The sequence below is a fragment of the Hypanus sabinus genome, chromosome 2 (assembly GCF_030144855.1).
Source record: "Hypanus sabinus isolate sHypSab1 chromosome 2, sHypSab1.hap1, whole genome shotgun sequence".
Lineage (NCBI taxonomy): Eukaryota > Metazoa > Chordata > Chondrichthyes > Myliobatiformes > Dasyatidae > Hypanus > Hypanus sabinus.
This window is the reverse complement of record NC_082707.1, coordinates 97,719,539-97,863,717: the sequence shown is the minus strand read 5'-3', so window position 1 is coordinate 97,863,717 and position 144,179 is coordinate 97,719,539. Positions and strand designations below refer to the sequence as shown.

The 144,179-nt window shown below is 49.6% G+C and overlaps 1 protein-coding gene across 2 annotated transcripts; it reads right to left on the bottom strand.

The window, feature by feature from the left end:
- Positions 1 to 38,184: 38,184 nt before the first annotated feature.
- On the bottom strand, positions 38,185 to 124,094 carry boka (BCL2 family apoptosis regulator BOK a). Of its 2 annotated transcripts, none has more exons than XM_059951017.1 (5): positions 123,795 to 124,094; positions 104,135 to 104,357; positions 70,632 to 70,760; positions 44,457 to 44,620; positions 38,185 to 39,007 (listed from the first exon to the last, which is right to left on the bottom strand). In XM_059951017.1, exons 2-5 carry the CDS (start codon positions 104,355 to 104,357, stop codon positions 38,882 to 38,884), a joined length of 642 nt encoding a protein of 213 aa, XP_059807000.1. In that variant the 5' UTR covers positions 123,795 to 124,094; the 3' UTR covers positions 38,185 to 38,881. The 2 variants fall into 2 exon arrangements, with proteins under 2 accessions (XP_059807000.1, XP_059807005.1); XM_059951022.1 differs by lacking the exon at positions 123,795 to 124,094 and adding an exon at positions 123,521 to 123,764.
- Between the last annotated feature and the right edge of the window lie 20,085 nt (positions 124,095 to 144,179).

The window sequence follows — 144,179 nt, the reverse complement described above, 5'->3', positions numbered from 1 at the left end:
TCCAAACAGGCACCCAATTCCTACCTTCCCATCGAAACAGGCCCCCAATTCCCACCTTCCCATCCAAGCAGGCCCCCAATTCCTACCTTCCCATCCAAACAGGCCGCCAATTCCCACCTTCCCACCCAAACAGGCCCCGAATTCCTACCTTCCCATCCAAACAGGCCCCCAATTCCTACCTTCCCCCCCAAACAGGCCCCCAATTCCGACCTTCCCACCCAAACAGGCCCCCAATTCCCACCTTCCCACCCAAACAGGCCCCCAATTCCTACCTTCCCATCCAAACAGGCCCCCAATTCCTACCTTCCCACCAAAACAGGCCCCCAATTCCTACCTTCCCACCCAAACAGGCCCCCACTTCCTACCTTCCCAGCCAAACAGGCCCCCAATTCCTACCTTCCCATCCAAACAGGCCCCCAATTCTTACACTCCCACCCAAACAGGTCGCTAATTCCTACTTTCCCACCCTAACAGGTCCCCAATTCCTACCTTCCCAGTCAAGCAGGCCCCCAATTCCTACCTTCCCATCCAAACAGGCCCCCAATTCCTACCTTCCCATCCAAACAGGCCCCCAATTCCTACCTTCCCAGTCAAGCAGGCCCCCAATTCCTACCTTCCCATCCAAACAGGCCCCCAATTCCCACCTTCACACCCAAACAGGGTCCCAATTCCCACCTTCCCAGTCAAGCAGGCCCCCAATTCCTACCTTCCCATCCAAACAGTCCCCCAATTCCTACCTTCCCAGTCAAGCAGGCCCCCAATTCCTACCTTCCCATCCAAACAGGCCCCCAATTCCTACCTTCCCATCCAAACAGGCACCCAATTCCCACCTTCCCACCCAAACAGGCCCCCAATTCCTACCTTCCCAGTCAAGCAGGCACCCAATTCCTACTTTCCCACCCAAACAGGCACCAAATTCCCACCTTCCCACCCAAACAGGCCCCCAGTTCCCACCTTCCCACCCAAAGAGGCCCCCAATTCCCACCTTCACACCCAAACAGGCACCCAATTCCCACCTTCCCAGTCAAGCAGGCCCCCAATTCCTACCTTCCCACCCAAACAGGCCCCCAATTCCTACCTTCCCAGTCAAGCAGGCCACCAATTCCTACCTTCCCATCCAAACAGGCACCCAATTCCCACCTTACCACCCAAACAGGCCCCCAATTCCCACCTTCCCACCCAAGCAGACCCCCAATTCCTACCTTCCCACCCAAACAGGCCCCCAATTCCTACCTTCCCACCCAAACAGGCCCCCAATTCCTACCTTCCCACCCATACAGGCCCCCAATTCCTACCTTCCCACCTAAACAGGCCTCCAATTCCTACCTTCCCACCCAAACAGGCCCCCAGTTACTACCATCCCACCCAAACAGGCTCCCAATTCCTACCTTCCCATCCAGACAGGCCCCCAATTCCTACCTTTCCACCCAAGCAGGCCCTCAATTCCCACCTTTCACCCCAAGCAGGCCCCCAATTCCCACCTTCCCACCCAAGCAGGCCCCTAATTCCCACCTTCCCACCCAAGCAGGCCCCCAATTCCCACCTTCCCACCCAAGCAGGCCCCCATTCCCACGTTCCCACCCAAACAGGCCCCCAATTCCTACCTTTCCACCCAAGCAGGCCCTCAATTCCCACCTTTCCCCCCAAGCAGGCCCCCAATTCCCACCTTCCCACCCAAACAGGCCCCCAATTCCAACCTTCCCACCCAAACAGGCCCCCAGTTACTACCTTCCCACCCAAACAGGCTCCCAATTCCTACCTTCCCATCCAGACAGGCCCCCAATTCCTACCTTCCCATCCAAGCAGGCCCCCAATTCCCACCTTCCCACCCAAGCGGACCCCAATTTCCCACCTTCCCACCCAAACAGGCCCCCAATTCCCACCTTCCCACCCAAACAGGCCCCCAATTCCCACCTTCCCACCCAAGCAGAACCCCAATTCCCACCTTCCCACCCAAGCAGGCCCCCAATTCCCAACTTCCCACCCAAACAGGCCCCAATTCCTACCTTCCCACCCAAACAGGCCCCCAATTCCTACCTTCCCACACAAACAGGCCCCCAATTCCTACCTTCCCATCCAAACAGGCCCCCAGTTACTACCTTCCCACCCAAACAGGCTCCCAATTCCTACCTTCCCATCCAGACAGGCCCCCAATTCCCACCTTCCCACCCAAGCAGTCCCCCAATTCTCACCTTCCCACCCAAGCAGGCCCCCAATTCCCACCTTCCCACCCAAGCAGGCCCCCAATTCCCACTTTCCCACCCAAACAGGCCCCCAGTTACTACCTTCCCACCCAAACAGGCTCCCAATTCCTACCTTCCCATCCAGACAGGCCCCCAATTCCTACCTTCCCACCCAAACAGGCCCGCAATTCCTACCTTCCCACCCAAACAGGCCCCCAATTCCTACCTTCCCACCCAAACAGGCCCCCAATTCCTACCTTTCCACCGAAGCAGGCCCTCAATTCCCACCTTCCCCCCCAAGCAGGCCACCAATTCCCACCTTCCCACCCAAGTGGAACCCCATTTCCCACCTTCCCACCCAAGCAGGCCCCCAATTCCCAACTTCCCACCCAAACAGGCCCCCAATTCCTACGTTCCCACCCAAACAGGCCCCCAATTCCTACCTTCCCACACAAACAGGCCCCCAATTCCTACCTTCCCATCCAAACAGGCCCCCAATTCCTACCTTCCCACCCAAACAGGCCCCCAATTCCTACCTTCCCACCCAAACAGGCCCCCAATTCGCACCTTCCCACCCAAACAGGCCGCCAATTCCCACCTTCACATCCAAACAGGCCCCCAATTCCTACCTTCCCAGTCATGCAGGCCCCCAATTCCTACCTTCCCAGTCAAGCAGGCCCCCAATTCCTACTTTCCCACCCAAACAGGCCGCCAATTCCCACCTTCTCACCCAAGCAGGCCCCCAATTCCCACCTTCCCACCCAAGCAGTCCCCCAATTCCTACCTTCCCACCCAAACAGGCCCCCAATTCCTACCTTCCCACCCAAACAGGCCCCCAATTCCTAACTTCCCACCCAAGCAGGCCCCCAATTCCCACCTTCCCACCCAAGCAGGCCCCCAATTCCCACATTCCCACCCAAGCAGGCCCCCAATTCCTACCTTCCCACCCAAACAGGCCCCCAATTCCTACCTTCCCATCCAAACAGGCACCCAATTCCCACCTTCCCACCCAAACAGGCCCCCAATTCCTACCTTCCCATCCAAACAGGCCCCCAATTCCCACCTTCCGATCCAAACAGGCCGCCAATTCCTACCTTCCCACCCAAACAGGCCCCCAATTCCTACCGTCCCACCCAAGCAGGCCCCCAATTCCTACCTTCCCACCCAAACAGGCCCCCAATTCCTACCTTGCCACCCAAACAGGCCCCCAATTCCGACCTTCCCACCCAAACAGGCCCCCAATTCCCACCTTCCCACCCAAACAGGCCCCCAATTCCTACCTTCCCACCCTAACAGGCCCCCAATTCCTACCTTCCCAGTCAAGCAGGCCCCCAATTCCTACCTTCCCATCCAAACAGGCCCCCAATTCCTACCTTCCCATCCAAACAGGCCCCCAATTCCTACCTTCCCAGTGAAGCAGGCCCCCAATTCCTACCTTCCCATCCAAACAGGCCCCCAATTCCCACCTTCACACCCAAACAGGGTCCCAATTCCCACCTTCCCAGTCAAGCAGGCCCCCAATTTCTACCTTCCCATCCAAACAGTCCCCCAATTCCTACCTTCCCAGTCAAGCAGGCCCCCAATTCCTACCTTCCCATCCAAACAGGCCCCCAATTCCTACCTTCCCATCCAAACAGGCACCTAATTCCCACCTTCCCACCCAAACAGGCCACCAATTCCTACCTTCCCAGTCAAGCAGGCACCCAATTCCTACTTTCCCACCCAAACAGGCACCAAATTCCCACCTTCCCACCCAAACAGGCCCCCAGTTCCCACCTTCCCACCCAAAGAGGCCCCCAATTCCCACCTTCACACCCAAACAGGCACCCAATTCCCACCTTCCCAGTCAAGCAGGCCCCCAATTCCTACCTTCCCACCCAAACAGGCCCCCAATTCCTACCTTCCCAGTCAAGCAGGCCACCAATTCCTACCTTCCCATCCAAACAGGCACCCAATTCCCACCTTACTACCCAAACAGGCCCCCAATTCCCACCTTCCCACCCAAGCAGACCCCCAATTCCTACCTTCCCACCCAAACAGGCCCCCAATTCCTACCTTCCCACCCTAACAGGCCCCCAATTCCTACCTTCGCACCCAAACAGGCCCCCAATTCCTACCTTCCCACCTAAACAGGCCCCCAATTCCTACCTTCCCACCCAAACAGGCCCCCAGTTACTACCATCCCACCCAAACAGGCTCCCAATTCCTACCTTCCCATCCAGACAGGCCCCCAATTCCTACCTTTCCACCCAAGCAGGCCCTCAATTCCCACCTTTCACCCCAAGCAGGCCCCCAATTCCCACCTTCCCACCCAAGCAGGCCCCTAATTCCCACCTTCCCACCCAAGCAGGCCCCCAATTCCCACCTTCCCACCCAAGCAGGCCCCCATTCCCACGTTCCCACCCAAACAGGCCCCCAATTCCTACCTTTCCACCCAAGCAGGCCCTCAATTCCCACCTTTCCCCCCAAGCAGGCCCCCAATTCCCACCTTCCCACCCAAACAGGCCCCCAATTCCTACCTTCCCACCCAAACAGTCCCCCAGTTACTACCTTCCCACCCAAACAGGCTCCCAATTCCTACCTTCCCATCCAGACAGGCCCCCAATTCCTACCTTCCCATTCAAGCAGGCCCCCAATTCCCACCTTCCCACCCAAGCGGACCCCAATTTCCCACCTTCCCACCCAAACAGGCCCCCAATTCCCACCTTCCCACCCAAACAGGCCCCCAATTCCTACCTTCCCACCCTAACAGGCCCCCAATTCCTACCTTCCCAGTCAAGCAGGCCCCCAATTCCTACCTTCCCATCCAAACAGGCCCCCAATTCCCACCTTCCCACCCAAACAGGCCCCCAATTCCTACCTTCCCACCCTAACAGGCCCCCAATTCCTACCTTCCCAGTCAAGCAGGCCCCCAATTCCTACCTTCCCATCCAAACAGGCCCCCAATTCCTACCTTCCCATCCAAACAGGCCCCCAATTCCTACCTTCCCAGTGAAGCAGGCCCCCAATTCCTACCTTCCCATCCAAACAGGCCCCCAATTCCCACCTTCACACCCAAACAGGGTCCCAATTCCCACCTTCCCAGTCAAGCAGGCCCCCAATTTCTACCTTCCCATCCAAACAGTCCCCCAATTCCTACCTTCCCAGTCAAGCAGGCCCCCAATTCCTACCTTCCCATCCAAACAGGCCCCCAATTCCTACCTTCCCATCCAAACAGGCACCTAATTCCCACCTTCCCACCCAAACAGGCCACCAATTCCTACCTTCCCAGTCAAGCAGGCACCCAATTCCTACTTTCCCACCCAAACAGGCACCAAATTCCCACCTTCCCACCCAAACAGGCCCCCAGTTCCCACCTTCCCACCCAAAGAGGCCCCCAATTCCCACCTTCACACCCAAACAGGCACCCAATTCCCACCTTCCCAGTCAAGCAGGCCCCCAATTCCTACCTTCCCACGCAAACAGGCCCCCAATTCCTACCTTCCCAGTCAAGCAGGCCACCAATTCCTACCTTCCCATCCAAACAGGCACCCAATTCCCACCTTACTACCCAAACAGGCCCCCAATTCCCACCTTCCCACCCAAGCAGACCCCCAATTCCTACCTTCCCACCCAAACAGGCCCCCAATTCCTACCTTCCCACCCTAACAGGCCCCCAATTCCTACCTTCGCACCCAAACAGGCCCCCAATTCCTACCTTCCCACCTAAACAGGCCCCCAATTCCTACCTTCCCACCCAAACAGGCCCCCAGTTACTACCATCCCACCCAAACAGGCTCCCAATTCCTACCTTCCCATCCAGACAGGCCCCCAATTCCTACCTTTCCACCCAAGCAGGCCCTCAATTCCCACCTTTCACCCCAAGCAGGCCCCCAATTCCCACCTTCCCACCCAAGCAGGCCCCTAATTCCCACCTTCCCACCCAAGCAGGCCCCCAATTCCCACCTTCCCACCCAAGCAGGCCCCCATTCCCACGTTCCCACCCAAACAGGCCCCCAATTCCTACCTTTCCACCCAAGCAGGCCCTCAATTCCCACCTTTCCCCCCAAGCAGGCCCCCAATTCCCACCTTCCCACCCAAACAGGCCCCCAATTCCTACCTTCCCACCCAAACAGTCCCCCAGTTACTACCTTCCCACCCAAACAGGCTCCCAATTCCTACCTTCCCATCCAGACAGGCCCCCAATTCCTACCTTCCCATTCAAGCAGGCCCCCAATTCCCACCTTCCCACCCAAGCGGACCCCAATTTCCCACCTTCCCACCCAAACAGGCCCCCAATTCCCACCTTCCCACCCAAACAGGCCCCCAATTCCCACCTTCCCACCCAAGCAGAACCCCAATTCCCACCTTCCCACCCAAGCAGGCCCCCAATTCCCAACTTCCCACCCAAACAGGCCCCAATTCCTACCTTCCCACCCAAACAGGCCCCCAATTCCTACCTTCCCACACAAACAGGCCCCCAATTCCTACCTTCCCATCCAAACAGGCCCCCAGTTACTACCTTCCCACCCAAACAGGCTCCCAATTCCTACCTTCCCATCCAGACAGGCCCCCAATTCCCACCTTCCCACCCAAGCAGTCCCCCAATTCTCACCTTCCCACCCAAGCAGGCCCCCAATTCCCACCTTCCCACCCAAGCAGGCCCCCAATTCCCACTTTCCCACCCAAACAGGCCCCCAGTTACTACCTTCCCACCCAAACAGGCTCCCAATTCCTACCTTCCCATCCAGACAGGCCCCCAATTCCTACCTTCCCACCCAAACAGGCCCGCAATTCCTACCTTCCCACCCAAACAGGCCCCCAATTCCTACCTTCCCACCCAAGCAGGCCCCCAATTCCCACCTTCCCACCCAAGCAGGCCCCCAATTCCTACCTTCCCACCCAAACAGGCCCCCAATTCCTACCTTCTCATCCAAACAGGCACCCAATTCCCACCTTCCCACCCAAACAGGCCCCCAATTCCTACCTTCCCATCCAAACAGGCCCCCAATTCCCACCTTCCCATCCAAACAGGCCGCCAATTCCTACCTTCCCACCCAAACAGGCCCCCAATTCCTACCTTCCCACCCAAGCAGGCCCCCAATTCCTACCTTCCCACCCAAACAGGCCCCCAATTCCTACCTTCCCACCCAAACAGGCCCCCAATTCCGACCTTCCCACCCAAACAGGCCCCCAATTCCCACCTTCCCACCCAAACAGGCCCCCAATTCCTACCTTCCCATCCAAACAGGCCCCCAATTCCTACCTTCCCACCCAAACAGGCCCAAAATTCCTACCTTCCCACCCAAACAGGCCCCCAATTCCTACCTTCCCAGCCAAACAGGCCCCCAATTCCTACCTTCCCATCCAAACAGGCCCCCAATTCTTACCTTCCCACCCAAACAGGCCGCCAATTCCTACTTTCCCACCCTAACAGGCCCCCAATTCCTACCTTCCCAGTCAAGCAGGCCCCCAATTCCTACCTTCCCATCCAAACAGGCCCCCAATTCCTACCTTCCCATCCAAACAGGCCCCCAATTCCTACCTTCCCAGTCAAGCAGGCCCCCAATTCCTACCTTCCCATCCAAACAGGCCCCCAATTCCCACCTTCACACCGAAACAGGGTCCCAATTCCCACCTTCCCAGTCAAGCAGGCCCCCAATTCCTACCTTCCCATCCAAACAGTCCCCCAATTCCTACCTTCCCAGTCAAGCAGGCCCCCAATTCCTACCTTCCCATCCAAACAGGCCCCCAATTCCTACCTTCCCATCCAAACAGGCACCCAATTCCCACATTCCCACCCAAACAGGCCCCCAATTCCTACCTTCCCAGTCAAGCAGGCCCCCAATTCCTACCTTCCCACCCAAACAGGCTCCAAATTCCCACCTTCCCACCCAAACAGGTCCCCAGTTCCCACCTTCCCACCCAAAGAGGCCCCCAATTCCCACCTTCACACCCAAACAGGCACCCAATTCCCACCTTCCCAGTCAAGCAGGCCCCCAATTCCTACCTTCCCACCCAAACAGGCCCCCAATTCCCACCTTCCCATCCAAACAGGCCGCCAATTCCCACCTTCCCATCCAAACAGGCCCCCAATTCCTACCTTCCCAGTCATGCAGGCCCCCAATTCCTACCTTCCCAGTCAAGCAGGCCCCCAATTCCTACTTTCCCACCCAAACAGGCCGCCAATTCCCACCTTCTCACCCAAGCAGGCCCCCAATTCCCACCTTCCCACCCAAGCAGACCCCCAATTCCTACCTTCCCACCCAAACAGGCCCCCAATTCCTACCTTCCCACCCAAACAGGCCACCAATTCCTAACTTCCCACCCAAGCAGGCCCCCAATTCCCACCTTCCCACCCAAGCAGGCCCCCAATTCCCACCTTCCCACCCAAGCAGGCCCCCAATTCCTACCTTCCCACCCAAACGGGCCCCCAATTCCTACCTTCCCATCCAAACAGGCACCCAATTCCCACCTTCCCACCCAAACAGGCCCCCAATTCCTACCTTCCCATCCAAACAGGCCCCCAATTCCCACCTTCCCATCCAAACAGGCCGCCAATTCCTACCTTCCCACCCAAACAGGCCCCCAATTCCTACCTTCCCACCCAAGCAGGCCCCCAATTCCTACCTTCCCACCCAAACAGGCCCCCAATTCCTACCTTCCCACCCAAACAGGCCCCCAATTCCCACCTTCCCACCCAAACAGGCCCCCAATTCCTACCTTCCCATCCAAAGAGGCCCCCAATTCCTACCTTCCCACCCAAACAGGCCCCCAATTCCTACCTTCCCAGCCAAACAGGACCCCAATTCCTACCTTCCCATCCAAACAGGCCCCCAATTCTTACCTTCCCACCCAAACAGGCCGCCAATTCCTACTTTCCCACCCTAACAGGCCCACAATTCCTACCTTCCCAGTCAAGCAGGCCCCCAATTCCTACCTTCCCATCCAAACAGGCCCCCAATTCCTTCCTTCCCATCCAAACAGGCCCCCAATTCCTACCTTCCCAGTCAAGCAGGCCCCCAATTCCTACCTTCCCATCCAAACAGGCCCCCAATTCCCACCTTCACACCCAAACAGGGTCCCAATTCCCACCTTCCCGGTCAAGCAGGCCCCCAATTCCTACCTTCCCATCCAAACAGTCCCCCAATTCCTACCTTCCCAGTCAAGCAGGCCCCCAATTCCTACCTTCCCATCCAAACAGGCCCCCAATTCCTACCTTCCCATCCAAACAGGCACCCAATTCCCACATTCCCACCCAAACAGGCCCCCAATTCCTACCTTCCCAGTCAAGCAGGCCTTCAATTCCTACCTTCCCACCCAAACAGGCACCAAATTCCCACCTTCCCACCCAAACAGGTCCCCAGTTCCCACCTTCCCACCCAAAGAGGCCCCCAATTCCCACCTTCACACCCAAACAGGCACCCAATTCCCACCTTCCCATTCAAGCAGGCCCCCAATTCCTACCTTCCCACCCAAACAGGCCCCCAATTTCTACCTTCCCAGTCAAGCAGGCCCCCAATTCCTACCTTCCCATCCAAACAGGCACCCAATTCCCACCTTACCACCCAAACAGGCCCACAATTCCCACCTTCCCACCCAAGCAGACCCGCAATTCCTACCTTCCCACCCAAACAGGCCCCCAATTCCTACCTTCCCACCCAAACAGGCCCCCAATTCCTACCTTCCCACCCAAACAGGCCCCCAATTCCTACCTTCCCACCTAAACAGGCCCCCAATTCCTACCTTCCCACCCAAACAGGCCCCCAGTTACTACCTTCCCACCCAAACAGGCTCCCAATTCCTACCTTCCCATCCAGACAGGCCCCCAATTCCTACCTTTCCACCCAAGCAGGCCCTCAATTCCCACCTTTCACCCCAAGCAGGCCCCCAATTCCGACCTTCCCACCCAAGCAGGCCCCTAATTCCCACCTTCCCACCCAAGCAGGCCCCCAATTCTCACCTTCCCACCCAAGCAGGCCCCCATTCCCACGTTCCCACCCAAACAGGCCCCCAATTCCTACCTTTCCACTCAAGCAGGCCCTCAATTCCCACCATCCCCCCCAAGCAGGCCCCCAATTCCCACCTTCCCACCCAAGCAGGCCCCCCATTCCCACGTTCCCACCCAAACAGGCCCCCAATTCCTACCTTTCCACCCAAGCAGGCCCTCAATTCCCACCTTTCCCCCCAAGCAGGCCCCCAATTCCCACCTACCCACCCAAACAGCCCCCAATTCCTACCTTCCCACCCAAACAGGCCCCCAATTCCTACCTTCCCACCCAAACAGGCACCCAATTCCCACCTTCCCATCCAAACAGTCCCCCAATTCCTACCTTCCCAGTCAAGCAGGCCCCCAATTCCTACCTTCCCATCCAAACAGGCCCCCAATTCCTACCTTCCCATCCAAACAGGCACCCAATTCCCACCTTCCCACCCAAACAGGCTCCCAATTCCTACCTTCCCATCCAGACAGGCCCGCAATTCCTACCTTCCCACCCAAACAGGCCCCCAATTCCTACCTTCCCACCCAAACAGGCCCCCAATTCCTACCTTTCCACCCAAGCAGGCCCTCAATTCCCACCTTCCCCCCCAAGCAGGCCCCCAATTCCACCTTCCCACCCAAGCGGACCCCCATTTCCCACCTTCCCACCCAAGCAGGCCCCCAATTCCCACCTTCCCACCCAAACAGGCTCCCAATTCCTACCTTCCCACCCAAACAGGCCCCCAATTCCTACCTTCCCACCCAAACAGGCCCCCAATTCCTACCTTCCCACCCAAACAGGCCCCCAATTCCTACCTTCCCATCCAAACAGGCCCCCAATTCCTACCTTCCCACCCAAACAGGCCCCCAATTCCTCTCTTCCCACCCAAGCAGGCCCCCAATTCCCACCTTCCCACCCAAGCAGGCCCCCAATTCTCACCTTCCCACCCAAACTGGCCCCCAATTCCCACCTTCCCACCCAAGCAGGCCCCCAATTCTCACCTTCCCACCCAAACAGGCCCCCAATTCCTACCTTCCCACCCAAACAGGCCCCCAATTCCTACCTTCCCACCCAAACAGGCCCCCAGTTACTACCTTCTCACCCAAACAGGCTCCCAATTCCTACCTTCCCATCCAGACAGGCCCCCAATTCCTACATTTCCACCCAAGCAGGCCCTCAATTCCCACCTTCCCCCCCAAGCAGGCCCCCAATTCCCACCTTCCCACCCAAGCAGGCCCCTAATTCCCACCTTCCCACCCAAGCAGGCCCCCAATTCCCACCTTCCCACCCAAGCAGGCCCCCCATTCCCACGTTCCCACCCAAACAGGCCCCCAATTCCTACCTTTCCACCCAAGCAGGCCCTCAATTCCCACCTTTCCCCCCAAGCAGGCCCCCAATTCCCACCTTCCCACCCAAACAGCCCCCAATTCCTACCTTCCCACCCAAACAGGCCCCCAATTCCTACCTTCCCACCCAAACAGGCCCCCAGTTACTAACTTCCCACCCAAACAGGCTCCCAATTCCTACCTTCCCATCCAGACAGGCCCCCAATTCCTACCTTCCCATCCAAACAGGCACCCAATTCCCACCTTCCCACCCAAACAAGCACCCAATTCCTATCTTCCCATCCAAACAGACCCCCAATTCCTACCTTTCCACCCAAGCAGGCCCTCAATTCCCACCTTCCCTCCCAAGCAGGCCCCCAATTCCCACCTTCCCACCCAAGCGGACCCCCATTTCCCCACCCAAGCAGGCCCCCAATTCCCACCTTCCCACCCAAACAGGCCCCCAATTCCCACCTTCCCACCCAAGCAGAACCCCAATTCCCACCTTCCCACCCAAGCAGGCCCCCAATTCCCACCTTCCCACCCAAACAGGCCCCAATTCCTACCTTCCCACCCAAACAGGCCCCCAATTCCTACCTTCCCACACAAACAGGCCCCCAATTCCTACCTTCCCATCCAAACAGGCCCCCAGTTACTACCTTCCCACCCAAACAGGCTCCCAATTCCTACCTTCCCATCCAGACAGGCCCCCAATTCCCACCTTCCCACCCAAGCAGGCCCCCAATTCCCACCTTCCCACCCAAGCAGGCCCCCAATTCCCACCTTCCCACCCAAGCAGGCCCCCAATTCCTACCTTCCCACCCAAACAGTCCGCCAATTCCTACCTTCCCACGCAAACAAGCCGCCAATTCCTACCTTCCCACCCAAACAGGCCCCCAATTCCTTCCTTCCCACCCAAACAGGCCCCCAATCCCTACCTTCCCATCCAAACAGGCCCCCAATTCCCACCTTCCCACCCAAACAGGCCCCCAGTTACTACCTTCCCACCCAAACAGGCTCCCAATTCCTACCTTCCCATCCAGACAGGCCCCCAATTCCTACCTTCCCACCCAAACAGGCCCCCAATTCCTACCTTCCCACCCAAACAGGCCCGTAATTCATACCTTCCCACCCAAACAGGCCCCCAATTCCTACCTTCCCACCCAAACAGGCCCCCAATTCCTCTCTTCCCACCCAAGCAGGCCCCCAATTCCCACCTTCCCACCCAAGCAGGCCCCCAATTCTCACCTTCCCACCCAAACTGGCCCCCAATTCCCACCTTCCCACCCAAGCAGGCCCCCAATTCTCACCTTCCCACCCAAACAGGCCCCCAATTCCTACCTTCCCACCCAAACAGGCCCCCAATTCCTACCTTCCCACCCAAACAGGCCCCCAGTTACTACCTTCTCACCCAAACAGGCTCCCAATTCCTACCTTCCCATCCAGACAGGCCCCCAAGTCCTACATTTCCACCCAAGCAGGCCCTCAATTCCCACCTTCCCCCCCAAGCAGGCCCCCAATTCCCACCTTCCCACCCAAGCAGGCCCCTAATTCCTACCTTCCCACCCAAGCAGGCCCCCAATTCCCACCTTCCCACCCAAGCAGGCCCCCCATTCCCACGTTCCCACCCAAACAGGCCCCCAATTCCTACCTTTCCACCCAAGCAGGCCCTCAATTCCCACCTTTCCCCCCAAGCAGGCCCCCAATTCCCACCTTCCCACCCAAACAGCCCCCAATTCCTACCTTCCCACCCAAACAGGCCCCCAATTCCTACCTTCCCACCCAAACAGGCCCCCAGTTACTAACTTCCCACCCAAACAGGCTCCCAATTCCTAACTTCCCATCCAGACAGGCCCCCAATTCCTACCTTCCCATCCAAACAGGCACCCAATTCCCACCTTCCCACCCAAACAAGCACCCAATTCCTATCTTCCCATCCAAACAGACCCCCAATTCCTACCTTTCCACCCAAGCAGGCCCTCAATTCCCACCTTCCCTCCCAAGCAGGCCCCCAATTCCCACCTTCCCACCCAAGCGGACCCCCATTTCCCCACCCAAGCAGGCCCCCAATTCCCACCTTCCCACCCAAACAGGCCCCCAATTCCCACCTTCCCACCCAAGCAGAACCCCAATTCCCACCTTCCCACCCAAGCAGGCCCCCAATTCCCACCTTCCCACCCAAACAGGCCCCAATTCCTACCTTCCCACCCAAACAGGCCCCCAATTCCTACCTTCCCACACAAACAGGCCCCCAATTCCTACCTTCCCATCCAAACAGGCCCCCAGTTACTACCTTCCCACCCAAACAGGCTCCCAATTCCTACCTTCCCATCCAGACAGGCCCCCAATTCCCACCTTCCCACCCAAGCAGGCCCCCAATTCCCACCTTCCCACCCAAGCAGGCCCCCAATTCCCACCTTCCCACCCAAGCAGGCCCCCAATTCCTACCTTCCCACCCAAACAGTCCGCCAATTCCTACCTTCCCACGCAAACAAGCCGCCAATTCCTACCTTCCCACCCAAACAGGCCCCCAATTCCTTCCTTCCCACCCAAACAGGCCCCCAATCCCTACCTTCCCATCCAAACAGGCCCCCAATTCCCACCTTCCCACCCAAACAGGCCCCCAGTTACTACCTTCCCACCCAAACAGGCTCCCAATTCCTACCTTCCCATCCAGACAGGCCCCCAATTCCTACCTTCCCACCCAAACAGGCCCCCAATTCCTACCTTCCCACCCAAACAGGCCCGTAATTCATACCTTCCCACCCAAACAGGTCCCCAATTCCTACCTTCCCACCCAAACAGGCCCCCAGTTACTACCTTCCCACCCAAACAGGCTCCCAATTCCTACCTTCCCATCCAGACAGGCCCCCAATTCCTACCTTTCCACACAAGCAGGCCCTCAATTCCCACCTTCCCCCCCAAGCAGGCCCCCAATTCCCACCTTCCCACCCAAGCAGGCCCCTAATTCCCACCTTCCCACCCAAGCAGGCCCCCAATTCCCACCTTCCCACCCAAGCAGGCCCCCAATTCCTACCTTCCCACCCGAACAGGCCCCCAATTCCTACCTTCCCATCCGAACAGGCCCCCATTTCCCACCTTCCCACCCAAGCAGGCCCCCAATTCCCACCTTCCCACCCAAACAGGCCCCCAATTCCCACCTTCCCACCCAAGCAGAACCCCAATTCGCACCTTCCCACCCAAGCAGGCACCCAATTCCCACCTTCCCACCTAAACAGGCCCCCAATTCCTACCTTCCCACCCAAACAGGCCCCCAATTCCTACCTTCCCATCCAAACAGGCCCCCAATCCCTACCTTCCCACCCAAACTGGCCCCCAATTCCTACCTTCCCACCCAAACATGACCCCAATTACTACCTTCCCACCCAAACAGGCCCCCAATTCCTACCTCCCCAGCCAAGCAGACCCCCAATTCCTACCTCCCCAGTCAAGCAGGCCCCCAATTCCTACCTTCCCACCTAAACAGGCCCCCAATTCCTACCTTCCCACCCAAACAGGCCCCCAATTCCTACTTTCCCACCCAAACATGCCCCCAATTCCTACCTTCCCATCCAAACAGGCCCCGAATTCCTACCTTCCCACCCAAACAGGCCCCCAATTCCTATCTTCCCACCCAAGCAGGCCCCCAATTCTCACCTTCCCACCCAAACAGGCACCCAATTCCCACCTTCCCACCCAAGCAGGCCACCAATTCTCACCTTCCCACCCAAACAGTCCCCCAATTCCTACCTTCCCACCCAAGCAGGCCCCCAATTCCCACTTTCCCACCGAAGCAGGCCCCCAATTCCAACCTTCCCACCCAAACAGGCCCCCAATTCGTACCTCCTCACCCAAACAGGCCCCCAATTCCTACCTTCCCACCCAAGCAGGCCCCCAATTCCCACCTTCCCACCCAAGCAGGCCCCCAATTCCCACCTTCCCACCCAAACAGGCTCCCAATTCCTACCTTCCCATCCAGACAGGCCCGCAATTCCTACCTTCCCACCCAAACAGGCCCCCAATTCCTACCTTCCCACCCAAACAGGCCCCCAATTCCTACCTTTCCACCCAAGCAGGCCCTCAATTCCCACCTTCCCCCCCAAGCAGGCCCCCAATTCCCACCTTCCCACCCAAGCGGACCCCCATTTCCCACCTTCCCACCCAAGCAGGCCCCCAATTCCCACCTTCCCACCCAAACAGGCTCCCAATTCCTACCTTCCCACCCAAACAGGCCCCCAATTCCTACCTTCCCACCCAAACAGGCCCCCAATTCCTACCTTCCCACCCAAACAGGCCCCCAATTCCTACCTTCCCATCCAAACAGGCCCCCAATTCCTACCTTCCCACCCAAACAGGCCCCCAATTCCTATCTTCCCACCCAAGCAGGCCCCCAATTCCCACCTTCCCACCCAAGCAGGCCCCCAATTCTCACCTTCCCACCCAAACTGGCCCCCAATTCCCACCTTCCCACCCAAGCAGGCCCCCAATTCTCACCTTCCCACCCAAACAGGCCCCCAATTCCTACCTTCCCACCCAAACAGGCCCCCAATTCCTACCTTCCCACCCAAACAGGCCCCCAGTTACTACCTTCTCACCCAAACAGGCTCCCAATTCCTACCTTCCCATCCAGACAGGCCCCCAATTCCTACATTTCCACCCAAGCAGGCCCTCAATTCCCACCTTCCCCCCCAAGCAGGCCCCCAATTCCCACCTTCCCACCCAAGCAGGCCCCTAATTCCCACCTTCCCACCCAAGCAGGCCCCCAATTCCCACCTTCCCTCCCAAGCAGGCCCCCCATTCCCACGTTCCCACCCAAACAGGCCCCCAATTCCTACCTTTCCACCCAAGCAGGCCCTCAATTCCCACCTTTCCCCCCAAGCAGGCCCCCAATTCCCACCTTCCCACCCAAACAGCCCCCAATTCCTACCTTCCCACCCAAACAGGCCCCCAATTCCTACCTTCCCACCCAAACAGGCCCCCAGTTACTACCTTCCCACCCAAACAGGCTCCCAATTCCTACCTTCCCATCCAGACAGGCCCCCAATTCCTACCTTCCCATCCAAACAGGCACCCAATTCCCACCTTCCCACCCAAACAAGCACCCAATTCCTATCTTCCCATCCAAACAGACCCCCAATTCCTACCTTTCCACCCAAGCAGGCCCTCAATTCCCACCTTCCCTCCCAAGCAGGCCCCCAATTCCCACCTTCCCACCCAAGCGGACCCCCATTTCCCACCTTCCCACCCAAGCAGGCCCCCAATTCCCACCTTCCCACCCAAACAGGCCCCCAATTCCCACCTTCCCACCCAAGCAGAACCCCAATTCCCACCTTCCCACCCAAACAGGCCCCCAATTCCTACCTTCCCACACAAACAGGCCCCCAATTCCTACCTTCCCATCCAAACAGGCCCCCAGTTACTACCTTCCCACCCAAACAGGCTCCCAATTCCTACCTTCCCATCCAGACAGGCCCCCAATTCCCACCTTCCCACCCAAGCAGGCCCCCAATTCCCAACTTCCCACCCAAGCAGGCCCCCAATTCCCACCTTCCCACCCAAGCAGGCCCCCAATTCCTACCTTCCCACCCAAACAGTCCGCCAATTCCTACCTTCCCACCCAAACAAGCCGCCAATTCCTACCTTCCCACCCAAACAGGCCCCCAATTCCTTCCTTCCCACCCAAACAGGCCCCCAATTCCTACCTTCCCATCCAAACAGGCCCCCAATTCCCACCTTCCCACCCAAACAGGCCCCCAGTTACTACCTTCCCACCCAAACAGGCTCCCAATTCCTACCTTCCCATCCAGACAGGCCCCCAATTCCTACCTTCCCACCCAAACAGGCCCCCAATTCCTACCTTCCCACCCAAACAGGCCCGTAATTCAGACCTTCCCACCCAAACAGGTCCCCAATTCCTACCTTCCCACCCAAACAGGCCCCCAGTTACTACCTTCCCACCCAAACAGGCTCCCAATTCCTACCTTCCCATCCAGACAGGCCCCCAATTCCTACCTTTCCACACAAGCAGGCCCTCAATTCCCACCTTCCCCCACAAGCAGGCCCCCAATTCCCACCTTCCCACCCAAGCAGGCCCCTAATTCCCACCTTCCCACCCAAGCAGGCCCCCAATTCCCACCTTCCCACCCAAGCAGGCCCCCAATTCCTACCCACCCGAACAGGCCCCCAATTCCTACCTTCCCATCCGAACAGGCCCCCATTTCCCACCTTCCCACCCAAGCAGGCCCCCAATTCCCACCTTCCCACCCAAACAGGCCCCCAATTCCCACCTTCCCACCCAAGCAGAACCCCAATTCGCACCTTCCCACCCAAGCAGGCACCCAATTCCCACCTTCCCACCTAAACAGGCCCCCAATTCCTACCTTCCCACCCAAACAGGCCCCCAATTCCTACCTTCCCATCCAAACAGGCCCCCAATCCCTACCTTCCCACCCAAACTGGCCCCCAATTCCTACCTTCCCACCCAAACAGGACCCCAATTACTACCTTCCCACCCAAACAGGCCCCCAATTCCTACCTCCCCAGCCAAGCAGACCCCCAATTCCTACCTCCCCAGTCAAGCAGGCCCGCAATTCCTACCTTCCCACCTAAACAGGCCCCCAATTCCTACCTTCCCACCCAAAGAGGCCCCCAATTCCTACTTTCCCACCCAAACAGGCCCCCAATTCCTACCTTCCCATCCAAACAGGCCCCCAATTCCTACCTTCCCACCCAAACAGGCCCCCAATTCCTATCTTCCCACCCAAGCAGGCCCCCAATTCCCACCTTCCCACCCAAGCAGGCCCCCAATTCTCACCTTCCCACCCAAACAGGCCCCCAATTCCCACCTTCCCACCCAAGCAGGCCACCAATTCTCACCTTCCCACCCAAACAGTCCCCCAATTCCTACCTTCCCACCCAAGCAGGCCCCCAATTCCCACTTTCCCACCGAAGCAGGCCCCCAATTCCAACCTTCCCACCCAAACAGGCCCCCAATTCGTACCTCCTCACCCAAACAGGCCCCCAATTCCTACCTTCCCACCCAAGCAGGCCCCCAATTCCCACTTTCCCACCCAAGCAGGCCCCCAATTCGTACCTCCTCACCCAAACAGGCCCCCAATTCCTACCTTCCCATCCGAACAGGCCCCCATTTCCCACCTTCCCACCCAAGCAGGCCCCCAATTCCCACCTTCAAACCCAAACAGGCCCCCAATTCCCACCTTCCCACCCAAACAGGCCCCCAATTCCTACCTTCCCACCCAAACAGGCCCCCAATTCCTACCTTCCCACCCAAACAGGCCCCCAATTCCTAACTCCCCAATCACGCAGGCCCCCAATTCCTACCGTTCCACCCAAACAGGCCCCCAATTCCTTCTTTCCCACCCAAGCAGGGCCCGAATTCCTACCTCCCCAATGAAGCAGGCCCCCAATTCCTAACTTTCCACCCAAACAGGCCCCCAATTCCTACTTTCCCACCCAAACAGGCCCCCAATTCCTACCTTCCCACCCAAACAGGCCCCCAATTCCTAACTTCCCACCCATTTAGGCCCCCAATTCCTACCTTCCCACCCAAACAGGTCCCCAATTCCTACCTTCCCATCCAAGCGGACCCCCAATTCCTACTTTCCTAACCAAACAGGGCCCCAATTCCTACCCCCACCCAAACAGGCCCCCAATTCCTACCTTCCCACCCAAGCGTACCCCCAATTCCTACCTTCCCACCCAAGTGGACCCCCAATTCCCACCTTCCCACCCATGCAGGCCCCCAATTCCCACATTCCCACCCAAGCAGGCCCCCAATTCCCACCTTCCCACCCAAGCAGGCCCCCAATTCCTACCTTCCCACCCAAACAGGCCCCCTATTCCTACCTTCCCACCCGAACAGGCCCCCAATTCCTACCTTCCCATCCGAACAGGCCCCCATTTCCCACCTTCCCACCCAAGCAGGCCCCCAATTCCCACCTTCCCACCCAAACAGGCCCCCAATTCCCACCTTCCCACCCAAGCAGAACCCCAATTCGCACCTTCCCACCCAAGCAGGCCCCCAATTCCCACCTTCCCACCTAAACAGGCCCCCAATTCCTACCTTCCCATCCATACATGCCCCAAATAACTACCTTCCCATCCAAACAGGCCCCCAGTTACTACCTTCCTACCCAAACAGGCTCCCAATTCCTACCTTCCCATCCAGACAGGCCCCCAATTCCTACCTTCCCATCCAAACAGGCACCCAATTCCCACCTTCCCACCCAAACAGGCACCCAATTCCTATCTTCCCATCCAAACAGACCCCCAATTCCTACCTTTCCACACAAGCAGGCCCTCAATTCCCACATTCCCCCCCAAGCAGGCCCCCAATTCCCACCTTCCCACCCAAGCGGACCCCCATTTCCCACCTTCCAACCCAAGCAGGCCCCCAATTCCCACCTTCCCACCCAAACAGGCCCACAATTCCCACCTTCCCACCCAAGCAGAACCCCAATTCCCACCTTCCCACCCAAGCAGGCCCCCAATTCCCACCTTCCCACCCAAGCAGGCCCCCAATTCCCACCTTCCCACCCAAACAGGCTCCCAATTCCTACCTTCCCATCCAGGCAGGCCCGCAATTCCTACCTTCCCACCCAAACAGGCCCCCAATTCCTACCTTCCCACCCAAACAGGCCCCCAATTCCTACCTTTCCACCCAAGCAGGCCCTCAATTCCCACCTTCCCCCCCAAGCAGGCCCCCAATTCCCAACTTCCCACCCAAGCGGACACCCATTTCCCACCTTCCCACCCAAGCAGGCCCCCAATTCCCACCTTCCCACCCAAACAGGCCCCCAATTCCTACCTTCCCACCCAAACAGGCCCCCTATTCCTACCTTCCCACACAAACAGGCCCCCAATTCCTACCTTCCCATCCAAACAGGCCCCCAATTCCTACCTTCCCACCCAAACAGGCCGCCAATTCCTACCTTCCCACCCAAACAGGCCCCCAATTCCTACCTTCCCATCCAAACAGGCCCCCAATTCCTACCTTCCCACCCAAACAGGCCCCCAATTCCTATCTTCCCACCCAAGCAGGCCCCCAATTCCCACCTTCCCACCCAAGCAGGCCCCCAATTCTCACCTTCCCACCCAAACTGGCCCGCAATTCCCACCTTCCCACCCAAGCAGGCCCCCAATTCTCACCTTCCCACCCAAACAGGCCCCCAATTCCTACCTTCCCACCCAAACAGGCCCCCAATTCCTACCTTCCCACCCAAACAGGCCCCCAGTTACTACCTTCTCACCCAAACAGGCTCCCAATTCCTACCTTCCCATCCAGACAGGCCCCCAATTCCTACATTTCCACCCAAGCAGGCCCTCAATTCCCACCTTCCCCCCCAAGCAGGCCCCCAATTCCCACCTTCCCACCAAAGCAGGCCCCTAATTCCCACCTTCCCACCCAAGCAGGCCCCCAATTCCCACCTTCCCACCCAAGCAGGCCCCCAATTCCCACCTTCCCACCCAAACAGGCCCCCAATTCCTACCTTTCCACCCAAGCAGGCCCTCAATTCCCACCTTTCCCCCCATGCAGGCCCCCAATTCCCACCTTCCCACCCAAACAGCCCCCAATTCCTACCTTCCCACCCAAACAGGCCCCCAATTCCTACCTTCCCACCCAAACAGGCCCCCAGTTACTACCTTCCCACTCAAACAGGCTCCCAATTCCTACCTTCCCATCCAGACAGGCCCCCAATTCCTACCTTCCCATCCAAACAGGCACCCAATTCCCACCTTCCCACCCAAACAAGCACCCAATTCCTATCTTCCCATCCAAACAGACCCCCAATTCCTACCTTTCCACCCAAGCAGGCCCTCAATTCCCACCTTCCCTCCCAAGCAGGCCCCCAATTCCCACCTTCCCACCCAAGCGGACCCCCATTTCCCACCTTCCCACCCAAGCAGGCCCCCAATTCCCACCTTCCCACCCAAACAGGCCCCCAATTCCCACCTTCCCACCCAAGCAGAACCCCAATTCCCACCTTCCCACCCAAGCAGGCCCCCAATTCCCACCTTCCCACCCAAACAGGCCCCAATTCCTACCTTCCCACCCAAACAGGCCCCCAATTCCTACCTTCCCACACAAACAGGCCCCCAATTCCTACCTTCCCATCCAAACAGGCCCCCAGTTACTACCTTCCCACCCAAACAGGCTCCCAATTCCTACCTTCCCATCCAGACAGGCCCCCAATTCTTACCTTTCCACACAAGCAGGCCCTCAATTCCCACCTTCCCCCCCAAGCAGGCCCCCAATTCCCACCTTCCCACCCAAGCAGGCCCCTAATTCCCACCTTCCCACCCAAGCAGGCCCCCAATTCCCACCTTCCCACCCAAGCAGGCCCCCAATTCCTACCTTCCCACCCGAACAGGCCCCCAATTCCTACCTTCCCACCCAAGCAGGCACCCAATTCCCACCTTCCCACCTAAACAGGCCCCCAATTCCTACCTTCCCACCCAAACAGGCCCCCAATTCCTACCTTCCCATCCAAACAGGCCCCCAATCCCTACCTTCCCACCCAAACTGGCCCCCAATTCCTACCTTCCCACCCAAACAGGACCCCAATTACTACCTTCCCACCCAAACAGGCCCCCAATTCCTACCTCCCCAGCCAAGCAGACCCCCAATTCCTACCTCCCCAGTCAAGCAGGCCCCCAATTCCTACCTTCCCACCTAAACAGGCCCCCAATTCCTACCTTCCCACCCAAACAGGCCCCCAATTCCTACTTTCCCACCCAAACAGGCCCCCAATTCCTACCTTCCCATCCAAACAGGCCCCCAATTCCTACCTTCCCACCCAAACAGGCCCCCAATTCCTATCTTCCCACCCAAGCAGGCCCCCAATTCCCACCTTCCCACCCAAGCAGGCCCCCAATTCTCACCTTCCCACCCAAACAGGCCCCCAATTCCCACCTTCCCACCCAAGCAGGCACCCAATTCTCACCTTCCCACCCAAACAGTCCCCCAATTCCGACCTTCCCACCCAAGCAGGCCCCCAATTCCCACCTTCCCACCTAAACAGGCCCCCAATTCCTACCTTCCCATCCATACATGCCCCAAATAACTACCTTCCCATCCAAACAGGCCCCCAGTTACTACCTTCCTACCCAAACAGGCTCCCAATTCCTACCTTCCCATCCAGACAGGCCCCCAATTCCTACCTTCCCATCCAAACAGGCACCCAATTCCCACCTTCCCACCCAAACAGGCACCCAATTCCTATCTTCCCATCCAAACAGACCCCCAATTCCTACCTTTCCACACAAGCAGGCCCTCAATTCCCACATTCTCCCCCAAGCAGGCCCCCAATTCCCACCTTCCCACCCAAGCGGACCCCCATTTCCCACCTTCCAACCCAAGCAGGCCCCCAATTCCCACCTTCCCACCCAAACAGGCCCCCAATTCCCACCTTCCCACCCAAGCAGAACCCCAATTCCCACCTTCCCACCCAAGCAGGCCCCCAATTCCCACCTTCCCACCCAAGCAGGCCCCCAATTCCCACCTTCCCACCCAAACAGGCTCCCAATTCCTACCTTCCCATCCAGGCAGGCCCGCAATTCCTACCTTCCCACCCAAACAGGCCCCCAATTCCTACCTTCCCACCCAAACAGGCCCCCAATTCCTACCTTTCCACCCAAGCAGGCCCTCAATTCCCACCTTCCCCCCCAAGCAGGCCCCCAATTCCCAACTTCCCACCCAAGCGGACCCCCATTTCCCACCTTCCCACCCAAGCAGGCCCCCAATTCCCACCTTCCCACCCAAACAGGCCCCCAATTCCTACCTTCCCACCCAAACAGGCCCCCAATTCCTACCTTCCCACCCAAGCAGGCCCCTAATTCCCACCTTCCCACCCAAGCAGGCCCCCAATTCCCACCTTCCCACCCAAGCAGGCCCCCAATTCCCACCTTCCCACCCAAACAGGCCCCCAATTCCTACCTTTCCACCCAAGCAGGCCCTCAATTCCCACCTTTCCCCCCATGCAGGCCCCCAATTCCCACCTTCCCACCCAAACAGCCCCCAATTCCTACCTTCCCACCCAAACAGGCCCCCAATTCCTACCTTCCCACCCAAACAGGCCCCCAGTTACTACCTTCCCACTCAAACAGGCTCCCAATTCCTACCTTCCCATCCAGACAGGCCCCCAATTCCTACCTTCCCATCCAAACAGGCACCCAATTCCCACCTTCCCACCCAAACAAGCACCCAATTCCTATCTTCCCATCCAAACAGACCCCCAATTCCTACCTTTCCACCCAAGCAGGCCCTCAATTCCCACCTTCCCTCCCAAGCAGGCCCCCAATTCCCACCTTCCCACCCAAGCGGACCCCCATTTCCCACCTTCCCACCCAAGCAGGCCCCCAATTCCCACCTTCCCACCCAAACAGGCCCCCAATTCCCACCTTCCCACCCAAGCAGAACCCCAATTCCCACCTTCCCACCCAAGCAGGCCCCCAATTCCCACCTTCCCACCCAAACAGGCCCCAATTCCTACCTTCCCACCCAAACAGGCCCCCAATTCCTACCTTCCCACACAAACAGGCCCCCAATTCCTACCTTCCCATCCAAACAGGCCCCCAGTTACTACCTTCCCACCCAAACAGGCTCCCAATTCCTACCTTCCCATCCAGACAGGCCCCCAATTCTTACCTTTCCACACAAGCAGGCCCTCAATTCCCACCTTCCCCCCCAAGCAGGCCCCCAATTCCCACCTTCCCACCCAAGCAGGCCCCTAATTCCCACCTTCCCACCCAAGCAGGCCCCCAATTCCCACCTTCCCACCCAAGCAGGCCCCCAATTCCTACCTTCCCACCCGAACAGGCCCCCAATTCCTACCTTCCCACCCAAGCAGGCACCCAATTCCCACCTTCCCACCTAAACAGGCCCCCAATTCCTACCTTCCCACCCAAACAGGCCCCCAATTCCTACCTTCCCATCCAAACAGGCCCCCAATCCCTACCTTCCCACCCAAACTGGCCCCCAATTCCTACCTTCCCACCCAAACAGGACCCCAATTACTACCTTCCCACCCAAACAGGCCCCCAATTCCTACCTCCCCAGCCAAGCAGACCCCCAATTCCTACCTCCCCAGTCAAGCAGGCCCCCAATTCCTACCTTCCCACCTAAACAGGCCCCCAATTCCTACCTTCCCACCCAAACAGGCCCCCAATTCCTACTTTCCCACCCAAACAGGCCCCCAATTCCTACCTTCCCATCCAAACAGGCCCCCAATTCCTACCTTCCCACCCAAACAGGCCCCCAATTCCTATCTTCCCACCCAAGCAGGCCCCCAATTCCCACCTTCTCACCCAAGCAGGCCCCCAATTCTCACCTTCCCACCCAAACAGGCCCCCAATTCCCACCTTCCCACCCAAGCAGGCACCCAATTCTCACCTTCCCACCCAAACAGTCCCCCAATTCCGACCTTCCCACCCAAGCAGGCCCCCAATTCCCACCTTCCCACCTAAACAGGCCCCCAATTCCTACCTTCCCATCCATACATGCCCCAAATAACTACCTTCCCATCCAAACAGGCCCCCAGTTACTACCTTCCTACCCAAACAGGCTCCCAATTCCTACCTTCCCATCCAGACAGGCCCCCAATTCCTACCTTCCCATCCAAACAGGCACCCAATTCCCACCTTCCCACCCAAACAGGCACCCAATTCCTATCTTCCCATCCAAACAGACCCCCAATTCCTACCTTTCCACACAAGCAGGCCCTCAATTCCCACATTCCCCCCCAAGCAGGCCCCCAATTCCCACCTTCCCACCCAAGCGGACCCCCATTTCCCACCTTCCAACCCAAGCAGGCCCCCAATTCCCACCTTCCCACCCAAACAGGCCCCCAATTCCCACCTTCCCACCCAAGCAGAACCCCAATTCCCACCTTCCCACCCAAGCAGGCCCCCAATTCCCACCTTCCCACCCAAGCAGGCCCCCAATTCCCACCTTCCCACCCAAACAGGCTCCCAATTCCTACCTTCCCATCCAGGCAGGCCCGCAATTCCTACCTTCCCACCCAAACAGGCCCCCAATTCCTACCTTCCCACCCAAACAGGCCCCCAATTCCTACCTTTCGACCCAAGCAGGCCCTCAATTCCCACCTTCCCCCCCAAGCAGGCCCCCAATTCCCAACTTCCCACCCAAGCGGACCCCCATTTCCCACCTTCCCACCCAAGCAGGCCCCCAATTCCCACCTTCCCACCCAAACAGGCCCCCAATTCCTACCTTCCCACCCAAACAGGCCCCCAATTCCTACCTTCCCACACAAACAGGCCCCCAATTCCTACCTTCCCATCCAAACAGGCCCCCAATTCCTACCTTCCCACCCAATCAGGCCGCCAATTCCTACCTTCCCACCCAAACAGGCCCCCAATTCCTACCTTCCCATCCAAACAGGCCCCCAATTCCTACCTTCCCACCCAAACAGGCCCCCAATTCCTATCTTCCCACCCAAGCAGGCCCCCAATTCCCACCTTCCCACCCAAGCAGGCCCCCAATTCTCACCTTCCCACCCAAACTGGCCCGCAATTCCCACCTTCCCACCCAAGCAGGCCCCCAATTCTCACCTTCCCACCCAAACAGGCCCCCAATTCCTACCTTCCCACCCAAACAGGCCCCCAATTCCTACCTTCCCACCCAAACAGGCCCCCAGTTACTACCTTCTCACCCAAACAGGCTCCCAATTCCTACCTTCCCATCCAGACAGGCCCCCAATTCCTACATTTCCACCCAAGCAGGCCCTCAATTCCCACCTTCCCCCCCAAGCAGGCCCCCAATTCCCACCTTCCCACCAAAGCAGGCCCCTAATTCCCACCTTCCCACCCAAGCAGGCCCCCAATTCCCACCTTCCCACCCAAGCAGGCCCCCAATTCCCACCTTCCCACCCAAACAGGCCCCCAATTCCTACCTTTCCACCCAAGCAGGCCCTCAATTCCCACCTTTCCCCCCATGCAGGCCCCCAATTCCCACCTTCCCACCCAAACAGCACCCAATTCCTACCTTCCCACCCAAACAGGCCCCCAATTCCTACCTTCCCCCCCAAACAGGCCCCCAGTTACTACCTTCCCACCCAAACAGGCTCCCAATTCCTACCTTCCCATCCAGACAGGCCCCCAATTCCTACCTTCCCATCCAAACAGGCACCCAATTCCCACCTTCCCACCCAAACAAGCACCCAATTCCTATCTTCCCATCCAAACAGACCCCCAATTCCTACCTTTCCACCCAAGCAGGCCCTCAATTCCCACCTTCCCTCCCAAGCAGGCCCCCAATTCCCACCTTCCCACCCAAGCGGACCCCCATTTCCCACCTTCCCACCCAAGCAGGCCCCCAATTCCCACCTTCCCACCCAAACAGGCCCCCAATTCCCACCTTCCCACCCAAGCAGAACCCGAATTCCCACCTTCCCACCCAAGCAGGCCCCCAATTCCCACCTTCCCACCCAAACAGGCCCCAATTCCTACCTTCCCACCCAAACAGGCCCCCAATTCCTACCTTCCCACACAAACAGGCCCCCAATTCCTACCTTCCCATCCAAACAGGCCCCCAGTTACTACCTTCCCACCCAAACAGGCTCCCAATTCCTACCTTCCCATCCAGACAGGCCCCCAATTCTTACCTTTCCACACAAGCAGGCCCTCAATTCCCACCTTCCCCCCCAAGCAGGCCCCCAATTCCCACCTTCCCACCCAAGCAGGCCCCTAATTCCCACCTTCCCACCCAAGCAGGCCCCCAATTCCCACCTTCCCACCCAAGCAGGCCCCCAATTCCTACCTTCCCACCCGAACAGGCCCCCAATTCCTACCTTCCCACCCAAGCAGGCACCCAATTCCCACCTTCCCACCTAAACAGGCCCCCAATTCCTACCTTCCCACCCAAACAGGCCCCCAATTCCTACCTTCCCATCCAAACAGGCCCCCAATCCCTACCTTCCCACCCAAACTGGCCCCCAATTCCTACCTTCCCACCCAAACAGGACCCCAATTACTACATTCCCACCCAAACAGGCCCCCAATTCCTACCTCCCCAGCCAAGCAGACCCCCAATTCCTACCTCCCCAGTCAAGCAGGCCCCCAATTCCTACCTTCCCACCTAAACAGGCCCCCAATTCCTACCTTCCCACCCAAACAGGCCCCCAATTCCTACTTTCCCACCCAAACAGGCCCCCAATTCCTACCTTCCCATCCAAACAGGCCCCCAATTCCTACCTTCCCACCCAAACAGGCCCCCAATTCCTATCTTCCCACCCAAGCAGGCCCCCAATTCCCACCTTCCCACCCAAGCAGGCCCCCAATTCTCACCTTCCCACCCAAACAGGCCCCCAATTCCCACCTTCCCACCCAAGCAGGCACCCAATTCTCACCTTCCCACCCAAACAGTCCCCCAATTCCGACCTTCCCACCCAAGCAGGCCCCCAATTCCCACTTTCCCACCCAAGCAGGCCCCCAATTCCAACCTTCCCACCCAAACAGGCCCCCAATTCGTACCTCCTCACCCAAACAGGCCCCCAATTCCTACCTTCCCACCCAAGCAGGCTCCCAATTCCCACATTCCCACCCAAGCAGGCCCCCAATTCGTACCTCCTCACCCAAACAGGCCCCCAATTCCTACCTTCGCATCGGAACAGGCCCCCATTTCCCACCTTCCCACCTAAGCAAGCCCCCAATTCCCACCTTCAAACCCAAACAGTCCGCCAATTCCCACCTTCCCACCCAAACAGGCCCCCAATTCCTACCTTCCCACCCAAACAGGCCCCCAATTCCTACCTTCCCACCCAAAGTGGCCCCCAATTCCTACCTCCCCAATCACGCAGTCCCCCAATTCCTACCGTTCCACCCAAACAGGCCCCCAATTCCTTCTTTCCCACCCAAGCAGGGCCCGAATTCCTACCTCCCCAATGAAGCAGGCCCCCAATTCCTAACTTTCCACCCAAACAGGCCCCCAATTCCTACTTTCCCACCCAAACAGGCCCCCAATTCCTACCTTCCCACCCAAACAGGCCCCCAATTCCTAACTTCCCACCCATTTAGGCCCCCAATTCCTACCTTCCCACCCAAACAGGTCCCCAATTCCTACCTTCCCATCCAAGCGGACCCCCAATTCCTACTTTCCTACCCAAACAGGGCCCCAATTCCTACCCCCACCCAAACAGGCCCCCAATTCCTACATTCCCACCCAAGCGTACCCCCAATTCCTACCTTCCCACCCAAGTGGACCCCCAATTCCCACCTTCCCACCCAAACAGGCCCCCAATTCCTACCTTCCCACCCGAACAGGCCCCCAATTCCTACCTTCCCATCCGAACAGGCCCCCATTTCCCACCTTCCCAACCAAGCAGGCCCCCAATTCCCACCTTCCCACCCAAACAGGCCCCCAATTCCCACCTTCCCACCCAAGCAGAACCCCAATTCGCACCTTCCCACCCAAGCAGGCCCCCAATTCCCACCTTCCCACCTAAACAGGCCCCCAATTCCTACCTTCCCATCCAAACAGGCCCCAAATTCCTACCTTCCCTTCCAAACAGGCCCCCAATTCCTACCTTCCCACCCAAACAGGCCCCCAATTCCTACCTTCCCACCCAAACAGGCCCCCAATTCCTACCTTCCAATCCGAACAGGCCCCCATTTCCCACCTTCCCACCCAAGCAGGCCCCCAATTCCCACCTTCCCACCCAAACAGGCCCCCAATTCCCACCTTCCCACCCAAGCAGAACCCCAATTCCCACCTTCCCACCCAAGCAGGCCCCCAATTCCTACCTTCCCACCCAAGCAGGCCCCCAATTCCTACCTTCCCACCCAAACTGGCCCCCAATTCCTACCTTCCCACCCAATCAGGACCCCAATTACTACCTACCCACCCAAACAGGCCCCCAATTCCTACCTCCCCAGCCAAGCAGACCCCCAATTCCTACCTCCCCAGTCAAGCAGGCCCCCAATTCCTACCTTCCCACCTAAACAGGCCCCCAATTCCTACCTTCCCACCCAAACAGGCCCCCAATTCCTACTTTCCCACCCAAACAGGCCCCCAATTCCTACCTTCCCATCCAAACAGGCCCCCAATTCCTACCTTACCATCCAAACAGGCCGTCAATTCCTACCTTCCCACCTAAACAGGCCCCCAATTCCTACCTTCCCACCCAAACAGGCCCCCAATTCCTACTTTCCCACCCAAACAGGCCCCGAATTCCTACCTTCCCATCCAAACAGGCCCCCAGTTCCTACCTTACCATCCAAACAGGCCGTCAATTCCTACCTTCCCACCCAAACAGGCCCCCAATTCCTACCTTCCCACCCAAACATGCCCCCAATTCCTACTTTCCCACCCAAACAGGCCCCCAATTCCTACCTTCCCATCCAAACAGGCCGCCAATTCCTACCTTCCCACCAAACTGGCCCCCAATTCCTTCCTTCCCACCCAAACAGGCCGCCAATTCCCACTTCCCACCCAAACAGGCCCCGAATTCCTACCTTCCCACCCAAACATGCCCCCAATTCCCACCTTCCCACCCAAACAGGCCCCCAATTCCTACCTTCCCCCCCAAACAGGGCCCCAATTCCTACCTTCCCACCCAAGCGGACCCCCAATTCCTACCTTCCCACCCAAACAGGGCCCCAATTCCTACCTTCCCACCCAAACAGGCCCCCAATTCCTACCTTCCCACCCAAGCGGACCCCCAATTCCTACCTTCCCACCCAAGTGGACCCCCAATTCCCACCTTCCCACCCATGCAGGCCCCCAATTCCCACATTCCCACCCAAGCAGGCCCCCAATTCCCACCTTCCCACCCAAGCAGGCCCCCAATTCCTACCTTCCCACCCAAACAGGCCCCCAATTCCTACCTTCTCACCCAAACAGGCCCCCAATTCCTACCTTCCCATCCGAACAGGCCCCCATTTCCCACCTTCCCACCCAAGCAGGCCCCCAATTCCCACCTTCCCACCCAAACAGGCCCCCAATTCCCACCTTCCCACCCAAGCAGAACCCCAATTCCCACCTTCCCACCCAAGCAGGCCCCCAATTCCCACCTTCCCACCTAAACAGGCCCCCAATTCCTACCTTCCCATCCAAACAGGCCCCAAATTCCTACCTTCCCATCCAAACAGGCCCCCAATTCCTACCTTCCCACCCAAACAGGCCCCCAATTCCTACCGTCCCACCCAAACAGGCCCCAATTCCCACCTTCCCACCCAAACAGGCCCCAATTCCTACCTTCCCACCCAAACAGGCCCCCAATTCCTACCTTCCCACACAAAAAGGCCCCCAATTCCTACCTTCCCATCCAAACAGGCCCCCAGTTACTACCTTCCCACCCAAACAGGCTCCCAATTCCTACCTTCCCATCCAGACAGGCCCCCAATTCCCACCTTCCCACCCAAGCAGGCCCCCAATTCCCACCTTCCCACCCAAACAGGCCCCCAATTCCTACCTTCCCATCCAAACAGGCCCCCAATTCCTACCTTCCCACCCAAACAGGCCCCCAATTCCTATCTTCCCACCCAAGCAGGCCCCCAATTCCCACCTTCCCACCCAAGCAGGCCCCCAATTCTCACCTTCCCACCCAAACTGGCCCGCAATTCCCACCTTCCCACCCAAGCAGGCCCCCAATTCTCACCTTCCCACCCAAACAGGCCCCCAATTCCTACCTTCCCACCCAAACAGGCCCCCAATTCCTACCTTCCCACCCAAACAGGCCCCCAGTTACTACCTTCTCACCCAAACAGGCTCCCAATTCCTACCTTCCCATCCAGACAGGCCCCCAATTCCTACATTTCCACCCAAGCAGGCCCTCAATTCCCACCTTCCCCCCCAAGCAGGCCCCCAATTCCCACCTTCCCACCAAAGCAGGCCCCTAATTCCCACCTTCCCACCCAAGCAGGCCCCCAATTCCCACCTTCCCACCCAAGCAGGCCCCCAATTCCCACCTTCCCACCCAAACAGGCCCCCAATTCCTACCTTTCCACCCAAGCAGGCCCTCAATTCCCACCTTTCCCCCCATGCAGGCCCCCAATTCCCACCTTCCCACCCAAACAGCCCCCAATTCCTACCTTCCCACCCAAACAGGCCCCCAATTCCTACCTTCCCACCCAAACAGGCCCCCAGTTACTACCTTCCCACCCAAACAGGCTCCCAATTCCTACCTTCCCATCCAGACAGGCCCCCAATTCCTACCTTCCCATCCAAACAGGCACCCAATTCCCACCTTCCCACCCAAACAAGCACCCAATTCCTATCTTCCCATCCAAACAGACCCCCAATTCCTACCTTTCCACCCAAGCAGGCCCTCAATTCCCACCTTCCCTCCCAAGCAGGCCCCCAATTCCCACCTTCCCACCCAAGCGGACCCCCATTTCCCACCTTCCCACCCAAGCAGGCCCCCAATTCCCACCTTCCCACCCAAACAGGCCCCCAATTCCCACCTTCCCACCCAAGCAGAACCCCAATTCCCACCTTCCCACCCAAGCAGGCCCCCAATTCCCACCTTCCCACCCAAACAGGCCCCAATTCCTACCTTCCCACCCAAACAGGCCCCCAATTCCTACCTTCCCACACAAACAGGCCCCCAATTCCTACCTTCCCATCCAAACAGGCCCCCAGTTACTACCTTCCCACCCAAACAGGCTCCCAATTCCTACCTTCCCATCCAGACAGGCCCCCAATTCTTACCTTTCCACAAAAGCAGGCCCTCAATTCCCACCTTCCCCCCTAAGCAGGCCCCCAATTCCCACCTTCCCACCCAAGCAGGCCCCTAATTCCCACCTTCCCACCCAAGCAGGCCCCCAATTCCCACCTTCCCACCCAAGCAGGCCCCCAATTCCTACCTTCCCACCCAAACAGGCCCCCAATTCCTACTTTCCCACCCAAACAGGCCCCCAATTCCTACCTTCCCACCCAAACAGGCCCCCAGTTCCTACCTTCCCATCCAAACAGGCCGCCAATTCCTACCTTCCCACCCAAACTGGCCCCCAATTCCTTCCTTCCCACCCAAACAGGCCGCCACTTCCCACTTCCCACCCAAACAGGCCCCGAATTCCTACCTTCCCACCCAAACATGCCCCCAATTCCCACCTTCCCACCCAAACAGGCCCCCAATTCCTACCTTCCCCCCCAAACAGGGCCCCAATTCCTACCTTCCCACCCAAGCGGACCCCCAATTCCTACCTTCCCACCCAAACAGGGCCCCAATTCCTTCCTTCCCACCCAAACAGGCCCCCAATTCCTACCTTCCCACCCAAGCGGACCCCCAATTCCTACCTTCCCACCCAAGTGGACCCCCAATTCCCACCTTCCCACTCATGCAGGCCCCCAATTCCCACATTCCCACCCAAGCAGGCCCCCAATTCCCACCTTCCCACCCAAGCAGGCCCCCAATTCCTACCTTCCCACCCAAACAGGCCCCCAATTCCTACCGTCCCACCCAAACAGGCCCCCAATTCCTACCTTCCCATCCGAACAGGCCCCCATTTCCCACCTTCCCACCCAAGCAGGCCCCCAATTCCCACCTTCCCACCCAAACAGGCCCCCAATTCCCACCTTCCCACCCAAGCAGAACCCCAATTCCCACCTTCCCACCCAAGCAGGCCCCCAATTCCTACCTTCCCACCCAAGCAGGCCCCCAATTCCTACCTTCCCACCCAAACAGGCCCCCAATTCCTACCTTCCCATCCAAACAGGCCCCCAATCCCTACCTTCCCACCCAAACTGGCCCCCAATTCCTACCTTCCCACCCAAACAGGACCCCAATTACTACCTTCCCACCCAAACAGGCCCCCAATTCCTACCTCCCCAGCCAAGCAGACCCCCAATTCCTACCTCCCCAGTCAAGCAGGCCCCCAATTCCTACCTTCCCATCCAAACAGGCCCCCAATTCCTACCTTCCCACCCAAACTGGCCCCCAATTCCTTCCTTCCCACCCAATCAGGCCGCCAATTCCCACCTTCCCACCCAAACAGGCCCCGAATTCCTACCTTCCCACCCAAACATGCCCCCAATTCCCACTTTCCCACCCAAACAGGCCCCCAATTCCTACCTTCCCACCCAAACATGCCCCCAATTCCCACCTTCCCAGCCAAACAGGCCGCCAATTCGCACCTTCCCACCCAAACAGGCCCCCAATTCCTACCTTCCCACCCAAGCAGGCCCCCACTTCCTACCTTCCCACCCAAACAGGCCCCCAATTCCTACCTTCCCATCCAAACAGGCCCCCAATTCCTACCTTCCCACCCAAGCAGGCCCCCAATTCCTACCTTCCCACCCAAACAGGCCCCCAATTCCTACCGTCCCACCCAAACAGGCCCCCAATTCCTACCTTCCCATCCGAACAGGCCCCCATTTCCCACCTTCCCACCCAAGCAGGCCCCCAATTCCCACCTTCCCACCCAAACAGGCCCCCAATTCCCACCTTCCCACCCAAGCAGAACCCCAATTCCCACCTTCCCACCCAAGCAGGCCCCCAATTCCTACCTTCCCACCCAAGCAGGCCCCCAATTCCTACCTTCCCACCCAAACAGGCCCCCAATTCCTACCTTCCCATCCAAACAGGCCCCCAATCCCTACCTTCCCACCCAAACTGGCCCCCAATTCCTACCTTCCCACCCAAACAGGACCCCAATTACTACCTTCCCACCCAAACAGGCCCCCAATTCCTACCTCCCCAGCCAAGCAGACCCCCAATTCCTACCTCCCCAGTCAAGCAGGCCCCCAATTCCTACCTTCCCATCCAAACAGGCCCCCAATTCCTACCTTCCCACCCAAACTGGCCCCCAATTCCTTCCTTCCCACCCAATCAGGCCGCCAATTCCCACCTTCCCACCCAAACAGGCCCCGAATTCCTACCTTCCCACCCAAACATGCCCCCAATTCCCACCTTCCCACCCAAACAGGCCCCCAATTCCTACCTTCCCACCCAAACATGCCCCCAATTCCCACCTTCCCAGCCAAACAGGCCGCCAATTCGCACCTTCCCACCCAAACAGGCCCCCAATTCCTACCTTCCCACCCAAGCAGGCCCCCACTTCCTACCTTCCCACCCAAACAGGCCCCCAATTCCTACCTTCCCATCCAAACAGGCCCCCAATTCCTACCTTCCCACCCAAACAGGCCCCCAATTCCTACTTTCCCACCGAAACAGGCCTCCAATTCCTACCTTCACACACAGCCATCCCTCCAATTCCAGGACAGGCCATCACCAGGCCTCCAGTCCTCTCAGGCTCACAAACATTGGGCTTCCAAACCTCCAGCTGCTTGCCCAGACTGGCAGAGTTTGGGCCTCCAATTACCCCATGATTCTCCAATAATGGGAATTTGATCTTTCAGCTCCAGACTGGCCAATCATGGGGCTTTGACCTTTGGGCTGCAACTTTTGAACTTGCCGATTACAAGACTTTGACCTTTCGAGCCTCTGACTACCCCAGGACTCACTGATCATGGGACTGTAACCTTCAGGTCTCAACTTCTGTGCTTGCATGAATTTCCAAGCACAGCTTTCACTGACCCAGAGAGTCACAATCACATGAACCTCCTGCTGGATCGGACTGCGAACCAACGATGTGCTGTTCTCCGTTGTCGGTGCTCTGACCTGGCAACTGGAATTTCTGGCCTTAACCATGAAGTGCTCTGTCCCGAGCTCCAAACACTGGTTCCTTCCCCTGACCGCTAACTCCTCCTCATCCCTTCCCTGAATCCTAATCTGACCCCATCCTCCCTGCGCAGTCCCCAAAAACATCCCTACTGACCTAAAAATGACTAACTCTGAGCACGACCTAGATGTATTTAATGGGAAATATATTCTTCTGTCGATATTTTAGATCTGTGAGTGATTTGACATTGATTGTTTTAAGAGTGTTTGTACTAACAATAGCCTGGACTGTCTCACTTTTTTTCTGTGCAATAACTTGTAAATAAAATTGACGAGTTTTAGCCTGAAGAAAGCACTGATAATGTAATCCTGATTGTGTTTCTATACACGCCACGTACAGTTAGAGCTGTCCTCTGTTGCTGCCGGAAGTGTGTTCCTTCACTTTCATTTTCGGGGTGTGGGCATCACAGGCAAGATGATTGTTGGAGAGTCAGCTTCTTCAACTGTTGATGTCTTTCTGATGAATTTGGTCTCGGTGCTATTGGGCAGGAGTTTTGGGATTTAGGCCAGTGACTTTGAAAGCATCAGGGTTGTGCGCCACTTGGAGGCACTTGGTTGGTGTTCCAATATCCGTGCAGTCCCTGGTTGTGATGATTGTGGTCATGTGTTTGGAAGGTACAGTACTGTCAAACTCTTTTGAGTAAGATGGCACACACTGCAACCAACATGTACCCGTAGTAGAAAGGGTGCCAATCCAGCAAGCTACTTTGTCCACTATGGTGCTAAGCTTCTTCAGTGTTGTGGGAACTGCAGTCATCGGGCTAGCATTCCATCGTGCTCCCTTGACTTGGAAAGTTACTGGAGAGGATTCTGAGGGATAAGATTTACCTGCTTCTGGATAGACGGGGTTGATTCGGGGTAGTCAGCATGGCTCCATGCATGGGAGAACCTCTGTTACAAACAATGGAGTTTATTGATTCAGTAAGGCATTTGAAGAGGCTGCTCTGAAAGGTTAGATTACATGGGATCCAGGGAGAGCTGGCAAACTGGACACAAGTGGCTTGATGGTAGAAAGCAGAGAATGTTGCTTCTCAGACTGGAGGCCCATGACTAGTGGTATGCCTTGAGTTGCTGCTGGCCCATTGCTTGGTTAATGTACTGCAAGTTTGCAGATGATACTAAAATAGGTGATGGAGTAGACAATGGACAATTACAGAGTGATCTTGATCAGCTGAGGAATAGCAAATGGGAGTTTTAATTTGAATTTGCAGTATATGGAAAATCAAATCCAGGAAGGACTAGGGTCTTGGAGAGCTTTGTAGAAAAGGGGTACCTGAGAGTACAAGTACATGGTTCCCTGAAAGTGGAGTCATAGGCAGACAGGGCAGGTGGTGAAGAAGTATTTGACATAGTGGCCTTCATAAGTCTGAGCATTGAGTGTAAAAGTGAGAAAGTCATGCCGTGGTTGTACAGGAAAACTGCACTTGGAATATTGTGTTCAGTTCTGGTCACTCTGCTATAGAAATGAGGATTAGATTTACAATGATGTTGCCAGCACTTGAAGAGACTGAGTAATAGGGAGAGGTTGTATAAAATGTTGAGAGGCATAGATGGAGTCTTTTCCCCAATATTGGGGAATCAAGAACGACAGGGCATAGGTTTAAGGTGAGAGGGGAGAGATTTCATAGAACTTGACTAATTTTTACATAAGGTATGTGAAGTGAGCTACCGGGGGAAGCAGGTACAATAACAACTTTCTAATGACAGGTGGAAAGGTTTAGAAGGTTATGGGCCACATGCTGGCAAATGGAACTATCTAGGATGGGGCATCTTGGCTGGCATGGTGCAGGTGGCCAAAAGACCTGTTTCCATGCTGATTAACTCTGAGTTCTATGAACAAAGAGTCTTATGAATGATGGGAAGGTTTTGAGGTTTCACTTGACAAGTGATACTCAACCACTTCTGTCAGGTTCAGTGGAGTTTCTGGACAAATATGATTACGAAAGTGATGATAGGGGAACGTGATGGTAATGTCATTGAATTACAAGGGTAAGTGCCTAAACTCTCTCCTGTTGAAGCTACTTGTGAGGCATACGTTGTTTTCCAGTTGTCAGCCTACACCTGAATGTTGTGTTCTCCATATTTATTTGCTTGCTTATTATTTTCTTTCTGTACTTGCAGAGTTTGTTGTCCTGTGCACATTGGTTGTTTGTCTGTCCTGTCACGGGCAGTCTTTCATTGATTCTACTGTGTTTCCAGTACTTACTGTGAATGCTCACATGCAAATGAATCTCAGGGTTGTATATGGTGGCATATACAGTGGATTCTGGTTAATTGGCCATTGGTTAATCAGGACAGCTATTAATTTGAGACAATTCTTAAAGATCAAAAATTAATCAAGAAAATAGCTGGGACACCCTTCGTTTATTTGGGACACTGCCGCCTAATTGAGGCAGGAGACAGTTGCCGAACAGTTTCTGACTGGCACCAGTAGCGTGCAATTGTGTGACCTTTTGACACAACACCGTGCTTCATGCGAGCAATTTTAAAACAGCGTCGGTTGCATTTATTGGTGTTGAAAAAGCAGTGTTTTTTTTTGTCACTGAGAGTTGGCAAGAAATGAACAGCAAGATGATTCAGACTGCCTTGCTCGCTGCAGTTTCAAGCATTCAGGTTTGGAGATGCCAGAAAAGGTCAGGAGGCAAAAAGTGATTTCACTATTTCAACAAATTAGAAACTACAAATAATTTGAAGGTATGATAATCATCTTGAATGTTACGTTGAAAATGAAGATTTGGAGGATGCAATTGTCAACAAGTTTGTATAGACAGTCCATTATCTGCACTAGGTGTCTGTGCTGATTTTATTCATTTACAGTCAAAGCACGAAGGTGATGGATTCCTCCACCAATAAGTATTAGGAACTAATACACAATTTTACAGTACTGCTGTTGTATTGGTAATGTTCTAATTTGTCTGTAGTTTATTTAAATACATAATTTGTTCCTCAGTTTGTCTTTTTCATCCCTTTTTAACTATTTCCATTGAAATTTGTCTGTTTGGGGCAGCCAATTAATTGGGCCAAAACATACTGGACCTGATGTGTCCCAGTTAACTCCTTTGGGATTTTTAGGAAATAACTTTATAAAGCAGAAAGCAATCAAGAACAAAAACAGTAGTCCCTGAAATTGAGACATCTTGTGCTGGAAAGAAACTACACTGCAGACATCAGCATAGATAAATCTTTGCATGAAAAAAAATAAACTATACACAGAGTGTAGCTAATAACAATGTATCTGTGAACAGTAAAATAGTAGAATTACTTTTCTTCCCCCTATAACACTGCAAAACTCATCACAATAAGAACAGAGTAAAAAGTAAAAGAGTCTTCCCAGAATTCTGTCGACTGTTTGCTAATCAGGACTCTAGCTCCGTCTTGAATTTTAGACTGGCTTCAGGTTGGATTTCTGTAACACCAGCAAATTCACTCCTATGCAGCCAATCTGTAGACTCTACAATGAAACCACCGTAACGGTAGCATTTTAAAACTCTACCTCATTCAGTATAGTCTATGCTGAGTTTTCATTTGACCGCTGTTGTGGATGGGAATCTGAATCTCTTGATCTACCTCATCCTCCCCTGCACCATTTTTTTAAGACAGTGTTCCCCTCTTTGTCTAATAACTCAAATGATTCATATTCCGGTCCAGCAAGTTCAGAAAAATTCCTTTCAGTCAAGGCTGTGAGTTCAGCTGTGCAGTGTTTAGTATTGCGTTAAATAAAGCAAGTTAACTTTGACCACATCTTTCAGCTGGAGTCATCGCTCTCGCAGTAAGAAGAAGAAGATGGCTTTGAGGAAACGTCCACAGGTACAGATGGCAGAGACGAGCCAATGATCATGAATACTGGGATCATTGTTGACCACAATCTTTGTAATATCAATCTGGATCAGAACAGAGGAAAATTAGTCAACACCACTTGACTCGGGCCAGAGTTTAGATCAAAGCTACTAAATTAGTTTGGAAAATGTTTTATTCTCTCCTGTTATTTACACTTGAGGTAAAATGCAGTATTTTGCTTTAACAGCAGATTCCAATGCAATTTGAAATAAATATAGAATGTTAGGGATGACTATTCTAGAAAGTGCACATGAGAATGTGCAGAGCTCTAGTTTTTAAGTCTGAGTTTACAATAAAAACTTGCCCAAGGCATTTTTCAAACAGGAGAAGATCTGCAGATGCTAGAAATCGAAGCAACACACACAAAATGCTGGAGGAACTCAGCAGGCCAGGCAGCATCTACGTTTTGCACCGAGACCCTTCATCAGTTCCAAGCTTACAAAACATGCCCAAAGGGAAGATGCACCAAAATAATATTTGAGCATTAGCTAAAAACCAGAAAATAAATGTGAGTCCTGCCAAGGCTCTCAGCCTGGAATATCGACTGTACTTTTTTCCACAGATGCTGCCTGGGTTCCTCCAGCATTTTGTGTGTGTTGCTTAGATTTCCAGCATCTGTAGATTTTCTCTTGTTTGTAAAATAAATATGATCAAGTGTTTCATGGACTTTCTGTGTTACTATCTCTTAGGTGTGTGAACATAACTCCAAAATCTCCCTGTTATTCTACACCTTAACAATGATGTCATTATCAGCCATCACTGGTTCATCTGCACTTTCCTGTAACTTACCATTCTCTGATCCCTGCCTTGGATGCCCTCCCTAAATGCATTGTCCCAACATAACCAGTACATTCTGAACTCTGTAACCTGTAACTTCCCTCCTCATTACTGTATCTCTCACTGCCAAGTTTATTGTTACCACCAAACTTCTTAATCAGGTATAAATCACTGATGCAGATCACAAAGATCGACATGAGTAGTACTACTGAGCACAGTAGGTGCTCATTGCTCACTGTCCTCCAGTCACCCATTGCTTTTTGCATTCTCCCATTTTGCTCATTTTTAACCCAATTCTCCTTTGGGTGTCGGGGTCTTTTATGCCTTGGGTGACTGTCAAGGGAACAAGGGGATACCAGTACAGAATACCCCTGTGGCCATTACTCTCAATAATAAGTGTACTGGTTTGGAGATGACCTACCTAGAGGGAGCCTCAGCAACTGGGTCTCTGGCACTAAGTATGGCACTGTGACTCAGAAGGGAATGAGGGAGAGGAGGACTGCAATAGTGATGGGGGAATTCCATAGTTAGAGGAGTAGACTGAGATTCTGTTGATGTAGCAGACACACCAGATGGAATGTTGCCTCCCAGGTGCCAGGGTCAGGGACACTCAGATCGGATCCATGACATTCTACAGGGGAAGGGTGAGCATCCACATCTTGGTACATATTGGCACCAATGACATGGGTAGGAAAAGCAAGGAGTCCTGAAGGGAGAATTTAGGGAGCTAGGTAGAAAGCTGAAAAGCAGGACCTCCAGGGTAGCAGTCTCTGGATTGCTGCCTGTGCTACGTACTACTGAGGGTAAGAATAGGATGATTTGGCAGATGAATGCGTGGCTGAGAAACTGGTGCAAGGGACAGGGTTTCAGATTTCTGTCTCATTGGGATCTCTTCTGGGGAAGGTTTGACCTATACAAAAGTGACAGGTTACACCTGAACCCGAGGGTTCCAAATCTCACCTGGTCCCTCAACAGCAGCTCCATAGCAAAGAAAGCCCAGCAGCGTCTCAACTTTCTGCGAAGGCTGAGGAAAGTCCATTTCCCCCCCCCCGCCCCCCCCCCATCCTCATCACATTCAACAGGGGTTGTATTGAGAGCGTCCTGAGCAGCTGCATCACTGCCTGGTTTGGAAATTGCACCATCTTGGATCGCAAGACCCTGCAGCGGTTAGTGAGGTCAGCTGAGAAGACCATTGGGGTCTCTCTTCCCGCCATCATGGACATTTACACTACACATTGCACCCCCAAAGAAACAGCATTATGAAGGACCCCATGCACCCCTCATACAATCTCTTCTCCCTCCTGCCGTCTGGGAAAAGGCTTCGAAGCATTTGGGCTCTCACGACCAGACTATATAACAGTTTCTTCCCCCAAGCTATCAGACTCCTCAATACCCAGAGCCTGGACTGACACCTTATTGTCCTATTTATTATTTATTGTAATGCCTGCACTGTTTTTGTGCACTTTACGCAGTCCTGTGTAGCTTTCTCTGTGTTATTTTTTTATGTAGTTCAGTCTAGTTTTTGTACTGTGTCATGTAACACTATGGTCCTGAAAAACATTGTCTCATTTTTACTATGTACTGTACCAGCAGTTATGGTCGAAATGACAATAAAAGTGACTTGACTTAACTTGATCCTTGCAGGGAGGGTTTAAACTAATTTGGCAGGGGGGTGGGAACTGGAGTGATGGGGCTGACGACAGGGCTGTTGGTTTATAAGCTGAGGCAGTGTGTAGTAAGACTGTCAGGAAGGACGAGCAGATCAGGCAAAACTGGGATAATCTGGTATGTAAAAGGGACAAAATCAAAAAGGGGAATGAAGTAAATGATTTTGTAGTGCAGTTAGAGGTTGACAGGTATGACATTATGGACGTCACTGAGTCATAGCTGAAAGATTATAATTGGGAGCTTAACATCCAAGGATACAGTATCAAAAGGACAGGCAGATAGGCAGAGGTTGGTAAGTAAAAAATGAAATCCAATCTTTGGAAAGAGGTGACACAGGATTGGAGGATGTAGAATCCTTGTGGATAAAGTGAAGGAACTGTAACTGTAAAAAGACCCTGATGAGTTATAAACAGGCCTCCAAACAGCAGTCAGGATGTGGGCTACAAATTACAATAGGGAGATAGAAAAGGCATGTCATATTGACATTGTTATGATAGTCAGGGGACTTCAATATGCAGGAATATTGGGAAAATCAGGTTGTTGCAATCAGCTTGTGAATGAGTCCACTAGAGGGTCAGCTATTCAGGATTGGATGTTGTATAATCATCCAAATTTTATGAACCCTGTCAAATTTTCTCTATTTCTGCATAAATATAACTTAAAATGTGATCAGACCTTCACATGTCCTAAAACTAGATAAAGAAAACCCAATTAAATAAATAACGCAAAAACATATACTTTATTTATTGAGAAAAATGATCCAATATTACATGTATTTGTTGGCAAGGGTATGTGAACCTTTGCTTTTGGTAATTGGTGTGACCCCCTTCTACAGCAATAACTTCAACCAAACATTTCTGGTAACTGATGAGTCCTGCACATCGACTTAGAGGAATTTTAGGCCATTCTTTCTTACAAATCTGCTTCAACTCTGGTATGTTGGTGAGCTTCCTTGCAGGAATGCTTGCTTCAGGTCCTTCCACAACATTTCTATTGGATTAAGGTCAGGACTTTGACTCAGCCATTCCAAAACACAGACTTTCTTTTTAAACCACTCTGTTGTTCATTTACTCGTCTTTCAGATCATTTCCTTGTTGCATTATCCAACTTATATTAAGCTTCAGGTGACGGCCTGCTACCCTGACATTCTCTTGTGAAACATCTTGATACGATTTTGAATTCATTGGTCCCTCGATGATTGGAAACTGTCCAGGCCCTGAGGCAGCAAAGCAGCCCCAAACCATGATGCTCCTTCCACCCTGCTTCACGGTTAGGATGAGGTTTTGGTGTTGGTGTGCACTGCCCTTTTCCCTCCAACCATAGCAATGTGCATTTCTGCCAAAAAGTTCAACTTTTCTTTCAGCTGTCCACAGGACATTGTCCTAGAAGCATTGTAGAACATCCAGGTATCTTTTACAATCTTGAGACGTTCAGCAATGTTTTTTTTTGAAGAGCAGTTGTTTCCTCCATGATGTCCTTCCATGAACACCATTCTTGTTCAGAGCTTTTCTTAGAGTGAACACATGAACAGAGACTTTAGCAAGTTCTAGCAATTTCTGCAGATCTTTTGCTGTTACCCTTGGGCTCTTTTCACCTCCTTCAACATTGCACATTGAGCTCATGGTGTGATCTTTGTAGGATGTCCACTCAGGGAGAGTAATGATTTTCCTCCATTTGTAGACGATTTTACTGTGGACTGATGAACACTCAGATCTTTAGAAATGATCTTGTAACCTTTTCCAGCTTCATGCATCTCTACGATTCTTTCTTCCAAAGCCCTCTGTAAGTTGTTTTGATTGAAGCATAATGCACATATACATATCTTTCTTGAGAAGAGCAGGTTCTGTCAGTAATCTGACTTTATGTGCCTTTTTATAGGGCAGGGCTCCTTTACAACCCACACCTCACATCTCATATTGATTGGAACACCTGATGCCAAATAGCTTTTGTAAAAGTCATTACCCCAGAGGCTCACATACTTTTTCAACAAATACATGTAATATTGGATCATTTTTCTCAATAAACAAATGAACAAGTAAAATGTCTTTTGTGTTATTGATTTAATTGAGTTCTTTTTATCTAGTTTTAGGACGTGTGAATACCTGGTCATATTTTAAGTCATTTATGCAGAAATGGAGGAAATTAGAAGGTAGGAGAGAGGGGCTGAGAGGGAAATGGAAATAATGAAATGGTGAAGAAGACTTGATGGGCCAAATGGCCTCATTCTGTTCCTATGTCTTATTCATCTGGTCTGTAACTCTCTCTTTACTGACTTGTGATGAGCACCAATTAGTGTTCAATCTGGGACCTTGGTCTGGTGGAAAATCAAAACAGCAGATGTTGGAAATCTGAAATAAGAGCAGGAAATGTTGGAAATGTTTTGCAGGTCAAGCGACATCCATGGAAAGAGAAAGTGTGTTTCATGTTTAAAAACGCTGTTACTTTTGACGAAAGGTCTTGACCTATTAACCTGAAACGATAATTCAGGTTTTCTGTTCTCAGGTGCTGTTTGAGCTGCTGTTTCCAGCATTCTGTTCCTGATCTGAAGGCTTAGACACCCAAACAAGCCATGCAGTTGCTTGGAATATTTTAATGTAAACCTCTTATCCATTGTTTCAGGAGATGGCACCACTGGCAAGGCAGAATTTATTGTCCATCCCTAACTAACACTGTGAAGGGAATAATGAGCCTCCTTTGGTTATGAAGCAACTGAATACTGAGCCATTTGAGAGAGCATTTGATTCAATCAAATAATCCTGGGACTGGAGACACAAACAGACCAATATGTGTTAGGGAACAAAGGTTTTCACATAGTTCCTGTTACTAGGATTATATTTAATTTATTTTGCATATTACTTCATTTAAGATGACATTACTTCATCTTAAATGTTACGGTTGCCACCACAGGGTTTGAACTTGAATTCTAGACTGCCAGTGCTGGCCTTGAATTATTATGCTTGTAGTTTAACCACTACCATGGACACTCATTTGATAAGTAGAGCACTGCAACTACAAATATTGAGGTTTGCTGAAAAGACGGTGCCTTACCCATCCACCCCGTCTCCTCAGCCACGTCACCAGTGTTTTCCGGACAAACTCTCCCAAGCAATCAACAATAGTGTGCACCATTGCATGCTGTCCTTGCTTCACACAGTCAATGGCTAATCCACCAGCTACAGCATACAGGGCCACCACCTTCCCCCAGGTTATACCTGCAGAGAAAAGATACAGGTACACGCTACATAAGAGCCAGAGTCAATAGAAGGGCTACCCATACCTTTAATCATAATCGTACAGTGTAACATTCATTAAAATAGAACCATAATAATAAACAGAGGTGAATGCACAGAACCAGGCAGAGAATTAGGAGAGAAATTGAAACAAAAAGCAACATCTGATTGACATTAATTTCCATTTCACCACTAATGCTTAACTCTAGAACCACAGATAAGGACATCAGACTGGTCCTTAAGATTGCCTGACCTACACACAGCCCATACATATAAATAAGCATTTGGGAGACCAGTAGGACAGATTTGCTTTTGGGGGGCGGGGTGGTGTGGGTGCTCCAGGCACCTTCTGTCCGGGCAATATCATTGTATCTTGCAGAGAAATCTAAACGACTGAGTTAAAACCCTGGTTTAAAAACGTTTCCCTTGATTGGCTTATGTTTAATCAGTTTGCTGGATGGTTACATTTCTGACTTGATCTGTTTGGGTTGAACATCTCTCAGGCATGGAACGATGTCCTAATCTTGGAAAATCTATATATGAAGCCAGAAGATGTGACACAGTACCAAGGAAAATCATGGTGGAAGCCGCTGACTATTGCAGAGTTTCAAAGATGAACTTTATTTATTACCTGTGCATTGGAAAATGCAGTGAAATGTGTCACGTGCATCAACAACCCACACATTATTTTCAATAGTTCAGTCAAAACCTGCAGTTACAGGATTACGGGTTCAGTGAGGCCGTGCTGTTGCTCTAAGTTGTGTTACACAATGGACCTCATTGTGGCGCACCTACTACCTGTCTGTTAACTTGGAGAAAACTGTTGCCATCTCTGACTGAGTGGCACCCCCCTGTAAATACTGACAGACTTCCTGCAATCCCCAACCAGTACAGACACACCCAGTTCTCTACAGACTGTTTCCAAGAAAATTCCTTACAAGTCCCAACAATCTTAAATCCACCCAGGGACACTGATGCAGTCGTGAAAATATTGGCAGCTACTGAGTGGAAAAGAAGGGAACATTTTTCTGGTGCACCAATGCAGAAGCAAGCCACAGATCATTACTGATCTGAACATTGCGCTTCAGTCCACACACTTAAAAACCATATAGTTATCTCTCTCACTGAGTCCTGACGAAGGGTCTCGGCCCGAAACGTTGACTGCTCATTTCAACGAATGCTGCCCAACCTGCTTGTTTGTACATGTAGATTTGACCACAGCATCTGCAGTGTACTTTGTGTTAGTTATCTCTCCCACTTCCTGTTGGAGAGCCTGTTTAACTTAACCTATTTCAAGAGAAAACCCGAGAGCACAGATAGTAAAGCAGCCCTCCCTGGTATGGGGTACCGAGCTGTAAGACTCCTGTCCACCTAAAACTGAGAGCGAGGATAGACCTGAAGTTTGATGGGTCAAAGTACCAGGCTGATTTGGAAAGGTCGGGTACAGGCGGCAATGTGGCGCCAGTGTCCAGGCCCAAAAAAGTATAGAAGTGACTAGGCCTGGGTCCTAGAGCAAGGAATGACCCAATATTTAAGCGCTGGACCAGATTGAAATTTCAGGGTGTTGGGACCTGAGGCGAGGGTTTGGCCAGTTCAGCTCGCTGCCCTGTAGTGTTTACTCAGCTCTGTGTTGAATAGATGTTGAGGCTGTGGCCTGCTCTGGGCTTTGTGTCTGTGGCCTCTCTTCTGTTCTAAATGCCTTTTGCTTACTTCTGTTGTTTGCATAATTTATTTTTTTATTCTCTGCACCATTGGGTGTTTGATCTTTTTTAGGGGTTCTTTCGGGATTCTTTGTTTTGTGGCTGCCTGTTAGGAGAGGTTGTACAACATATACATACTTTGATAATAAATGTACTTTGAACTTTGGACAAAATCCGGCTAGATTTTGCAACTATGACTTCTTGCACGATAGTTTAATAGTGAATCAGGCCCCCACTGTCAAGAACACACACAAAATGCTGGTGGAACGCAGCAGGCCAGGCAGCATCTATAGGAAGAAGTAGAGTTGACGTTTCGGGCCGAGACCCTTTGTCAGGACTAACTGAAAGAAGAGATAGTAAAAGATTTGAGACGGGGAGGGAGAGATCTGAAATGAGCAGGCAAGGAGTGATTGTGAGAGGGGCAGAGAGAGAAGGGGGGAATAATAAATAAGGGATGGGGATAAGAAGGGGAGGAGGGGCATTAATGGAAGTTAGAGAAGTCAGTGTTCATGCCATCAGGTTGGAGGCTACCCAGCCGGTATATAAGGTGTTGTTCCTCCAACCTGAGTGTGGCTTCATCTCGACAGTAGAGGAGACCATGGATAGACATATCAGAATGGGAATGGGACGTGGAATTAAAATGTGTGGCCACTGGGAGATCCTGCTTTCTCTGGTGACAGAGCATAGGTGTTCAGCAAAACAGTCTCCCAGTCTGCATCGGGTCTCACCAATGTATAAAAGGCCACACTGGGAGCACCGGACGCAGTATACCACACCAGCCGACTCACAGGTGAAGTGTCGCCTCACCTGGAAGGACTGTCTGGGGCCCTGAATGGTGGTGAGGGAGGAAGTGTAAGGGCAGGTGTAGCACTTTTTCTGTTTACAAGGATAAGTGCCAGGAGGGAGATCAGTGGGAAGGGATGGGGGAGATGAATGGACAAGGGAGTTGCATAGGGCATAGAGTTGCATGCCTGAAGAAAGAGGGTGAGAGGGAAAGATGTGCTTGGTAGTGGGATCCCGTTGGAGGTGGTGGAAGTTACGGAGAATTACATATTGGACCCGGAGGCTGGTGGGGTGGTAGGTGAGGACAAGAGGGACCCTATCCTGAGTGGGGTGGCGGGTGGATGGGGTGAGGGTAGATGTGCGGGAAATGGGAGAGATGTGTTTGAGAGCAGAGTTGATGATGGAGAAAGGGAAGCCCCTTAGTTTAAAAAAGGAAGACATCTCCCTTGTCCTGGAATGAAAAGCCTCATCCTGAGAGCAGATGTGGCGGAGACGGAGGAATTGTGAGAAGGGGATAGCATTTTTGCAAGAGACAGGGTGGGAAGAGGAATAGTCCAGGTAGCTGTGAGAGTCAGTAGGCTTACAGTAGACATCAGTAGATAGTCCGTCTCCAGAGATGGAGACAAAAAGATGAAGAAAGGGGAGGGAGGTGTCGGAAATGGACCAGGTAAATTTGAGGGCAGGGTGAAAGTTGGAGGTAAACTTAATGAAGTCAACAAGCTCAGCATGTGTGCAGGAACTGAGACAGCAGTCTGCCTTGGCAAGTACTATTCTTTATCATCAAGCTCCACTGTCAATGTTTACAGCAACAGTATTGAGGGCAATTGTGCACACTGCACAGCTGATGTGAATGGATCCTGGCTACCTACCCCCCTCCCACCCACTTCATTCCCTACCCAGCACCACATCCTTCTGAATACATGTTAGAGCCAAATGGAGTCACCAGACTTGTACTCGTTAATCTCCTGATTCAGAGAAAATGTGAATAGTTGGCATTCCTAAGACAGCCCACTTGCAGCAGACTGTCAGCCAGAAACAACCTGATTACTCTTTATCGAACAGTACAGCACAGGAACAGGCCCTTCGGCCCACAATGTACCAGATAAAATGCAAATCAAAAACGCCCAAACACTAATCCCTCCTACCTACACAATGTCCATACCCACCCCCTCCATCTTCCTCATTGTCATGTGCCTTTCTAAATGTCTCTTAAAAGCCTCTACACTATACCAGGCTGTACATTTGAAGTATCCAAGACTCTGAGTAAAAAATCTTGCCCCTCACATCCCCTTTGAACCTACCCCCTCTCACCTTCAATGCATGCCCACTCGTATCAGACATTTCAGCACTGGGAAACAGATACTCACTGTCTATCTATGTCTCTCATAATCTTACAAACCTTTATCAGATCTCCCCTCAGCCTCTGCCTCTCCAGAGAAAACAAACCAAGTTTATCCAGCCTTTTGTGATAGCACATGCCCTCTAAACTGGGCAGTATCCTGATAAACCTCTTCTGCACCCTCTCCAAAGCTTACAGGATGCCTTGAGTCAGTGGACTGGGCTGTGTTCAAGAACACATCTGAGGACCTGAATGATTACGCCAGGGTGGTTACAAACTTTATTAAAACAGCTGTAGATAAGTGTGTCCCCACAAAATCATTCAGTGTTTTCCCCAATCAGAAGCCCTGGGTGAACAATGAAATTGGGAACCTGCTGAGAGCCGGATCAGAGGCATTTCAGTCTGGCGATCAAGAGTGGTGCAGGTATGCTCTCTGGGGAGTCACTTCTTGGGTGAAGTGAAGATTCTGGACTACATTGGAATTGTACATTGCTCGACAGCTGTGGCAGGGTTTGAATGCCATAACTTCTTACAATGCTAAATCTTGCGACATAGGGGACAGCAAAACTTGGCTTCCAGATCAGCTCAATGCCTTCTACGCTCGTTTTGACCACCAGAACATGGAGGAACCATCGCACACCCCCATGTCTCTCGATGATCCTTTGGTCTCAGTATCTGAAGATGATGTGTGGGCTGCCTTCAAGAGAGTGAATCCAAGGAAAGTACCTGGCTGAGTACTGAAGGCCTGTACTGACCAACTGGCTGGTGTACTCAGGGATATCCTCAACCTCTTGCTCAGGCAGTGTGTACCCACCTGCTTCAAACAGGCTTCAATTGTACCGATACCCAGGAAGAACGTGGTAACCTGTCTAAGTGACCATTGCTCAGTGGCACTTACATCCACAGCGATTAAATGTTTTGAGAGGCATATCGGTTCCAGTCTGAGTGGAAACTTGGATCCTCTCTAATTCGCCTTTCGAAACAACAGGTCTATGCAGATGCTATCTCGTTCTTTTCACACAACCCTGGAACATCTGGACAGCAAAGATGCATACAGGTTGCTCTTTATTGATTATATTTCAGCATTTAATACCACCATTCCCTCTAAACTAATCAGTAAACTCCAAGATCTGGGCCTCAATAACCCTTTGTGCAATTGGATCCTGATTTCCTCACTTGCAGACCCCAGTCAGTTTGGATTGGCAACAACATCTCCTCCACAATCTCCATCAGCACAGGAGCACCACAGGGATGTGTGCCTAGCCCCCTGATCTACTCATTTTACACCTACGACTGTGTGGCTAGGTACAGATCCAACACCATACTCAAGTTTGCTGACGATACCACTGTTGTGGGCTGTATCAAAGGGGTGATGAATCAGCAGACTGAAAACTTGGCTGAGTGGTGGAATAACTTCTCATTCGATGTCAATAAGACCAAGGAAATGACTGTAGATTTCAGGAGAGGGAAACCAGGGCATGAGCCAGTACTCATCAGAGAATCAGAGGTGGAGAGAGTCAGTAACTTTAAATTCCTGGTGTCACCATTTCAGAGGACCTGTCCTGGACCATCATATAAATATTATTGAGAAGAAAGCCCGAAAGCACCTCTGCTTCCTCAGGAGCCTGCAGAGATTCAGCATGTCATCGAAAACCTTGGTAGACCTCTATGGATGAATGATGAAAAGTGTGCTGAATGTCTGCATTACCGCCTGGTGTGGGAACACTAATGCCTTTGAGCGGAAAATCCTACAAAAGGTATTGGATTCAGCTCAGTACGTCATGGGTAAAACCCTCACAACCATTGAGGACATCTACCTGAAGCAATGTTGTAGAAAAGCAGCACCCATCGTCAAAGATCCTCATCACCCAGTCCAAGCACCTCAGGACTCACACCACCAGGTTCGAGAACAGTTACTGCCCCTCAACCATCAAGCTCTTGAACAGAAGGGGACAGCTATACTCATTTATAGACTCTGTTATATTGTTATTTCATGCTCATTATTTATTGCTATTTATTTATAGCAAACTGCACTTGCACAGTTTGTTTATAGTTAACAGTTCCTGATGTTTACAGTTACTGTTCTATAGATTTGCTGAGTATGCCCACAGAAAAAGAATCTCAGGGTTGTATGTGGTGATGTGTATGTACCCTGATAATAAATTTTACTTTGAACTATGACTTTTAACCAAATCAGTTCTGTGCTAAAAAGTTGTCTCCTGATTCAGTTATTTTCTGTTGTACCTCAGCAAATGCTTTTGGAAACCCTGTTATGTTGTATCTACCGGTTTCTCCTGTCCCACCCTGTTCAGCAGATCATAAATCTGTGCTGACAGATTAATCGTCATTTACCACCACCCTACTGATAGATTCCAGTATGTTGCCAATAAGTTTGGAATTCAGCTATTGGAATTGTTCAAGGAAATGGAGGGAATTTTGTGATTGCCTTTTCCACAGATGCTGCCCAACCTGCTGAGTTCCTCCAGCTTTTGTGTGGATTTCCAGCAGCTGCAGATTTCCTCATAGCTATTTTCATGGCCTGCTGTCTTTTTTTTTACAAACCTGAGATGATTTCTGGTCAAGAGATTTCTGGTTTTAGCCTTGGTTTCTTCAGTACTTCCTCTTTAGTCTGATGTTAGCAACACTTTCTGAGCTCATTACACTTACTGGGTCTTTTAGAATGAAGACAGATACAGATATTTCCTTCTCATTTTCTCATTCCCTATAATTTCTTTATGTGATTCAAATTGATTTTCAATTTTCTCTTCTTGCTATTTTATCATTTTTCCTCAAATGCATCTTCATCAATTTTCCTGAAATTTCACCCAATCGTCAGCTTTCCTACCCTCCTTGATAACATGATAAGCCAATAAGCCTCTTCTTTTAAGAAGCTTAAATACAATAAATGTTGACGCTGTTTAATTATAATTATGTTTTAACTAGAAGGGTGGAATAGGGTAACTGGTAGATACAATATATTCAGATTTTCAAACTGCATTTGATGAGATACCAGACAGAAGGTTATTACATTATATAATGACTCACTCACCATTCTGCTTATTAGCACAGAGCTGGATTAACTGAAGGATAGGAAATAAAGAGTCAACTGGCTGCATTCACAAATGGCTTTGACAGCTGGCGAGGCTGCTGCTCTTTCAATCTGTGATTGAAATATATGAAAAACATTTTTGCCTTTTCTAGGATGTTGAGATACTTCCAAGGGTGCGCTGGGACACACGATCAGTGATGTAACCTGGGTTTCGGGTCTTTCAATATCGGACAACCTCACCCAGGGTTGACCAGGCCCCGGCTTGTGTCCCAGCAGCATTGGTTCAGGGGTCACACCTCTTGATCCATAGCCACCTGGAGGCTTGCTTAGCAGCTCTGTGATGTGTTGACGGCTCTTTCCTTTGCAGCCTCCGTGATGACAAGGAGAGAGTAGGTTCTGCAGAGTGAGCAGCCAGCAAAACCTCTACACCCCACCTCTATAAGCTCACATTGTGCCCTCCATCCCTGTCTCTGGCATTGCTCTACCAGCTCCTGGTATTTGGCTTTCTTACGCTCAAACACCTCCTCAAACTGGTCTTCCCGAGGCACTGTCAGTTCAACCATGAGCACCTGCTTTATGGTTTCATGCAGAACGACCATGTTAGACCTCAGGGATGATGATCCGATGAAGTCAGGGACTTTTAATTGTTTGTAAAGATCAACTTTCAGTTGCCGGTCAGATGCTGTGGTGTGTAAGCCTGCTGGAGATCTGTGCAGAGGCTGTGGTTGGTCTCCAGCTTTGATGAAGGCAGTGGGCTTTCTGGGCTGGTGGAGGTGCCTAATGGCAAAGGAGATATTTTCTGCCTCTGCCTTCAGCACCTGGTCATGGTACCAGTAGCAGCAACCTTCTCCCAGGACTTCTGTGCAGCTGTAAAGAATACATGTCAAAATAAAAGTGAAAATTTTAAACTAATAAATAATTAAAAGTAGCTACTTCAGAAGCAGATATATCCCACCCATATGATAGGGTTGCATTGTGCCTGTATCAGGTTTAGCCCAGCACTGGTTCAGTGAGGTGCTTGCCCCGAGAGATCAGCCTACTACGCTGAAGTGCCACTAGAGGAGTTGGCTACCACAGGGTGGGAAATGCCTCTGTCTTCACTGGGTGAACCCTGGACCTCAGGGCCTGGGTTCTGCCCAGTCTAATTTTATCCTCTGTTTGCCACATTTCTCACAAGGACTCTGATTATATTTTGTATGTTCATCATTTGCTAACTTTTTAATCTAATTCACCTTGCATTCCTCCATGAATTGGTGTCATTAAGTTGAAGAATCTAAACTTTGATTGATTTGCTTCTTTCATGATCCGCATACAAAATTGTATGACATTGTGGCCGTTCTTTCCTCGAGGGTCACTTACCGAAGCTTACTGTGGAAGCAGCCCATTCCCCAATGGTTCAATAACACACCGTTTCAGAATACTGTCCCCATCTAATTCTCCATGACTGACACTCCAAGCTAATTTGACAATCTGATTTACCTTATCAAAATGAAGAATAATGCCTCCCTGTATTAGCTTTGCCTGATTATTTATGGTTCAATGGTTCAGTTTAATATCAGAGAATGTATACAATATACAACCCGAAATTCTTACACTTCGCAGACATCCACAAAAACAGAAGAGAACCCCCAAGAATGACAGAAAAACATCAGAATCCCCATCCCACGAATAAGCAGCAGCAACGCACCAACCCCCACTCCCCACTTATTTCAGAAGGAAGCATCAGCACCCACCACCCACCAAGCAACAACAACAAGGCCCCAAAGAGAGACCGCGATCTGCAGTCCAACATAAACTATTCTTCACCCGACAATTCAACAAGCCACAGGCTTCCTCTCTCTCTCTCTCTCACCAACAAAGGACAGAGAGGTGTTATACCTTTCACAGTAGGAGGAAGGACCAACAAAATGAACAGCTCACTGTTCTGCTGTAACAGTCTGCCATGTCACTTTTCCTTATTCCAGTTGCAATCAATTCTTCATTGATTGCGTTGCTGCTACTAGGACTCCTATAAACCCTTCTTGTCTCTTGTTATATTTTATCACCACTCTTACTAATTTTATTTCCTTTTCCTCTGTCAGAATAATTACTTATTGTTGCCTTTGCCTGTGAGCTACAGGCCAATCGTGACTCACTCATCATTTATATTTGGCTCTCCATCTCAGACAGTGGGTCCTCTGTCATCAGACAACCACTTCTCTCCATCTCAGACGGTGGGTCCTCTGTCATCAGACACGCACTTCTCCGCATCTCAGACAGTGGGTCCTCTGTCATCAGACACCCACTTCTCCGCATCTCAGACAGTGGGTCCTCTGTCATCAGACAACCACTTCTCTCCATCTCAGACGGTGGGTCCTCTGTCATCAGACACGCACTTCTCCGCATCTCAGACGGTGGGTCCACTGTCATCAGACAACCACTTCTCTCCATCTCAGACAGTGGGTCCTCTGTCATCAGACAACCACTTCTCTCCATCTCAGACGGTGGGTCCTCTGTCATCAGACACGCACTTCTCCGCATCTCAGACAGTGGGTCCTCTGTCATCAGACACCCACTTTTCCGCATCTCAGACAGTGGGTCCTCTGTCATCAGACAACCACTTCTCTCCATCTCAGACAGTGGGTCCTCTGTCATCAGACTCCCACTTCTCTCCATCTCAGACAGTGGGTCCTCTGTCATCAGACTCCCACTTCTCCCCATCTCAGACAGTGGGTCCTCTGTCATCAGACTCCCACTTCTCCCCATCTCAGACGGTGGGTCCTCTGACATCAGACACCCACTTCTCCGCATCTCAGACGGTGGGTCCTCTGTCATCAGGCATCCACTTCTCCGCATCTCAGACGGTGGGTCCTCTGTCATCAGGCATCCACTTCTCCGCATCTCAGACGGTGGGTCCTCTGTCATCAGACAACCACTTCTCTCCATCTCAGACAGTGGGTCCTCTGCCATCAGACACCCACTTCTCCCCATCTCAGACAGTGGGTCCTCTGTCATCAGACACCCACTTCTCCGCATCTCAGACGGTGGGTCCTCTGTCATCAGGCATCCACTTCTCCCCATCTCAGACAGTGGGTCCTCTGACATCAGACACCCACTTTTCTGCAAAAACTCTCCAAGTCATTCTTTTCTTCATTACTTGTTCATCTGTTTAATGCCTTCAGATAAAACAAAATTAAAAGTTCAACTTTAAATTTAAATGGCTTTAAATACCATGGCTGCTAATCTTCCCCACAATCTTTGATCATATTAAAACAGGTGTTAAGTTCCAACAACAGTAGGAAAAGTTCAAAGGCCCCTGTTCCATTACTGTTCAGTTTTTCACTACTACCTGACTTACAGCCACATCCTGCTCACCGTGACCACATGCCAGAACCAGGGTACTTCTTACTCTGGTCTCCTGAAAGTCCACAGCATTTTGGTGAAAATTCAAACAAGCAAGAAGTTTCTGTCCCAGTTCTCCATCCACCCACCCAAAAGCTCTCCTCAACTCCACCCACAGTTCTGTACCCCTGACACTTTTTGAGACTGTCTACTTTGTTTCAAAAGACTTTCAAGTTTAGTGAATGGCACAAGGAAGGAAAATATACCGTGACAAAGCTTTGCTGGATCTTTTGGAATTACCTTAAGAAGACTAAGGGTTTCTCTACTCTAGGAGGCACCAAGGAAGTTGGCCCTCCTCCCTTAGAAAGAGTTCAGCATAATCTGTGCGGTGTGTGCTGAACCCAGCATTGCCTACCAGAACCCTCAGACATTTGCCTCAGCATCTCTCCAAGTTGTAACTGAAACTTTAAAGCTCCTATGAATGTACAAGCCCTGAGTTCTGTGGGGTCAGACTTTCTGGTACCACATCTTACGCTCAGGTCACTATAGTTATAATCTACAGTTTAATCTCACAAGCACACAATGCAGCCATTCAAATTAACTGATTCATGTGTTCCTATTCAACAAAAGTCTCACCCCAGCAACACATCCTTGAACTTTCTCCCACACATTTACCTAGCTTCCTCATAATGTAGCTGCATTAGTCACCTGAACTGCTTTATGTTGTGGCAAGTTCCACATTCATGTAACTCTGGCTGAAGATATTTTCCCTGTGTTCCTTATTTGGATATATGTGTTTCTGCTTTACATTTATGGCCACTCACTTTCAAGTATCTTCCCTTTGTCATAATTTTAACAACCCCAAGAAGATAACCCCTCACAATTAGAGAAAATTGCTTCTTCCTCAAATCCTCCAACTTAAACACTCAGTCCTAAGATCACAACATTTTGCAGTTTTTACAATTCCTTTATATCTTCTTAAACTGTCACTCTTATGTTCTGTAATTCACTTATTTTTATATCTAACCTATAGTGAATTATTTAACATCAGTATGCTTTCCAACCAGAGGCACGGAGGTTGGCACCAACATCCTGTTTGTCCTCTGTTGGGCAACGGTTCATGGTGCACAGCATGGGGACAGTGTGGCATCATCCACAACCTTTCTTAATTTGCTTTCAGTTGACTCTATTACAGGGGATGTGGCATGCAAATGGTGGATGGATCTCCAATCAAGTTGTAGTTACCTTGGCCACTGACATCCCCACAATGCTGGCCCTCCTGTTTTCACCACATACAAACCCAATGTGACTTGTTGGTTATTGTACGCCAATCACAAACAAGAGACTATCTGCAGAATCTGGAAATCCAAGCAAGTTGTACTTCATTGTTATGAATATTATTGCTGTAGGAGTTACCTTTTCTCTAGTATAAATTCTTAGTTGGATATCTGTAGAGTTCGATTCAGTATCTTTGAAATGCTATTCAAGCTCATTTTGTGGGAAGACTGAAACAACTGAGCCAGTGTCCAATTCCATTTTAATTAATTTGCTTTTTACTTCTGGTGTAAGCCATATTCCTTGTCTATTGTTAGTTTTCACAATGTAAATCTCAAGGCTACACAGCCCTATGTCACTCCTATCATTGTCAGGTTTTTACTCAACAGCATGCAGATCAGTGCTCTGTTTGGAAGTGCAACTCGACTTTTTATCTTTTTTTCTCTTTGCTGCGCAGTCCATTTATTTTTGTCTACCTGAAACACTCTTCATATGCACCTATTTTGTAGCATTTTCTGCAGGTTTCACCTTTAACTCTGAATTGGTCTGGTATATTGAGGCCTCTGCCTCAACAGTGACACAATTGGTTTGGGCCAGGCAGGTTTCTGTTTAGACGATGCAATTTTGTTCATGCTCACTTTCATTTGAGCAATTCAATTGCTTCTCTGTCTGCTGTTTGCATTGATACTACTATTTCAACAGCTCTTTTAAATGTAAGTTGTGTTTTAGTTATGAGCCGTTTTTGAATGCTATCCTGTAAGATTCGACAAACTGAATGATCTCTCTACATTATTAAGCCCATCTCTGAACAATGACAAAGCTCAGACAATCTCTTTAATTCAGCCACATACACTAAAATGGGCTCCCCTTCTTCTTGATTCCGTTTATGAAACCTAAAGAGTTCTGCAAGCAACAACAGTTTCAGTTCTAAATGTTCCGGCAATACTTTTACAATATCAGCAAAGCTCATTTCAGCTGGTTTGGTTGGAGCAGTTAAATTTCTAAGCAAACTGTATGTCTTTATATCCAATGCACTCAGTAAAACTGGCACATGTTTCTCATTGACTATTCTATTTGCTTTTAAATATTGCTCAATCCATTCAGTATACAGTATCTGTGGTGTACTAGAATGCTTCTATCATTGCAATGTAGCCAGCCATTTCTTTTTATTTAGGATTATTATCACCTAGTACTCATTGTTTATAAACCCATGAATACTTCCATTTTATGCTTATTTTTAACATGATCATCATTCCCTTTATGAACAAAACTTGCTGCTCCACTTTTTTTTAACTTGGCGTTTCATGCTATGCCTTTTTTAAACTCGAACATCTCGCTGCACTTCAACAGGTAGGTAGTCGTCTTGGGTTCATTTAAAGCTTCCTTGTCATGTTTTGTAACTTGAAAATATAAAAACTAATTGAAAGGAAAACAAGGGAGCTGAGAGATGCAAGTCTTAGTTCGAGGCATGTGTATATAATGTGGTAGTCATATTGTATACATTTCACTTATTTTTACATATAACCAGCAAATAATTTTTTAAATGAACAAGAATGCTTAATCAAACAATATATTTACAATATTACTCGGATACTACTGAGATATTAAATACACCACAATATGGAAATATGGCAAGTTTGTTGCTGATATAAATCTCATTGTGCTAAGGGACTGCGTGTGAATAAATCTACAGTATACTTTTGGGATAAGGAGACCTCAGCAATGCTAGTATTGTGACCATGACAGGAGACAGATCTGACTTGGGTAACTATGGAGGTATCACTCTGTAGTCTGTCCCAGGATCCTTTTCAACTGCCTACTCACAGCAGCCGAGAAAAAGCTCCCAAATTGCAGTGTGTGTTCAATCCTTTGAAGCACTGTGAAGAAGGCAATTAAAGCAGCAGCCTTTTTAAACTTTATAAAGCCCTTCTCTCTATTGGCTGCCCAAAGAAGTTCACTCAGAAGCCAAGACCCAAAACATGGCTGACTTGTTTATTGAAGCAAACGAGAAGAGAAACCTTACATGCAACATCTGCGATACCAAGGTCCTCTATCAAAATGCCCCTGCTCCAATACCACCTTCTGATAGTAAAGGTTCAAACCAAGACCTCAGAAAACACGGATATTTACTGCATCTCACGAACCACCTTTCAGTGAAGGCAGATATTTACAATGAAATCCTCCATTGCCCACATGGTCTTTGGTCGAATGAAGTAAAGGGTGATCGAGACTCCATGCCTGGAACAAAACTCATGGTCTACCAACCCTCCTGTGTGCTTCTGAGACCTGGAACACCTATGGCAGGAAACATTCCACCAATGCTGGATCCTCAAAATCCTCCAAGTTCATTAGCAGGGCAAGGAACCAACATCAGTCTCCCTTTCCAGGTCAACAACCCCAATACCGACAGCCTTTTTACAGACAGACAGACAGACAGACTTTATTGGTCCTGAGGGAAATTGGGTTTCGTTACAGTTGCACCAACCAAGAATAGGGTAGAGATGTAGCAATATAAAACCAGAAATAATTAAATGATAATAAGTAAGTTATGCCAAGTGGAAATAAGTCCAGGACCAGCCTATTGGCTCAGAGTGTCTGACACTCCGAGGGAGGAGTTGTAAAGTTTGATGGCCACAGGCAGGAGTGACTTCCTATGACACTTAGTGTTGCATCTCGGTGGAATGAGTCTCTGGCTGAATGTACTCCTGTGCCTAAACAATGTTCCCAAACACTCACAAAATGCTGGAGAACATGGCAAGACAGGCAGCATCTATGGAGGGAAGAGAGCAGTTGATGTTTTCGGCCAAGACCCTTCACCAGCAGTCGCCCTGAAATGTCAACTGTTTGTTCCCCTCCAAAGATGCTGCCTGACTTGCTGAGTTCTTCCAGCATTTTGTGTGTGTTGTTCAAGATTTTAGCATCAGTAGCTTCTCTTGTAATTCGGTTACAGGCTCTGTCATGAAAAGAGATTACTAGCTGGGCAGAGGAAAATTTCAAAGGAATGCTCAAGTCTCTTTGGGGAAAATGCAACATTCCCTTTGACTCTTAGGAACATAGGCACTTAAAATGGTAATGGCAATTGGTACAGTGGTATAAAAAGTATTCAACCCCTTTGGAAGTTTTCATGTTTTGTTTTACAACATTGAATGACAGGGGATTTGATTTGGCTTTTTTTGACACTGATCAACAGAAAAAGACGCTTTCATGACAAAGTGAAAAGAGATGTCTATAAAGTGATCCAAATTAATTACAAATATAAAACATAAAATAATTGTTTGCATAAGTATTCACCCCCTTTAATATGACACACCAAATCATCACTGGTGCAGCCAATTGGATTAGTTAGGTGTCCTAGCTATATATGTATATATATATATATATATATATATATATATATAAACGTGTGCAGTGAAAGTGTTTGTAGTAAAATTACACCTGTATCTTGAAGGTCCAACTGCTGGTGAGTCAGTATCCTGGCAAAAACTATACCATCAAGACAAAAGAACACTCCAGACAATTCTGTGAAAAGGTTATTGAAAAGCACAAGTCAGGAGATGGATACAAGAAAATTTCCAAGTCACTGAATATCCCCTGCAGTAGAGTTAAGTTAATCATGAAGAAATGGAAAGAATATGGCACAGCTGTAAATCTGCCTACAGCAGGCCATCCTCAAAAACTGAGTGACTGTGCAAGAAGGAGACTAGTGAGGGAGGCCACCAGGAGACCCTTGACAACTCTGGAGAAGTTACAGGCTTCAGTGGCTGAGATGGGAGAGGCAACTGTTGCCCGGGTGCTTCACCCGTCACAGCTTTATAGCAGAGTGGCAAAGAGAATGCCACTGTTGAAAAAAATTCACATGAAATCTCTCAGCTTGCCAGAAGGCACGTGGGAGTCTGTGAAGTCAAAAACCTATGGTGAGGCATGGTGGAGGCTGCATCGTGCTGTGGGGATGCGTCACTGCAGCAGGCCCTGGAAGGTTGTGAAGGTAGAGGGTAAAACGAATGCAGCAAAATACAGGGAAATTTTGGAGGATGCATGAAAACGGCAATTTGGGAGAAAATTTGTTTTCCAGTGAAACCTCACTGGTTTCCTTGGCTGTGTAAGTCTAGAGAAGGTCCCGCCAAACCGGTGAGATTGAGATGACTCTCCCACCCCAAAATGCAGTGTAATTTACTACCCTGTTACAAATTAATGCCACAAAATAACAGACAGTACCCTGCATACGACTAAAGGAATTATATTTATGAAACTTACTTAACTAAAATGTTAGTATAGAAAAAAAAACAAAAAGGGCCCATTCTAACTGAACAGTCAAATGTGCACAGGTTGGAGCTCAACTTGAACATCTCTGTCACTCATGTGCTGGGCCCTCGGTCAGCGTGAAAGCACACACCACCTTCCGAACGTCACTCACAATCCATCCCAAACAAACGGGTCTCTTTCACAGAACTGATCGTACGCTACGATCGGTTCTCCCCAGTGTCCTCTTTCTTCATCTCCCGTTGAAGAAAAGCCCAAGACCCACCTTAGTGTCCCTCACCCTTCACCGGGTTCCACCGTCCTAATTGGATGGGACACATTCCTCATCATCCCTTATCTTCAACAATAATCCAAACAGGTAGATAGCAGAACAGACTGCTCATACAGAGCTGCCAAATAAAATACATAAAGCATAACAGTAAAGATGTGAACCAGGCATCACACCAGCAAGACAATGACCCCAAGCTTAAAGCCAAAGCTACACAGGAATGGCTTAAAAACAACAAAGTTAATGTCCTGAAGTGACCAAGTCAGAGTCCAAATCTCAATCACTCACAATCCCCATGCAATCTGACAGAGTTTGGACATTTTTGTAAAAAAGAATGGGGGAAAGTTATAGTGTCCAGATCTGCAAAGCTGATAGAGACCTCTCCACACAGACTCAAATACTGACTTGAAAATGTTGTGTAATTATGCAATCAACTATTTTGTGTTCAGACCAATTTGTAGAAATTTGTTTTCACTTTGACACAAAAGAGTCTTTCCTGTTGGTCAGTGTTAAAAAAGCCAAATTAAATCCGCTGTGATTCAATGTTGTAAGACAATAAAACATGGAAATTTCTAGAGGGGGGGGAGTGCAGGAGGTTCCCTCACTTCCCTCACTTTTTATTCACTGTACTTGCAACAATCAGGACAATATTAATAACCTCGAGTCTATGCAGAGGAAGCAGATGAAACCCTCTGTATAAAAGGCAGAAGGTCCTATAATGTCCAACCATTTTGTTAAACAGTGAGGGAACTGGAGACTTCTACTGTCATTCACCTAACAGTGGAAACAGTTTTCTCTTCATATCAGTGAATGGGCAAGAGGAAGCTTTGCAACCTGGTAAGGTTAACGTTCTTAGTGAGAATAGAAAGCTATTTAAAAGGTGAAATATTACTAAATAGATAGATAGATACTTTATTCATCCCCAAGGGGAAATTCAACATTTTTCCAGTGTCCCATACACTTATTGTAGCAAAACTAATTACATACAGTATTTAACTCGGTATAAATATGATATGCATCTAAAATCACCCTCCCAAAAAGCATTAATAAATAGCTTTTAAAAAGTTCTTAAATAGTTTACTAAAGTGCATTGAGTGGTAACTTAAGCTCAGTCCTAACCCCGGCACTTTAACATGTCTTGCCCCTGGTGGTTGAATTGTAGAGCCGAATGGCGTTGGGGAGTAATGATCTCTTCATCCTGTCTGAGGAGCATTGCATTGACAGCAACCTGCCGCTGAAGCTGCTTCTCTGTCTCTGGATGGTGCTGTGCAGAGGATGTTCAGGGTTTTCCATGATTGACCGTAGCCTACTCAGCACCCTCCGCTCTGCCACCAATGTCATACTCTCCAGTTCTGTGCCCACGACAGAGCCCGCCTTCCTTACCAGCTTATTAAGACGTGAGGCATCCCTCTTCTTAATGCTGCCTCCCCAGCACGCCACCACAAAGAAGAGGGTGCTCTCCACAACTGACCGATTGAACATCTTCAGCATCTCACTACAAACATTGAATGACGCCAGCCTTCTGAGGAAGTACAGTCGACTCTGTGCTTTCCTGCACAGGGCATCTGTGTTGGCAGTCCAGTCTAGCTTCTTGTCTAACTGCACTCCCAGATACTTGTATGTCTTAACCTGCTCCACACATTCTCCATTAATGATCACTGGCTCCATATGAGGCCTAGGTCTCCTAAAGTCCACCACCATCTCCTTGGTCTTGGTGATATTGAGACGCAGGTAGTTTGAGTTGCACCATATCACAAAGTCCTGTATCAGTTTCCTATATTCTTCCTCCTGACCATTCCTGACACACCCCACTATGGCCATGTCATCAGCGAACTTCTGCACATGGCAGGACTCCGAGTTATATTGGAAGTCTGATGTGTACAGGGTGAACAGGACCGGAGAGAGCACGGTCCCCTGCGGCGCTCCTGTGCTGCTGACCACCGTGTCAGACCTACAGTCTCCCAACCGCACATACTGAGGTCTGTCTGTCAAGTAGTCCGTTATCCAAGCCACCATGTGTGAGTCTACTCCCATCTCCGTTTGTTTGTGCCTTAAGATCCTGGGCTGGATGGTGTTAAAGGCACTAGAGAAGTCCAGGAATGTAATCCTCACAGCACCACTGACCCTGTCCAGGTGAGAGAGGGATTTGTGCAGCAAGTACGTGAAAGCATCCTCCACTCCCACCTTCTCCTGATACGCAAACTATTCAAAATATTCAAACTACTCAAATCTCTCCCATTTCCCGCACATCTGCCCTCACTCCATCCACCCGCCACCCCACTCGGGATAGGGTTCCCCTTGTCCTTACCTGCCACCCCACCAGCCTCCAGGTCCAACATATAATTCTCCGTAACTTCCGCCACCTCCAACGAGATCCCACTACCAAACACATTTTTCCCTCCACCCCTTTCTGCTTTTCGCAGGGATCGCTCCCTACACGACTCCCTTGCCCACTTGTCCCCCCCATCCCTTCCCACCGATCTCCCTCCTGGCACTTATCCTTGTAAATGGAACAAGTGCTACACCTGCCCTTACACTTCCTCCCTCACCACCATTCAGGGCCCCAGACAGTCCTTCCAGGTGAGGCGACACTTCACCGGTGAGTCGGCTGGTGTGGTATACTGCGTCTGGTGCTCCCGGTGTGGCCTTTTATATATTGGTGAGACCCGACGCAGACTGGGAGACCGTTTCGCTGAACACCTACGCTCGGTCCGCCAGAAAAAGCAGGATTTCCCAGTGGCCACACATTTTAATTCCACGTCCCATTCCCATTCTGATATGTCTATCCATGGCCTCCTCTATTGTCAAAATGAATCCAAACTCAGGTTGGAGGAACAACACCTTATATACCGGCTGGGTAGCCTCCAACCTGGTGGCATGAACATTGATTTCTCTAACTTCCATTAATGCCCCTCCTCCCCTTCTTACCCCATCCCTGACATATTTAGTTGTTTGCCTGTTCTCCATCTCCCTCTGGTGCTCCCCCCTCCCCCTTTCTTTCTCCTGAGGCCTCCCGTCCCATGATCCTTTCCCTTCTCCAGCTCTGTATCACTTTCGCCAATCACCTTTCCAGCTCTTAGCTTCATCCCACCCCCTTCGGTCTTCTCCTATCATTTCGCATTTCCCCTCCCCCATCTATTTTCAAATCTCTTACTATCTTTCCTTTCAGTTAGTCCTGACGAAGGGTCTCAGCCCGAAATGTTGACAGTGCTTCTCCCTATAGATGCTGCCTAGTCTGCTGTGTTCTACCAGCATTTTGTGTGTGTTGTTGTTTGCTAAATATTTGATAGGCAGAGATTCAGAAATGCTGATTCATAAGGTGCAGACTACAAGATTTTCTGATACTTCAGTTTATACAAAGTTTAGTTTTGCTTTTCACATTTAAAGAAGCAAATGTTTCCGTGGAGACAAGGCAGAGGACTGAACCTTGGTATGTCCTTTGAGTAGAGACTGAACAAGGTTGGACTGTAGATGATGTCATGAGATGTACTAGATACTGAGAGAGAGACTGAAAACGTTGATACAGAGAGGCCACTTCCTCTTGCTGGGGAATCTCAAATGGAGGCCGAGCCCCAGGATGAGGGCTAATGCAGAGAACAGAGTGACAAGAATTCTTTACACAGTCTTGGAGTCTTTGCCATTCAAGGGTGGAATATAGCAGTTAAACTTAACAACATGCTGTTGGAGCAATTCATGAAGTCAAACAGCATCAATGAAGACAAAGGGACATTCTGTTTTTCAGTCCCCCTGCAGAGTTCCTCTTGCAGTTTCAGGTTTGATCTTGGCATCTGCTTTCTCTTGTATGTGTCTCCATAGTGCTTGAACTATTCACAAGGCTTAAACTATTCTCCTGGTAGTCAACCAGGACTAACTTATTATAACACAGTTTATAAATTACTTGTGTGCCATTTGGTAGAATACTTTGTCCTGTTCATCAGCCAGGAGTGGTCATACTAACCAGGGAGATTTCAGATCAGACTTAGACAAATATCAACACTCCATTTTAAACAATACAGCCAGCAAAAAGTCAAAAAAACACATCATCACTGTTTCAGCAGATCTTTCTTTTGGTGAAGGCACCGTGTTTATGAAGAAACCCACACCAGGATGTGGTCTTTCCTACCTCAGCTCTGGCGTAATGCACTTCATCAAGATTATTAACTAGACATCTGCATCTTAGCCAGATCCTGCTTTGTGTTCAATACACCTGCAAAACCCATACCAGCATTGTTACTTCAATAGTCATTTCCTTCTTCTCTGGTGCCAAACAATACTCCTGGCAGTCTAATCAAGCTCCATCTGTATGTCAACAGAAATTTTAAAAAATGGGAAAAGTCTCTGGGATGTTTCATCACAGGCCATCCGTTCAATCCCTTCACACATTGAGCTAGAGAGAATCAGAATCATTGAATTATAATGCGGGGGATGTGGGAGTGGCCAGCATTTATTACCCGTCCCTATTTGCCTTGCTAGTTTAAAAGTCAACCACACTGCCAAATGTGAAAGATTTACTCAACTGAAAGACCTTGGCGAATAAAGTGAGCTGGTACCTGTAGTTCCACCACCATCATCAGTTTTACTCATTTATGAAGAATTCCAGATTATTAACTGAATTTAAATCCCATAGTTGAATTTGAAGCAGGCTCCAGATTGTTAGTTTGCGAGTTTAACCATGTTAAGCAGATGAAGAGCCAGCCTAGATGTCACTATCTATTTCAGATCTCCTCAGCTAACTACCAGCTCCCTTGTTCCAGATAATCAGTGATCCCCGCTGATAATGCACATTCTTAGAGGGTGAATAAACAGTTAACTCTTCAGCCAAGGTGTTACCACAATCTTTAGGACCTCCTACTGACTGAAGTCATTGAATTAAAGACACAAAGCGCACAGACAGGCCCTTTGGACCATCAATGGCTATCAAATAATCCCATTTTTCATTCTCCTCATCAACTTACCCCAAATTCGACCATCATTCAAGTGACAACCTTCTCATAGCAGCCAAGAGCTCCCACAAGATGAAGGGTCTCGGCCCGAAACTTTGGCTACTCTTTTCTCACGGATGCTGCCTGACCTGCTGAGTTCTTCCAGCGTTGTGTATGTATTCATGGATAGTTCTCTCCCACTTGTGATTCAAATCTGGGTCCGCAGCTCATGCAGGCTTTGCAGAGCGAGATGGCAGTCCACAATGGATGTACGGGCTACGGGTGCAGGCTTTTGGCATCAGGTTAGCCAGAGGTGTCTGGGTAAGCTGCAGGCGATGGACAGCAGAGGAAAGCTGTACCAGGTAAGCATATCAAAGTCTCAAGTGACAGGAGCTTCAGTGCTCAGTGAATGGGAAGGGGAAGGGGTATGAGGAGACCTACCACCGGGGAGTAAGTGGCTGGATGACCTCCTTCCAGGGCACACTGCACTGGACAATGACTTGACATTGAAGTGCAGACCAAATCTGAAACTCAGCCTTTTCCCACACCAACCTAGAGAGAGGTTGAAATCAGTAAAATAATTGACGGTGGTGGAGGCAGATATGATAGGGTCCTTTAAGAGACTCCTGGACAGGTACCTGGAGCTCAGAAAAATAGAGGACTATGGGTAACCCTAGGTAATTTCTAAGGTAAGGACATGATCAGCACATCTTTGTGGGCCGAAGGGCCTGTATTGTGCTGTAGGTTTTCTATGTTTCTAACCCCTGCCTCTACTGTCAGGAATGTGGGGACAGGAGTGGGATGCTGGGTGCAGAGAGGTGGGGTTAAGTTGTGAAATATTTTTCATTACAATGCAATACAACCTCAGTCTGCAGCCCTGGCAAGCCTTTCTGAAACGGTGAACACAGGGATTTCTTTAACGGACAGGCATGACAACGTAAACCTTTGAACCTGGTGAAGCCTCTTGCCATCCCAGATGACAAACTATGTAAGCTGTCACTGAGAATGAATGCCATACATTCAAAATCACAAAGGATATCATCTCATTGCAGCATTCCATTGTGCAGATTAACATATTTTAAACTAAACTGCACACGTTTGGAGCCCAAAATATAACAGAAAATTCTGAGTGACAGTGTGATCTTCTTTCAGTTACACATCCTGAGACAAAGGACAGGTCATGCAATTTTAACATGAATCTATATACCCGAGTTCCCTGTAGCTCCCACCATACATGTACAAAACCAATTCACTCTAACTAATTATTTCCCCAAACCTGAAGGATGTTGTGCATGTCAAATAATATTAGGCTGTAAGATGAAATTTATATTTTATCTTAGAACACAGTATTGGTATATTTGCATTATCCAGCAACATCTAGCTTATGTTCAGCCACTTTATCCACAAGAATATAACAAGTGAAAACAAAAGCAGGACTAGGCCACCACTGGCCCCCTGAGCCTACCCCACCCATTCAATCTAACATCGGCCTCAATTCCTCTGCCAGTCCCCCAACATTATCCACTTCCTCATTAAATACCCCAATGATACAGCCTCCAGAGTTCTCCGGGCTAGAGATTCACTACCCTCTGCAAGAAATGTCTGCTCACATTTTTAAATGACTATCCTGCAAATCTTGTAACCATGTCTCCTCACTCAAGACCCCCCCACCCCCCGGTGCAAACTGCTTAAGGATATTATCCATGTGGTACGATAAACGTCAATCTGATTGATGTGAAGCACAGAAATGGCCAAGGGCAGCCACTGGTGCAGATAATGAATGGGGCTGCCAAGCATGCTAATTTGGTCTGGTGCAGGTAAGGCAATCTAGATCTCAGCCTAAGAATTGAGAAATTATTGACAGTCTGTTGAAAACGCAAAATAAAACCAAGAAAAAAACAATAAGTTTTAGAAACTTTCAGCAAGTTGGGCTACGTCAATCAATAGCAGAAACAGATGGTTTCCTCCTGTGGAATGGATTTCATTGGCTGAACTGTGATGGAAACGTCCAAAAGTTCTAATCTGCTAGTAGCTCATTGAAACTGTTTACAAAAATCAAATGGCTTCAAACATTCCAAAGAGTTTGTTTTATGAGCAATGGATTAGGGAAAAGACAATATATACTAAGCGCCATTGAAAGGACCGTTGAAAAGGAAGTGGGCACTGGGTCCTATCTGACAGCCAGGTCAGTCAATGGGTAAGGTGAGATGGAACAGGCAGAGGTTTACGATGCTTTCATTGAAATGTGTGGGATCTGCTCATATGGAGCAATGGCAGGAGGGGCATGTGTTGCAAAGGAGTATTTATTCAGGGGATTCTTACCACAGAGCAATGGTACTCTGAAGAACTCGCTAGATGTTTTGGAGGGAAACTACCAAGTCAATCAGGCCACCAGTCTGTACGTTAACTGATTGTGCAGTGTGTCTGCAGGCACAGAGCACCACCTTGGCTTTCCACCACATCAGTCACTCTGGGTTTTAGTCTCTGGAGGTGTATTGTATGTTGTGCTAGTTCATTAAAACTGCAGGCTTTTCTAACTTCACAGCTGTTAACAGACAGCTGAATGAAGCTCTATCATGCTCTCCTCCCATAGATAGACTTCCTGTGATAACAGACACTGTGGGCTACTGCTGATATAGTAAGGTAGTGATATAGTATAGTTAGCACATCTGAAGCCCATGCTGAAGGACGATGAAGGCAAACCTACTCCCCAGGAAATTCCCAGTCACCTCATTTTTCCAATGTATATATCACCCAGTCACCTCATTTACACCCGAAATTAGTGAGTTTGAGCTTGCCAAAACATTCCTCCTGGGTTATACACTGAAAAACAACTTTATATAAAATAATTTATTGCCCACCGATAATTATCTGTATAACAGCAACAGTTAACACTTACTATGACCTTTCACCTTTCAACTTTCTGATAACTGCTTCTCTCTATTTCTTTTTCTCCCTCTCTCCTCCTCCTTTCCTCTCCCTCCCTCCCTCTCTCCTGCTGTCACTGTAGAGCAATTTCTTGCCATTAAAATACACAAGTCAGTGAAGTTTGTGAAAGTGGTAAAAACACTTTCACAACATTGAGCAATCATTCCTTTTGTACACGTTGCTTTGGCTGTCCTCCAACCTCGGGGAGAAGTAATGACGTGTCAGACTTTGTCATGAGCCATCACTCTTGTAGAAGGGAAAGGCATGAATAACTCACAGTTTTTATATGCATTGTGGGAACAAACTCCTAAATAATTCACTTAAACTTCATTACTACGCAGTTCTGTAAGAATTCGCAATACAAATTCACAATGCCATTAAAACCCAGAAATGTTGCACACACCCATGTTATATCACGTAGATAGTTTTCACCAAAGCATAAAGGCATAAAAGGGTACAACACAGAAAAAGGACTTCATGTGTGCCAATTCTCTAATGACGAATCCACTTACTTACGCTCCCAATCAGAATTGGGATTTCCACCCCAGCCAGCATAGTAAACACCAGATCTATCCAGCAGCAGAACATGCCTCTGCTTGGACCAACCTGCACAACTACCCAATTCTGACTTAAAGTTGTAAAAGAGAGTGGCGATACAGGAGTGAGAATAGGTTATTCTCATTCCTCAGGTGGTGACGAGAGGGCATACAGGAGTGAGATATGCCAACTAGCGGAATGGTGCCACAGCAACAACTTGGCACTCAACGTCAGTAAGACTGAAAAGCTGATTGTGGACTTCAGGAAGGGTAAGATGAAGGAACACATACCAATCCTCATAAGGGATCAGAAGTGGAGAGAGTGAGCAGCTTCAAGTTCCTGGGTGTCAAGATCTCTGAGGATCTAACCTGGTCCCAACATATTGATGTAGTCATAAAGAAGGCAAGACAGTGGCTATACTTCATTAGGAGTTTGAAGCGATTTGGTATGTTAACAAATACACTCAAAAACTTATAAAGTTGTACTGTGGAGAGCATTCTGACAGGCTGCATCACTGTCTGGTATGGAGGGGCTACTGCACAGGACAGAAAAAAGCTGCAGAAGGTTGTAAATCTAGTCAGTTCCATCTTGGGCACTAGCCTACAAAGTACCCAGGACATCTTCAGGGAACGGTGTCTCAGAAAGGCAGCGTCCATTATTAAAGACCTCCAGCACCCAGGGCTTGCCCTTTTCTCACTGTTACCATCAAGAAGGAAGTACAGAAGCCTGAAGGGACACACTCAGCGATTCAGGAACAGCTTCTTCCCCTCTGCCATCCAATTCCTAAATGGACTTTGAAACTGGACACTTCCTCACTGTTTTTAATATACAGTATTTCTGTTCTTGCGCTTTTTAAAATCTATTCAGTATACACAATTGATTTACTTGTTTATTTAATATTATGTTTTATTTTATTTATTATTGCATTGAACTGCTGCTGCTAAGTTAACAAGTTTCACATCACGTGCCAGTGATAATAAACCTGATCCTGATTCTGATTCAACACCCCAGAGCTCCATCTCTGAATGCCCTCACCTAGTAAAATATATCAACCATTCAGCTTGAATCCTTCAAATGTACTTTATATAAAGACCTACAGATTTACATTCCTTTTTATTAAAGTAACACTGGCAAGTGTTTAGCATCTGGACTGGAGTTTGTTCCATCATTACACACAAAAGAGGAACCAAGCCTGGGACTGGAATACAGGGTAAATGATGTATAATGAAATACCCAGTGAGTGAGGAGCCGGGGATTGGAACTGCATTAAAAACAGAAATAGGAACTGTTTATTTGTGAGCTGGCAAAGGACATTTCTGTACTGAACATGGCTGGTCTGATTTTCTTTTCAGTATGAGACTGCCTCGGGGAGAGATCTCTGCATCACACCAGCCTCCATTCCCCAGTTCTCTCCTGTCAGTGGAGGAGCTGACTGCTTGCTCAGCTCTGCTCTGTTAAATAACTGCAGGGAAGAAATGGCAAAAAAATGTAAATCTGTGCAAGTGCTTAAAACTGCAAAGGGAATGGCTCAGGGCAGAATCTGTGCTGAGACAGGATTACAGATAAAAGTTGTTGTACAATGGACAGATGAGTAAGCATTTCTGTAATTACCTGCAGAGAAAAGCTCAGTCGCAACTGCCAGGAATGCATCTGACACGATGCTTTCAGAAGTGACGGAGATATTCAGTTGTTTGGCAATATTCCTGTAGACGTTCGGTCTGATGTACTCTAATTCATCACCTTAATAAAAAAAATGACATTGAAATTAGATTTAATAAACAACCACACAAGTACTTGAATCGCAAAGCACAGAAAGCTACAGGTGTAAAGCATATAAATGGGATTAGTTTAGACAGATACAATGGTTGGGATGGACATTGTGAGTTGAAGGAGCTGTTTTGGTGCTAAATGCCATGATTCTAAATTAGATGACACGGAATATTGTTTAAAGGGCTAGAGGAGCTGGTAATAAATACTCCGATTATTAGAACAATTTTATTCAGTGATGCAAGTTTATAATAATGTACTTTGCGGATTCCTTCAAACAGAAACAAAGAGAAAGAAAAGTGAATGTATTAATATACAGGTCAAAGCATGTTGACCCAATAATGTGTCATTGCAGCCACCTTCACCAGAAACTAAACTCAGATATCCAGGTCATGAGGCAGAAAAGCTGCCATGCCTGTGTCAGATTTTTGAGAAGGCTACACAATATTTTTTAATGGGATGTGGGTGTTGTTGACTGCATGTATTACCCAACCCTGATCACCGTTGAGTCACCATATCTATTATGGTGAAGACACTCTGACATTGTACTATGAGGGAACTCCAGCACCTAGAGCCAGTGAGGTTGAAGGGCTGGTACTATACTTCTAAGTCAGGGCAGTGTGTGAGTTGGGAGGAGGGTTATGTACTGACCTGGCATGGGTCATCCTGACAAAGAATCCTTGCCAAGTTACTGAGGTAACTTTTAGAGGTGTTGTGAATTTTGATGGCGTGCCAGACAAGCAGGATCCTTAGTGCTGGATGGTGGGAGGCTCTTTGTTAAAGGTGTTAAACAACTCCTGACTTGTGCCATTTAGATGCACACAAGATTTATGGAACACCTTCTCTTGGAGCCACAGGGTTCTGCTATCCTTATTGGGTCTCCCATGAGCAAAGACAGGAAAAGCTCCATCCAAACATAGCAGAGTCTCAGTAGATAAGGAGGGGCTCGAGAAGGATGTAGCACCACAGCTCCAGGGATTCAAACTGGAGCGACTTAAAACAAAGAGTGGACTCTATGAATCACTTTAAATTGTAGAAGAGAATGACAAGCACAGAAAGATGATTTATTAACCCGTTTAAGAATTTTATTCCATCTATCATCAGCAATCTGACAATCTGGTCATCCTCCCAAGCTTTTTTTTTATTTTATCTACTTTGTAATAAATGCAACTCTGCTGATGCCTCTTTAATTCATATGTTTTGGTTTTGCCCTAAAAATTGAAAAGTTTTGGCGGGAAGTATTTCATACCTTCTCACAACTTTTTAGGGTCCAATTTGACCCAAATCCCCTTACTGCCTTGTTTGGTATTATTGCAAATGAAGATATAACTTTAAATACTCCTAACCTACAGGTTTTAGTTTTTACCTCTCTTTTAGCAAGGAGAGCAATCTTGCTTAAATGGAAGGAGTCTACCCTTCCTACACATCTTCAATGGCTACGTGATATTATGTCTTATTTAAATTTAGAGAAGATCCGCTGCTCAGTCTTAAATTCGAAACAATCTTTTTATGATATCTGGGGACCTTTCCTAAATTACTTTTCCAATTTATAAAGTTTAACAGTGCACAGACTTTTATGAATATTTCTATCTTCTCTTCTTAAGTGAATGCTTTTTTTTCTAATTATCCATTTTCATCCATCAGCTTTTTTCTTTGGTAATTGGTAGAGGGTTGACTTTTTTTAATATTGTTATGTCCGCAGCCCCCTCCTTTGTGAGAATCGCAAGAGCACTAGTTGAGGGGGGGGGTCAGTAGACCCAGGAAGCGGAAGAGAGAGAGACGTGCCGAATAGACACAGGAAATGGGAGAGACGTGCCGAATATCGCGTTCCACCACGATGCAAAATAAGGCGACATTGACTATTGTCTCATGGAGACCACGTGTAAAGCCCTCGGGCAAAGTGGGCTGGTTGAGAGAGACATTGCATCATCCCAACCTGATTGACATTGGAGATCCCGTGAGGAAGTATAAAGGAGGGTCTGGGGGGGACAGCCCCTTCAGACGCACCAGGAGACACGATAGCGATCCCGTCGTAGCGGGACGCCATTTTGAAGGAAGCCACGTGCGTTAGATTCTGGGCCTGGAATCACGGAAAACCGCTTTTAGCTAACAACGGGGAAGCCCGCTCCCCTGATTCGACGGATTTGCTTCATAAAGACCCGGGCAAGTTTTTCTTTTCTCACCAATCTCTCTCTCTCTCTCCAACAAGTGAAAACCCAGCGCCCCCCCCCCCCCCCACCAAAAGCCAGAAGCCTGCAGGAATTTGAGTGACTTTTATATTTCCATCAGACACTATATTATCCCCTAGACAAACGATTGAGCTGTTTCTTATTGATGGTTATTATTGGACCCGCGCTTTTAGATTGAGTAGTGACTACGTATATTATCTGAATGTTTGTATTAATCTTATGTTTGTGCCCCTTTCATAAATAAAGACTTTTAAAAATAGTACCATCAGACTTCAACGGACTTCTCTATCTTTGCTGGTAAGTGATCCAGTTACGGGATTTCGTAACAATATAAAAAATTTATTTTATGATGTATGACCTATCTTTAAATTTTTGATTACAGAGTCGTATACCTTTATGTGATATGCTATAACATTTTGATTAATTTTATTACAATATATGAAGGTACACAAGTTATGTTGTGATGTATCTATGTGTTGCACTCTGTAAATCTTGTTTTTTTTCTTCTGAATAAAAATATTGTAAAAAGAAAAGAAAGAAAAAACAAAGAGTGGGAAATCAAAACAGGCAAGCACAGCAGAGCCCAATGTAAACCACAAGGACTCTGTACAAACTAAGGAGTCTTAATATAGACAATAGCATCTATACAAACCAAAGGGCTCGAATAAACAATGTGGGGATCCCTTACAAACAGTATAGACCCATTCTAAACAGCAGCAACTTTAAAATCTATTGGAACTCGGCAAATGTAGGCGGGGTAATACAAACAACAGGAACCCAGATCAAGTGATGGTGAGGATTTCATGGAAACAGGACGGACACAAATCAAATACATATGTAACACAAAGAAGAGTAATTTAATAAATCTGCAAAAAAATTGAAAAAAACAGTAGTAATTTAATACAACAGATACAAATATTTTTATTTACCAAATTACATGACCTCAGTATGTCTGCGAGCTTTGCAGACAATGGAACGCTGTTTATAGCATGGTCACTGTGATACAGGGAATGTCACAGACAAACGGCACACTGCAGCAACGTTATCAGGGCAGATAAACTTCATTGTGATGCTGGTTTCATGATCGATGTTGGTTAAACTACTGGGAATGTCCACTGCATGCAACTTCATATGAAAGTGATGTTAGAATCGAGATTAATCCATTGAGACTAGCCTCTTGAATTTAGGAGAGTAACATACAAAACTCGCATAGGATTTGACAGTGCATATGTAGGGATGCTTCCAAGGTCTGGAGATAGAACCATAGAACCATAGAACATTACAGCACAGAAACAGGTCTTTTGGCCCTTCTTGGCTGTGCCAAACCGTTTTTCTGCCTAGTCCCACTGACCTGCACCTAGACCATATCATTGCAAACCCCTCTCATCCATGTGCCTGTCCAAGTTTTTCTTAAATGTTAAAAGTGAACCCACATTTACCACTTCATCTGGCAGCTCCTTCCACATTCCTACCACTCTCTGTGTGAAGAAGCCCCCCCCCCCCCCAATGTTTCCTTTGGACTTCTCCCCCTTCACCCTTAACCCATGTCCTCTGGGTTTTTTCTCCCCTAGCCTCAGCAGAAAAAGCCTGTTTGCAATCACTCTATCTATATCCATCATAATTTTATATACCTCTATCAAGTCTCCCTTCATTCTTCTATGCTCCAGGGAATAAAGTCCTAACCTATTCAACCTTTCTCTGTAACTCAGTTTCTCAAGTCCCGGCAACATCCTTGTAAACCCTCTCTGCACTCTTTCAACCTTATTAATATCCTTCCTGTAATTCGGTGACTAAAACTGCACACAATACTCCAAATTCGGCCTCAGCAATGCCTTATACAACCTCACCATAGCATTCCAACTCTTACACTCAATACTTTGATTTATAAGGGCCAATGTACCAAAAGCTCTCTTTACGACCCTATCTACCTGTGATGCCACTTTTAGGGAATTTTGTATCTGTATTCCCAGATCCCTCTGTTCTACTGCACTCCTCAGTGTCCTACCATTTACCTTGCATGTTCTACCTTGGTTTGACCTTCCATAGTGTAATACCTCACACTTGTCTGTATTAAACTCCATCTGCCATTTTTCAGCCCATTTTTCCAGCTGGTCCAGATCCCTCTGCAAGCTTTGAAAACCTTCCTCACTGTCCACTACACCTCCAATCTTTGTATCATCTACAAATTTGCTGATCCTATTTACCATATTATCATCCAGATCATTGATATAGATGACAAATAACAATGGACCCAGCACTGATCCCTGTGGCACACCACTAGTCACAGGCCTCCACTCAGAGAAGCAATCCTCCATACCACTCTCTGACTTCTTCCATTGAGCCAATGTCTAATCCAATTTACTACCTCTCCATGTATACCTAGCAACTGAATCTTCCTAACTTAGCTCCCATGTGGGACCTTGGCTCAGATTATTGCAACTTGGCTCAGAGTTTCAAACTAAGGAGTTGGCCATTCAGATTTAAAAAGGATTTCTTCAAATTGGAGAGTAAATATTAAAATTCTCCACACATTGGGCTTGTGAAGGTTCAGCTGCTGAGTACATTCGAGACAGCGATGAACAGATTTTTGCATAGTAAGAAATAAAAAGACGCAGTATGGAGTCATTGGAAATAACAATCAACAGCGCACTGACGAAGTCTCCTTGTATAATGACAACAGCATTTGCAAGTTAATTGCTAAGATCAGAGAACATCTCAACCAGCCAGATATGAAATTAGTGTAGAAACATGGCCTGAGGTGAACAATCTGCCATATTTCTCACGTAGTGGATCAACTGGAAATGCAATGGAGAGTGGAGCAATCCTCAGTTTTGAAATCAAGTTCAGATCCAGGTCGGAATAGCATTTGAAAGAGCTGCAGAGATGAGCTGGCTTTGCACGTTTCCAGGCAGAAGGTGGAGGAGAGGCTACTGACAGGCAGTTAACAAAATAGATCATTTGAAGGGGCCATTATCAAGAGGGGCAGTCTTGAATGAATTAATGCTGAGGCTTTAGCAGGAGGGGGACAGAAGTGTATATTGTTTTAATCAGATCTGTCTTTGATTACAGATGTGCTGCCTCACCAGCAGTCTTAAAGCCCTTGACAAAGTTCAAGTTCAAGCACTGAGATTATGTTGTGATGCAATTAAATCATCCCCAATTTTGGCGTTACTAGTAGAAGTGGGCAAAGTACCCTAGTTAGCAGTGGTTTATTCGGTTAGAAGAGGACATAAAGCTGGTCATCTGATATTGGCAACAACAGTAGTGTTGAGAGCACTGCATTCATAAGGTCTTATGAATAGACACAAAATCTTGGGTTGTTTAGCGTGGAATATGGTCCCAAAGTACCTTTTCTGCCACTTCTCCATGGCTTTTCCCTTTGTCTGTGGTTGATTTAAGCCTTCAGGAAAAGATCAAGGTGAAGAATGATTGATTATCAATGGCAAGGCTTACAGCTTCTTACATATCTACACAAATGGTCCAAAAGATCCAGAGTTTCACTGACTGTTAAGACAGACTCTCAGACAAGTATCAGTGTTCACACCTGAGACATCATTTTAGCCTTGGAATGGGCCGAAAAGTAAGCCCTGGTTGTGTACTGTTGTGTACCAACTCATTCTAGGGTTTGACATTTATTTAAAATTGGAGGCCAGATATTTTTGTGATTGGACTACATCTGTTGAGGCTGCAGGATCTAAGTTTGTGTATCCAATTCTTATGTGTCCCTGCCCGTGTTGGGATTGAAGGAAATAAGGTAGAAGCGAATATGAATGAAATTGCAACAACTAGACAGAAACCAGCCTGGCTGAACAAACTGTTACCGCTGTGGCAGGGGCTCACATACACCAGACCAGTGCAGGGCTAAAGGCGAAACTTGCAGGAAATGCAACAAAGAAGGACACGTACAAAAAACATGGCGGGCAGACAAAAATAAATGAACTGCACAGAGAAGGGAAAAATATTAAAAAGTCAAGTTGCAGTTTCAAAAAGAGAACGAACCTGCATTGCTGTTGATGAAAAATCTGATAATGATAAGAGTGACACAGGATTGTGTAGCCTTGAGATTTACAATGTGAAACTAACAATAGACAAGTAATATGCCTTTACATCTGAAGTGAATGGCAAATTAATTAAACTGGAATTGGACTCTGGCTCGACTGTTTCAGTCACTGAGTTTGAGTGGCATTTCAAAGATAATGAACTGAAGTCTGCAGTTATCTAACTAAGAACTTATGTTGGAGAGAAGATCACTCCTGTGGGATGACATTCATAACCATGAAATACAACGACCAACAAGCCACATTGGGCTTGTAGGTGGTAAAAACAGAAGGTTCAGCTTTCTGGGGTCGTGCGTGGCTATGACAACTACAACTTGACTGGAGATCCATCCACCATTTGCATGTCACATCCCCTACCACAGAGTCAACTGAAAGTGAATTAAGAAAGGTACTGGTTGCCACAGCAGTGTTCAGGGACGGCACTGGAAAACTCGAACATATCCAGGGTAAAATAGTGTTAAATGACAATGCCATACCCATGTTTTACAAAGCCTGTCTGGTTCCTTATACCATCTGTGATAAAGTAGCCAGTGAGCTAGGTCACAGGGAGGCTGAAGGAATTCTTTCCAAGGTTAAGTGGAGCCCTTGAGCAATGCCGGTGGTCCCAGTAGCCAGGAAGAATGGGTCTGTCAGGATCTGTGGTGATTTTAAGGTCAGTACTGAAAGTAGATCAATACCCTCTGCCCAGGAGAGAGGATATCTCTGCAAACCTTTCTGGAGGGAAACACTTCAGCAAAGTGGACTTGGCTGAGGCCTACCTACAGATGGAGACAGAAGAAGAGTCTGAAGTGTTTCTCACCATAAACACTCACAAATGGCTTTATCATTATAATGGGTTTATTTTTGAAATAACATCTGCACCTGTCCTCTGGCAGAAAGCTATGGACCAGGTGTTACCAGGCTGTCCAGTGTTACCTGGATGACATCATTGTTGCTGATGAGGGTGACAGGGAACATCTCCAAATCTCACAACAGTGTTAGAAAGATGAGAAGATTATGGGCTCAGAGCACAATGCAACAAGTGTGAACATTGGTGTCCAATGAACACCAGTCTCCTGAGAAAATTCAAGGAGTACTGGATGCCCCAAGGTCAAAGGGCATGTCACAGTTGTGTTTCTTTTTTAGGATTTCACAATTATTAGAACAAGTTCCTGCCAAACCTCACGCAGTATGATCCAACCTATCCAATAAACCTTGCCGTGCACTGCTCAGGATGCCAACACATCCAGAAGGAAGCCAGATCTGTCAGAACCATTTCCTGCGGTCTCTATGACCACCATGGAGGAGGCCCCAGAACCTGAGATTGTTTCAGCTGCCAAGGAGAGCGATGCCCACATCCCCTTATCAGGAAAGATGTTATCCCACATGAGTAAGAAGTCCCCTACAGCGATTAAATGTTGAGGCTTGAATAGAGCAATGCTGTGGATGTCTATATGTTATTTGTACTATATAGTATACTGTGTATATGGTTGGGATACATTCTCTATTGAGTTGGACTTTATTGCTAAGCAAGGAGGAAAGTTGTGTATTTTACATTTTAGTCATATTTGAGTAAACTTCTATATATATTTTTTCATTAAGCATTTTTGTTTGTTTAGATAATTCATTACAAGTTATATGTAAAAATTATCACGTAATACACACTCATACATCATGACATTATCACGTGGTACACAAGGTCATCTTGCTTAAAGTAAGAACAAACTAAGACCCATTCTCCTGAACTCTTGTGTTTTTCTTGCAACTAGTTTGATGTTTTGGAGTTTACAAAACATAAGAGTTACTTCCTAAGTGCCAGGATCAAGGATGTTCTGGAACGGCTGCAGAACGTGTGTGGTGCCCACTTGCACCAATGACATAGATATAAAAATTAATAAAGTCATTTGTAGTTGAATATAGAGCATTAGCAAAGAACCTAAAAAAATCTGGACTTCAGGGTTAGTAATCCCTGGTAGTGTTGGTAGAAATAAAAAGACAGCTCGTGTCCTATGGAGCTTGTACAGAGGGCAGGGATATAAGATCCTGATTCAATGGGATCTCTTCATATATTGGAGTATAAAAGTTGCTATTTGCTAGAGAATGAAATATTAACAATGTAGAAGACAATGGTGTGTTAATGAAAGGTAGCTAAGAGATGTAGATTAGAACATGATTAAGTCAATGGGTAGAAACAATAGTGGCGGATGTACGTGTGTTACGCAACTATAGACCGATTGCATATGCTAATGCAACTACACCAGGAGATTGCTATAAAACATGCTATGTCCAAGGATCGGTGGGCAATCAGCGACTAGCTCAATGACTGTCTCAGCTTTGATTTGCAAATTAAAGTTTAATCCTTCTTAAAGAATCTTCTGCGCCTCCTGGTCATTTGTGGGGCATGAGAAACCACGACAAAATTGGCGACCGCGGCAGGACCGGAAAGAGACCCGTGGAAAGGAAACGGCAGATTGGGGACGCTTCCCAGTCCTCTAGGGACCCCCACAAGGCTGACAGAATTAAGGGTGCACCCAAACAAAAGGTAAGCGCTTTTTGCGACAATTTGGACTAAGAATTCTGTTGGCTTTGGGGAGGTCTTGGAGTCCCAGAAGTGTGGAACCACTGCTGAAGGGTCTCTCCGGTCCAAAGAATCTGGCAGAATTGGGGGTTAACAGGAGGCTCAGAGGATTGATCAAGAACACTTGCAGTGAGGGTAAGTACAAATAAGTTAATAAAAAGTTAAGTTAAGAAAAATTCCACATGGTGTTGGTAAATCCCTGTGGATACCGCTTTGTATGAAACAAAGGTCTGAACGGGCAGGGAAAGGGAAAATAGAGAAAATCCTCGTGGATACCGCCTTAAGAGATAAGGGTCTGAATAGACGAGGTGCAAAGAGAAAGATTCTGTGGATACCGCTCTGAATAGAGGTCTGTACGGGCAGAACAGAATAGGAAACAAGGACAGTCCAATATAGTTTAAAGCACTGGTAGATAGACAATAGACTAGGCATAGAATTGAGTAAATATTATCCAGTAAACGAACTGTGAACTTCTGAAATACCTTAAAAAGAGAGAACAACATGACAGGTAAAGGAACGGAAGTAGAGATTCTGAGCAAAAAAAAAAATATCCCGGTAAATAAATATGAGATTGCAGCGGTGTGCTCCATGCAGCGCTAAAATTACGACACGGAGTCGGTAACTGCAGTCGAAGGAAAAAAACTTTATTCGAAATCCTCAGCCTCACTTTTAAGCCTCCCTCAACCTGCCCCCCGTGGCGCAGAGGCTCCAAAGCTCTGTGCTTGCAAACCCCCGTAGGCTATCTAATTGTGAGCCGGTTCGGATGTGCCAGGAAATGGGTCGCCACATAACCCCCCCCCCCAGAACCGGCGATACACCCCCCAATGTCCACAGTCTGGGCCAGAACCTGCTTGGGAGGTCGGCCTCTGCGCCGTGGTGCCGGAAACTTGGCCGGTTGCGCCAGGTCCACATGGGCCGGTTTGAGTCGGTCCACCGTGAAAACCTTCTCTTACCCCCCAACGTCCAGCACGAACGTGGACCCGTTGTTCCGGAGCACCATAAACAGCCCCTCGTATGGCCGCTGCAGCGGTGGCCGATGCCCACCCCTTCGTACAAACACAAACTTAAAGTTCTGCAGGTCTTTGGGTACGCAGATCGGGTTCCGCCCGTGCTGTGAAGTGGGTATGGGGGCCAGGTTACCAAGCTTCTCGCGTAGTCTGCCCAGGACTGCTGCGGGATCTTCCTCTTGCCCCCGTGGGGCTGGTAGGAACTCCCCGGGGACGACCAGGGGCGCGCCGTATACCAACTCGGCCGACAAGGCGTGCAGGTCGTCCTTGGGCGCTGTGCGGATGCCGAGTAGGACCCAGGGAAACTCGTCTGCCCAGTTGGCTCCTCGTAGGCGGGCCATGAGGGCCGACTTCAGGTGACGGTGGAAACGCACCACTAGCCCGTTCGACTGTGGGTGGTAGGCAGTTGTATGGTGCAGCTGAGTCCCCAAAAGGCTGGCCATAGCTGGAGGTGAACTGGGCGCCTCTGTCGGAGGTAATGTGGGCCGGTACACCAAAGCGAGATATCCAGGTGGTGATCAGGGCTCGGGCACAAGATTCGGAGGTGGTGTCGGTGAGCGGGACTGCCTCTGGCCATCTTGTGAACCAGTCCATGATAGTCAGGAGGTGCCGCGCTCCGCGCGACACTGGCAGGGGGCCCACGATATCCACATGAACGTGGTCGAAACGCCGGTGGGCGGGATGGAACTGCTGCGGTGGGGCTTTGGTGTGCCGCTGCACCTTGGCCGTCTGGCAGTGCATGCACGTTTTGGCCCATTCACTGACCTGTTTGCGGAGTCCGTGCCAAACGAACCTGCTGGAAACCATCCGGACAGTCGTCCGGATGGAGGAATGCACCAAGTTATGAATGGAGTCGAAAACGCGGCGCCGCCAGGCTGTCGGGACGACGGGACGGGGCTGGCCGGTGGCGACGTCATAGAGTAGGGTCCTCTCACCTGGGCCTACGGGGAGGTCCTGGAGCTGCAAACCGGAGACTGCGGTTCTGTAACTCGGAATCTCCTCATCCGCCTGCTGCGCCTCTGCCAGTGCCTCAAAGTCTACCCCTTGGGAAATGGCATGAACGGTAGGGCGAGAGAGCGCATCCGCCACGACATTGTCCTTACCCGAGACGTGCCGGACATCCGTCGTGTATTTAGAGATGTAGGACAGGTGGCGTTGCTGGCGGGACGACCAGGGGTCGGACGCTTTCATAAACGCAAAGGTAAGCGGTTTGTGGTCCGTGAACGCGGTGAAGGGCCGACCTTCTAGGAAGTACCTGAAATGCCGGATTGCCAGGTAGAGTGCCAACAGTTCCCGGTCGAAAGCACTGTACTTGAGCTCGGGTGGCCGCAGGTGTTTGCTGAAAAACGCCAGGGGTTGCCAGCAACCTGCGATGAATTGCTCCAGCACCCCACCGACTGCCGTGTTAGATGCGTCCACTGTGAGGGCGGTAGGGGTGTCCATTCTGGGATGTACTAGCATTGCGGCGTTCGCCAAAGCTTCCTTCGTTTGAACGAAAGCGGCGGCGGACTCCTTGTCCCAGGTAATGTCCTTGCTCGGACCCGACATCAGGGCGAACAGGGGGCGCATGATCCGGGCAGCTGAAAGGAGGAAGCGGCGGTAGAAATTGACCATACCTACGAATTCCTGAAGCCCTTTGATCGTGGTGGGTCGGGGAAAGTGGCGGACCGCATCTACCTTAGCGGGCAGAGGGGTTGCCCCGTCTTTAGTAATCCTGTGGCCCAGGAAGTCAATGGTATCGAGTCTGAACTGGCATTTGGCGGGGTTGACTGTAAGACCGTACTCACTCAGTCGGGCGTAGAGTTGACGGAGGTGGGACAGATGCTCCTGACGACTGCTGCTGGCTATGAGGATGTCATCCAAATAGATGAACGCGAAGTCCAGGTCCCGTCCCACCGCGTCCATTAACCGCTGGAACGTCTGTGCGGCATTCTTCAGGCCGAACGGCACGCGGAGGAACTCGAAAAGGCCAAACGGGGTGATGGGAGCCGTTTTGGGGACGTCGTCAGGATGCATCGGGATTTGATGGTACCCTCGGACGAGATCTACCTTGGAGAAGATCCGTGCGCCGTGCAGGTTTGCTGCAAAGTCCTGAATGTGCGGCACAGGGTAGCGGTCCGTTGTGGTAGCCTCGTTCAGCCTGCGGTAGTCGCCGCACGGTCTCCAGCCTCCCGTTGCTTTGGGCACCATGTGCAGGGGGGAGGCCCATGGGCTGTCAGACCGCCGGATGATCCCCAGTTCCTCCATCCTCTTGAACTCCTCCTTCGCCAGTCGGAGCTTGTCCGGGGGAAGCCACCGAGCACGGGCGTGGAGGGGTGGTCCCTGGGTCGGGATGTGGTGCTGTACGCCGTGTTGGGGCATGGCCGCTGTGAACTGCGGTGCCAGAACCGATGGGAAATCTGCCAGGACCCTGGTGAAGTCGTTGCCGGACAGCGTGATGGAGCTGAGGTGAGGGGCTGGCAACTGGGCTGCACCCAGGGAGAACGTCTGAAAGGTCTCGGCGTGGACCAGTCTCTTCCTGGGCAGGTCGACCAGTAGGCTGTGAGCTCGCAAAAAATCCGCACCCAGAAGCGGTTGGGCTACGGCGGCCAGTGTGAAGTCCCATGTGAATTGGCTGGAGCTGAACTGTAGCTGCACCTGACGGGTGCCATAGGTCCTTACTGTGCTGCCATTCACGGCCCTCAGGGGGGGACCCGGTGCCCTGCTGCGGGTGTCGTAACTTGTCGGAGGTAAAACGCTGATCTCGGCCCCAGTATCGACCAAAAACCGGCGTCCTGACCTTCTATCCCACACATACAGGAGGCTATCAGCTGGCCCTGGCGTTTCCCGGGAACTTGCAGGGCGAGCGACAACGGCGGGCTTCTGCGCCCCACCGCTGGTGGTAGAAGCACCAGTGTTCATTGGGCCGGGGGTTGGCGGGCTCTGCGGCCGGGCCTGGACTGGTTTGCTGCTGGGAGATCTGTGCGATGGACAGATGCTCATCTTTTTGGCGTTCCACAGCAAGTCCGCCCGGGCTGCCACCTTCCGGGGGTCACTGAAATCCGCGTCGGACAGCAGCAGGCGTATGTCCTCGGGCAGCTGCTCCAGGAATGCCTGCTCAAACATGAGGCAGGGTGTGTGTCCGTCGGCTAGAGACAACATCTCATTCATTAAAGCCAAAGGAGGTCTGTCACCCAAGCCATCCAGGTGCAGTAAACAGGCAGCCCACTAACGCCTTGAGAGTCCAAAAGTCCTGAGGAGCAGGGCTTTGAATTCCGTGTACTTGCCGTCTGCCGGGGGCGACTGTACGAACTCCGCGACCTGGGCCGCTGTGTCCTGGTCGAGGGAGCTCACCACGTAGTAGTAGCGGGTGTCTTCTGAGGTGATCTGGCAAACGTGGAATTGGGCTTCGGCTTGCTGGAACCATAGGTTCGGTCGCTGTGTCCAGAAACCCGGCAGTTTCAACGAAACCGCATGAACAGAGTCGGTCATTTCTGGTCCAAAAATCGTTTGGACCGTCGGGGTCACCAATTGTAGCGGTGTGCTACACGCAGCGCTAAAATTACGACACGGAGTCGGTAACTGCAGTCGAAGGAGAAAAACTTTATTCGAAATCCTCAGCCTCACTTTTAAGCCTCCCTCAACCTGTCCCCCATGGCGCAGAGGCTCAAAAGCTCTGTGCTCGCAAACCCCTGTAGGCTATCTAATTGTGAGCCGGTTCGGATGTGCCAGGAAATGGGTCGCCACAAGATCACAAAAACTTCAGAAAAATGGGAAAAGAGAACCAAAAACCTGGTCACAAAATGGCCAAGAGATTGAACAGATGAAATACTTGCGAGAGCACCCCAACCACACCTGCCCTTGCTGGGAAAGGAAAGAGGCCAGCAGGAAGATAAAAGGTTAGATGAGTTGCCGTCTATTCTGTGGTCACAGCATGACACGGACGTTGGGAAAATAAAAACAGCTAGTCCGGTGGAAATAAGGCTGAAAAGGGGAGCAATTCCACCCAGGAGACCACAATACCCTTTAAGACCAGAAGCAGAAGAGGGAATAGCATCGACAGTACAGGGGTTGCTTGAAACAGGAGTGCTTAAAAGAACAAACAGTCCATGCAATACCCCGTTGCTACCGGTCTTAAAAGCAGATAAATCTAAGTGGAGATTGGTGCATGATTTGTGAGCGGTAAATGATGTGGTAGAGGACTGGCCAGCGGTAGTCCCCAACCCACACACGCTTTTGACTAATGTTCCACCAGAAGCAAGTTACTTTTCAGTGATTGATTTGTGTTTGGCTTTCTTTAGCATTCCTCTAGCCCAGGCATGGGCAAACTATGGCCCGGGGGCCATATGCGGCCCGTTAAGCTTTTTAATCCGGCCCGCAGAACTTGATGAAATTATATTAATAAACCTTGTTAACGTTTTTTCCCCGCAATTCTGGCGTTTTCCCAATAGACGACGCACTCTATATACATTTGTGGCGACCCATTTCCTGGCACATCCGAACCGGCTCACAATTAGCCAGCGTTCCAGCTAAGGGAGATAGCCTGCGGGGGTTTGCGAGCACAGAGCTTTGGAGCCTCTGCGCCACGGGGTCAGGTTGAGGGAGGCTTAAAAGTGAGGCTGGGGATTTCGAATAAAGTTTTTTTCTTCGACTGCAGTTACTGACTCCGTGTCATAATTTTAGCGCTGCATGTAGCACACCGCTACACATTGACCTTTGTTGAGGTGCAGCGTATTACTCAGCATTTGCGCTTTACTCTTTGTTCGGCTCGACCTATTTGTGTGAACAGGCGTTCAGCGTCATGAACATCAACAAAGCCAGCCACAGATCCAAGTTAACTGACCAACACCTCAGATCCATCCTGAGAATCGCCACAACAAAACTAAATCCAGACTTTGATGCGCTGGCTAAAAATGGAGACCAACAACAAAGTTCCCACTGAAATTAAAAATAAGTTTCTTCGTTGTGTTATGTAAAAAATGCATTTGAAAATATTTTTTTCAATAAGCCTTACATGTTACATGTCATTTCTGTTAAGTGATGGACATGAGTAGTGCGCAGGTGCACGTACGTTCTCAAAATAAAAAATGCGCTCCAGATCAAATAACGCGCTCCGCATACTGGCGCGCTGTCACTGTTCTGTCCTTGTGCTGGTCGTTGTTGAGTTTTGGCACAGGGGACAATTGAATAAGAAGGAGCAGGACAAGTAGACCTGCATCTCCTACCGTTTTTGAAATAAAGACAGGCAGGAGGAGAGTGATGATGATAATATCTCGAAGGATAACAGAATTTTCAGTGCTTTAAAATAACTGTTACTATTAAAAAAAGCTGTATTTTATTCATTTAATTTTCAGTGTTTTAAAAGTCATTTCAATAAATAGCTAAATACCATGGGACTTCAAAGACAGATGTTTTGTTGTAATGCATTTGTTCATTTTCAATTGAAATTAAAGCACATGTTTTCTACATATCCCATGATATTTTATTTTCTCTTATGAGGTGTATTACCAAAATACTCCGTCCATCTGCTCCTGCTCCTGGCCCTGTCAAATTTTAGAACCCTTTGTGGCCCACAAGTCAAAAAGTTTGCCCACCCCTATTCTAGCCGACCAGTGTCAGTATCTGTTTGCATTTACTTACAGAGGTGCTCAGTATACCTATACCAGAATGCCGCAAGGATTTAAACATTTACCACACGTTTTTAATCAGGTGTTGAAGGCAGACCTAGAGGGCATGCCATTGGAAAGTACATTGTTACAGTATGTGGATGATCTGTTGATTTGCTCCCACAGTAAGGAACAGCGTGAGCAGGACACTATAACTCTGTTAGAGAAGCTGGCGCACAGAGGACATAAAGTATCCAAAAAGAAAGTGCAATTTTGCACGCAGCAAGTGGAATACTTAGGCAGGGTAATATCCAAGGGAGCGAAGGCGATAGCACCAGATCAGATTGAGGCAATAACTAAGGCCCCCAAACCCCAGACTGTAGGGCAGATGATGACATTTTTGGGGATGGCAGGGTACAGCTCAGATTGGATAGAGAATATGCTGAGATTGTGGCACCTTTGAGAAAGATAATGAAAGAAGCAGGACATACAAATTTGAAGAACGGCTTGCAGTGGAATGGAGAGGCAGAGATAGCTTTCAATACTATTAAGCAGGAATTGCAGTCAGCACCAGCATTAGCTTTGCCTGACTACGAGAAGGTTTTTCATTTGTATGTATCCAACCGACAGGAGGGTTATGTCACAGTGGTTCTAACACAGGAGACAGGCACAGGAAAAGCAAAGCAGCCGATAGCATACTACAGTACGAGACTAGATGAGGTGGTTCAGGGGTATCCACCCTGTTATCAGGGATTGGCGGCGCAGTACTATGCATATGGAAAGGCATCATCTGTAACCCTGGGCTATCCTGTGACTCTGTACACACACCACAAAGTAGCAGAATTGCTGGAAAGAGGGAAATTTGTGCTGACGCTAGCCAGGACAGCAGCATATCAGATGCTAGTGACATTTCCTGACATAACTATACAGAGATGCACTACCAGTAATATAGCCGATTTTGTCCCTTTAGGCTATGAAGGAGAACCCCATGAATGTGTAGGGAAGACGATGGCATTTCCCAAATTGAGAGCAGATTTATGGTCAGAACCACTAGAGGATGCAGATAAAAAGGTTCTGTTCGTAGATGGCTCTTGTTACAGGGACTATTATGGAAATCATGCAGGGTTCTCAGTCGTGCAGCAGGATCAGTCGAGCTATAAGATTATTAGGATGGAGTCCTGTCCCCAACCGTGTTCCGCCCAACTAGCGGAAATCAAAGACCTGACAGCTGCGTGTGAAACGATGGAAGGTGAGAAAGTAGACATCCATACTGATTCAGCATATGCTCATGGAGTATGTCATTTGTTCGGGGCAGTGTGGAAGCAGAGAGGTTTTTAAAAAAAGTAACGGAGATCCCATACAACATTGTCAGCGAATTCTAGACTTAATAAAAGCCATAATGAAACCTAAAGCATTGGCTATAGTAAAATGCCAGGTACATAAAAAGGGAAATGATGTAATAACAAAGGGAAATCAAGCTGTGGACGAGACAGCCAGAAAAGTGTCTGGGTGTACATCAGCTGTCATTGCCCCCCAGGTAAGCCTAACTCCAGACCCTGAGGTAGAGGACCTAATTGAAATACAAGGTAAGGCAACTTTGGCAGAACAGACAATGTGGAGACGAAGGGGGGCCAAGCAGAACCCGGAAGGCTTGTGGAGCATGGAAGACGGTTTGTTGGTAGCGCCCACCCCTCTACTGACGTTTCTGATTTCAGAAGCACATGGGATGGACCATTGTGCAAGGGGGGAAGTGATAAAGAAAATAAAGAAGGATTTTTGGTCACCTTATTTACAGGCTTCAGTGGACTTTGTCTTGTCACAGTGCGACATATGTGCACAGAATAATGTTCAGAAGGGGATTACAACCCCAATAGGTCACATTCCTGTACCTGAACGACCATTTAAACATCTAGAGACCGATGACGTAGACATGATAAAGACAGTGAGAGGGAAAAGATACATGATGGTTGTAATTGATCGATTTAGCAGATGGGTGGAGGTGGTACCTTCAAGAGATCAAGGGGCAAAGACAGTGGTAAAATTTCTGACAAATGGAGTGATCCCAAGGTTTGGAATACCTACAGAAGTTAGCTCAGACAATGGCTCAGCTTTTATCCAGAAAGTGGTCAAACAGGTACTACAGGCGCTGAGGATAAAGCAAAGATTTGGATGTGTATACCACCCTCAGTCGCAGGGCATGGTAGAGAGAATTAATGGAACCCTGAAAGCCAAACTAAACAAAATTTGTGCAAACACTAAACTATGCTTTATCATTAGCATTGATGATTTACCGCATGCAAACTAATCGAATGACATGCCTGACACCGCATGAGATGCTCACTGGGAAGCTATCATACCTGTGATAGGGATAAGCAAAAATGTTGAATGGATAAACTATGTATACTACAATCAACAGAGATTCATCAACTACACCGATGATGCACTGGAGGCCTTAGGGCAACAGCTAGATCAGGGGTGGGCAAACTTTTTGACTTGTGGGCCACAAAGGGTTCTAAAATTTGTCAGGGGGGCCGGACCAGGAGCAGATGGATGGAGTGTTTTGGTAATACACCTCATAAGAGAAAATAAAATATCATGGGATATGAGGAAAACATGTGCTTTAATTTCAATTGAAAATGAACAAATGCATTACAACAAAATATCTGTCTTTGAAGTCCCATGGTATTTAGCTATTTATTGAAATGACTTTTAAAACACTGAAAATTAAATGAATAAAATACAGCTTTTTTTAATAGTAACAGTTATTATTTTAAAGCACTGAAAATTCTGCTATCCTTCGAGATATTATCATCATCACTCTCCTCCCGCCTGTCTTTATTTCAAAAATGGTAGGAGATGCAGGTCTACTTGTCCTGCTCCTTCTTATTCAATTGTCCCCTGTGCCAAAATTCAACAACGATCAGCACAAGGATAGAACAGTGACAGCGCGCCAGTATGCGGAGCGCGTTATTTGATCTGGAGCGCATTTTTTATTTTGAGAACGTACGTGCACCTGCACACGACTCATGTCCATCACTTAACAGAAATGACATGTAACATGTAAGGCTTATTGAAAAAAATATTTTCAAATGCATTTTTTACATAACACAACGAAGAAACTTATTTTTAATTTCAGTGGGAACAGTGTTGTTGGTCTCCATTTTTAGCCAGCGCATCAAAGTCTGGATTTAGTTTTGTTGTGGCGATTCTCAGGATGGATCTGAGGTGTTGGTCAGTTAACTTGGATCTGTGGCTGGCTTTGTTGATATTCATGACGCTGAACGCCTGTTCACACAAATAGCTCGAACAAAGAGTAAAGCGCAAATGTGGAGTAATGCGCTGCACCTCAACAAAGGTCAACGTGTAGCGGTGTGCTACATGCAGCGCTAAAATTAAGACATGGAGTCAGTAACTGCAGTCGAAGAAAAAAACTTTATTCGAAATCCCCAGCCTCACTTTTAAGCCTCCCTCAACCTGCCCCCCCGTGGGGCAGAAGCTCTAAAGCTCTGTGCTCGCAAATCCCCGCAGGCTATCTCCCTTAGCCGGAACGCTGGCTAATTGTGAGCCGGTTTGGATGTGCCAGGAAATGGGTCGCCACAAATGTATATAGAGTGCGTCGTCTATTGGGAAAACACCAGAATTGCGGGGAAAAAACGTTAACAAGGTTTATTAATATAATTTCATCAAGTTCTGCGGGCCGGATTAAAAAGCTTAACGGGCCGCATATGGCCCCCGGGCCATAGTTTGCCCATGCCTGAGCTAGATGCAACTAGCAGGATGGCGTGGCAAAACAGACAGGTACTGGATTGGCTTTTGGCAGAAAAAGGGGGTGTGTGTGTAATGTTTGGAGAACAATGCTGCACTTTCATACCGAACAATACTAGCCCAGAAGGGTCTTTCACCAGAGCAATGAATAAATTAAAGAATCTGTGGACGGAGGTCAAACAGAATGCAGGATTTGAACATCAGTTTTTTGGTTGGAAAGTAGACTTGGAGGATGGGGAGCATGGCTGACTAAAATGGCAATAACTGTCAGTATTATATTGTTGAGCTGTGCTGTTTTCTTCCTTGTCTCAAATCTCTTGTAGTGCGTGCTGCAACCAAACAATTTCCGATGCTCGTGGCGATTACTGAAGCAAGCTTAGTGGAGAAAGAAACACTGAAAATGTATCGTTACAGCCTACAACACCTGCAGGATGAACAAGAGCAAACGACAACGTGGGAGTAGATTGTAAGGGCTTCTGAGTCTTTTTCCCTGTCTCAGGTACAGAGGGACAGGTTTTTGGCTCAGCGGCCCAGGGTAACAGGGAGAGAATACTTTGAAGTCCTGGCGCAGAAAATTATAGTTTAACCCGAGATTTGGGAATAAGTGCTTGAGTTTATTGGGGCTTTTGTGTGCACACTCTTAGTCTTTTCTCTGTGTGAGACCCTCTGGGTCTCAAAGGGGGAATATATTGGAGTATAAAAGTTGCAACTTGCTATTTGCTAGAGAATGAAATATTAAGAATGTGGAAGACAATGGTGTGTTAATGAGAGGTAGCTAAGAGATGTAGATTAGAACATGATTAAGTCAATGGGTAGAAACAATAGTGGCGGATGTACGTGTGATATGCACCTATAGACCGATTGCATATGCTAATGCAACTAAACCAGGAGATTGCTATAAAACATGTTATGTCCACGGATCGGTGGGCAATCAGCGACTAGCTCACTGACTGTCTCAGCTTTGATTTGCAAATTAAAGTTTAATACTTCTTGAAGAATCTTCTGCGACTCCTGGTCATTTGTGGGGCACGAGAAACCACGACAAGGGCAGGGATATAAGATTCTGATTCAATGGGATCTCTTCTGTGGCAGGGGTGAACTGGTATCGTAGCTGGGAGATTTGCTGGTGTTACTAGCAAGAGTGTGGGAGCCTAAGCAGTGGCTGCTGAGAAATCAGGGGATAATACTGCAGCCAATGACAGCATGTTTATTTATCAGGATGGACAGGAACAGAAAAATCATTCTTAAATATAGCCAAGGGAAGGGCAGGATTGGCAGCTCACTGTTCTAGGAGACAGGCGTAAGAGAGGAGTGGGAGTTGCCTTCTCGATGTAAGCAGACAGAACAATGGACTTTAGTAGAAATCCTTGAGGAATCATCCAGTGAGGTCATATGGGTCGAAGTTAGAAACAAGAAAGGGAACTTAGAAACACTCTGATGGGATTACATCACAGCAATGCCTCCCCTCTCCCCATCAGTCAGCAGGAAATGGAGGAGCAGATATGTAGAGAGATTGCAGCCAGTTGTAAACATAACAGGGTAGTTATTAGTGGGAAATTCTAACATCCCTGATATTGACTGGACTGACCACAGTGTAAGAAGCTTGGATGGAGTGCAATTTGTCAAACATGTCCAAGAAAACTTCCTTTATGAACATGTTGGATGTGTGCAGCACTCGATCTCCTCCTGGGAATGAGTTAAGGCCAATGACAGAAGAGTCTGTCATCGAACATTTTAAATCCAGTGACCATAATTCTATCAGTTTTAAAACAGTAACGGAGAAGGATACAGCCAGTTTACAGGTAAGGTCCTGAACTGGGGCACAGCAAATTTTGGAGCCTTTAGGTGGGATTTGGCAATGGCTGATCGGGTGAAAGGCCAAGTGTGATGTCAACAGTTCAGGGCCTGTATGTTTCTGTTTGGGTGCAGGGCAAGGCTGGCAGGTTTCGGGAGCCCTGGCTTCTGAAAAATATTGAGGCTTTGTTTGATATACTCTACCATAAGCAACTGGGAATTAATAATTCTCCAGATGATTACAAGTGTAGGAATTCATTTCAAAGAGAAACTTGGAGGGCAAGAAGAGAAAAGAGAGGGATCTGACAGGCAAGGTGAGGCAAAAGATCCAGGAGATTCTATAGGTACTATATATTAAGAGTTAAAGGGTGGCAAGGGAGGAGGGAATAAGTCTTTTCAAAGTCTCATTCGCACATGCAATCTCAGGGTTGTCTATAATGACATACATGTACTTTGATTATAAAATACACATTGAACTTTCCATGTGGATTTCAACGAATATTTCTCTTCAGCCTTTTTTTTACTGCACAGGAATCTACGGAAGCTAAGAAAGCAGGGGGAATGAGGCCACATAAGAATTAGCAAGGATAAGGTACAGGAGGCCTTAAAGTGCATTAAAGCGGGCAAATGTCCAGGCCATGACCTGGTGCATACTCAGACCTTGTGGGAAGCTGAAGAAATAATTCTGGAGTTTTTCCCTTCGTCTCCAGCCACAGGAAAGGTTCTGGAAAACTGGAAAATGGCTAAAGTGGTACCATTATTCAAAGCCCAAAGTAAATTTATTATCAAAGTGCATATACAGTATGTTACCATATACAGTCTTGAGATGCAGTTTCTTGTGGGCATACTCAATAAATCTAATGCCCTTCCCTTGGACAACATCGGTGACGTGGAGAGGGGAGACTTGCAGCTTGGGCAACCGCTGGTCTTCCATTTAAAAAAATCTTTGCCCAGGCTTGCGCCCTGGAAACTTTCCAAGGTGCAAATCCATGGTCTATCGAGACTAACGGAGGCCTACCTACTCAATAAATCCAATTACCATAATAGAATCAATGAAAGACCACACCAACAAGGCAGATAACCAGTGTGCAGAAGACAACAAACTGTGCAAATACAAAAAGAAAGAAGAAATAATAAATAAATAAACAAGCAACACGTATTGAAGAAAATGAGATCTTCGCAAGCTCCTAAGGAAGTAGAGGCACTGATCAGTTGATGTGGGCTGTGAAACGGCAAATGGATTTCAATCCAGATAAAATCCAATGAGGTACTGCATTTTGGGAGATGAAACCAAGGTAGAACTTGTACAGTGAATGGTGGGCCTTTGGGAGTGCTGTGGGACACAGAGACACGCAGGAGTACTAGTGCAGTGTCACAGATCGATAGGGTATGATATAGAAGTGTTTGGTGTGGTGGCATAAGAGATTGATGAGGCTGCACTTGGAGTATGTGTACAGGTTTGTCCACCCTGTTACAGGAAAGATGCTATTAAACTATAAGGAGTGCAAAAGAGATTTACCAGGATGCTGCCTGGACTTGAGGGTCTGAGTTATGAAGAGGTTGCATAGACTAGGAATTTATTCCCTGGAATATAGGAGATAGATGGGTGACCTGAAAGGGGTATACAAGGTCACGAGGGGCACAGAAAGCACATAGCGCCCCTTCCCTGGGGAAATAGACTAAAAACAAGGGGCCATTGGTTTAAGATCAGAGACAGGAGATTGAAATGAAACATCAGGGCAGTTTCTTCACTCAAAAGGCTGGTGAGTATTTGGAATGAATTGCCAGTAACAGTGTTTGAGTCAGGCACATCAGTAACATTAAAAGCCTTCTAGATAAGTACATAGATAGGAGAGGTTCAGAGGGCTACGGTTCAAATGCAGACAGGTCACTGGGCAACACAGTCAGCACGGACGAATGGGGCTGAATGGCCTGAGCGTAACTCAGTGAAGTACCACAGTATCCAGTCTAGAACGACACAGCAGGGGAGAAATATTTTTACTAAAAACCTGAGACTCAGCCAATGAGAATGCGATAATCCTTAATCATAGCCTGACCAATCAGAATGCAGTAATGTACCAGTGGTTCAGATGCTGCAGGACCTATAGTTTCACGAAGAGGCTCCTGTTACAACATTCAAACACATAATATCTGCAAAAGGATCAGCAAGGGATGATGTGGGTACTGTGGCGAGAAAGGGCTTCACTTTTGATGTAATAGTGCAGGAAATGAAACAACACTTTTCTTGTATGTTCACATCAGGTTGTGTTTTAACCTCAGATTAGTTGCTCCCTAATCTCCCTAATTGCTCCCTAGCTGCTCCCTAATTAGTTGCCAGTTTATTTTCATGCATCCTCAAAATTCTATTAAATATTTCCCTTTCATAAAATTTTTTAATCTGCCTAAATAATTATATGAGTCACTGTGACTAAACCCATCTTTTTGCCAGCTCATCTAGCAGTGGTCAGTAGATCAGTGAGTGTTGAAACTCATCAGTCCAAACTAGAAGGTGTGATAAGGAAGCAAGAAGTTGGTGAGAAGACGTCGCCGGGCTGGGGGAAAAGTAGCAGGTGCAACGGTGCGTAAAATTCTTAAGTGATTGACAGCCCTCAACAGAATGAACAACGACATAAACTTATCAGCAAAGTTTCAAAGAGAGGTGGAACAATCTATGAGTAAATATGAAAAGAGCTTTAAAAATAGCAGAAAATAAGGTCACATCCTATCTCCCCACTATTTTCCAGCATGAACTTCCTATTCCTCCATTTTCTCAATAACTAAAAACCTATCAATCAATCAACTTCCTTATCTTGTTCTGTTTTTTTTTATGTGCATGGACATCTAGATTTGGTACTTAAAGGTTGCCTCAAAGTACAGAATACTGAGAGGTGATCTAACATAAGATCATAAAGACGTTTAGATAGCCTGGAAGGAGTCTAACCATTGTTTTTAGAGATCAGCGAGCACAGATTTAAAATGGTGGGAAGCAGATGTAAGATGGTGTGAGTTTCAGCTCTTTTAGGCAGAGTGGCACTGGTCTGGATTGCAAGAATGGTTGAATCAATCAGGTTTTCAGGACTGAACTGCATAAAAGTTGGAGTGAAAATAATTAGTAGAGTTGCAGTGGAAGAGGAGACAAGCAGGATTGTTCCATTAAAAACAAGTATGGACTTGACAGGCCTTCAGCTGTGCCATACTGATTTTTGACTCTCTCTGTTCACATGAAAAAACCGGAGGGAGATGAATTTAAAATATCGGAGGATTTACTTGCCGATGAATTGTGTTATACTAAGTTTTGGACAAACCTTGTTGACAGTGTGTACCACCAGTACACATGTGTATTGCAGTTATTGTTAAGATTAATTCAACAGTGTCTCCCAGGCCAACAACATCTGCCACTGAAAAAAGACTAGAGCAGCAGGTGCATGGGAATCCTGCCTCTTCTGACTCTCCTCAGAGTCACACACCATCCTAACTTGGAACGACATCACCAGGCGTTACATCCTTGCTGGGTCGAAATCTACCATTTCCTCACCCTACAGTTCAAGGGTATAGTTCACCACCACCGTGTCAAAGTGTATAGTTCACCACCACCATATCAAAGTGTATAGTTCACCACCACCGTGTCAAAGTGTACAGTTCACCACCACTGTGTCAAAGGGTATAGTTCACCATCACTGTGTCAAAGTGTATAGTTCACCACCACTGTGTCAAAGGGTATAGTTCACCATCACCGTGTCAAAGTGTATAGTTCACCACCACTGTGTCAAAGTGTATAGTTCACCATCACCATGTCAAAGTGTATAGTTCACCACTGTGTCAAAGGGTATAGTTCACCATCACCGTGTCAAAGTGTATAGTTCACCATCACCATGTCAAAGTGTATAGTTCACCACCATTGTGTCAAAGGGTATAGTTCACCATCACCGTGTCAAAGTGTATAGTTCACCATCACCATGTCAAAGTGTATAGTTCACCACCACTGTGTCAAAGGGTATAGTTCACCACCACCATGTCAAAGGCAACCAGGAACTGACAATAAATGCTACCTCTGACAAATCCACAATTTTTTGGAAAATACTTTAAATCAAAGCTCAATTGGCCTGACAGGCTCATGATAGTTCATGATAACATCGTAGGAGCTTTCCTCAATGATTCACCTCTGTAAATTCAAATGATTTGGTCTGTGGGACCTTGCTACATATGAATTGGTAATTCTTTTATTTATTTATTGAAATACAGAGCAGAGAAGGCCTTTCAGCCCTTCAAGCCGTGCTGCCCAGCAACCCCTCGATTTAATCCTAGCCTAATCACAGGACAATTTGCAATGACCAATCATCCTGCCAACCGGTGCGCTTTTGGACTGTGGGAGGAAACTGAGAGAGCATACGGACAGCTGCAGGAATTGAAAGGTACTGTAAAGCGTTGTGCTGACTGCTACACTATCCTGATGCCTTAATCTCTGACGTTACGATAATGGCCACACTCTTCAAATTGCTTTAGGGGTTGGGATATTATGAGTTTGTAAATTTCACTATATACATGCAAATCTGTCTTTGAACAGATGTATTGTAAACAAAAGGATCAATAAAGCAGGACATCACTGATAGAAAATAAAATCAAACAGGGGCAATAAAAATCTCCCATTTTGAACTTCCATTGATTTCAGATTTCAGCTCTCCCTTCCCCCTTGCTTGTTGGAAGCTGCTGCTTCAAATACTCCAAAACAAAACTAACTTCTGAGTCTCTGCATTTTTGGCACACAAAGCACATACTTGTATGAGCTCTATTGCTTAAAAGACAGCTGTAATATTCTATAATAGACTCCAGTCATCGGAGTGATATATTGGCTGGGGATTTTTGGGATGACTCTTAGATCTGCAAAAGTGAGTAATGGCAAGTCAATAATATTTCATATTTCAATCCAGTGTCGACAGCCACCAGCCCACTCAGTCTCTTCTCCATTGCCTTTGTCCACATTTCCTGTTGTCGCAGAAAGCATGGAAAATCAAGGAACCCTCCCCTCCTGGGCACCCTCTCTTGAACCCCTTCCATCAGCAGAAGATTCAAAATATTGAGAACACAAACCAGGTTCAAGGTCAGCTTCCTTTCCTGTAGTATTAGAACTTTGAACAGAACTCTTACACGATAAAGATGAAACCTCAATTTGCCTTATTATGGCCCTTGTGCCTTCTTTGTCTATTTCACTGAACTACCCATGAAACTCGAGGGGAACCAATATCCTTGCGGCAGGTTTGCTACAGCTCTTGGAGAGGGTTTAAATTAATTTGGCAAGAAGGTGGGAACTGGACTCACAGGGCTGTTGGCTTACAAGTGGGGCAGCGTGTAGTGAGATTGTCAGGAAGCACAGGCAGGTGATTTGGCAAAAATGCAGTCAGTGGGACGAGTTGCAGTGAAAATTGAAAAAGTTGACGGATACACGACTAAGTTGTTATATTTGAGTGCAACAGAATAAAGTAGATGATCTTGTAGCTCAGTTAGAGATTGGCAGGTATGATGTTGTGGACATCAGAGTCGTGGCTGAAAGGGGATCATAGTTGTGAGCTTAGTGTCCATGGATACACATTGTATCAAATGGACAGGCAAGTAGGCAAGGGGATGTCATGGCTCTGTTGCTAAAAAATGAAATGAAATCCTTAAAAAGAGGTCACATAGGATTAGAAGATACAGAATCTTTGTGGGTAGAGTTAATAAACTATAAGGCTAAATAGACCCGGATTGGATTATATACAGGCCCCCAAACAGTGGCCAGGATGTGGACTACAATTTACAACGGGAGACTGAAAAGGCTTGCTAAGCAGGCAATGTTACGATAGTCATGGAGGATTTCAATGTGCAGGTAGGTTGGGAAAATCAGATTAGTGCTGGATCCCAACAGAGAGTACTTGTAGAATGTCTACAAGATGACTTTTTAGTGCAGCTTGTGGTTGAGCCCACTAGGGGATTAGTTATTCTGGATAGGGTGATATGTAGTCAACCAGATTTGATTAGGAAGCTTAAGGTTATGGAACCCTCAGGAGGCAGTGATCATAATATGACAAAATTCAACCTGCAATTGGAGAGGGAGAAGCTGAAGTCAGATGTATCAGTAATACAGTGGAGTACAGGGAATTACAGAGGTATGAAGGAAGAACTAGCCAAAGTTGATTGGAAGGGGACACTTGCAGGGATGACAGCAGAGCAGCTATGGCTGGAGATTCTGGCGGCTATTCGGAAGATGCAAGATAGGTAATCCAAGAGAAGGTGAAGTATTCCAAAGGCAGGATGATGCAACCGTGGCTGACAAGGGAAGTCAAAACTAACATAAAAGTCAAAGAGAGGGCATATAAAAGAGCAAAGAATGGAGGAAAGTTAAAAGATTGGGGAAGTTTTAAAAACCAACAGAAGGGAAGTAAAGTAGCCTTGGGGGAGGGGGAGGGGTGAAATATGAAGGTAAGCTAAACAATAATGTGAAAGAGGATACCAAAAGTTTTTCCAGGTATATAAAGAGTAAAAGAGAGGCAAAAGTATGGAAAATGATGCTGGATAGTAATGGGGACAAGGGCATGGCAGACAAACTATAAGTATTTTGCATCAGTCTTCACTGTAGAAGACGCAGGTACTATGATGGGCGTGAGGTTGTGTCAGAGATCAGAAATGAGTAAAGTTGCTATTACAAGGGAGAAGGTACTTGGGAAACCGGAAGGGCTTAAGGTAGATAAGTTACCTGGATCAGATGGACTACATCCCAGGGTTCTGAAAGTGGTGGCAGAAGAAATTGTGAGGCATTAGTAATGATCTTTGAAGAATAAATAGATTCTGGCATAGTTCAGGAGAACTGGAAAATTGCAAATGTCACTCCACTCTTCAAAAGAGAGAAGAAAGGAAATTGTAGGCCAGTTAGCCTGACCTCAGTGGTTGGGAAGATGTTGGTATCAATTGTTAAGAAAGTCTTTTCAGGATACTTGGAGGCACATGATTTAAAAGGCCAAAGTCAGCATGGTTTCCTCAAGGGAAAATCTTGCCTGACAAATCTGTTGGTATTCTTTGAGGAAATAACAAGCAGGATAGAGAAAGAATTGTGTACCTAGATTTTCAGAAGGTTTTTGAAAAGGTGCCGCACATGAGGATGTTTAACAAAATAAGATACTGGCATGGATAGAGCAGTGGCTGATGGCAGGAGGCAAAGAGTGGGCATGAAGGAAGCCTTTTCTGATTAACTGCCTGTGACTAGTGGTGTTCCACAGGAAATGGTGTTGGGACTGCTTCTTTTTACATTATTTGTCAGTGAAATGGATGACAGAATTGTGGCCAAGTTTGCAGATGATAGGTGGAGGGGCAAGTAGTGTTGAGGAAGCAAAGAGGCTGCAGCAGGACTTAGACAATAGGAGAACAGGCAAAGAATTGGCAGATGGAATAGTGTCGGGAAATTATGATCACGCACTTTGGTAAAAGGAATAGAAGCATAAACTATTTTCTAAATGGGGAGAAAATTGTGCAGAGGGATTTGGCAGTCCTTGCACAAGGTCCTTAAAGGTTAATTTGCAGGTTGACACAGTGGTGAGGAAGGCAAATGCATATAGGAGTGGGATTGAAAATCTGGTTGAATGGTGCCATGACAACAACCTCTCACACAATGTCCGAAAGACCAAGGAATTGATTATTGACCAAAAGGTGAGGAAAGTGGAATTGCATGAAGTGGTCCTCATTAGGGGATTGGAGATGAAGAGGGTCAGTAAATTTGAATTCCTTAGTACAATCACTTCAGAGGATCTGTCTGGACACCAATATTTCAGGGCAAATCAGAGAAGGCATGACAGGGCCTCTCTTTCCTTAGAGGCTTGAGCAGATTCAGTACGTCATTAAAACTTTGACAAATATCTATAGATGTACAGTGCAGAGTATCCCAACTGGTTGCATCGCAGCCTGGTGTGGAAACACCAGCGCCCAAAAACAGATACAGCCCAGTCCATCACAAGAAAAGCCATCCCCTCCATCTACAAGGAACACTGCCGCACGGAAGCAGCATCCATCATCAAGGACCCCTAGCATCCAGACCATGTTGTCATCATGTTGCTGCCATTGGGAGGGAGGTCCCACACCACCAGGTTCAGGAACAGGTACTGCCCTTCAATCAGGCTCCTAAATAACTCACTCACCTCAACACTGAACTGATTCCTCAACCTACTGACCAATGTTCTCAGTATTATTGATTTATCACTATTATTAGTAGTACTGGTAGTATCTTTTGTAGTTGTATATTTTATCACCTTTTGCACATTGGTTATTTGTCAACCTTTGTAATTTTCATTGTTCCTGTTATATTTCATTATTCTACAGCAAATGCCCACAAGAAAATGAAACTCAGGGTAGTATATGGTGACAACATGCACTTTGACAATAAATTTCACCAAGTAGTACCTCTGCAAATATTCATGGTATCTGACGATCTTACATATGTATAGAGCCGAGGTAGAAATGAAGCCAAACTTCCTGTTCTAATACAAAACAAGGTCAAAGACCACACACATCAACTTCTAAAAAAAAATTCAAGAAACCCGTGCTAAGGAAATTAAAAAATGAACTTCATAAGAAATTGATGGAGAAGTCCTGCCAGCAGGTCAGACATCAAGAAGAAAAAGGGCACTGTAGGCTAAATCATCTTCTTTTAATACCATACACATTTTCAGTCTTTGATTGGGCTTCAAATAAGAAGTGGACGATTTCCTTCTATGGAAACACAGAATGATCCTTAAGCGGCTTTGGGTCAGTTCTGTGAGGAAACACATCTAGCATCACTCAGAACATCCGACAAAGCTCATCTTTTAGACCTTTAGTGTTTCTGTAGCTTTTCCTACTTTTAACCGTGGTGTGGTCCTGGCCTGGAGATCACACTACAGGAAATGGGGTGCTGAGGAATAATTGAACAATATATCCTCTCATTACAAGTCTTTGGATCTGGTACCATCCCTCAGAGCTGGTGATTCCCATTAAAGTTGGACCAGTGAGGGACTGGCAGGTGCCTGCATAACAAGGATTCCCTTGTTAGCCATCCCATGCAGCTGGTGGGTGGGAGACCCAGAGGCATCCCGGATACCCTATTAAAAATTGCTCAGCGTCCTTAGCAGAGGGAAAATGGTAATTCAAACATTTCTACAATATGCTTCTGAAAGCCAGTAGATAATGACTCATTTGATATGTGCTGAAGTCATGGGAACCTGTAGCAGACGTGTTAAATAATAATTAGTTGGCAGCCCTCAAGGTTGCTAGTCTGTAAGCAATGAAAAATTGTACATTACCAGGAATTTAAGAAACGTGTGGCAAAACAAGAATCTGAGTGGGTTAGGGAAATGAGGAGAATCCCATTTCGGTCACAATGCCTGTAAGTTTAAATGAACGGATCCAATAAAATATTTAAAAGGGAATTAGATAAATGTCTGAACAGAGGAAATTCGCAGCCCTTCAGGAAAAGTGGGATGAATTGTACAACTCTACATTGGCTCAGGTACCATGGAGTGATAGCTTCTTTCCTATGGCTTTACTAACTGCCCCTGTCTACTCTACGTGACAGTATCTTCTACCTTGATCTGAATTATCTATAAGGAAAGGCAGGTAACCCACTGCAGACCTCTTCAAGTGCTCCTTTGCTACTGCAGCTTCCCATTACAATATGTCTATGCCCCTAACTAATTTCAGCAAGGTGCAGAGTTTAATCTACACCCCCTTCACTCCACTTAATCACCAAGCAGCAAACATCCCTCGGCAGACTTAATCAAAAGCACAGAAAAATCCGATACAATCAAAAAACCCCGAGATGCTGGAAATGTGAAATAACCACTCAACAGGTCAGGCAGAATCTGTGGAAAGAGAAGAAGTCACCTCTCAATGGGAGCTCAGATGAAGGTCTAAGGGCTCGGAGTTCATTCCTGGGTTTCGGCCGTCTCAGTGGCAAGTAGCGTCGCAGTTAGTGCAATGCAAATGACCCAGGTTCAGTTCCACTGTCGTCTGTACCGGGCAGGTTTCCTCCGAGTGCTCCAGTTCCCTCCCACACTCCAAATGCATACAGGTTGGTAGGTTAATGGGTCACATGGGCACCGTGGAGAAAGACGTTTCAGCTACAAGTCCCTTTGTCACATTTCCACATACAGGTTGCATCACCTGCTGAGTGCTTATAGCATTTTGTTGCCTGAAAAAATAGGCTAATAAATTGCAATTTCTTACTCAATCAACATTACACTTCCTTTGAATCAACAAAGATGTCAAATTATAGAACTACTACCCAGACCAACCTGTTCTATCTTTCCTCAGAAACTATAGATTCAACACTATAGCACCCAACCAACTGTTGGAAACTGAAATCTTTTGCCTCATCTACCCTGCCACATGTCAGTCACTTCTGCCACCAGTTCCATACTTGGCTTTTGCAATTTTTGAACATACATCAACTACACTAAACTAAATTGATCAGTGATCTGTGAACTGATCTCAACTAAATTGAGATCGTGTTTCTAATTAATTTTCTTTTAACCACTCCACTCAATTCAAATATATATCCTATATTCAAACTGTAATAAAGGTTTTGAACCTTATTTCATGTTTTTGGGTGGAGTGCTAACCCACAGTACTTCTACATAATGCTTGTTGAGTTTGGGTGTTTTCAGACTGATGTTAAATGCAGTATTCATGATATAGCTTGACCAGAAAACTCTACACCCACAGGCTCTTTCCAACCTTACTTATTGAATGGAAGTGGAGGCTGTTTCTATACATTGCTGGTAGCAGACAGAAGGTGGGGGATGAGTGTTTGAACACCATGCTTATCCTTTTATTTTATGGAAAATCATTGGTAGGAAAATCTCAGGAAATTTAAAACAAACTGTAGATGTTAGAAATCCAAACAAAAATAGAAAATACTGTAACTTTCCAACAGGTCAGACAGTAAACTGACTGTAAATTCATTCTCTCTCCACAGTTGCTGCCTGACATATGACCATTGGATATAGGAGCAGAATTAGGCCATTTGGCCCATTGAGTCTACTCTGTCATTTCATCATGGCTGATCCATTTTCCCTCTTAGCCCCTTTCTCCTGTCTTCTCCTCGTATCCCTTCATGGCCCGACTAATCAAGAATCTATTGAGCTTTGCCTTAAATATACCCAGTAACTTGGCCTCCATAGCCACTTGTGACATTTGCAATTTTCCATTTCTCTGGAACCATGTTGAATCGAGTGATTTTTATAAGATTATTACCAATGTCTCCACAATCTCATCAGCTTCCTCTTTCAGAACCTAAGGGTGTAGACCATTTTAAAAAGCTTCCCAATCCTCTAACTCCCCATTAATTTTTGCTCAATCATATGCCCTCTCTTTGGCTTTTATGTTGGCTATGACTTCTCTTGTTAGCCACGGTCGTATCATCTTCTTCCTCTCTGGAATGTACATATCCTGTCTGCACCTTACAAATTGCTCCCAGAAACTCCAGCCATTGCTGCTCTGCCATCATCCCTGCCAGTGTTCCTTTCCACTCAATTTTAGCCAGCTCCTCTCTCATGCCTCTGTAATTCCCTTTACTCCACTGTAATACTGATACATCTGACTGTAGCTTCTCCTTCTCAAGTTGCAGGGTGAATTATATTACATTATGATATCTGGCCCTTAAGGGATCCTTTACCTTCATATCCCTAGTCAATTCCAGTTCATTGCACAACACCCAATTTAGAGTAGTTGATCCTCTAGTGGGCTCAACCATGAGCTGCTATAAAAAGCCATCTTGTTGGCATTCTAGAAACTCCCCCTCTTGGAATCCTGTACCAACCTGATTTTCCCAATCTCCCTGCATATTGAAAACCCCCATGACCATTATAATATTTCCCGTTTGACACACATTTTCTATATATATTTAACTCCCATCAGTGTGTTTTTACCCTTCCAGTTCCCTAGGTCTACCCATGACGAGTCAACACCTCTTTCTAATGAATTGATGAACATTTCCATCAATTTCCATTTTGTTGCTAATTTCAGAGTAGACTGGCCTGATGGCAAAGATTTCAGTGGAAGCAGAAATTCATCAATAAGCTCCTGTATCTGAGCACTCGATACACTTTGTCATTTGCAGGGTGACAGGATGGTGCAAGTTGAATTTATGCCTTTTTGCAAGTATTGTCAAGGATCTCTTGAGTTTAAACTGTTTCTTCACACCTGAGTACAACCAACCCAAGATTTGCTTTACAATTTAGTATGACAAATTTCCAATATACTTCAGGTCTTAATTTCCTTTCTGTTCCTTGAATGTCTTTCACTCTTAACAATTCTGTCCCATGCTCCCTCTATTATTCAGCTCTAATTCCCATTTCTCTCTGACTTTCTCTAAAGCCCAATAATGACATGCTTACCCAAATGGAGGAGTGCTGAGGACACCTCAGTGAGTTTGCTTGTAGGGCCAGCAGCCAGAGGGTCTGGTTTACTCCAAACAATGCCAGCTCGGATCAGGCGGGAGTGGATGTAATCTCGACAGAGGGCTTTAGCTTGAGAAATTAGCTCTTTATCGGGTGGGGAGCGGTCAAACACTTCCATCACCTCAGCTGCAAAGACAGAAGACCGTCTAAGCATCTCCATCTGTGAAAAACAAAGCAAGATTTTAGTTAGAACTAAACCTGAATAATTCTGGAAAATACCTGCAAAATTACATCTGGAAAATAGCAAACGTCAACACAAAGGGAAGAGAGCCTCACTGACAAGTAACTGGAAAATATTACTACTACACACAACAGGAAGATATCAGTATTAACCTAGCTTGAAATGAACAGCTCTCCGACACAAATGCAAGGTATCAACACCTCTATGAAATATCAGCTGGGCTTCACCCTGAAAACATCAGCACCAACCCACAACTGGAAAATGTGTCTGTAACAGTGTACAACTGAAACCGAAACAGGGATAAACATTAACTCTGTACACCCTATAAAAGAATGGCAAATTTGCTGTTTGGGTTTCTCTGTAATGTCACATTACAATGTGTACTCGAATCTGTGGATACTGCAAAGTGGGATATGAGATGCATTCAGTCAGGAGAGTAAATTATATTTCCAGTTCTTTTATCTGATACCTCACATTATGCACAGTTCGCCACATTTTGTTTTTAATTACAGTCTCTGTCCACTTTTGTTTCTGTGACCTTTATTCTCTTTCACATTACTAGAATTTATCTTTCATTCTTTTGACCCCTCTGCTTCCCATGGTGTCATTTTGACCAATTTTACACTCTGCTGGAGTTGTGTGGAAGGAGGAAGAGAACACGAGGAAAAAAGCAGGTTGCACCTGTTAGTAACGACAGCGTTGACAAGCGCATTACAGGCGTGAGACTTGTCAGTGGTCTTTGGTTAGTATGGAAGTGTAGTAAAGAGGGTGTTTGTACAGAATGACAAGAGTAGGAACTCTGTCCACTGTACTTGTCATACAGAAAACATTCAAATAACAACAGTTTTGGTAGTATGTCCGAAATGTGCTAAGTGGTAGGGCCAGGACCAGGACTAGCATCAGAATCAGGTTAAGGATCAGGTCTAATATCACCAGCAAGCATCATGAAAGTTGACAACTTGTTGGCAGCAGTACAAGGAAATACATGATAAATACAGAGGAATATATACTAAGAATATATAGTACATGTCAATTAAATACTTAAATTAGAATAAGTAGTGCAAAAATAACAGAAATTAAAAAGCAGTTAGATGGTGTTCATGGGTTCAATGTCCATTCAGAAATCAGACGACCGAGGGGAAGAAGCTGTTCCTGAATCGCTGAGTGTGTGCCTTCAGGCTTCAGTACGGTAACAATGAGAAGCAGGAATGTCCTGGGAGGTGGGTGTCCTTAAAGATGGACACGACCTTTCTATGACATCACTCCTTGAAGATTTCTAGGATACGACAGAGGCTGGTACCCACAGTGGAACTGACTGGAACCCATGGTGGAACTGACTGGAACCCATGGTGGAACTGACTGGAACCCATGGTGGAACTGACTAGTCCCCATGGTGGAACTGACCGGTCTCCATGGTGGAACTGACTGGAACCCATGGTGGAACTGACTGGTCCCCATGGTGGAACTGACTGGAACCCATGGTGGAACTGACTGGAACCCATGGTGGAACTGACTGGTCCCCATGGTGGAACTGACTGGTCTCCATGGTGGAACTGACTGGTCTCCATGGTGGAACTGACTGGAACCCATGGTGGAACTGACTGGTCCCCATGGTGGAACTGACTGGAACCCATGGTGGAACTGACTGGTCCCCATGATGGAACTGACTGGAACCCATGGTGGAACTGACTGGTCCCCATGGTGGAACTGACTGGTCTCCATGGTGGAACTGACTGGAACCCATGGTGGAACTGACTGGTCTACATGGTGGAACTGACTGGTCCCCATGGTGGAACTGACTGGTCTCCATGGTGGAACTGACTGGTCCCCATGGTGGAACTGACTGGTCTCCATGGTGGAACTGACTGGAACCCATGGTGGAACTGACTGGTCCCCATGGTGGAACTGACTGGTCTACATGGTGGAACTGACTGGTCCCCATGGTGGAACTGACTGGTCTACATGGTGGAACTGACTGGTCTACATGGTGGAACTGACTGGAACCCATGGTGGAACTGACTGGTCTCCATGGTGGAACTGACTGGTCCCCATGGTGGAACTGACTGGAACCCATGGTGGAACTGACTGGTCTACATGGTGGAACTGACTGGTCCCCATGGTGGAACTGACTGGTCCCCATGGTGGAACTGACTGGTCTACATGGTGGAACTGACTGGTCCCCATGGTGGAACTGACTGGAACCCATGGTGGAACTGACTGGTCTACATGGTGGAACTGACTGGTCCCCATGGTGGAAATGACTGGTCCCCATGGTGGAACTGACTGGTCTACATGGTGGAACTGACTGGTCCCCATGGTGGAACTGACTGGAACCCATGGTGGAACTGACTGGTCTCCATGGTGGAACTGACTGGTCTCCATGGTGGAACTGACTGGTCTCCATGGTGGAACTGACTGGAACCCATGGTGGAACTGACTGGTCTCCATGGTGGAACTGACTGGTCTCCATGGTGGAACTGACTGGAACCCATGGTGGAACTGACTGGTCCCCATGGTGGAACTGACTGGAACCCATGGTGGAACTGACTAGACCCCATGGTGGAACTGACTGGTCTCCATGGTGGAACTGACTGGTCTCCATGGTGGAACTGACTGGTCCCCATGGTGGAACTGACTGGAACCCATGGTGGAACTGACTAGTCCCCATGGTGGAACTGACTAGTCTCCATGGTGGAACTGACTGGTCCCCATGGTGGAACTGACTGGTCTCCATGGTGGAACTGACTGGTCCCCATGGTGGAACTGACTGGTCTCCATGGTGGAACTGACTGGAACCCACTGTGGAACTGATTGGAACCCATGGTGGAACTGACTAGTCCCCATGGTGGAACTGACTGGAACCCATGGTGGAACTGACTAGTCCCCATGGTGGAACTGACTGGTCTCCATGGTGGAACTGACTGGTCCCCATGGTGGAACTGACTGGAACCCATGGTGGAACTGACTGGTCTCCATGGTGGAACTGACTGGAACCCATGGTGGAACTGACTGGAACCCATGGTGGAACTGACTAGTCCCCATGGTGGAACTGACTGGTCTCCATGGTGGAACTGACTGGAACCCATGGTGGAACTGACTGGAACCCATGGTGGAACTGACTAGTCCCCATGGTGGAACTGACTGGTCTCCATGGTGGAACTGACTGGTCTCCATGGTGGAACTGTCTGGAACCCATGGTGGAAATGACTGGAACCCATGGTGGAACTGACTGGAACCCATGGTGGAACTGACTGGAACCCATGGTGGAACTGACTGGTCCCCATGGTGGAACTAACTTTTCCCCATGGTGGAACTGACTGGTCTCCATGGTGGAACTGACTAGTCCCCATGGTGGAACTGACTGGTCCCCATGGTGGAACTGACTGGTCCACATGGTGGAACTGACTGGTCCCCATGGTGGAACTGACTGGAACCCATGGTGGAACTGACTGGTCTCCATGGTGGAACTGACTGGAACCCATGGTGGAACTGACTGTTCCCCATGGTGGAACTGACTGGTCCCCATGGTGGAACTGACTGGAACCCATGCTGGAACTGACTGTTCCCCATGGTGGAACTGACTGTTCCCCATGGTGGAACTGACTGGTCCCCATGGTGGAACTGACTGGAAAACATGGTGGAACTGACTGGAACCCATGGTGGAACTGACTGGTCTCCATGGTGGAACTGACTGGAACCCATGGTGGAACTGACTAGTCCCCATGGTGGAACTGACTGGTCTCCATGGTGGAACTGACTGGAACCCATGGTGGAACTGACTGGAACCCATGGTGGAACTGACTGGAACCCATGGTGGAACTGACTAGTCCCCATGGTGGAACTGACTGGTCCCCATGGTGGAACTGACTAGTCCACATGGTGGAACTGACTGGAACCCATGGTGGAACTGACTGGTCCCCATGGTGGAACTGACTGGAACCCATGGTGGAACTGACTGGTCTCCATGGTGGAACTGACTGGTCCCCATGGTGGAACTGACTGGAAAACATGGTGGAACTGACTGGAACCCATGGTAGAACTGACTGGTCTCCATGGTGGAACTGACTGGTCCCCATGGTGGAACTGACTGGAACCCATGGTAGAACTGACTGGTCTCCATGGTGGAACTGACTGGAACCCATGGTGGAACTGACAGGAACCCATGTTGGAACTGACTGGTCCCCATGGTGGAACTGACTGGTCCCCATGGTGGAACTGACTGGTCCCCATGGTGGAACTGACTGGAACCCATGGTGGAACTGACTGGTCCCCATGGTGGAACTGACTGGTCTCCATGGTGGAACTGACTGGTCCCCATGGTGGAACTGACTGGAACCCATGGTGGAACTGACTAGTCCCCATGGTGGAACTGACTGGTCTCCATGGTGGAACTGACTGGTCCCCATGGTGGAACTGACTGGAACCCATGGTGGAACTGACTGGAACCCATGGTGGAACTGACTGGTCTCCATGGTGGAACTGACTGGTCCCCATGGTGGAACTGACTGGAACCCATGGTGGAACTGACTGGTCTCCATGGTGGAACTGACTGGTCCCCATGGTGGAACTGACTGGAACCCATGGTGGAACTGACTGGTCTCCATGGTGGAACTGACTGGTCCCCATGGTGGAACTGACTGGAACCCATGGTGGAACTGACTGGAACCCATGGTGGAACTGACTGGTCTCCATGGTGGAACTGACTGGAACCCATGGTGGAACTGACTGGTCCCCATGGTGGAACTGACTGGAACCCACTGTGGAACTGACTGGAACCCATGGTGGAACTGACTAGTCCCCATGGTGGAACTGACTGGAACCCATGGTGGAACTGACTAGTCCCCATGGTGGAACTGACTGGTCTCCATGGTGGAACTGACTGGTCTCCATGGTGGAACTGACTGGTCTCCATGGTGAAACTGACTGGAACCCATGGTGGAACTGACTGGTCCCCATGGTGGAACTGACTGGAACCCATGGTGGAACTGACTGGAACCCATGGTGGAACTGACTGGTCTCCATGGTGGAACTGACTGGAACCCATGGTGGAACTGACTGGTCCCCATGGTGGAACTGACTGGAACCCATGGTGGAACTGACTAGTCCACATGGTGGAACTGACTGGAACCCATGGTGGAACTGACTGGTCCCCATGGTGGAACTGACTGGAACCCATGGTGGAACTGACTGGTCTCCATGGTGGAACTGACTGGTCCCCATGGTGGAACTGACTGGAACCCATGGTGGAACTGACTGGTCTCCATGGTGGAACTGACTGGTCTCCATGGTGAAACTGACTGGAACCCATGGTGGAACTGACTGGAACCCATGGTGGAACTGACTGGTCTCCATGGTGGAACTGACTGGTCTCCATGGTGAAACTGACTGGAACCCATGGTGGAACTGACTGGAACCCATGGTGGAACTGACTGGAACCCATGGTGGAACTGACTAGTCCCCATGGTGGAACTGACTGGTCTCCATGGTGGAACTGACTAGAACCCATGGTGGAACTGACTGGTCCCCATGGTGGAACTGACTGGAACCCATGGTGGAACTGACTAGTCCCCATGGTGGAACTGACTGGAACCCATGGTGGAACTGACTGGAACCCATGGTGGAACTGACTGGTCTCCATGGTGGAACTGACTAGTCCCCATGGTGGAACTGACTGTTCCCCATGGTGGAACTGACTGGTCCCCATGGTGGAACTGACTGGTCCCCATGGTGGAACTGACTGGTCCCCATGGTGGAACTGACTGGAACCCATGGTGGAACTGACTGGTCCCCATGGTGGAACTGACTGGAAAACATGGTGGAACTGACTGGAAAACATGGTGGAACTGACTGGAACCCATGGTAGAACTGACTGGTCCCCATGGTGGAACTGACTGGAACCCATGATAGAACTGACTGGTCTCCATGGTGGAACTGACTGGTCTCCATGGTGGAACTGACTGGAACCCATGTTGGAACTGACTGGTCCCCATGGTGGAACTGACTGGTCCCCATGGTGGAACTGACTGGAACCCATGGTGGAACTGACTGGTCCCCATGGTGGAACTGACTGGTCTCCATGGTGGAACTGACTGGTCCCCATGGTGGAACTGACTGGAACCCATGGTGGAACTGACTGGTCCCCATGGTGGAACTGACTGGTCTCCATGGTGGAACTGACTGGTCCCCATGGTGGAACTGACTGGAACCCATGGTGGAACTGACTGGAACCCATGGTGGAACTGACTGGAACCCATGGTGGAACTGACTGGTCTCCATGGTGGAACTGACTGGTCCCCATGGTGGAACTGACTGGAACCCATGGTGGAACTGACTGGTCCCCATGGTGGAACTGACTGGTCCCCATGGTGGAACTGACTGGAACCCATGGTGGAACTGACTGGTCTCCATGGTGGAACTGACTGGTCCCCATGGTGGAACTGACTGGAACCCATGGTGGAACTGACTGGAACCCATGGTGGAACTGACTGGTCTCCATGGTGGAACTGACTGGTCCCCATGGTGGAACTGACTGGAACCCATGGTGGAACTGACTGGTCTCCATGGTGGAACTGACTGGTCCCCATGGTGGAACTGACTGGAACCCATGGTGGAACTGACTAGTCCCCATGGTGGAACTGACTGGTCTCCATGGTGGAACTGACTGGTCTCCATGGTGGAACTGACTGGTCTCCATGGTGAAACTGACTGGAACCCATGGTGGAACTGACTGGAACCCATGGTGGAACTGACTGGAACCCATGGTGGAACTGACTGGAACCCATGGTGGAACTGACTAGTCCACATGGTGGAACTGACTGGAACCCATGGTGGAACTGACTGGTCCCCATGGTGGAACTGACTGGAACCCATGGTGGAACTGACTGGTCTCCATGGTGGAACTGACTGGTCCCCATGGTGGAACTGACTGGAACCCATGGTGGAACTGACTGGTCTCCATGGTGGAACTGACTGGTCTCCATGGTGAAACTGACTGGAACCCATGGTGGAACTGACTGGTCTCCATGGTGGAACTGACTGGTCTCCATGGTGAAACTGACTGGAACCCATGGTGGAACTGACTGGAACCCATGGTGGAACTGACTGGTCTCCATGGTGGAACTGACTGGAACCCATGGTGGAACTGACTAGTCCACATGGTGGAACTGACTGGAACCCATGGTGGAACTGACTGGTCCCCATGGTGGAACTGACTGGAACCCATGGTGGAACTGACTGGTCCCCATGGTGGAACTGACTGGAACCCACTGTGGAACTGACTGGAACCCATGGTGGAACTGACTAGTCCCCATGGTGGAACTGACTGGAACCCATGGTGGAACTGACTAGTCCCCATGGTGGAACTGACTGGTCTCCATGGTGGAACTGACTGGTCTCCATGGTGAAACTGACTGGAACCCATGGTGGAACTGACTGGTCCCGATGGTGGAACTGACTGGAACCCATGGTGGAACTGACTGGAACCCATGGTGGAACTGACTGGTCTCCATGGTGGAACTGACTGGAACCCATGGTGGAACTGACTGGTCCCCATGGTGGAACTGACTGGAACCCATGGTGGAACTGACTAGTCCACATGGTGGAACTGACTGGAACCCATGGTGGAACTGACTGGTCCCCATGGTGGAACTGACTGGAACCCATGGTGGAACTGACTGGTCTCCATGGTGGAACTGACTGGTCCCCATGGTGGAACTGACTGGAACCCATGGTGGAACTGACTGGTCTCCATGGTGGAACTGACTGGTCTCCATGGTGAAACTGACTGGAACCCATGGTGGAACTGACTGGAACCCATGGTGGAACTGACTGGTCTCCATGGTGGAACTGACTGGTCTCCATGGTGAAACTGACTGGAACCCATGGTGGAACTGACTGGAACCCATGGTGGAACTGACTAGTCCCCATGGTGGAACTGACTGGTCTCCATGGTGGAACTGACTAGAACCCATGGTGGAACTGACTGGTCCCCATGGTGGAACTGACTGGAACCCATGGTGGAACTGACTAGTCCCCATGGTGGAACTGACTGGAACCCATGGTGGAACTGACTGGAACCCATGGTGGAACTGACTGGTCTCCATGGTGGAACTGACTAGTCCCCATGGTGGAAATGACTGTTCCCCATGGTGGAACTGACTGTTCCCCATGGTGGAACTGACTGGTCTCCATGGTGGAACTGACTGGTCCCCATGGTGGAACTGACTGGAACCCATGGTGGAACTGACTGGAACCCATGGTGGAACTGACTGGTCTCCATGGTGGAACTGACTGGTCCCCATGGTGGAACTGACTGGAAAACATGGTGGAACTGACTGGAACCCATGGTAGAACTAACTGGTCTCCATGGTGGAACTGACTGGTCCCCATGGTGGAACTGACTGGAACCCATGATAGAACTGACTGGTCTCCATGGTGGAACTGACTGGAACCCATGGTGGAACTGACTGGAACCCATGTTGGAACTGACTGGTCCCCATGGTGGAACTGACTGGTCCCCATGGTGGAACTGACTGGAACCCATGGTGGAACTGACTGGTCCCCATGGTGGAACTGACTGGTCTCCATGGTGGAACTGACTGGTCCCCATGGTGGAACTGACTGGAACCCATGGTGGAACTGACTGGTCCCCATGGTGGAACTGACTGGTCTCCATGGTGGAACTGACTGGTCCCCATGGTGGAACTGACTGGAACCCATGGTGGAACTGACTGGAACCCATGGTGGAACTGACTGGTCTCCATGGTGGAACTGACTGGTCCCCATGGTGGAACTGACTGGAACCCATGGTGGAACTGACTGGTCCCCATGGTGGAACTGACTGGTCCCCATGGTGGAACTGACTGGAACCCATGGTGGAACTGACTGGTCTCCATGGTGGAACTGACAGGTCCCCATGGTGGAACTGACTGGAACCCATGGTGGAACTGACTGGAACCCATGGTGGAACTGACTGGTCTCCATGGTGGAACTGACTGGTCCCCATGGTGGAACTGACTGGAACCCATGGTGGAACTGACTGGTCTCCATGGTGGAACTGACTGGTCCCCATGGTGGAACTGACTGGAACCCATGGTGGAACTGACTAGTCCCCATGGTGGAACTGACTGGTCTCCATGGTGGAACTGACTGGTCTCCATGGTGGAACTGACTGGTCTCCATGGTGAAACTGACTGGAACCCATGGTGGAACTGACTGGAACCCATGGTGGAACTGACTGGAACCCATGGTGGAACTGACTGGTCTCCATGGTGGAACTGACTGGAACCCATGGTGGAACTGACTAGTCCACATGGTGGAACTGACTGGAACCCATGGTGGAACTGACTGGTCCCCATGGTGGAACTGACTGGAACCCATGGTGGAACTGACTGGTCTCCATGGTGGAACTGACTGGTCCCCATGGTGGAACTGACTGGAACCCATGGTGGAACTGACTGGTCTCCATGGTGGAACTGACTGGTCTCCATGGTGAAACTGACTGGAACCCATGGTGGAACTGACTGGTCTCCATGGTGGAACTGACTGGTCTCCATGGTGAAACTGACTGGAACCCATGGTGGAACTGACTGGAACCCATGGTGGAACTGACTGGTCTCCATGGTGGAACTGACTGGAACCCATGGTGGAACTGACTAGTCCACATGGTGGAACTGACTGGAACCCATGGTGGAACTGACTGGTCCCCATGGTGGAACTGACTGGAACCCATGGTGGAACTGACTGGTCTCCATGGTGGAACTGACTGGTCCCCATGTTGGAACTGACTGGAACCCATGGTGGAACTGACTGGTCTCCATGGTGGAACTGACTGGTCTCCATGGTGAAACTGACTGGAACCCATGGTGGAACTGACTGGTCTCCATGGTGGAACTGACTGGTCTCCATGGTGAAACTGACTGGAACCCATGGTGGAACTGACTGGTCCCCATGGTGGAACTGACTGGAACCCATGGTGGAACTGACTGGAACCCATGGTGGAACTGACTGGTCTCCATGGTGGAACTGACTGGAACCCATGGTGGAACTGACTGGTCCCCATGGTGGAACTGACTGGAACCCATGGTGGAACTGACTAGTCCCCATGGTGGAACTGACTGGAACTCATGGTGGAACTGACTGGTCCCCATGGTGGAACTGACTGGAACCCATGGTGGAACTGACTGGTCTCCATGGTGGAACTGACTGGTCCCCATGGTGGAACTGACTGGAACCCATCGTGGAACTGACTGGTCCCCATGGTGGAACTGACTGGAACCCATGGTGGAACTGACTGGTCTCCATTGTGGAACTGACTGGTCCCCATGGTGGAACTGACTGGAACCCATGGTGGAACTGACTGGTCCCCATGGTGGAACTGACTGGTCCCCATGGTGGAACTGACTGGAACCCATGGTGGAACTGACTGGTCCCCATGGTGGAACTGACTGGTCTCCATGGTGGAACTGACTGGTCTCCATGGTGGAACTGACTGGTCTCCATGGTGGAACTGACTGGAACCCATGGTGGAACTGATTGGTCTCCATGGTGGAACTGACTGGTCTCCATGGTGGAACTGACTAGTCCCCATGGTGGAACTGACTGGTCCCCATGGTGGAACTGACTGGTCTCCATGGTGGAACTGACTGGAACCCATGGTGGAACTGACTGGTCTCCATGGTGGAACTGACTGGTCTCCATGGTGGAACTGACTGGAACCCATGGTGGAACTGACTGGAACCCATGGTGGAACTGACTGGTCCCCATGGTGGAACTGACTGGAACCCATGGTGGAATTGACTAGTCCACATGGTGGAACTGACTGGAACCCATGGTGGAACTGACTGGTCCCCATGGTGGAACTGACTGGAACCCATGGTGGAACTGACTGGTCTCCATGGTGGAACTGACTGATCCCCATGGTGGAACTGACTGGAACCCAAGGTGGAACTGACTGGTCTCCATGGTGGAACTGACTGGTCTCCATGGTGAATCTGACTGGAACCCATGGTGGAACTGACTGGAACCCATGGTGGAACTGACTGGTCTCCATGGTGGAACTGACTGGTCTCCATGGTGAAACTGACTGGAACCCATGGTGGAACTGACTGGAACCCATGGTGGAACTGACTGGAACCCATGGTGGAACTGACTATTCCCCATGGTGGAACTGACTGGTCTCCATGGTGGAACTGACTAGAACCCATGGTGGAACTGACTGGTCCCCATGGTGGAACTGACTGGAACCCATGGTGGAACTGACTAGTCCCCATGGTGGAACTGACTGGAACCCATGGTGGAACTGTCTGGAACCCATGGTGGAACTGACTGGTCTCCATGGTGGAACTGACTAGTCCCCATGGTGGAACTGACTGTTCCCCATGGTGGAACTGACTGGTCCCCATGGTGGAACTGACTGGTCTCCATGGTGGAACTGACTGGTCCCCATGGTGGAACTGACTGGAACGCATGGTGGAACTGACTGGTCTCCATGGTGGAACTGACTGGTCCCCATGGTGGAACTGACTGGAAAACATGGTGGAACTGACTGGAACCCATGGTAGAACTGACTGGTCTCCATGGTGGAACTGACTGGTCCCCATGGTGGAACTGACTGGAACCCATGGTGGAACTGACTAGTCCCCATGGTGGAACTGACTGGAACCCATGGTGGAACTGACTGGTCTCCATGGTGGAACTGACTGGTCTCCATGGTGGAACTGACTGGTCCCCATGGTGGAACTGACTGGTCTCCATGGTGGAACTGACTGGTCTCCATGGTGGAACTGACTGGAACCCATGGTGGAACTGACTGGTCCCCATGGTGGAACTGACTGGTCTCCATGGTGGAACTGACTGGTCTCCATGGTGGAACTGACTGGTCTCCATGGTGGAACTGACTGGAACCCATGGTGGAACTGACTAGTCCCCATGGTGGAACTGACTGGTCTCCATGGTGGAACTGACTGGAACCCATGGTGGAACTGACTAGTCCCCATGGTGGAACTGACTGGTCTCCATGGTGGAACTGACTGGTCTCCATGGTGGAACTGACTGGAACCCATGGTGGAACTGACTGGTCCCCATGGTGGAACTGACTGGTCTCCATGGTGGAACTGACTGGTCCCCATGGTGGAACTGACTGGTCTCCATGGTGGAACTGACTGGAACCCATGGTGGAACTGACTGGTCTCCATGGTGGAACTGACTGGAACCCATGGTGGAACTGACTGGAACCCATGGTGGAACTGACTAGTCCCCATGGTGGAACTGACTGGTCTCCATGGTGGAACTGACTGGTCTCCATGGTGGAACTGACTGGTCTCCATGGTGGAACTGACTGGTCCCCATGGTGGAACTGACTGGTCTCCATGGTGGAACTGACTGGTCTCCATGGTGGAACTGACTGGTCTCCATGGTGGAACTGACTAGTCCCCATGGTGGAACTGACTGGTCTCCATGGTGGAACTGACTGGTCTCCATGGTGGAACTGACTAGTCCCCATGGTGGAACTGACTGCAACCCATGGTGAAACTGACTAGTCCCCATGGTGGAACTGACTGGAACCCATGGTGGAACTGACTGGTCTCCATGGTGGAACTGACTGGAACCCATGGTGGAACTGACTGGTCTCCATGGTGGAACTGACTGGAACCCATGGTGGAACTGACTGGTCTCCATGGTGGAACTGACTGGAACCCATGGTGGAACTGACTGGTCCCCATGGTGGAACTGACTGGAACCCATGGTGGATCTGACTGGTCTCCATGGTGGAACTGACTGGAACCCATGGTGGAACTGACTGGTCTCCATGGTGGAACTGACTGGAACCCATGGTGGAACTGACTGGAACCCATGGTGGAACTGACTGGAACCCATGGTGGAACTGACTGGTCCCCATGGTGGAACTGACTGGTCTCCATGGTGGAACTGACTGGAACCCATGGTGGAACTGACTGGTCTCCATGGTGGAACTGACTGGTCTCCATGGTGGAACTGACTTGAACCCATGGTGGAACTGACTGGTCTCCATGGTGGAACTGACTGGTCTCCATGGTGGAACTGACTGGTCTCCATGGTGGAACTGACTGGAACCCATGGTGGAACTGACTGGTCCCCATGGTGGAACTGACTGGTCTCCATGGTGGAACTGACTGGTCTCCATGGTGGAACTGACTGGAACCCATGGTGGAACTGACTGGAACCCATGGTGGAACTGACTGGTCCCCATGGTGGAACTGACTGGAACCCATGGTGGAACTGACTGGTCCCCATGGTGGAACTGACTGGAACCCATGGTGGAACTGACTGGTCTCCATGGTGGAACTGACTGGAACCCATGGTGGAACTGACTAGTCCCCATGGTGGAACTGACTGGAACTCATGGTGGAACTGACTGGTCCCCATGGTGGAACTGACTGGAACCCATGGTGGAACTGACTGGTCTCCATGGTGGAACTGACTGGTCCCCATGGTGGAACTGACTGGAACCCATCGTGGAACTGACTGGTCCCCATGGTGGAACTGACTGGAACCCATGGTGGAACTGACTGGTCTCCATTGTGGAACTGACTGGTCCCCATGGTGGAACTGACTGGAACCCATGGTGAAACTGACTAGTCCCCATGGTGGAACTGACTGGAACCCATGGTGGAACTGACTGGTCTCCATGGTGGAACTGACTGGAACCCATGGTGGAACTGACTGGTCTCCATGGTGGAACTGACTGGAACCCATGGTGGAACTGACTGGTCTCCATGGTGGAACTGACTGGAACCCATGGTGGAACTGACTGGTCCCCATGGTGGAACTGACTGGAACCCATGGTGGATCTGACTGGTCTCCATGGTGGAACTGACTGGAACCCATGGTGGAACTGACTGGTCTCCATGGTGGAACTGACTGGAACCCATGGTGGAACTGACTGGAACCCATGGTGGAACTGACTGGAACCCATGGTGGAACTGACTGGTCCCCATGGTGGAACTGACTGGTCTCCATGGTGGAACTGACTGGAACCCATGGTGGAACTGACTGGTCTCCATGGTGGAACTGACTGGTCTCCATGGTGGAACTGACTGGAACCCATGGTGGAACTGACTGGAACCCATGGTGGAACTGACTGGAACCCATGGTGGAACTGACTGGTCCCCATGGTGGAACTGACTGGTCTCCATGGTGGAACTGACTGGAACCCATGGTGGAACTGACTGGAACCCATGGTGGAACTGACTGGAACCCATGGTGGAACTGACTGGTCCCCATGGTGGAACTGACTGGAACCCATGGTGGAATTGACTAGTCCACATGGTGGAACTGACTGGAACCCATGGTGGAACTGACTGGTCCCCATGGTGGAACTGACTGGAACCCATGGTGGAACTGACTGGTCCCCATGGTGGAACTGACTGGAACCCATGGTGGAACTGACTGGTCTCCATGGTGGAACTGACTGGAACCCATGGTGGAACTGACTAGTCCCCATGGTGGAACTGACTGGAACTCATGGTGGAACTGACTGGAACCCATGGTGGAACTGACTGGTCCCCATGGTGGAACTGACTGGAACCCATGGTGGATCTGACTGGTCTCCATGGTGGAACTGACTGGAACCCATGGTGGAACTGACTGGTCTCCATGGTGGAACTGACTGGAACCCATGGTGGAACTGACTGGAACCCATGGTGGAACTGACTGGTCCCCATGGTGGAACTGACTGGTCTCCATGGTGGAACTGACTGGAACCCATGGTGGAACTGACTGGTCTCCATGGTGGAACTGACTGGTCTCCATGGTGGAACTGACTGGAACCCATGGTGGAACTGACTGGAACCCATGGTGGAACTGACTGGAACCCATGGTGGAACTGACTGGTCCCCATGGTGGAACTGACTGGTCTCCATGGTGGAACTGACTGGAACCCATGGTGGAACTGACTGGTCTCCATGGTGGAACTGACTGGTCTCCATGGTGGAACTGACTGGAACCCATGGTGGAACTGACTGGTCTCCATGGTGGAACTGACTGGTCTCCATGGTGGAACTGACTGGTCTCCATGGTGGAACTGACTGGAACCCATGGTGGAACTGACTGGTCCCCATGGTGGAACTGACTGGTCTCCATGGTGGAACTGACTGGTCTCCATGGTGGAACTGACTGGAACCCATGGTGGAACTGACTGGAACCCATGGTGGAACTGACTGGTCCCCATGGTGGAACTGACTGGAACCCATGGTGGAACTGACTGGTCCCCATGGTGGAACTGACTGGAACCCATGGTGGAACTGACTGGTCTCCATGGTGGAACTGACTGGAACCCATGGTGGAACTGACTAGTCCCCATGGTGGAACTGACTGGAACTCATGGTGGAACTGACTGGTCCCCATGGTGGAACTGACTGGAACCCATGGTGGAACTGACTGGTCTCCATGGTGGAACTGACTGGTCCCCATGGTGGAACTGACTGGAACCCATCGTGGAACTGACTGGTCCCCATGGTGGAACTGACTGGAACCCATGGTGGAACTGACTGGTCTCCATTGTGGAACTGACTGGTCCCCATGGTGGAACTGACTGGAACCCATGGTGGAACTGACTGGTCCCCATGGTGGAACTGACTGGTCCCCATGGTGGAACTGACTGGAACCCATGGTGGAACTGACTGGTCCCCATGGTGGAACTGACTGGTCTCCATGGTGGAACTGACTGGTCTCCATGGTGGAACTGACTGGTCTCCATGGTGGAACTGACTGGAACCCATGGTGGAACTGATTGGTCTCCATGGTGGAACTGACTGGTCTCCATGGTGGAACTGACTGGTCCCCATGGTGGAACTGACTGGTCCCCATGGTGGAACTGACTGGTCTCCATGGTGGAACTGACTGGAACCCATGGTGGAACTGACTGGTCTCCATGGTGGAACTGACTGGTCTCCATGGTGGAACTGACTGGAACCCATGGTGGAACTGACTGGAACCCATGGTGGAACTGACTGGTCCCCATGGTGGAACTGACTGGAACCCATGGTGGAATTGACTAGTCCACATGGTGGAACTGACTGGAACCCATGGTGGAACTGACTGGTCCCCATGGTGGAACTGACTGGAACCCATGGTGGAACTGACTGGTCTCCATGGTGGAACTGACTGATCCCCATGGTGGAACTGACTGGAACCCATGGTGGAACTGACTGGTCTCCATGGTGGAACTGACTGGTCTCCATGGTGAAACTGACTGGAACCCATGGTGGAACTGACTGGAACCCATGGTGGAACTGACTGGTCTCCATGGTGGAACTGACTGGTCTCCATGGTGAAACTGACTGGAACCCATGGTGGAACTGACTGGAACCCATGGTGGAACTGACTGGAACCCATGGTGGAACTGACTAGTCCCCATGGTGGAACTGACTGGTCTCCATGGTGGAACTGACTGGTCTCCATGGTGGAACTGACTGGTCCCCATGGTGGAACTGACTGGTCTCCATGGTGGAACTGACTTGTCTCCATGGTGGAACTGACTGGTCTCCATGGTGGAACTGACTGGTCCCCATGGTGGAACTGACTGGTCTCCATGGTGGAACTGACTGGTCTCCATGGTGGAACTGACTGGTCTCCATGGTGGAACTGACTAGTCCCCATGGTGGAACTGACTGGTCTCCATGGTGGAACTGACTGGTCTCCATGGTGGAACTGACTAGTCCCCATGGTGGAACTGACTGGAACCCATGGTGAAACTGACTAGTCCCCATGGTGGAACTGACTGGAACCCATGGTGGAACTGACTGGTCTCCATGGTGGAACTGACTGGAACCCATGGTGGAACTGACTGGTCTCCATGGTGGAACTGACTGGAACCCATGGTGGAACTGACTGGTCTCCATGGTGGAACTGACTGGAACCCATGGTGGAACTGACTGGTCCCCATGGTGGAACTGACTGGAACCCATGGTGGAACTGACTGGTCTCCATGGTGGAACTGACTGGAACCCATGGTGGAACTGACTGGTCTCCATGGTGGAACTGACTGGAACCCATGGTGGAACTGACTGGAACCCATGGTGGAACTGACTGGAACCCATGGTGGAACTGACTGGTCCCCATGGTGGAACTGACTGGTCTCCATGGTGGAACTGACTGGAACCCATGGTGGAACTGACTGGTCTCCATGGTGGAACTGACTGGTCTCCATGGTGGAACTGACTGGAACCCATGGTGGAACTGACTGGTCTCCATGGTGGAACTGACTGGTCTCCATGGTGGAACTGACTGGTCTCCATGGTGGAACTGACTGGAACCCATGGTGGAACTGACTGGTCCCCATGGTGGAACTGACTGGTCTCCATGGTGGAACTGACTGGTCTCCATGGTGGAACTGACTGGAACCCATGGTGGAACTGACTGGAACCCATGGTGGAACTGACTGGTCCCCATGGTGGAACTGACTGGAACCCATGGTGGAACTGACTGGTCTCCATGGTGGAACTGACTGGAACCCATGGTGGAACTGACTGGAACCCATGGTGGAACTGACTAAGAGTCTAGCTCCATGGTGGAGCTGACTACTTTGGTAGTTTCTTCTTTTGCCAAAGCTGCCATCAAACTCAGAGTAACATTGAGGCAGTGGAATTTTGCCAGACCACTGATTACTGGGAGGCAACAAAATGGGCTTTTCTCTGGGACAGGTGAAATCTGTAGAAACAAGACAGTTTGTATCTGAACTGGAGGGGAACCAATATCCTCACTGAGGGTTTGCTAGTGCTTCTCTTGAAGGTGTGAACTACTGTGACAGGGGTGTGAAGAGGAAGAACGACTGGTAGAGCTGAGGCAGGAAGTTGTTATGACAAGTTGAACTGGAAAGGAAGGACAGGATATAATAAACACAGGTACATGGCCAATAAAACAGGGATCTTTGAGGTAAAAATAATTTATTTAAAGGCAGCACCCAACTGGCATGCATCAAATTTTCAGAAGCAATTAAGTAATAAGGAGCAAGTAGTGTCTTTGTCATAGCTAGCACTGTAGGTGGGGGAGGGGGGTAAATATTAGTGGCACCCCCACTGCTTCTGCATTTAGTTATTAGATCTTTTCGGTCAACCTTGGCAACAGAGGTGAGGAAAATCGGTTGGGAAAATGAACCCTTGAGCTTCTTACTGCGGATGACAGTGTTACCACGGGCCAACAGAAGGGAAGCACCGGGGAGATGTTTTACAGAAAGTAAGAGGTAACGATAGAGAAACAGATAAAGACGCCTAATTTAATAGATAAGTGTTGAAACAGGGAAGCGACTGGGACATTTCATCAGAAGTGGTCAAACAGCCCAAAGCCTTTTCAAACGACCCAATCTATAAAACAACGCACACAAAACTGGGCAGGGCAGGCAGCATCTATGGAAAAGAGTAAACAGTCCATGTTTTGTGCCAAGACCTTCATCATGTGCTGATGAACGCTCCCGCTCTGAAACGTCACTGTTCACCCTTTTCCATAGATGCTGCCTGCCCTGCCCAGTTCCTCCAACATCTTGTGTGTTGTTTGGATTTCCAGCATCTACAGATTTTCTCTTGTTTGTCAGCAGACTAATTAAAATCAGCGCCCATCTGTCTTCACGCCGGGCGACACGTGTCAACCATTCCCTCCGAGACACAATCACTGTCCACGGCCGTGCCGCAGGAACAGCAAACCCACTGAGAAACAAGAAAGGTCAAATTGCCCGGCAACTGCCGGTGATATTAAACATGACGATGGTGTGAAAAGTTTGGCAAGATCAGAGAACAACTCAAATATGATTCTGATTCTTTCATGCTAAAACATTATCTTTTTAAAAAAAAATCACATTTCCAGCCTGCTTAAAATAACAGCAAATAAACACCAGAGAGTAACTCCGACAAAGTGTGTTTCATCTGAGGCGCTCAGGCTTCTCTTCCCACAGACGCTGCCCGACCTGCCTGGCGAGTGTTCCCAGCATTTTCTGTTATGTTTACTAAAATAATCAAAGCAGATCTGGAATGCAAATTTTAAACCCGTGCCAGCCCTACAAAACACCCCGCCGGAACACAAAAATGAGACGGTGGTGTGCGAAACGCGGTCTCACATCACTTTGCCTTTAGATCTGTCACTGTAAATTAAGAAAGTAAGGGCATCCGTACCTTAAGTTTGTGAATGGATGGCGTGCAAATGCCAATAACAATATTTATCGTGAATATGATGACTTGAACGTTTTGAATTTCTAGACTTTGTTTGGCGTTTTCTTTGACCTCGGACTCCCCGGGCAATGAATACACGATAAAGGGCGGTGGGTGAGAATTAGCGTCAGAAACAGCGACGTGGCTGCAAGGAGTGAAACCACCTCTTTATCCGCACCGGGAAAGCAGTTGGAAAGAGATGCCCCCTCACAAAGGAGCGTTCAAAAGCCGCACTCACCTCGCTTGGGACTTTTATAAAAGGAAGTTCCTCCCGCTCTGGCTTCGGGAGCTAACTTGGCTCACTTTTCCAGTCTCCCTCGCGGATTAAGAGCTCCAGTGTACGCCCACCGCCTCTCCTTTTTTTGGCCAGACGCTTTACCAATGTGCTTCGAATTAAGATGCCTCTGGGCGACCAGCAACTTTCACAAACAACCCCATTTAAGGGAAGAGGACAAGCTGTGATCAGAGCCTGGGCCAAATCCACACTCAGCGACCGCCCTGCGCACAAAGAGCACGCACCTCGAGATTTTAGTCTCAAACCATCTCGGAGTCATCCCTCACACTGGAGACACACTGCCCCTTTCTGGCCGCACGGCAACCCGAAATAGACATCCTCCCTGACGGAAAGGACGCCCAGTAGCACAGAGATGTCTCGAAAACGAGTATGAAGAGATGTCAAATAAATTTATATTTCTAGAAATTACAGAAAAATAAACGTACATAAACATACACAGACGTGTTTCTGGATAGTCCCTTGGAAAATGTATCTGAACCACGTTTATTATCACTGTCGTGAAAATTGCTGGTATAAGTCATAAAATTACAATAAACTATGAAAGAAAGAAGTAGTGCAAAAAAAGAATAAGGAGGTCACTGGCCCGCGAACCATTCAGAAATCGGCTGGCGGGGCGGGGACTATTTCTGAATCGGTAGGTTTGTGTCTTCAGGCTCCCTGACGGTAGTAGGGAAAAGAGGACATGGCCCGTGTGGTCAGTGACGGATGCCGCCAGCTCTTGAAGATGTGGAGGGAAGGGTTCTGCCCGTGACTGAGCTGTTTGAACCTACAACGCTCTCCTTAAAAGGGGTTGTTCGTGGTGCCACCAGGCCAGGCTCTGGTGACCTCCAGCTTAGACCAACAAAAGTCTCGCTGACATACCGAATCTCCTCAGAGTCTCAATGAAGTAGAACCGCTTTCTTTGTGATTGCATCAATACGTTGAACTCAGGTCAGATCTTCCGAGACGTTGAGGCTCTGGAACTTGAAGCTGCTCGCTCTTCAATAGCGACTGCTGCGAGATCAGATCCACACTTCCCTTTCCTGAAGTACACAAACAATCCGCCGGTCTTGCTGACGTTGAGTGCGAGGTGGTTGTTACTACATAACTCAACCAGCTGATATATTTCACCCCTCGTCGCCATCTGCGGTTTTTGAGTGATCCGAGCTGTGCTTGCTGACACAACCGCGAGAGCAGAGAGAGCTGAGCAGTGGGCTGAGCGCCGCCTCCGACCTGCGCCAGTGTTAATGGTCAGCGAGGTGGAGATGTCCTCGTCTGTAATAACTGGGTTCCAAATGAGAAATCGAGTATCCAGTTACAGGCGGGGATACAGAGGGGCTGATGGTAGTGAATGCTGAGCTGTAATCAATGAACAGCAGTCTGACGTACATTTTGAAATTGTCTAGGTGCCCCAGAGTGGAGAGCTGGAGGAACTGTGTTTGCAGTAGACCCGTTACAGCGGTAGGTGAATTGCAGCAGATCTAGATCCTTGCTCAGCTAGGAGTTAATTCAAGCCATAACTAACCTCTTTAGTACTTCATTATGGTGGATGTGAGTACTACCATTGAAAGTCATTGAGACAGCTCACCCTGCTCTTCTTGAGCACCAGTATGATGGCTGCCATTTTGAAGCGGGTATGAACTTTACACTCGTTTCTATTTTAGTTTTGTGGTTAATGTGGGACCTGCCAACTCTTCCACAAATGGAGCAGGAGGTGGCCTGTAGGGTGAGTGGAGAGTCTGTGACGTGCTCTCCTCCTTCCACCTCTTACTCCTGATCTATGAACTTGTCTTTCTCAACACCCATCCAACTGCTTCTTCCCCACTTCCAGCAATCAGAGGCCAGAGATTCCCAGGAGGCAATGGGATGTCATATTTCTTCCGGAGAGGATTTGTTTTTTTTTCTCTCTCTCTTTTCTGTCTGATAACCTCTTTCTCTTTCAGAACATGTATGTTTTGTGTGTCCCTGTTATCAGGATGTGATCAGCCCCGAGTAACTGACGTAGAGTGAGAAAAGCCTCGATACTGGGGCTGTAGATATTGTGATATTGTCATCAGTATTAGGAGGGGCTCTGGCATCACTTCTCTTGTTCCTCTGGCATGTTGATTTTGTAGAGACAACGCTGATGGCACCTTCTCGGTACCTGTGGTTCCTGCTGAATGTATCAGATCTCAGATGTGCTGTGTTTTTGGAGAACTGGGATCTCTGCTGCTTGTGAACCATGATTTTAGTGCTAGGTCTGAGGTACTGATCCCCGTATTACCATTTCTCAATCAATCTGAGGCTCTACTCTGGCACTGAAGGCAGTGTCAAGTCACCCCTTCGGAGAGCTGGCTTCACCCATTCAAACACACCAATACACACATCCACAAGGTAAATATAAACCATCTCCTAGGTACACATATTTATATAGATGCAATTCAAAACATTGGTCTCCCATGTTGAAGAAATTCCTGTGGTTTACAAGCATAATCAGACCCAAGAGGAAATTAAATGAAAAGAGAAAAGACAAGGAACAAATCTTGGTCAAAAAGGTATCTTTCAGGAGAGACTCAAAAGGGAGCCAGAGACTTTGTTTATCGGAACGTTAACTGAACCTGTGAAAGCAGTAGGAAATGCTGGAAATACTCAGTGTGTCAGACCATATTTGTGAACAGGAATGCTGCCTGTCTGCTGTGCATTTCCTGCACTGAGTTTATTTCAGACTACTGGGACCGCAATTATTTGTTTCTACAATACTTTTTACTTCACAGTTCTGGCATAGGGTGACGGGGTGGATATACGTCTGTACCAGACGAGGTGCAAGGCACTCCTTCCCTCTGCTGTCACCCTTGGGCAAGGTGTAGCACCTGCTTAGCCCCCACACCCCCTGATCAGGGTCTCATGAAGCTGTGGGAGCAGGTGGTGGGTGGGTGGCCATTTGAGTAGCTGGTGTATATCACAAGTCCTGGTTATGTGACCGCTGATGTTAGGCAGACAATCTCTGAAGAGTGTTGATAATGGTTTCAGGTCGCCCATCTTGTAAAAACACCGCCCAGAAGAAGGGAATGGCAGACCACTTCTGTAGAAAAATTTGCCAAGAAGAAGCATGGTCATCGAAAGACCACGATCGTACAACGTGATGCGTGATGATGCTGCTGAATCCTGCCATTGTTTACATTCTTTGCTGCTCCTGATTTCCTTCTGTGTAAGCCTCCTCCACCTTTCCCACTCTCTCTCAGCCAGCACCATTACCATTTGTGCTTTGCCGCTTCTCTTGGTTTCCTCTCTACACCAAGCTTATTTCAGTCTCATCAACTACTTTCAGCCTCTCCCCAGACTTTGCCACTACCTAGTTTACAGCGGCCAATGAATCTGTCAGCCCCCACGTCTTTGGGATGTGGAAGGAAGGTGCAAGACCTGGAGGAGATCTGTGCTGTCACAGAAAGAAGCCACAAACAGCCAGTGCCAGAGGTCACGATCGAATTGGAGTCGTGGCATCCCAAAGTGATGCTGCATGATCTGTTTAGTACTTCCATCATAGAGTCATACACCACTACACAGAAACAGACCCATCAGCCCATCTAATCCATGCTGAACTGCTAGTCTGTGTGTCCAATTGACCCATATCCGGATCCTCCTATCCATGTACCTATCTAAACTTCTCTAAAATGATGGTTAAACCTGCATCCACCACTTTCTCAGGCAGCTTGTTTCCAAACTCTCACCACCCTCTCAGTGAAGAAGCCCCACCTCATGTTACCCTTAAATATTTCACCTTTCACCCTTAACCCATGACCTCTAGTTATAGACTCACCCAATCTCAATACAAAAAAACCTGCCTGTATTTACCCTGTCTATACTCCTCATAATTGTTTATACCTCTATCAAATTTCCCCTCAGTCTGCTAAGCTCCTAACCTATTCGAACACTCCATATAACTCAGCTCCTCAATTCCTGGCAACATCCTTGTAAATTTTCAGTCTTATTGATATCTTTCCTGTAAATAGGTGACCAGAACTACACATAATACTCTACATTTGGCCTCAATGAAGCCTTATACAACTTCAACATAACATCCTGATCCCAAACTCAGTACTGTGATTTATAAAAGTCAATGTGCCAAAAGCTATCATTACAACCTATCCGTCTTTGATGCCACTTCCAAGGAATTATGAGTCTGTATTCCCAGAGCCCTCTGTTCTACTGCACTTCTCAGTGCCCTACTGTTCATCATAAGCCCTACTTTGGTTTGTCCTCCCGAAGTCACACTTGTCTGCATTAAATTTCATCTGCCAGTTTTCAGCCAATTTTCAGCTTTAATAGCCTTCCTTGATGTCCAGTACACCCTCGATTTCGATGGCATCTGCAAATTTGCTGATTCGGTTTACCACATTATCATCAGAATTATTAATATAGATGACAAACAACAACATATCTCACCGAACCCTATGGCACACCACTGGTCCCACACCTCCAGTCAGAGAGGTAACCATCTACTGTACTCCAGTTTCTGGCATCCCCCCATGAAGCCAATATTGATCCAATTTATCCTGAATGCCGAGCAACTGAACTTTCTTGACCAACCTCCCATGCAGGACTTTGATAAAGTCCATGTAGGTCATGTCCACTGCCTTATCTCATCAGCTTATCCATCCACACCTGCCAGATCCCTTCTGATGCCATCAAAATCAGCCTCTCTCCAATCCAAGGGCCAGACCTACCCTTCTCCATAATTATTTTGAAACAAATGGAATTATGATCACCTTATCCAAAGTGTTTCTCTACACACACTTCTGTCACTTCCCCTGTTTCGTATCCTAATAGGAGATCCACTATCACACTCTCCGGACTTTATATATCGATTAAGAAAACTTTTCTGACAAACTCTATCCTCTCCAATCCTTTTGTTGTAATGTGAGTATTATTAAAAATAAGTTAATACTAATCGGGAAGCTGTTGGTAGGATCCGGGGTTGGTTTGGTCTTCACTTCCGCTCTTTTTACTCCCAGTATGCATTGTATATCGTTCCTCCACCCAGGCCGCACGAGGTACCTGGAAGCCTCTGTATTGTAAATATCATTTGCAGTCCCAGATAAAGTTGCTCTTTTGGCCATTAAGTTGTCGAGTGGTCTTTTTGTAAAGTAGAAGTTACCACACCTTTCACAGTATGTGAATCCAAATCAATATGGGGAAGTTAAAATCACCTAGTATCACACCCTTTTTTTCCTCCAACTCTCTGCTATCCCTCTAAAAATTTGCTCTTCTAAATCCCACTGACTATTGGGTTGTCTATAACATACTTCCATTAATGTGGTCATCCCTTCCTTATTCTTCATCTCCACCCATACACAAGCCTTGCAGTCCATCCTATCTGAGCACTGCTCTGACACTTTTCTTGATGAGGAATGCTACCCGCTCTATCATGTCTAAAACATGGAACCCCACAATACTGAGCTGCAAGTCCCTACCTCCAACTACAACCAAATCTCACAAATGGATACAATATCATAATTCCATGTGCTGATCCATGCTCTGAGCTCATCTGCCTTATATACAAATCTGCTAGCATTGAAATAGAAGCAACTTAGAACATTAGTCCCACCATGCTCGACCTTTTGATTCCTACCTTCGTTTGTAGCTGACCTGACTCTCTAGTTCCCTTCCCTCTGCAACTTTAAACCCCTAGAGAAAAACTAGCAAACCTTCCCACAAGGATATTAGTTCCCCTCTAGTTCATGTGCGCATCATCCCATATGTACAGGTCCCACCTTCCTGAAAGAGAGCTTATTGATACAAAAATTCTGAAGCACTCCCTCCTGGATCATTTCCTTAGTAATGCGTTAAACTGTATGATCTCCCTTCTTCTAGCCTCTTTAGAGCTTGGCATGGGCAGCAATCCTGAGATCACCAAATGGAAGTCCTGTTGGTACCAATGTAGACCATGACCTTTGGCTGCTCACCCTCCCCCTTAAGAATGTTATGAACTCAGTCTGAGATGTCTTTGACCCTGGTATCTGGGAGGTAACATATCATCTAGTAATCTCATTCTTGTCCATGGAACCTCCTGTCTGTCTCCAACCCAATAAATCCCCTAGCATCACTGCCCGCCTCTTCTCCCCACTTCCCTTCAGAGCCAGATTCAGTGCCAGAGACATGACTGCTGTGGCTTCCCCCTGTTGGGTAATCTCCCCAACAGTATCCAAAGCAATGCACTTGTTAGTGAGGAGAATGACCACAGGAGTACCCTGCACTGGCTGCCTATCCCATTCACTCTCCTGATGGTCACCCAGTTTCCCGTAACCTCAAGTGTAACTACCTCAGTTCTGTACCTGAAGTGTAACTACATCATTGCATCTCCTGTCGATCAGCTCCTCAACCTCCCGAATAACTTGTTCACCCAGCTCCAGCTCCAGTTCCCTAATGCAGTCTCTAAGAAGCTTGCAAGAGTAGTAGTTGAGGACACTGAAGTTCCTACTCCGTAAGAGGAGCATTCCACTGATCTGACTGTCATCTTCACTGTGCAATAAGAAATAAGAAAAGAAAGAAGCTTATCTGAGCCTTTGCCTCTTCTTGCCAAAATCTCAAGCTCCACTCTTGTATCCCCGCCCATTCCAGCAACGGCCACTCCACTTAATAACGTCCTTCTTTGACCCTTAACCCCAATGATTTCAAGTCTGCCGAAAAGTCCTGACGGGCCCCGTTCACTTTTCAAAACTCAAGCCTACTCACCTGAAGCAATGGTGTAAACATCTCAAGCTGCTGAAATGTTGATCCTGGTTTGCTTTCTCCACAGGTGCTGCCTGATCTGCTGAGCATTTCCAGCGGTTTCTGCTCGCAGGCCAATTCTATAAACCAGCACACATCCAGCACTCATGACCCATCAATTCTTCACCAGCAGGGACTCAGTGTCAGGGACAGAATGTTCATCAGCAGGGACAGAGCTCAGTGTCAGGGACTGTCAGTACCTCCAGGTGAACGCTGTCTTTTTGTGTGTTTCCCCCTAGCTGTCAGTCTGTGGTTTTGTATTGCCATGTGCTTCTGTCCCCGTTCCTGCGCTACTCCGGCCCCTGTATCACTGAGTACTCTGTCTCTCACCTGTTTCTCATTATCACCTGTATTGCTGCCACCCGTGTCTCATTGTGCTCCACCTATCATCTGCCTTTCTGTTTATTGCTTGGTGTATTTCAGTCCTGTATTTTCACCTGTTTGTTGCCAGATTGTGCCAGCAAGTTTTCCTGAGCCATTCCAGCATTCGTATCTGTACTCTGTCCATTTGAATATTGACTCTGCCTGATTCCTGATTCTGGTTTTTGGATTTCTCTGGGTGCTTTGATTTCTGCCTGAGCTTTGATGCCGACTTCGTTTGTACCTCGGGATTTGTTACTCAATTAATATCACTGTGTGCACAGCACTGGGTCTGCGATTGGATCCCTGCTCCAGTGTCCTGACAGTACAATCTAGCCAGAATGGATCTGGCGGACCCCAGTCGTCTGAGAGCTGCCCTGGAACGACAGGGAGTGATGCTGGTGAGACTCCAGAACCAGCTGGACTCTGTATTCAGGGCAGTGGAGTCACTTTCTGCCAATGTAGCTGATCTTGGGGCCCAGACTCAGTCACTCTGGCTGTCCCAGAGCGCCCATCAACACTCTGCGACTGCATCTTCAGTCCCGCCCTCCATGTTCTCACATGCTCCTCCCGTCCAATAGTCCCGTCTGCCTCTTCCAGAAAAGTACTCAGGTGAGCCCGGTACCTGCTGCTCTTTTCTTTCCCAGTACACCCTCATTTTTGAATTACAACTTACAACCTTTCTGACTGATTGAGCCTACGTCATTACCCAACTGTCCGGTTGGGTGAGAGAATGGGGAACAGCCATCTGGGAGGCAGGCTCCCCTTCCTGCAGTAGTTTTCAGTTATTTTCTGAGGAGATGAGAAAAGTGTTTGATCGCTCCGAATGTGGGAGAGTTGCTGCCTGTGAAATGCTGCACATGCACCAGGGGTGCAGATCGGTGTCAGATCACGCCATAGAGTTCCGGACCCTGGCCACCTCCAGCGGCTGGAGCTCGGAGGCACAGTACGACACCTTCCTGAACGGCCTCTCCAAAGACATCGAAGATGAGATGGTCATCCAGGATCTTCCTGCCACCTTTGAAGCCCTGGTGCATTTGGCCATCCGTATTGATGTTCACCTTCAGCAGTGCCACAGAGGGAGGGGTTCCAGAGGGTCCCTGGGGGCACTGGGTGAGTTCCAAGCTCCTCATCAGTCTACATTGCCCTGCTAAACACAAAGTATACTGCAGATGCTGTGGTCAAATCAACACGTACAAACAAGCTGGATGAACTCAGCAGGCCGGGCAGCATCCGTTGAAAATGATACATACACTGCCCTGCTGTTTGCCTCCATCTACAATTCCTGTTCCAGAGCCCGAGGCCGTGCATGTTGATCGTACTGCCTGACGCCAACTGAAAGACAAAGGAGAATCAGCACCCACTCCAGTCTGTACTGTGGCCAACCAGACCATTTCATCTCCACCTGCCCAGTAAAAGCCAAGTGCTCACCAGTAGGACGAGGAGTACTGGTGAGCGTGACCTCTGCCCGGCCCTCCTCGATACCACTCACTTTCATACCTGCTTCCCTGGAGTGGGGCGTCCAACACCGAGCAGTCTCCGTCTTGGTCGATTCTGGTGTGGAGGGGTGATTTATCAATTCCGGCTTGGCTGCCCAGTGGGGATTACCCACATCTGCTCTCCAGTCACCATTGGTGGCAACGCCTTGAACGGTCAGAGACTGGCTAACATCACCCATGTCACGGCCCCAGTGAGTCTCAGTTTATCCAGCAACCATCATGAACAGTTAACCCTTTATGTTATTGACGCTCCTCAAGCTCCCATTGGCTTAAGTCATCGCTGGTTAAACACAACCCCCATATTGACTGGTTCAGTTGCAAGGTTGTAGGCTGGAGCCCATTCTGTCACTCCCACTGCCTCTGTCATGCTCAGATCCCCTTGTCTCCAAACCTCGATCCCCCTGAGGAATTTCCAGACCTTAGTGCCATACGTGGACCTCAAGTCTGTGTTTAGCAAGTCCCGGGCCACTTCCCTACCGCCTCATCGTCCATATGATTGCGCCATTGACCTCTTGCCTGGCATATGTCCCCCAAGCCTGTACTCCCTGTCTGTACCCAAAACAGAAGCCATGAGTAAATACATTCAGGAGCCTCTGGCTGCAGGCGTCATCCGGCCGTCTTCCTCCCCTGCCGGTGCAAGCTTGATCTCCGTAACGCCAACCATCTTGTCCGCATTCGCAAAGGGGACGAGTGGAAGACGGCCTTCAACACCACCTCAGGCCACTACGAGGATCTGGTCATGCCATTCGGTCTCACCAATGCCCCCACCGTCTTCCAAGCCCTGGTAAATGACATTCTCAGGGACATGCTGAACCAATTTGTTTCAGTGTATCTCGACGACATTTTGATTTTTTTCTATGTCCCTTGCTGAACACACAGGTCACATCCACAGAGTTCTCTAGTGCCTTCTGGAGAACCAGCTCTTTGTGAAGGCTGAGAAATATGAGTTTTACCGCAATCCTGTCTCCTTCCTGGGGTCTGTAATTTCAGGCGATTCCATTCAGATGGACCAACAGAAGGTCAAGGTGGTGGTCGAATGGCCCCAAACTTCGACTTGTCAGGAGCTGCAACATTTCTTGGGCTTTGCTAACTTCTGTTGCCTCTTCATCAGAAACTACGGTACACTGGCTGCAACCCTCATTGCTCTTACCTCATAGGCTGTCAGATTCTCCTGGTCCCCTGCTGCTGAAAAAGCATTCTCTGACCTGAAGGAACATTTCACCTCTGTCCCCATCCTGATTCAACCCGACACCGATGGGCAGTTCATTGTGGAGGTGGATGTGTCTGACATTGGAGTAGGAGCTGTTCTCTCTCAGCACACGGCCAAGGATGAGAAGGTACACCCCTGCGCCTTCTCTCACCGCCTCACTCCCACGGAGTGGAATTACGATGTGGGATACCGGGAGCTGCTGGCTGTCAAGCTAGCTCTGGAGGAGTGGAGGCATTGGCCGGAGGGAGCAAATTCTTAGTCCGGACTAATCACAAGAATCTGGAATATATCTGTACAGCCAAGCGTCTCTACTCCCATCAAGCTCATTGGTCCGTTTTTCTCAAGATTCAATTTTACTCTGTCCTTCCGCCCCAGTTCCAAGAATGGAAAATCTGATGCCCTCTCCTGAAGATTTCCCTCCTGTGAAACCCCTGAGGTACCCAATGTCATCCTCCTTGCTCACATCTCGTGGGTGCAATGCAATGGGACATTGAATCCATTGTGCAAGCTGCTCAACAGAGCAAGGCAGCCCCTAGTCAATGCCCCACTAACCGTGTTTATGTTCCCAGTTCTGTCCACTCACAGGTATTGCAGTGGGGTCATTCTTCCAGGTTATCCTGTCACTCTGGAACCGGGCGTACTCAGGCCTTCATCAATCAGTGGTTCTGGTGGCCCTCCATGGGAGATGACATCTGCAACTTTGTCTCAGCTTGCTCAATCTGTGCTCAAGTCAAGAACTCTAACTGGTCACCTGTTGGTCTGTGACAACCCCTGTCTATCCCCAAGAGATCCTGGTCCCACAGTGCCCTGGATTTTGTCACCGGTCTTCCCCCATCAGATGGTAATACCACCATTCTCACAGTAGTTGATTGTTTCTCCAAGTCTGTACACTTCATTCCTTTACCTAAACACCCCTCTGCCAAAGAAACAGCCAAACTGCATGTCTTTAAATTACATGGTTTACCTGTAGATGTTGTGTCAGACAGGGGCTCTCAATTCACATCCAATTTCTGGAGGGCATTCTGTAATCTTCTGGGTGCTGCTGTGATTCTGTCTTCAGGATTCCACTCACAGACCAATGGCCAGACTGAGTGGGCCAACCACCAGCTGGAGACAGTATTGTGGTGTCTGGTCTCCCAGAACCCCTCTGCGTGGAGTCAGCAGCTACCGTGGGCTGAGTACGCCATAAACTCTCATCCGTCCTCATCCACCGGTCTGTCCCCTTTCGAGGGCTGCCTTGGCTACAGTCTCCACTGTTTCCTGCCCAGGAGGAGGAGGTTGGCATTCCATCTGCCGAGGCATTCATCCATCGTTGTCATTGGACGTGGAGGAGCACTTGCTCTGCCCTTCTCCGTGCCTCTGCTAGGATCAAGTGTCAAGCTGACCGCCATCGATCCAAGGCCCCATGTTACCGCCAGGGACAGCGTGTGGGGCTTTCAACCCGATACCTGCCCCTCGAGGTGGAATCCCACAAGCTCACCCCCCACTTCATCGGCCCCTTTCCCATTGCTAAAGTCATCAGCCTTGCTACTGTTCATCTCAAGCTGTCTTCCACTCTGCCACATTCATCCCACCTTTCACGTGTCCCACATCAAGCCTTTCATAAGCCAACCCGTGTCCTATTTCCAAACCCTCCTCCCCCACAGCTCATTGATGGGTTAGAGGCCTTGTCGACTGCTGGACGTTCATCGTCGGGGCCATGGCCTCCAGTACTTTGTGGACTGGGAGGGCTACAGTCCTGAGGAGAGGAGCTGGGTCCCCACCCATGACACTCTGGAGCCCTCTCTCATCAGGGACTTATATCACGGGGCCCAGCTCTACCTGCCGTGACACCAGGAGGCATCTGTAGAGGGTGGGAAACTGTCAGTACCTCCAGGTGAATGCTGTCTTTTTGTGTGTTTCCCCCTAGCTGTCAGTCTGTGGTTTTGTATTGCCATGTGCTCCTGTCCCTGTTCCTGCTCTACTCCGGCCCCTGTATCACTGAGTACTCCGTCTCTCATCTGTTTCTCATTATCACCTGTATTGCTGCCACCTGTGTCTCATTGTGCTCCACCTATCATCTGCCTCTCTGTTTATTGCTCAGTGTAGCTCAGTCCTGTGTTTTCACCTGTTTGTTGCCAGATTGTGCCAGTGAATTTTCCTGAGCCTTTCCAGCATTTGTATCTGTACTCTGTCCATCTGAATATCGACTCTGCCTGATTCCTAATTCTGGTTTTTGGATTTCTCTGGATATTTTGATCTCTGCCTGAACTTTGATGCTGACCTTGTTTGTACCTCGGGATTTGTTACTCAATTAACAGCAGAGTGTGCACAGCACTGGGTCTGCGATCGGATCCCTGCTCCAGCGTCCTGGCAGGAACAGAATGTTCCCCAGCAGGGACAATACACAGTGTCGGGGTCGGAGTCTCCAGCTTCCCTCAGGATAGACCCAGCTTCCTGGAAACGCCACACATCCACTGAACTCAAACAGTCCAACCTGCCCCACCCACATTAGATTGTGGTGCCAATGCTTCATAGCTCTCGGCAAGACACTGGTGAACGATCTTAGAGTTGCAGTACAACTCCTCACACCAACAGCACAATTGCCCCCGAATCGGAGGAAGAAAGCAGCTGCAACTGGGAGTGTCTGAACAACAATAGGAAATTGCCACCTTTTCACAGGCAAGGCGAAAACCACAGCCCTCAACGCCATAAATCAAATGATCGCTGAACTCCTGCACCTTGTCTTCAGGGCCCTCGGCTGCAATTGGCTCCTACACCTTTTCACCATCAGAGCTTAATCAGTGAAAACAGTTCATCACATTCCATTCACTTTCCCATTTAACACTGGTAATCCCCCCAGTGCCAAGTTCCCTGTCCCCTTCTCGAACACTGGTAATCCCCCCAGTGCCAAGTTCCCTGTCCCCTGCTCAAACACTGGTAATACCCCCAGTGCCAAGTACCCTGTCTCCTGCTCGAACACTGGTGATCACCCCAGTGTCATGTGCCCTGTCCCCTGCTCAAACACTGGTAATCCCCCCAGTGTCACGTGCCCTGTCTCCTGCTCGAACACTGGTGATCCCCCAGTGTCAAGTTCCCTGTCCCCTTCTCGAACACTGGTAATCCCCCCAGTGCCAAGTTCCCTGTCCCCTTCTCGAACACTGGTAATCCCCCCAGTGTCACGTGCCCTGTCCCCTTCTCGAACTGGTAATCCCCCCAGTGCCAAGTTCCCTGTCCCCTTCTCGAACACTGGTAATCCCCCCAGTGCCAAGTTCCCTGTCCCCTTCTCGAACACTGGTAATCCCCCCAGTGCCAAGTTCCCTGTCCCCTGCTCAAACACTGGTAATCCCCCCAGTGCCAAGTTCCCTGTCCCCTGCTCGAACACTGGTAATCCCCCCAGTGTCACATGCCCTGTCCCCTTCTCGAACACTGGTAATCCCCCCAGTGCCAAGTTCCCTGTCCCCTGCTCGAACACTGGTGATTCCCCCAGTGTCATGTGCTCAGTCCCCTGCTCGAACACTGGTAATCCCCCCAGTGTCACGTGCCCTGTCCCCTGCTCGAACACTGGTGATTCCCCCAGTGTCGTGTGCTCAGTCCCCTGCTCGAACACTGGCAATCCCCCCAGTGTCGTGTGCTCAGTCCCCTGCTCGAACACTGGTGATCCCCCAGTGTCGTGTGCTCAGTCCCCTGCTCGAAAACTGGTAATCCCCCTCAGTGTCACGTTCCCTGTCCCCTGCTCGAACACTGGTAATCCCCCCAGTGCCAAGTTCCCTGTCCCCTGCTCGAACACTGGTAATCCCCCCAGTGTCGTGTGCCCTGTCCCCTGCTCGAACACTGGTAATCCCCCCAGTGTCACGTGCCCTGTCCCCTGCTCAAACACTGGTAATCCCCCCAGTGTCACGTGCCCTGTCTCCTGCTCGAACACTGGTGATCCCCCAGTGTCGTGTGCCCTGGCCCCTGCTCGAACACTGGTGATCACCCCAGTGTCATGTGCTCAGTCCCCTGCTCAAACACTGGTAATCCCCCCAGTGCCACGTGCTCTGTCCCCTGCTCGAACACTGGTAATCCCCCCAGTGTCACGTACCCTGTCCCCTGCTCGAACACTGGTGATCCCCAGTGTCATGTCCCCTGTCCCCTGCTCGAACACTGGTAATCCCCCCAGTGTCACATGCCCTGTCCCCTGCTCGGACACTGGTAATCCCCACAGTGTCACGTGCCCTGTCCCCTGCTCGAACACTGGTGATCCCCCAGTGTCGTGTGCTCAGTCCCCTGCTCGAACACTGGTAATCCCCCCAGTGTCACGTGCCCTGTCCCCTGCTCGAACACTGGTGATTCCCCCAGTGTAACGTGCCCTGTCCCCTGTTCAAACACTGGTAATCCCCCCAGTGTCACCTGCCCTGTCCCCTGCTCGAACACTGGTGATTCCCCCAGTGTCACGTGCCCTGTCCCCTGCTCGAACACTGGTGATCACCCCAGTGTCATGTGCTCAGTCCCCTGCTCGAACACTGGTGATCCCCCAGTGTCGTGTGCCCTGTCCCCTGCTCGAACACTGGTGATCACCCCAGTGTCATGTGCTCAGTCCCCTGCTCTAACACTGGTAATCCCCCCAGTGCCAAGTTCCCTGTCTCCTGCTCGAACACTGGTGATCACCCCAGTGTCATGTGCCCTGTCCCCTGCTCAAACACTGGTAATCCCCCCAGTGTCACGTGCCCTGTCTCCTGCTCGAACACTGGTGATCCCCCAGTGTCAAGTTCCCTGTCCCCTTCTCGAACACTGGTAATCCCCCCAGTGCCAAGTTCACTGTCCCCTTCTCGAACACTGGTAATCCCCCCAGTGTCACGTGCCCTGTCCCCTTCTCGAACTGGTAATCCCCCCAGTGCCAAGTTCCCTGTCCCCTTCTCGAACACTGGTAATCCCCCCAGTGCCAAGTTCCCTGTCCCCTTCTCGAACACTGGTAATCCCCCCAGTGCCAAGTTCCCTGTCCCTGCTCAAACACTGGTAATCCCCCCAGTGCCAAGTTCCCTGTCCCCTGCTCGAACACTGGTAATCCCCCCAGTGTCACATGCCCTGTCCCCTTCTCGAACACTGGTAATCCCCCCAGTGCCAAGTTCCCTGTCCCCTGCTCGAACACTGGTGATTCCCCCAGTGTCATGTGCTCAGTCCCCTGCTCGAACACTGGTAATCCCCCCAGTGTCACGTGCCCTGTCCCCTGCTCGAACACTGGTGATTCCCCCAGTGTCGTGTGCTCAGTCCCCTGCTCGAACACTGGTAATCCCCCCAGTGTCACGTACCCTGTCCCCTGCTCGAACACTGGCAATCCCCCCAGTGTCGTGTGCTCAGTCCCCTGCTCGAAAACTGGTAATCCCCCCAGTGTCGTGTGCTCAGTCCCCTGCTCGAACACTGGTGATCCCCCAGTGTCGTGTGCTCAGTCCCCTGCTCGAAAACTGGTAATCCCCCTCAGTGTCACGTTCCCTGTCCCCTGCTCGAACACTGGTAATCCCCCCAGTGCCAAGTTCCCTGTCCCCTGCTCGAACACTGGTAATCCCCCCAGTGTCGTGTGCCCTGTCCCCTGCTCGAACACTGGTAATCCCCCCAGTGTCACGTGCCCTGTCCCCTGCTCAAACACTGGTAATCCCCCCAGTGTCACGTGCCCTGTCTCCTGCTCGAACACTGGTGATCCCCCAGTGTCGTGTGCCCTGTCCCCTGCTCGAACACTGGTGATCACCCCAGTGTCATGTGCTCAGTCCCCTGCTCAAACACTGGTAATCCCCCCAGTGCCACGTGCTCTGTCCCCTGCTCGAACACTGGTAATCCCCCCAGTGTCACGTACCCTGTCCCCTGCTCGAACACTGGTGATCCCCAGTGTCATGTCCCCTGTCCCCTGCTCGAACACTGGTAATCCCCCCAGTGTCACATGCCCTGTCCCCTGCTCGGACACTGGTAATCCCCACAGTGTCACGTGCCCTGTCCCCTGCTCGAACACTGGTCATCCCCCAGTGTCGTGTGCTCAGTCCCCTGCTCGAACACTGGTAATCCCCCCAGTGTCACGTGCCCTGTCCCCTGCTCGAACACTGGTGATTCCACCAGTGTCACGTGCCCTGTCCCCTGTTCGAACACTGGTAATCCCCCCAGTGTCACTTGCCCTGTCCCCTGCTCGAACACTGGTGATTCCCCCAGTGTCACGTGCCCTGTCCCCTGCTCGAACACTGGTGATCACCCCAGTGTCATGTGCTCAGTCCCCTGCTCGAACACTGGTGATCCCCCAGTGTCGTGTGCCCTGTCCCCTGCTCGAACACTGGTGATCACCCCAGTGTCATGTGCTCAGTCCCCTGCTCTAACACTGGTAATCCCCCCAGTGTCATGTGCTCAGTCCCCTGCTCGAACACTGGTGATCACCCCAGTGTCATGTGCTCAGTCCCCTGCTCGAACACTGGTAATCCCCCCAGTGCCATGTTCCCTGTCCCCTGCTCGAACACTGGTGATTCCCCCAGTGTCACGTGCCCTGTCCCCTGCTCGAACACTGGTGATCACCCCAGTGTCATGTGCTCAGTCCCCTGCTCGAACACTGGTGATCCCCCAGTGTCGTGTGCCCTGTCCCCTGCTCGAACACTGGTGATCACCCCAGTGTCATGTGCTCAGTCCCCTGCTCTAACACTGGTAATCCCCCCAGTGTCATGTGCTCAGTCCCCTGCTCGAACACTGGTGATCACCCCAGTGTCATGTGCTCAGTCCCCTGCTTGAACACTGGTGATCCCCAGTGTCGTGTGCTCAGTCCCCTGCTCGAACACTGGTAATCCCCCCAGTGCCATGTTCCCTGTCCCTGCTCGAACACTGGTGGTCACCCCAGTGTCATTTGCCCTGTCCCCTGCTTGAACACTGGTGTTCCCCCAGTGTCAGGTGCCCTGTCCACTGCTCGAACACTGGTGATCCCCCCAGTGTCACATTCCCTGTCCCCTGCTCGAACACTGGTGATCCCCAGTGTCACGTGCCCTGTCCCCTGCTCAAACACTGGTGATCCCCCAGTGTCACGTGCCCTGTCCATTGCTCGAACACTGGTGATCCCCCAGTGTCGTGTGCTCAGTCCCCTGCTCAAACACTGGTGATCCCCCAGTGTCACGTGCCCTGTCCCCTGCTCAAACACTGGTGATCCCCCAGTGTCGTGTGCTCAGTCCCCTGCTCGAAAACTGGTGATTCCCCCAGTGTCACGTGCCCTGTCCCCTGTTCGAACACTGGTAATCCCCCCAGTGTCACTTGCCCTGTCCCCTGCTCGAACACTGGTGATTCCCCCAGTGTCACGTGCCCTGTCCCCTGCTCGAACACTGGTGATCCCCCAGTGTCATGTGCCCTGTCCCCTGCTCGAACACTGGTGATCACCCCAGTGTCATGTGCTCAGTCCCCTGCTCTAACACTGGTAATCCCCCCAGTGTCAGGTGCTCAGTCCCCTGCTCGAACACTGGTGATCCCCAGTGTTGTGTGCTCAGTCCCCTGCTCGAACACTGGTAATCCCCCCAGTGCCATGTTCCCTGTCCCCTGCTCGAACACTGGTGATTCCCCCAGTGTCACGTGCCCTGTCCCCTGCTCGAACACTGGTGATCACCCCAGTGTCATGTGCTCAGTCCCCTGCTCGAACACTGGTGATCCCCCAGTGTCGTGTGCCCTGTCCCCTGCTCGAACACTGGTGATCACCCCAGTGTCATGTGCTCAGTCCCCTGCTCTAACACTGGTAATCCCCCCAGTGTCATGTGCTCAGTCCCCTGCTCGAACACTGGTGATCACCCCAGTGTCATGTGCTCAGTCCCCTGCTTGAACACTGGTGATCCCCAGTGTCGTGTGCTCAGTCCCCTGCTCGAACACTGGTAATCCCCCCAGTGCCATGTTCCCTGTCCCTGCTCGAACACTGGTGGTCACCCCAGTGTCATTTGCCCTGTCCCCTGCTTGAACACTGTGTTCCCCCAGTGTCAGGTGCCCTGTCCACTGCTCGAACACTGGTGATCCCCCCAGTGTCACATTCCCTGTCCCCTGCTCGAACACTGGTGATCCCCAGTGTCACGTGCCCTGTCCCCTGCTCAAACACTGGTGATCCCCCAGTGTCACGTGCCCTGTCCACTGCTCGAACACTGGTGATCCCCCAGTGTCGTGTGCTCAGTCCCCTGCTCAAACACTGGTGATCCCCCAGTGTCACGTGCCCTGTCCCCTGCTCAAACACTGGTGATCCCCCAGTGTCGTGTGCTCAGTCCCCTGCTCGAAAACTGGTGATTCCCCCAGTGTCACGTGCCCTGTCCCCTGTTCGAACACTGGTAATCCCCCCAGTGTCACTTGCCCTGTCCCCTGCTCGAACACTGGTGATTCCCCCAGTGTCACGTGCCCTGTCCCCTGCTCGAACACTGGTGATCCCCCAGTGTCGTGTGCCCTGTCCCCTGCTCGAACACTGGTGATCACCCCAGTGTCATGTGCTCAGTCCCCTGCTCTAACACTGGTAATCCCCCCAGTGTCAGGTGCTCAGTCCCCTGCTCGAACACTGGTGATCCCCAGTGTTGTGTGCTCAGTCCCCTGCTTGAACTCTGGTAATCCCCCCAGTGCCACGTTCCCTGTCCCTGCTCGAACACTGGTGGTCACCTCAGTGTCTTTTGCCCTGTCCCCTGCTTGAACACTGGTGTTCCCCCAGTGTCAGGTGCCCTGTCCACTGCTCGAACACTGGTAATCTCCCCAGTGTCACATGCCCTGTCCCCTGCTCGAACACTGGTGATCCCCCAGTGTCACGTGCCCTGTCCACTGCTCGAACACTGGTGATCCCCCCAGTGTCATGTGCTCAGTCCCCTGCTCGAACACTGGTAATTCCCCCAGTGTCATGTGCTCAGTCTCCTGCTCAAACACTGGTGATCCCCCAGTGTCATGTGCTCAGTCCCCTGCTCGAACACTGGTGATCCCCCCAGTGTCATGTGCTCAGTCCCCTGCTCGAACACTGGTAATTCCCCCAGTGTCACGTGCCCTGTCCCCTGCTCAAACACTGGTGATCACCCCAGTGTCACTTGCCCTGTCCCCTGCTCGAACACTGGTGATCCCCCAGTGTCACGTGCCCTGTCCACTGCTCGAACACTGGTAATCCCCCCAGTGTCATGTGCTCAGTCCCCTGCTCGAACACTGGTAATTCCCCCAGTGTCATGTGCTCAGTCCCCTGCTCGAACACTGGTAATCCCCTCAGTGTCACGTGCCCTGTCCCCTGCTCGAACACAGGTAACCCCCTCCAGTGTCGTGTGCACAGTCCCCTGCTCGAACACTGGTGATCACCCCAGTGTCACGTGCCCTGTCCCCTGCTCGAACACTGGTGATCACCCCAGTGTCACGTGCCCTGTCCCCTGCTCGAACACTGGTGATCCCCCAGTGTCGTGTGCCCTGTCCACTGATCTACTCCCTATGTGCTTTGTGACCAGGTACCGCAACAACTTCCTCTTTAAATTTGCGAATTCCACTGTTTTGGGCTGAATCAACAACAATGATGAAAGTAGTTGCAGAAAGAGATTTCCAGCCTTGTGTCATGGCTTCTAAACACGAACCTGGCCTTTAACGTCTGCAGAATGAGAGAACTGGTTGTTGACAGTAGGGGAAAAGACAGGGTTTTCAAGGAATGAACACTGTCCCATCCTTATCAAGTTACCGTAGAAATGATTGACAACTTCAAGTTCCTTTTCACCCATATCACCGGCAATATCAGCTGGTCGCTCCTTACTGATGTAATGATCAAGAAAGGGCATCTACATGTGTACTTCCCAGATGTGAAAGAAAATCCACTTTGTAAATGAGAGATCTCTCCAACTACATCCTTGAGCTACAAATGTATCTCAACTTGGAGTAACGATTGTAGTGTTACCCTGATGAATTCTGTCTCACTCAGCATTGTATAACGACTGTTTGGTTACCGTGATGTATTGTGTCTCAGCCTGGTATAACGACTGTTCAGTTTCCCTGATGCATTCTGTCCAACTCAGCCTGGTATAACGACTGTTCAGTAACCCTGATGGATGGTGTCTCAGCCTGGTATAATGACTGTCTGGTTACCCTGATGGATTGTGTCTCAGCCTGGAATAATGACTGTTCTGTTACCCTGATGGATTGTGTCTCACTCAGCCTGGTATAACGACTGTTCTGTTACCCTGATGGATTGTGTCTCACTCAGCCTGGTATAACGACTGTTCTGTTACCCTGACAGATTGAGTCTCACTCAGCCTGGTATCACGACTGTTCTGTTACCCTGATAGATTGTGTCTCACTCAGTCTGGTATAACGACTGTTCGGTTACACTCATGGATTGTGTCTCACTCAGTCTGGTATAATGACTGTTCTGTTACCGTGATGGATTGTGTCTCACTCAGTCTGGTATAATGACTGTTCTGTTACCCTGATGGATTGTGTCTCACTCAGTCTGGTATAACGACTGTTGGGTTACCCTGATGGATTGTGTCTCACTTAGTCTGGTATATTGACTGTTCTGTTACCCTGATGGATTGTGTCTCACTCAGTCTGGTATAACGAATGTTCGGTTACCCTCATGGATTG

Bases quoted from the DNA above. Each gene is read 5' to 3' on its own strand.
- boka (XM_059951017.1), bottom strand. From the start codon at position 104,357: ATGGAGATGCTTAGACGGTCTTCTGTCTTTGCAGCTGAGGTGATGGAA. The intron at 44,621-70,631 runs GTAATTACAGAA...TTTTCTCTGCAG, and splicing joins GACTGAGCTTTTCTCTGCAG to GTATAACCTGGGGGAAGGTG. The intron at 39,008-44,456 runs GTAAGGCACCGT...GTTCTGATCCAG, and splicing joins TGAGGAGACGGGGTGGATGG to ATTGATATTACAAAGATTGT.